Genomic DNA, 141,768 nt, shown 5'->3' on the forward strand with positions numbered 1-141,768 from the left:
AAAAAACTATTGCCGAACATAGTTAAGTAAAGAAATTTGAAAGGAAAAAATATCGTTGAACTTTTATTTATATCAAACAATATAGTTTTGAAGTAGCCAAGCCACTGTCAGTTCAAGTTCATTGTTAACGTTAAAATGAACCTTAATTGATTTGTACATTGCAGACTCTGGATTTAAATTTTAAATCAATAATTTCCAATTTGATTAGGGTTCATCTATAATGGGTTTGATTTCCATTCACTTTCAATTCGAACCGAACTGATGATCCTGCTTAATTTTCTTGTTCAACTAGTAACTACGCTACTAAACACTATAAATAATAAAGATGAAATTTAACCTAATCAAGAAAGTAAAAGCTATGTTAAAAATTGATGGCAAATATGTATTTTAACCCTTTTTCTCATTTTTTTTCCTTTTAACTCTATCAATATTTATAATATATACCAATTTTAAGAATGGCAACGGGATGATTTAGAGGCTAGTTATGTCCAATCCATTCCTCTTTTGCCATTCGTAAATTCTATTTTAATTTCGTCCGTAACTCAGACAGGCTAAAAAAAATCTCACCTTATCTCCACCCCGTTAATAAATTTCTATCCTCTCTTTGCTCCATTTACATGCTCTTTTAAACGCGTGTGGTATGTCTTATTGTCTCATAGTCCAAAAGAAACGTGTCCACTTATAAACAATTGCCATTATTTGTTTTTGAATTCTTTTTTATTTTTAGAAAAAGAAGTATATTGTCGAATTTGGGGTTGGGGTGCTATCCCTAAAAGGGAAAGGGCAGAGGCTCACTCGGTGAGGTGCTAGCAAGGTGTTCCCATAAACTTGGTGACGCCTGTAACCTACATCCTCTCTTTCTCTCTCTCTCTCTCTCTCTCTCTCTGTGTATATATATATATATACACCACCACCACTTCAAGGCCATTCCTCCCCCTGTTCTTGGTTACCCTTTACCCAACTATTTCTTGTTTCTTGATTCTTGATACTTGCTTTTCTTGAATTGATATTGGTATACATATATACATATAATCGTGCAGTTTCTCGTTTGTCATCACCAATATCACTAAGTACTACATCTTTATTAGCGTTTAATTTCATCTCTCTCATCAAGAGGGAGATTGGTTTCTTGATGACGATTTTGACGTTACCACTTGTTTTTGGCTCATTCTTGCTTCCTTTTCTTGTTCTTCTTCTTCCTCTTTTCCTTCAATGGCATCATTCCAAAGACAAACGCCTCCCTCCTGGCTCAATGGGATGGCCTTATATTGGAGAGACTCTCAAGCTCTACACTCAAAACCCGAATTCTTTCTTCTCCAATAGGCAAAAACGGTACACAAAGACATATAAAACAGTGTTAAATATATATATATATTCTTTTGAGTAATAAAAAAAATTCTTCAAAAAAATCTTGACTTTCTGCATTATCAGGAAGATATTAAATATTTAAAATCTTGACCTTCTACTTCATTTAATATTTTAACATTTGGGTTCAAATAACTCAATTCCTTGTATTTCTATAATAGGTAAATTAATTAATTTGTAGGTATGGTGATATATTTAAGACCCATATATTGGGATGTCCATGTGTGATGATATCAAGTCCAGAAGCAGCAAGAATTGTGTTAGTGACAAAAGCACATTTGTTCAAGCCAACATATCCAACAAGTAAAGAGAAAATGATAGGGCCAGAGGCTCTGTTTTTCCATCAAGGAGCTTATCATTCAAGACTCAAGAAGTTGGTGCAAGCTTCATTTCTACCTTCGGCAATAAGAGGTTCAGTCTCTGAAATTGAGCAGATTGTTTTGGCATTTCTTCCCACTTGGAAAAATGCAACCATTAATACTTTGCAGGAAATGAAGAGGGTACTAACCAAATTTATCTTTTATTGCATGATAATTTTGTCTCATTGTAGTTAATAATATTTTAATAATTTTTCTCTTTATTGGGTTTTTTTCTCTGTTATTAGTATGCTTTTGATGTGGCAATGATTTCTGCGTTTGGAGAGAAACAAGCCTTGGAAATACAAGGAATTAAACATCTATATCTCTGCCTGGAGAAAGGCTATAATTCTATGCCTTTGGATTTGCCAGGAACTCTCTTTAACAAGGCAATGAAGGTAAGGAGAAATTGAAATACTCTTTTCTTTTCCTTTCTCTCTTATTTATTTATTTTTATTTTATACCTCTTTGTCAAAATGATTTTTTTTTTTTTTTTAAATATCGATAAAGATATTCGAATCTGAAAAATATTATCTTGTATTTGTCGTATCAAATAACTCTTATAATTTTTATATTTCAAAATATGCATTTTACTACTAAATTACTATTGTATTAATCTCATGCATTATAAAGTAAATTCTCGTCCATTTGAATTGTTATATTTTTAGCTTTTTATACAACAATTTCTCACGTTGCTGCATATATTATTTTAATTTGAAAAATTAGTTTGTTGTGCAATTATTATTATTCTTCTTTACTCTATTACTTTCTATGTTCTTCATATTATTTCTTGGTGTGAATCTCCTCATTGCGTATGTACATTGTATTCATATTATTAGTGTTTATGTATGTTCTTTTTTTTAAAAAAATGAAAATGATAATATATATATTTTTTTTATGTTAATTGTGTATGGAAAAAGGCAAGGAAGCAACTGAATGAGATATTGAGGAGATTGATAGAGAAGAGAAGAGAAAGTGGGAAAGAAGGAGGAGGACTTCTTGGAGTTCTTTTAGGAGCTCAAGATGAAAAGCTTAATAATAAGCTTAACGATTCCCAAATCGCTGACAATATAATTGGAGTGATTTTCGCTGCTCATGATACGACTGCAAGTGTCCTAACATGGGTTCTCAAATACTTGCATGATAATCAAGATCTACTACAAGCTGTTGCGGTAATTTTATATCTTTTTGTCCTTTTGAATATGAGATTAATCTTATTTTGAAATTCAATCTGTTGAATTCAAGCGTGATCACTTGAATCACACCTTATGGACGAACATGAGTTCTTCTTAATAGCTCTTTAGTAGATTGATATTGACTTCTCAACAAAATCAAATATAACTCGATGAAAAAGAGAGTTTCCGATTGTTATCAATTGGCTTAATTCAATTGATAAAAAGAATATTTAGCCTTATTAACCGTAGATTAGACGATAAGGGTAATCTTCTTTCACGCCACTTAATTATTAAAAATTTTTGTAGTTGCGAATTTTGAAACATAAGATCTTTTATTACTCACGTAAATGAGAAAATCAATAAAATTAATTGCCTAAATTTGTTTTTTTGTTAACCAATCATTGCTTAAATAAAATAATTGGCACATGGTTTTGGGTTTTGGGAAAACAAATTTTAGTTCTATATACGCATGAATTAATCTGTGAAATCATTATTTTATATTTATTTATTTATTTTTTCCTATGCAGACTGAACAGGAACGAATTAGACAAGAAATAATTGAGGCAAATCGTAGGCTTACGTGGGATGATACAAGACGCATGCCGTTGACTATCAGGGTATATATATTATCTCTATACAAAATTTACTCTCCATTCAAATTAAATTTCATTTCTTATTTTTATTAATTTAATTTTCCACATTCAAATTCTGTCATATATTATATTTTTTAAGTAGTAATATATCATTCTAACTGCATATTAATACATAAATTAATAGTAACTGTACGAGTTTAAATTTCTCTTTTAATACTAAAAAAAAAAAAAAAAAATATCCTAATCCAAACTTATTAAGTTTGATTTAACAAATTACGTTACTTTTTACTAGAGCTGCACAAGTCGGGTTATTAAGACCCGATTTATATAGAATTTGGCAGAAAAAAGAGAAAATTTATGACAATTCAACCCGGCTCGTAGGAGCTGAATGCTCCTAATTTTTACAAAGTATATTCAATTTTTGTTTTAATTTATCAATTCGATTTGACAAAATTGATTAGTATGAATTTGGTCAAAAAGTTTTGTTAGGTTTTTGATGTCGAGAGTTGTAATAACATCTAAGAAAAAATTCCATTCAAGACAAAAAAAAACATCTACGACAAAATTGATATGACAAGGTTTCCACCATAGGATAAGTATAAAACCTAAATTAGAAGTAGTCAATATTAAAAGTCAAAATTTTGAATTTTTTTGGTGCATCATAAATCCTTAAAGCATAAATGGACCGCTGAATTTTATTTATTTTTTGTCATATACTGAAAATTCTTTAAAAAATAAATATGACCTTAAGACAGATATATATTGAATCACTAAATTATAAAAGAAATACTTTACTTCTAGCTCTCTAATAGAAAGCCTTCCACAACTAAGTGAAAATTGTAAATTTTGAATTTTTTTTAAACTAATCAGTAAATAAAAGCTATTTTTACACAGACAATTAGGTATTGTATTAAATATAATAAGAATTGTGGGTATCTACTAATACTATTTTCTTAATAAAATTAAAATATAATAAAAATAATTAAATAAATTATTTATTTTTTCAGGTGATACAAGAGACACTAAGAAGAGCAAGCATACTATCATTTACATTTAGAGAAGCAGTCGAAGATGTAGAATTTGAAGGTTACTTAATCCCAAGAGGTTGGAAAGTTCTGCCTCTCTTTAGAACCATTCATCATTCTGCAGATTTCTTCCCTCAACCCGATAAATTTGACCCTTCAAGATTCGAGGTGATTTTATATTTATATTTATATATTTATTTTAATTATTTATTTTCTAATATATATAGTAATTATTATCGTAGTCAGTAGTAGTGACTGAGCATATAAATTTTGATGAAGTGGGTCGGTTAGAGAGTTATGTCGTTTTCAGTTTTTGATCATGTTTATTTCATCTCTGCCCCTTCAAAATCTTCTTTGTTTCCCATCATGTGACTTCCTTTTGTAGGGTAGCAAATTAACATTTTTTCAGTCTAATTATGAGTTCTCATTTTTTTTATTCTTGTCTTTATGAATCATTAAATTTTTGTTTTAAGGGTTTTTGAGTTATTTTGAGGACTGCAAGACTGACGTTTTGTTTTCAGAACTGTGAGATTTGGAATTTAAATTTAATTAAAACAAATTAAATGCTTAATTATTGTTTTTGTTTGAAATTAATCATTAGTTATTAGTTATTTGATGATGTATGGAAAACTGTTGGTAAACAGGTTTTTGTACTAGGAAAACTTTCTATTAGATTATTTAATTGTGAGGCATTAATTTTTAATATTAATATATTTTTATGTGATTGTGCAGGTGCCACCAAGACCTTATACTTACATGCCCTTTGGCAATGGAGTCCATTCCTGCCCAGGCAGTGAGCTAGCTAAGCTTGAAATGCTCATTCTCCTGCACCATCTCACTATAACTTACAGGTTCTCTCTCTCTCTAAAATTTATTATATCGAAATCATCTTTAAAATTATAAAATTATAAATTCGTCAATAAAATCCAAATAAAAATAAAACAATATCAATGTAATAGTGAAAGATATAGAGGATGCCACCTTACTCATCTTTTGTCAAAATCAGTTAGTTGATATGAGGAGAATGGTGATGGTGGTGATGGTGCTGCCGGTGATGGCGGAGGGTGGAGGACGGGCCACTGGTTGGTAGTGGTCCTATTATCAGTGTTCCTTGGGCTGTGGAAGTGGTCCTTATATAGTTTCAAGAAAAGAGAAGAAAAGAAAATGAAAATAAATATTGGGAGTGATCAATCATACACGTGGCTTCCATGCATCATATCACACATTTGTCCATGAACAGTAGTACTACTTCTCCAACTCTTTGCGTGATATCTCATTCAAGTAGGTCCATGTGTTAGACTTAGTGGAATCCTACCTGTTTTTTTCTTTTCTTTTCTAGTAATACATGTTTTACTTCTTTATATTAGACACAATAACGGTTCGGTTTTAAATTGAAATCGAATTCATCAAATCAGTATTAAATCATAGTCAATGATTTTTAATTTTAAACAATAATTAAAATTGTGTATCAAAAATTTGATTTTTATTTTTTACTTTTTGAAATCGAAATTGACTGTTTTAGTTTGAAACTATGAATCATGTTCTTAAAAAAACTTATAATTTATTTGTTTTATTATAATTTTCAAAATAAATTTTGAAAATTTTTATATTATTGATCTAGATTTTTTCAATAGCAATATTTATTATTGTTATTATTATTTAGGCTACAAATTTAGAAAAGAATTTTAAAACATAAAAAATAAATAATTTAAATTAAAACAAAACCAAAATCAGCGATTTCAAAATCGTTTTATTAGAAACCGTTAAAAGCGGTTTAATTTCGATTTCACCATTTTTATAGTTGATATCAGCGGTGTTGGAACCATGATCATACCTATTTTAGATACTACTCATAGTTGGGGGTTGAGCATTTCGTTTTACAAACTGGATTATCCAATTGAATCAATTAGTATATAGAATTAGTTCAATTTGATTGATTTGGTTTAATTTTTAATTATTTTTGAGCAAATTGAAATTTAGTAAAAATTTTAAATAAATTTAATTTTTTAATGTAAAAATAAAAATCGAACCGATTTAATTCATTGAGTTTTTCAGAACTCCGTTGAATCTTAAAATCCTTTTCTTTTAAAATATTTTCACATACTTCCAAACACTTCTTCATTATGTAAACATCACAATGTCTCTTTGATTTGTTATCCAAAGTCATTTCATTTGTCTTCATATGTGAAGGTGTCATCAACTCATTTTGTCATTGAATATCTATTGATTTTACACACCATGGATGTGAATTCACTTTAACCTCAAAATCCATTGGAGGAAAGTAGAAGTTCTTTTTTTCTTCTTTCTCTTGATTTTGAAATGTGAAGTGACAAGGAATTTTCTGGCACACAAATGTTTGCTAAAGAAAGAATTGACACATGTTTTAAATCAATCAATTACAAACTACAATTGACACATCCTTATCCTCCTTAGGTTTTAAGTTTTGATTTGGCTAAGGTTCCTCTTTCTAAGATGTACATTGCCTTATCCTAATCAGGGACAAAATTAGAATTTAAATAAAAGAGGGGTAAAATTTTAAATGTGAACTTAAAGAGGTAAAGCGTAAGCGTCAGCAATTCTCGGTTTTTAACTGAAAATCAAAATTCATTTTTGTTAAATTTAGATAATTGTTTTTTAGAATTTTTATTACTGATTGGTTTAGATATATAAAACTGTTTGATTTTTAGTTTGGTTATTATATATAATTAACTGAATTTATTTTTAAGTTTAAAATAATTTATTTGGTTTGAAATAATTAAATTTAAACTGAATCAAACCATTTAATTCGGTTTGGATCGATTATTATACCATTTAATTTCAAATCTAGATAGCATAAAATATATTATATTCGGATAGATTGAACTGAGCTAATTCGGTTTGGTTAACCGAATGCTTACCCTTCATAAATTGGATTCAAAATTTTTATTTGTTTAAGGATGAAGTCCCATGAAAACAATTTTTTTTTTCTCAAATGCAAGGGGGACGATTGAGTCTCTTCAATTACATGTGGCTCCACGCCTGGTCCCATTCATCATCATGAAATATTTTTTTATTAATATATAAAAATTTTTAATTTCTAATTTTCAATATTAATTGTTAATATATTAAAAATCACACACACTATAGTTAAAAGACATAAATTGCCAGCTATATGCTATTGCAAATTATGTGACCATGTGACAACTAGGTTTGCCAGCTATAGAAAAATCAAGACCAAAAAATAGGATGACGTGTCAGTTGAGTTTACACCACAGCGTAGCTCTGCAGATTATGCGCCACATCATTTTTTTTTTCATTATTTATTTATTTATTTCTAAAGCAAAGATACCAATCTATGCATCTTCAAACAAATTTTGTTTATGTGATTTGTATCATTGTGAGTACATGTCTGAATATACTCAATGCCTTTTGTTTTTACAGAAAACAACAACAATTAAGGTTTAATTTTAAATTAATTAAACTTGAATATATAGTTTTTTTTTTAAAAAAATTTTAATTCGTTTTGTTCACAGTTAAATTCACATTTTTTGAAATAATTTCGCTTCATGCAATTTTATGTCTACTTCTTCTCCATCAACTTGGACCATCAATGTAGTTATAGCTAAATGATTTCAGATGCTTTTTTATACAACTTATTTATGAATCATAAATTTTATATGCTAAAGATTTTGTGCACATAATAATAACAATAACAATAATAATAACTTGGATGAATCTATAAATGAGTGTAGGGATGTAAATAAGTCGAGCCAACTTACCGGCTTGCGAGCTGTTCGAGCTTGACTCAAAAAAAAAAAAAAAAAAAAAAAAATTTAGCTCAAATCAAGCTCGAACTTGATAGTGTTCAGCTTAAAAACTCGTCGAGTCTTATTAAACTTTTATATATAAATATATATAATATTACTTTAGGTTTACTTGAGTTTCGAGCCTTGAGCTAAGTTGGAGCTCAAATTTATCATTTTATCTAATAAACTGCTGAGAGCTCATGTAGCTCATATTGGATTAATGATATTCTGGATTTTTTTCGAGTTGTATTCGAGCCTCAAGCAAGCTTGACCTTTCATCGAGTCATCTCGAGTTTCAAATTTTTCGAGTTGTACTTGAGCCTTAAGTGAAGCGCGAACTCTCATTAAGCCGAACTTGAGTTTAAAATTTTAAAGCTCATTGAGTTCTAAGCTAAGCTAAATTCTATCAAGCCGAATTTCGAGCATGACAGATTTGAGTGCTGCTTAGCTCGACTAATTTACACCTTGAATGAGTGTAGCTGATTGTAAATTGCTTAAAATTATATTCAGAAAAAGTTCAATCAGAACATATTTGATAAGTTAACCAATCTCAATTATTTGTATTAAGGGTTGCATTTGTCAATTAAAATTATTAGCACATGATATGAATGATAATACACAACTTTAAAACTCAAAAGTTTCCTAATTTATCTTGTTTTGGATTCAGGTGGCAAGTTATGGGAGATGATGATGGAATACAATATGGACCTTTCCCAGTACCAAAGAGGGGCTTGCCTATAAGGGTAATCCCCAGTCCTAGAAGCAAATTGGCAGAGATATGATTAGTAGTGATTTAGCATTAATATTGCTAATTATTGATTTTATATTAAACTAGAAATAATCATCTTTATAGAATTAAACATATGAGAATAATATTGCAAGAATCTATTATTCATTAGCTCATAATATTTTTTGTTTGTTATAAAATCTACAATTAGCAATAGTAATGTCCATGTCAAACTCAAAAATCAAAAAATTTCTTGTGCTCAATGGGTACAAAAGCCACAGCGGTGTAGCTTTCTTGATTTGGTGGCAGTCCTTTGATCAAGCTCTATTGGGTGTTTTCTTGGCTTGGGTTAGCAACAAGTCAATGTCTTAAGGCATTGTGTGAGGCCAAATCATGCATTTCTCGATGTAACATATAGGTTGGAATGGTTTTATGTAGGAAAGGAAATATCAAAAAGAAAAAGAAAAAGAAAAAAGAGAGAGAGAAAGAACGAGAAAAGTGCGTTTGAACTGCTGCTTTTGGATTAATGTGCTTTGAAGATCAAATTTGTGAGGTTTTGAATGTCAATCATGTAACTATCAATTCCTTAGATATTTTCTCTCACTCTCCTCTCTTTCTGATTGGCCTACAAAATGCCTGGAGAAAAACATTGGCCAAGATAAGAATCTAGGTGTTCACACCACAATTCCACGTCAGACTGTCAGAAATTATTAGGAAATTCTGGAAAATCAGTTTCGGGTAATTTGCAATATTACCATGAGTACGTTTTCCTCCAAAAAAGAGTGCTTTTAGTGTAACAAAAAAATTACTCTATTTGTAACCTGAAAATCACAGGTTCGAGTCAGGAAAATTTTGCACTAAAGCAGAGAGAAAGCTGCATACATAAATCCTCCTCGAGTAGGTGACTAGGTGAGTGAGACTGAAAGGTCGTAATTGAAATTTAATCCAATTTAGCACAATACAGAAACTGAAATCACACAAAAATTTTTCAATCGCATGAACATAGCTTCTCTACATCACCCATCTTTGATTATGTGGATTTTGCGCAGAAACTACGTTGCTCTATCTTTGTCGCATCAAGCTCTCCTTTCCTTGCCCTCATAATTTAAGCAGCCAGGGGCTAAAATGCATTTTCCCATTTGTGGAAAATAGACAAAATGTGGATAATATAACAGGTTATTCCAGTGGTGTTAACAAGATTAACAAGTTTGACTTTGGGAACCTTTGACATGTCTACGCAATATGAACAAAATGAAATGAAGAATGTCAATCGTGCACAACTAAAAAGGAAGATACATCAGAGAGTGGGAGATGCATGAATTATGGACTAGCTGTGTGCATTTTTTATTGTTGGAGAACAGCTAAATGCTTGTCTAAGCTCCAACGATTCAGCCATTGAGCTAGCCGGATGAATATCTGCCTCACAGTGTAGAAAATCTAGAATCCAAGGCTTGCTTAACATCTGCCTTTCCCTTTGAAAGGGTCTGTTATTAATGTTTACACTCTCATATATTTGCTTCAATCATTGAAATTACACGACAAAATCCAATAGAATATGGCTCGTAAACTGAAAAAATGGAGTGAAAAAAGAGTGCAATAGAATGCTCAATGCAGAATACTGTCTTCTGTTTTGAATTGTAATTGCACACCATGTAAAAAAAATATCGACAGACCCATATGCATTTCTTGCAAAAAGCAGCGTACACACAAAACCGTGTATCTATATTGGTCGTTTAACCCATAAAACACAATTGTTAACAGCAGTTTTCGTGCTACCGAACACTAAATATTTACCAGCTATGAGCTTCCATTATGGAGTCAAATAAAACTTATACCGGTTTGGATGCAGCAGATATGCGACTTGCAAATTTATGGGGCATAAGATTTAAACTAAATATTCCAGTACAATGAATAAAATCATCCTAGAACTCATCAGTTATTATGATCAAATAAATAAATATTCCAGCTGTATATTGCCTTGATGCGTTCTTTATAAAATTTAGGACTGTCAAAACCATCAAATAAGAAAATCAGTTTCATAGAACATTTAGATGGTTTTGTTGTATTGTGTCACACGAAATGATTAACATATCCAAATAGACATGGATTCCTATTATGGAAGAAGCGGAAAGAATAAAATTTTGAAATTGCCAAACTGATGTAAATGGATCTTCAAACAGCACAGAAATTCCTTCAGTAATAATTAAACGATCATTCACAATGGAAATGTGGAAAGAAATTCTGTCCATGTACATTTCAGAAGTGGAAAAGTCATAGCATAAGAATCCCCAAAATTTTTCGAAATAAAAAAAGTTTCGAAATGCTAATAAGAAATGGCCAATACAAATCGCCGCTTAACTCATCTATCACAAAACTAGACACTTTTCAAGATATCCATTACCAATTTCCTGAAATGGAAAAACAGAAGCACACAAATTCCTAAATTGAAAAGATCTTGAAACATGTAAAGTTGCAAGCATGTTTCTAGATTACAATTTGTCATGCTAGCCAGCATCAACATTACTTGCATAAGAATTAAAAAGATGTTAAAAATCAAAGGAGATAGAAGTCTAATATCCTCACATAGAGAATCTAAAGGATAGAAGCAGCCAAACGAGGACCAATTTCCCTTGTCCACAAGTGCATGGAAATAAGAAAAATGTGAAAGGACGTAGGGAAAGTGATCTGGCTTAATTGCCCACAGGACAAAGATCCAAATATTTTTGCAAGTGAGATTCATAGAAGACTTCTTGCATTTTACTGATGCAAGTTTATAAAATATGGTGCAAACAAGGATAAGGTAATATATTTCACATCCTGATGAGATGGCCATCATGTGAATATGAGGTGGCTTCCACCTTTCCTGGTAGTTTTCGTTTTTATGTTAGTGAGATTCATTATGTTGGTCTTTAGACCTATCAATAACTGAGGATCACTGGTACATGACCCTTATAGATAGGATTAAAAAGGAAGCTACTTCAGGCAACAATTCTATTGCTTATGCACGTCTGACCAAACTTGTAAGGTAAATTGAATAGGATAAGGCTTCTGCCAAACTTCGCAAACTTGACCAATCATGCTGCTAGGTAAAATTGAGGCCTTCAGAAACCAACAGCTTTTTCAAATCAATGCTCATGCTTCTATTAAAAGGATAATGAGATAACTCAAACAAGGGAGGGGGTTTCTCCATAGTGAAAAAATGAAAACCTAATCTATAAGATCAAAGAACAATATTCAATTGCCGAATAGGAAACTCGTCTATTGCCAACAATGATAACGAGACTGAATATTTATGTCATAAAATGGAGTTTGAGTCAGTCCTGGGATCAAATTTGAATTCAGAGACAATCAACTGCGTTTGCATGTTTATGCTTCCAAAGGGTACTGTAAAGGTATGTGGACAATTTTGTAACTTCAGAACAAGTTAAGACATTAGAAGTATCTAACTTATAGACATCTACAAAATTAAAAGACTTAAAGCTGAAGCAGTTATGAAAGACGAGATGTCGATGCATGAAGTAGATATATCTCCAAATTTGCATAAAAAAAAGGAATAAATAATCACAGTATCTCCATTAGGTAGTCCTAAAAAATTGAAGCGTGATATGGTAGGACTACATCAGAGATCGGCCTTCGGCCCATACTAGTTTTCCTAGTTATGGATGAGCTAATCGGTAGTATACAAGATGATGCCTGTGGTGTACGTTATCCACAGATGATACTCTTTTAATCAATGAAACCAGCAAAGGCGTATACCAAAAGTTGGAATTATGGAGTGGCACTCTTGAGACCAAGGGTTTCAGGTTTAGTAGTAGTAAGACAGAACATATGCCCTGTAAATTTGGCCCCAATATGAAGAACAGAGGTAAGGTGAAATTGGACAGTATTATGGTCCTTAACACAATAAATTTAGATATCTAGGCCTTGTATGTTAGAAGGGTGGCATGATAGATAAGATGTAATCATAGAATTAAAATAGGATGGATGAATGTTATAGATGTGCTAAGTGATAAGAAGATATCTAATAAAAATGAAAGGCAAGTTCTATAGAACAGCAATGAAACTTGTGATGTTATAAGAAGTGAATGTTGGGCATTAAATGTCCAACAAGTTCACAAGATGAACATCACAGGATATGGATATGTAGTCACATAAGATTGGACAAGATTAGCAGTGATCTCATTCTACAAGCGATGCAGGTGACACAAGTTGGAGATAAAATGAAATGCTGTCTGAGATTGTTTGGTCACATATGTTTTAGTGATGCAAGTCTGGGGGTTTCTCAATAGCAGCAAACCTTAGATCCTGCAAGTTTAAGGCTAGTAATTTGTTTTGTTTCTTTGTAACCAACTCTGACAAGTATTCTAGTACCTAATTCCTCACTAGGAATTATGGAAATGCCACAAACAATGATTTAATGTTTTGTGAGGAGAAGAAAAAAGATCAAACCACCTTGTCCTGCAAAGTCTTGCCCAATCTTCTACTCAATGCATTTGTTTCTACTTGTATCTTTTCCTGTCTATCTCAAAATCATCATATGCTTTACATAGACATTTATTTCTTGAATACCAAAAGTTGTTGTATCATCAAGCATGGTTAACCTTTCCATAAGTCGAAATAATTTACTTCACAATCTTCCTCGATCAAATTGGCTCAACAGTGTAACAAAAATAACTAACCCCTAGCAATCTGCATTCTGTGTGCACAATCCATATCATGGATCATTACTAGTTGGAATATTATTCCTCAGTAGGAATTATGGAAATGCTACAAATGATGATTAATGCTTTGCAAGAAGGAAAAAGATCAGTCCCCAAGAAAACTTTCTCAAAGATCCTCATCCATCTAGTCCTGCAAATTTTTACCGAGTCTTCTGCTCAATGCATTTGTTTCTACTTGTATCTTTTCCTGTCTATCTCAAAATCATCATATGCTTTACTAGACATTTATTTCTGAATACCAAAAGTTGTTGTATCATCGAGCATGGTTAACCTTTCCATAAGTCAAAATAATTTACTTCACAATCTTCCTCAATCAAGTTGGCTCAAACAGTGTAACAGAAATAACTAACCCCTAGCAATCTGCATTCTGGGTGCACAATCCATATCATGGATCATTACTCGTTGGAATATTAAACAAGAGTTTTGCAATGCAAATAACCCATAGTTTTTGAAAAGAGAGAGTTTTATTTCTCTATATTGTGTTGTTATTGTCTAATCTCTACTCTACTATACATATATATATATATATATATATATATATATATATACAAAAGATTCTTCCAATATAGGAAGTAATCTAAATAGGAATAAATCTAAACTAGGAAAGACAATATTTACACTAATTACAAAGATTTCAACACAACCACTAAAAGAGAATTAAATAACATCAGTAACACAAATCTCAAATAATGATCTTATTATTATTGTGCTGCAATTTTACCTTTAAGATTTTTTTATTTTTTAAACAGTGAAGTAGTTAAATTAGGATTTCTGTTTTTCTTTTTTTTTTTTTTTTTTTTTTTTTAATTGAATGTAATTCATTATATTACAAGATTAGAAAATCTTTGAAATTATTTTCATTTTAATCCAGTATATAAAACTTTTGCATGCATTTTCATCACATATGCAATCCACATTATCGTATTTTGCAGGTGCAAAGCAATAAAAGAAAAACAGAGAGAGATCCATGGAATACTTCTACTACACCACATTTCTAGACAATGACACTTTATGTTCCCATTTTCACTTCATTTGAAAGTAACCCACACTCTCGGTAACCTAGACTACAACATGCTTACCAAGGTATGCCAGGTGAAGGTAGCTCCTTGATTAAGGGATATCTCTTGCATGTCCCTTTGCAACTAAACATGCATAACAACTTAGTCACACAAATCTTATGATCCCATTATATAATAAATATGATTATTTGAGAATCTAGGACATTATCAACAAGGAGCTTTGTAAAAAATTTAGTATGAAGCAAAATGATGGCCAATTACAACAAATAAATTTATGTGAACCTTATGGAATTACCACCAAATGGCAGACTATATTGAGCATAACAATTAATATCGAACATAGGAACAAATCAACTATGTGAATTCAAATGTTTAAGGAAAGAGAAACAAAACCAGTCAAAAGACATAAATAAGGATAATGCATAAATTGTACAGTATTTAATTGAACATTTACTTTTCTAGTTTTAAATTCAACTCCTTGTAAAACAGGTTGCATAAACAATGGCATACCTGGAGGTTGCCTTAGTAAACTAAAGGAATGAACTTGTACTGGACTTTGCTCATATACTCCAAATAACTCTCCCGAAAATTCTCTATCATTAGAGCCTCCTCCATTTTTGCCTTTTGGGCATAATATATCAAACATACTGCTATCACAAATAACAAGCTCAAAGGTGCACGAAGCGCAATAAAATAAGTTGCAAACAGAAGCATTGTGGATGAATATATTGGGTGCCGGACCCACCTATATGGTCCAAATTGCACAACAGCAGTAGGCACCACCACCTTCTCTGAATACTTAGCCAGGTAAAGCGTTGAGTTATACTGCATAAGCAAAGTTAGCAGTATCAAAATCCAAATCCCTGCATTGCTCCACCCACCAGGAACAAGATGCAGCTCTGGCCCTTCAAATGCTGCAAGCCAGTGAGCAACCATAACCCCAACACAGAAAAAAAGGCGAGACCATTTGGGTGGGCTCACATCCCACTTGGAATCGTGTGGACGTGCATAATAATCTCCATATAAACGTTTCCTAACACTAACATTGAAGAAAAAGAAATAATGGTAGACGAAGAAAAACACAAAAGGCCATCCTTCAAGGTAGCCATTGAAATGGGCAGGAGGGACAAGAGTTAACCAAGTAAATATTGAAGTAACAAGGGCAAGTTGCTCAAAAATCCTCGCTTCACCTAATGAATACTTATAAAAACAATAAAACCCATAAACTGCTAATGATATAGCCACAAGCCAGGGCCAAAACAACCAAGTCCAGCTAAAATACATCCAAAAAAAGGGATTTAAGAACAAATTCACAGTCCACTTGGTAGCTGCAATAACAATTGAGAAGACAGCAGACCACTTGATGATATCAATAGGAGTTAGTTGCAAAAGGGTTGCTTTAGCTTTAATAGAGAGGTTTATCAGAGAATTCAGCCGTGAATGGTTTCCGGCAGTTTCTGTGCTGGTAGAGCTGGAAATCGAGCATTTGACAGAAGAAAGGAAATTGGTGTTCGTTAACCTTAGTGGTGTTGGTGATTGGTGAAGCAGAAATGTAGGTTCCAATGGGATTTTGACGGGCTTATGGATCCGATAGGAGAAAAAGTTGGGATTGCTTCTTTGTGATTGAAGGTGTTCGTTGAAATGTCTAAGAGAGACTTTCTTCTTGCTATAGGCGTTGCAGTTATTTGAGAGACCGAAACCAAATGGGATAGATTTTGAGTGAAGTAGTAAAGATGTAGTTTCCATTTTTGAAAAAAGCAAGAGGAGCAGTGACTTCCCTGTGTGGAAAATTAAGGAGGTTTCTACATTTGTGTCAGAGAGAATGTGGAGACTCGGACATGAGAAAACGGAAACATGCTTTTTATGTTCTGAATACTGGAGCGTGCGTTTTTACCGGTAGACTATTGGGTTAGGAGGCGGGTATAGGCCCATTCTTGTTATTGGGCCTATGTTATGCGAGGATTATATTCAACATTTTAATTTTTATTTTAATTCGTTAAATTCTTTAATTTATAAAATTATGTTAATTAAATATTTCAATTTATAAAATTAAATTAATTTTTATTATTGGATAGCTGAAAAATGTGAACCTATTTTTTCAAATGTTGTACTAATCACCTATCAATTCAATAACTTTGTGTACTTCCAGGACATTTGATCCTTGCATGGCTTTTGCATTCCATTCCATTAATATAAATATGGCCGAATACCATTTTTAAATGGTCGAATATAACTTTTGTATGGACTATCATTTACATGAGGTCGTTGCATGAAACATATCTTTGCATGGCCAAGAATCAACAAGCAAAATTCTCAGGCCTACTTGATCGCTCAACTATTAATAATATGCAGGAGTCGTCAGTGCACGATCAAAACTCAGACATCAACTCAATAGCAGACTTCCAAACTTCGTAACAATGTCTATCATTCGGATAAATTAATTCCATGAACAAAAGAAACCTCCAGCAAGAACATCATAAAGTGAAATTTGTATTTTAAGTTGAAAATTAGTCCTTGCACTCAACCTCATCTACTAACATATCTGAAGCTAACAAATATAGGCAAGAATATTCATATTTGAAAATATTACTTCCGAACAGAAATGGAAGGAAAACACAACAGCAAAAACAAATCGATAAATTGGAGCAGCAGCAACTTGCATCCCCAATCGAAGCATGCATGGCTTTTCACATCAGTGGCATACTTGCAATACTATCTTATACCAAAACTTGACCTGCAAACAAAATATGTGAGAACATATTAAAAGGAATGTTCTGTTAGTGTAATCAACCACAAAGAGGAATATGATTAAGAAGTAATACTCTCAGAGTTTTGACTTTCTGGGTATAACCGGAATGACAAAAAGGAACCTGGAAGTATGAAATTTCTAAGCAAATACGTTTGAATCAATTTGCTGAATATTAGGGAAAATCTGTCTCAAAATGATGCCATAATTTGGAGATCTTGTCTGCAACAAACAAAGAAGAATAACAAAATTAAAAGGAAAAACCCTCTCAAGTAAATAAAACAGCAGTAGTTTCCCTTTCAAGCAATCAGACAAGCTTTTAAAGTATCAAAGCAAATGACTATTATGATTCTTATCATGACTTGAAATGCAGAAGTACTGTTGCAGTATGAACAAGCATTTTTGGGTAGGCTAATGAAATTAATATTCTCATGAATGATAAATGGAAACAAACAAAGAGAAAAATATCATGCATTTCACATTATTTCCTTTCAATTGACATCAAACTAGGTTATCAGTTATACCAAATAACTAAAAACTTATAATTTCTAATGAGCTGCATTTACTGCAGAATAGGGACATGCTCCTATCAGAAAACAGTAGGAAATGAGATAAAATATAACTTCCCTCGCTTTTCAATAAAACTGCCAAAAGAAATATGATTAGAACATCTAACTGGTCTCACAATTTTCTTGGAGGCTGTACTACGTGTGAATTTTACCAGATACTATTCTTAAACATAACAGATGTTACTGCAATTCTCAAGTACTAACTTTTAAATATCAACACTTCGTGGCTAAGACTTAAACAGGACATTGATCATTCACAACTAATTTCACCACACTATATTTTAATACTTTTTCTTAAATGGCTTTGTAACTGGTTAAGTGACATGACAGAGAATGTCCAAAAAGTCAAAGCCACTAACACACATGAATATGCACAATCACAAAAAAACAAATAAACAAACAGCCTTGTGTCATATATGCACCCTATCTTGCAATAACAAAAGACTCATCGAAGAGAACCCCCATTCCAGAAAATAGAGCTTCAAATGTGGTTTAGGATATAAGATATCGTACATCATATTATCCGGATAACAAGCATAAAACTAGCTACCCTTAAGAAAAATTCAATGTGGAAGAGGGTTCCATCAAAAGAATCCATGATAGAATATTACTATCAAGCTCAGTATGTTTATGCGGATAGAGCTTTCTAATGAAAAAGATCACACCATATTGCCTTACCTAATGACATGATCACCAATAAAACAAGACAATAAGCAAGAAAAAAATCCGTAATATGTTAAATAATTAAAAAAGATGATAAATCTACTATAGTTTAGCCTGTGATCAGAATGCAACAATGAGGCTTTGAACCAGTTAGGTTTTTGAAAATGCAGATTTCATACACATGGATTGTTTTCAATGTAGATTGTGGTTAGTTTCTCTCTTGAACCAGCAATGGCCTCTTCAATTCCGTCAAGTGATTCTATCTGGTTGTCATTAAGCCATAGATCTTCTAAGCTGTAAGCAGAGATATAATCGAGAAGTGAGATTGACAACTGTATATATGAGTACATAATCCCAAGAACAGAAAGAAGGACGACACACACTGGGTCAGGTTCTGAATGTCATTCACTGAAGTTAACTTGTTAGATGATACATCCAGAACGGAGAGTTTGACCAAGGTTGAAAGGCCTTCCATTTTAGCAATACCATTATGACTTAAATATAGCTCTTCTAAAGCAACACATTCCTGGAATGCAGAATAGTGAAAAGGGAAAGAAAAAAGAAAAAGGAAAAACCACATTTAGACTGTTATTTCTATGATAATACCATGAGTGTTCTTCCCCGCTACCCAAGAACATGATTGAGAAAATACCTCTAATCCTTTCATAGAAGTTAAGCGATTGCTTTGCAAGCTAAGCTTCCTTATGTATTTCAGCCCACAAAGGTTAATTGTTTTGATACGATTCCGTCCCAGCCACAGCTCCTGTAAATTTGTTAAATTTTTCAAATTCTCCATCACCTGGAACACCAAAGTAATTGCTTTTAGATTGAGACCATCCTCAAAAAAAATTCTAATTTCTAAAGGAAAACATCCATCCGTGTTGGATTTAATCCCAAAATTTCCCTACCCAATTGCAAGAGGATATGGCTTGCATGTATGTCTTACTCCATCATTCACATGCAAACATATGAGCATTTGGACATGAAAAAGCCACATCCCTAATTCGTAATTTTGAATAAGACAGACACTTGGTATAAGTACTGACCCGTAATCGATTGGAACCAAGTTCAAGAATTTGTAATTGATAAAGGTGGTCAATCTCCTCCATCTTAGTAACTTCATTTTTAGATACATAGAGTTCCTTCAGAGTATTGGAGGCCTTGGAAAGTCCCTGCAAGGACCTGATTTCATTGAAAGAAACATCAAAAACTAAGAGGCTCTTGAATATGCTAACATCAGGTATTTTAATTAATTTATTATCCCTCAGCACCAGCTCCTGCAAAGAAAACAGTTCGTCAATTTCTATGGCATTTCTCACAAAAGAAAAGAAATCATGATTTAAAAATCAATCAAAAGTAAACACTTTTTTTTTTGGTGTAAACCAAGGACCCTATTACCAGGGACCGGCTCGGGGCATAATTACAGTTAAGGCTCTTTACCCCTCCCTGCAGGTGTGTTTAGTGGGAATTGAACCAGCGAACTCTTCCCACATGCCCAGCCTGCGTTGCCAACTGAGCCACACCCCGTAGGTAAAAGTAAACATGTTTTTAATATAGCATCTGGGCAGTCAAATATTTAGTTAAAGTCAACTCAAAATTTAAAGCAAAATAAATAGAAAAATTGAAAACTTCTATCAATATTAGCTAACTTGCAATCTTCTGTTTAATTTGACTGAAACACGTTAAAACAATTCCAGTTGAGTTGACATATATTAGAGGAAGATCACTTTTGTTGAACTGGGTGGTGGTGTTTAACATGAAATCCAAAATATTAAGTTCATTTCTTTTTCCTGCATTTCCCCAGAGCAACCAAACAGAACCATGACCAAACAAGAAGTTAAAATGAAGTTACCTCAAGGCCCACTAAGGGTTCGCAACTAGAAAGGGGCTCAATGGCAGCATCATCAATAAGGTTCTGCCGAAGAGAAAGCTTTTTCAGGTTAGAGAGATGCAAAATTCTAGAGTCCAAGCTCGATAAGCGATTTGAGGTCAAGTCCAACTCAGTAAGACTCGGAGATAACTCGACTGAGCCAAGATCATGAAGCTGAAAACTGGTGAGGTCAAGAACACTACTTGACGGATCGAATTCTACTGTCTGATCATCAGTCTCCAGATCCAATTCCCCCAGCGGTTGGTTTTGTCCATCCATTAACAGATGCTTCCTGTTAATTTGGTATCGAAGAGAAATAACAGAGGAACTGCCAAAAGAATACGCAATTACCACTTTAAGCACAAGCAACTCCAGGAATAAAAGATCATAACGTACTCCAACCCATATACAAGTAAACCAATACTGAGGCCAAAAATAAATATAAAGAACAAAATATGTAAGTAATACTAAAACTAAATAAGTTACATGTGGTTATTATTAATTCAAAACCAAATAAACTAATTAAAAAGTAATTTCATTCTGTACGTTTATTATTAATGAATTATAAGTTTCTGCTCCCAGAAATCTACAGAAATACTAGAAAAAGCCTGAAATGCAGTTGTTTGCCTTGATAGTTCACATCCCAGCTAAGATCAGTTCATCTTCATCCTAAGAACATACCAAGCAAAACAAGCCCAAATGTCAAGCTTCAGATAAAACAGCTCATGCTGTTCTACAATATCTCTTTCATGCCGTTCAAAGCATGAAACAATCACATATAAGTTTTCAGGCCAATTATGGCATTGCTAACAAATACAACTAAGAAATGTTATATGAATATGCAAAAAACTTGTCAATTGAAAAAAATGACACATTGGTCATTTTCAAGGCAGAAAATCACATATTTCACCTTGAACCGCTCTCTGACAAACATAATATATCATCAAACTAACAGGTCACAAAGATCAATCCAAAAGTTTCAAGATACTTATTTGCAAGCAGAAACAATCAAACAATTCATCTTGAACAGCCCTCTGACAAACGTAATATGTCATCAACTAACGGGTCGCAAAGGTCAATCTAAAAATTTAAATGATATGTATTCAAATGATCAAGCTTGACTTTTTAGAAAAGGAAAAACTGGTCATTAGTTCATTAAAATTAAAGCGTTTGCAACCTTATTAGAACTATAAACTGTTCAGACAAGGAAAAAAGAAAAGCTATAAGTGTAAATCATCATGTAAAAGTTCAAGAATCTTGTAAAGAAGTTGGGAAGTAGAATTAGGACCCTCCACACTAGTAAAAGATTCTACTAGTAGTTTTTAATTCTGCCACACGACTGGTTTAAAGGTAAAATCAATAAGCTACTGACTTCAAAAAGTCCTATGCCAATGAAATGGTGTAACTTGGTAGTTCTACGGAGCATTGTGGTGTTGCAACTTTACAACAACAACCAAGCCTTAGTCTCAAACTAGTTGAACTGGCTATATGAATCCTTCATTTCAAATATCCACCCTGACTAGGTTAAAGTCCATGCAAAGCAAAACATAAGTCAAAAAAAATTTTGAAATACCTTTTGTAAAAAAAAAAATTTTGAAGAGCAATTTTAGAAACACTTGATATATTAATAAATAGAACAATGCAAGACATAGGCAACAACTAACTAAGATTTGCTACATGAATCTTTAGGTTTCATTCTATTTTGTTTATAGCTATATCCTCATTAATACCCAAAAAACACAGATCCTTAGTGACAACTTCCCTCCAAGCGGTTCTAGGTCAACCTCTTCTCTTTTTAGCATCCTCCACTACGAAAGTATCATGTTTGCGAACCGAGACATGTGAGAATCTACACAATACATGACCATATCATCGCAGGCCTCCTCCTCTTATTCTATCTCCAACTTCCGCTACTTGGCCTTTTATCTAATGTGATCATTTCTAATCTTATCCAACGTTGTGTGGCCATGCATCCATCTAAGAATTCACATAACCGCAACATTCATCTTTTGAACATGTTGTGCATTAGGTGCCCAGCATTAAGAAACAAAACTTTGGTACTCAGTCTCAAGGATCGCGCATTTATGTATTTATTTTTTTTCTTTCCATTGGCTGTTCTCATTTTACATGTTCCACCTAATAGGACTATACACATGTTTCTTTTATACTTAGTTCAACTTCAGTTATATACCAACTCTACTCATGAAATAAGTAATCCATGTGACTCACCAAAGAATTTGAGCAGTTTACCACTAACTAAACTGCCAAAAACATCAGACTTATCATGTCAGTTTATTCTCAATGTCAAAATTACACCTGTTTCCATAGTATGCTGCACTTGATCAGCGTGACAAAAATATAAAACATCAAAAAAGTAAAACCAAAATAAGAAAAAATATGCACTTTTATGTAGACAGCAAAAAGGCTTTTATTGCATAATCATAAGATTGCATATGTGCTCAAGAGAATCAACGTACATAATTGTAAGATATCACTGACAAAAAGAAGAGAATACTACTAAACCACATAATAAACAAAACCACTATAAATCTCTATTTGCTTCAAAGAAAGCCTACACTAAAATGAGGAAACCAAACAAATGGTAGCCATAGATTCCCTTTAAAATCAATTTCATTTCATAACATCAACTAACACTTTTTTAAAAAAATGGAATAACGTCAATTAACATAAAATATAATACCAAAATTATACCAAAGTCAAACTCTTCCCTTCTTCACTGGTGTATAATTTGGTAAATACAGAGGAACTAAGATGGTGATGACAAGCTACTTGATAAGCACTTAACTAGCATCAAGTTTATCATTAAAAATTTCTTTGGAACAAAACTGAAAACAAAAATTTCATTAAATAATCAACAAGTCTAAATTTATCATTTTTACTATTTCATTTTTTTTATTCAAGTTTCCAAGTTTAAGTTAACCAGTCTATATATATTCTAAGAAATTGAACTCACTTACCAATTCAAACAAAAGAACATGTTCACACAAATGAAAACCCAAAAAAAGAAAAGCCATTTCTGTACAATACATTCACCTTTTTAGCATAATCCTTAAATTCAAACATTAATAGTAGCAACTGAATGTCCTTATATAAACTCAAACCATTAACTCAACAACCCTAAAAATTTGACTCCTTATATCAACTCAAACCACTAATTCAACAACCCTAAATATTTGACACAAACAGACCCATTAGATACATGTTTTCAAGACAAATTGGAGATTGTTCCAGCAATGAATAGGAACAGAATTTAAAACCTTGAACTAATCACCATGATAACCAAATCAAACACTATCAGAAAATTAAATCACTCAATCCAGATCAAGACTTAAAAGGAAGATAATTAGAAAGAACAATTAAAATCAAGATTAAATTAAATCCCATTTTTCCTTAACCCTAAAATTCAAAAGTTTCAAGAATAGCAACAGTTTTTGAAAGAAAATTGGTTTCCATACCGATAATGAGCCGCAGATAAAAAGGGAAGATCTTTCCAATTTCAAGCGAGCTATTAAAGAGAGAAAAAGATGAAGAAGCAGAGAGGATTTTCTAGCGAGCGATTGAAGAGAGAGATTTTTCTTTTTTCTTATTTGGTGTAAGCGGTTTTTTTTTAGTTGGCTGACAAGTCGTTTCACTTGAATTTAACAAAACGATAAGTCATTTAGCCCCTTTTTTCTTGAATTTTCTAACAACTTAACAATAAATGAAATTGATGTACAAAATGTACGCAACACCATCGGAATAATTAAAAAATTGTTAAATAATTAAACTTTTCAAATGGTTTAGTTATATATGTGTGTTTTAAACATTAACTTTTTAAAGATTATATCAAATTAAATTGTAAAAATTTTACTAATTATTATTATAATTAAAAACATTTTAGGATATTTTTGAAATTTCATTATTCCTCTGAACTCACGTCTAAGTATGTTATATAGATATAAATAATAACTCTCCTATAAAAAATATAAGAGTGCATTCCATGTCGGTTTAAAATGGTGCTAATAAAAAATTATATTAATAATTTTGTTATTTTAATCTTACGATATATTCAATTATTTTATCTTCACCTATCAAATAATTCGGCTTATAAACTTACATAAATTGAATACTTTAAAATTATATATTAAACACTTTAACTTATAAAATTAGACCAATTAAATATTTATTAATAATTTAAAAGCTAACCACATATATTAACTCGATATTTTATATATAAAAATTAAATATTTTAAAAATTATTATTAGCAATACGAATATGTTTGCAATACAATAAAAATTCCTAATTTTAGAGGTACAACAATTGTCTCTCCAATGTCGTACAGTTAAAGTAGTGACGTTTTAAAGCTGAATTTTATATATTTGTTAACGTTTTAAAATGTATTTGTAAAAAAAAAAAAAAAAGATCATTTGTCCTCTAAACTTAAATCAAAAATTTCAAATTGCCCAAACGGCCCAACTTTTCATCGTAGGACTATAAAATGCACCGAAACCATATTAAACAAATCATCTCTCACTTCCACCGGTAAGGTGGTTGAGACCTCCGCCCTCTTTCGATGTTTTCAAGAACACCCCTACTGAATCGAAACACAAAAGCTTACCTTAAAATTGCCATCTTTTTTCTCTTCTCTCCAACCCCTATTCTCTTTTCCTCTCTCGTTGCTTTATAGTTCAATTTTTTCCAATGGCTCAGCTTCTGAAAACCACTTTCCTTCCCTCCTCTCTTCCCCGGAACTCCAATTTCTCTCGGGTGACTCGCATTTCGAGTAATCGTTTTAGAACCACTCAAGTGCAAGCAAAGATCCGAGAGATCTTCATGCCTGCACTTAGTTCCACCATGACTGAAGGAAAGATTGTTTCTTGGGTTAAATCAGAGGGCGATAAGCTATCCAAAGGTGAAAGTGTTGTCGTTGTTGAGTCTGATAAGGCTGATATGGATGTTGAAACCTTTTATGATGGTTATTTAGCTGCTATAATGGTTGAAGAAGGTGGAGTTGCTTCTGTTGGTTCTGCTATTGCTTTGTTGGCTGAGACAGAGGAGGAAATTGCAGAGGCCAAGTCTAAAGCTGGGTCGTCTTCTTCCTCACCGCCGTCATCGCCTGAATCTAATAGCAATAGTGGTAGTGCTTTGGAGAATAGTCCACAGCAGGTGGTACCAGCAATTCCAAAAGCGGCGGCGGTTGTGGCTTCATCGGCCCACCCTGCGTCAGAGGGAGGAAAAAGAGTGGTGGCATCGCCGTATGCAAAGAAGCTTGCGAAGGAATTGAAGGTGGAGTTGGAGAGAATAGTTGGGAGTGGACCTATGGGTAGAATTGTGGCGAAGGATGTTGAAGCTGCTGCAGCCGCTGATGTGGTGCCTGCTGTGAGTTCCAAGGTGGAGACCACCGTAACTCCTACGCCGGGGATTGAGTTGGGGACGGTAGTGCCATTTACGACAATACAAGGAGCAGTTAGTAGGAACATGGTAGATAGTTTGGCAATTCCTACGTTTAGAGTTGGTTACACTATTGTAACTGATGCGCTTGATGATCTTTACAAGAAGGTAAAAAATGCTTCTTCGGTTCATGCTTTAGATTGACAGTTTATAGGCCATTGTTTGTTATTCTGAGTTTGATTTTACTCTCTGTAGAATGATTAGCCATGGGTTGTTTTATTTACATTGATTTCCCCATAGAATCTAACATCTTTTTAATAAGTTGAGTAATTGTCAGTTGCATAGTTTTCAAATAAGTTGTTGCTAGATGATTAATAATTTGCTTAGAAGCTAACACCATATGCTAAAAGAACAGCTATCGATATTCAATAATGTAGTTCACTAGATGTCTAATAGATGGTTTTTCGCTGCATAGATTCATTTATCTGGGATTTATACGTAATTAATATCACTTTTCATCTTTTGTGTGATCAGATCAAGTCTAAGGGAGTGACCATGACGGCCTTGCTTGCTAAGGCTACAGCTCTTGCATTGGTTAAACATCCTGTAATAAATTCTAGTAGTAGAGATGGTAAAAGCTTTACATATAATAGTAGCATAAATATTGCTGTTGCTGTGGCCATGGATGGTGGGTTGATTACACCAGTGCTTCAAGATGCTGATAAGGTTCTAATTGATTTGCTTTGCATTGTCCTGTAGCTTTGATGTGTTATATGTTGTTCATTGAATTGGGTTCTTTCACGTCTATATTTCAGGTGGACATTTATTCATTATCAAGAAAGTGGAAGGAGTTAGTTGATAGGGCACGGGCCAAGCAGCTGCAACCTCATGAATACAATATAGGTAATTTATTAAATGCATGTTTTCTTTATATATTCATTCTACTTCTTTGCAAACTGCAATTCTGAATATAGTATTGGTTGTTGTAAAATATCGGCTTTCTTTGTTCTTGAAAAGGCATTCATCATACCAACAGCATTAAGCCCAAATGAAGCCTAAGTATTGTAGGTCCTCCATCATTGGTTTCTAAGCCTATGCTGTTATTTTGTATTCCAAATGCCATATTATAAATGAGTAGTATATTAGCTGCTTCATTAAATATGCTAAGCCTTTGGTCCCATTGGACAAATTGGATATTTATCATGTGTTGGTTCTAGATTTAGCTTTGTCCCACTCCAATCCGCTAAATCACTTGGTCCATATAACTTAAAATTCAAAAGGGTGGAAGAACATTGAGGCCTGCATGGTCAACATACAGCATAGCTTTGAAGGCCATGTGGATTTAAAAGTTCAGAGAAGGATCATGATGTACACAAGAAACAAACTTTTAGGAGCTTCTTCATTGTTTTCAGACTTTAGTTCCATAATGCTTGTATCTGTGCTTTCATTTGGCGATTCTGTTTTGGCCTTTGACAAAGCCTGATTGAAATGAGCTGCTAGCTTTTGCAATTTAAGCTTTCTAAAACTAAAGTTATTATTTTAATTCGTGTGCCAGTTCCCTGCTATTAATATACTGCCCTGAACTTTAGGCATATTATATCCTGCCACTAGATTTATGACATCATTATTTTCCATTACAAGTGATGATGGACATGTGGCTGGAGGTTTTAAAGCTGTTGTGATCTAAATTCTTCCTGATTCTTGCTTATGATGACTGCTTTAGTCTGACACTGATAGAATGTGCTGAAATTTGTGATAATTTATGCATTTTTAATGATTCCACTTGAAGTCTTTTATGCTGCAAAGTGATTCTGTTCTTATTTGCTTCTTTCTCTTCTTTTTTTCTCTGGGCAGGTACTTTTACACTTTCTAACCTTGGAATGTTTGGCGTGGATCGGTTTGATGCCATTCTGCCACCTGGAACTGTAAGTGTTTACTTCAATCTATAAGCATCCTCACTTGCTGGATTCTCTGCCAGAACTGTAAATTTTATGCAAGCTGTTTTTTATCCAATATTTATTTGGATTGATCCAGGGGGCAATCATGGCTGTTGGAGCATCTCAGCCAACTGTTGTGGCTACCAAGGATGGCCGTATTGGCATGAAGAACCAGATTCAGGTAACAAACATGTTAATTATAATTTTTTTCCAAGCGTGTTCAAAGTGATTGGATTTGAAATATATTTTTTACACTGCAACTATGCAATCTGCAGGTAAATGTTACAGCAGATCATCGTGTAATCTATGGTGCTGATTTGTCTTCCTTCTTGCAAACTTTGGCAAAGATTATTGAGGATCCCAAAGATCTTACCTATTAGGCAACATCAAATCAGGCCTGATTTTGCATCTGTTACATTTCCTTAACCTTGTTGTATGTTGCCAGAGCTCATTTTTGTCGCCATCAATCCTTGATATCGTGGAAGAAACTTGTGCAGAAAAAATTTAGGAGCTCAACCACTCTGTTCAGAGTATACAATGAACGGGAGCAGAATAGTGAAGAGCAATGTTTTTTTGTGTTTCAAACATTACAATTTTTGAACTTTTTAATGATACCATAAAAACTGTCCATTAACTGGATTTTTGAAATGAAATTTTTTTGAGTGCACATATTGTCTCATAATTGAATAAGTTGAGCGTAAATTTGATCTTAAGGTTTAGCTACCGTAAATGAGCCAAGCTGCTGGTAAGCTGTTTGGAGATTGACTCAGAAAAGCTCATTGGGGTTATGCAGTAAACTCAACGAGTCACATCAGTTTAGAGAATGAAATCAAAAATTCATGCAGTGTTGTTTCTTTCGTCCTGTATGTTGTTTGTTGAGGCAATTGATAGTTTGTTTCTCGTTGCTACTGCTGCTGCTTCTTTGTCTCGGTTAATCTGTCGACTTTGTTTCTTTGCTTGCTCCTTTTGAGCTCATCCTGTTGGAACCTGCCCTGTTTAAGCCCTGAGGAGTAACTTCTTTTTTTTTTTTTTGTTCAAGTTACTAGCTTGGGATTTGTTTGTTTAATTCCTAATTTTTTAAGAAATAAAAGTTCTGGTTCAGTCCCTCCTTTGGAATTTGGTTTTGCTTGATTGTCAAGCTTTTAAGTTTGTGAATGAATCTCCGAGTGGAGATATGGGTTGCTGTCAATTTTTTTTATTCCTGCAATTTTTTTATTATTTTTTATACCAAACAATAAGAAAATAAAAAAAGGAGTTATTTGAAAAATGTTTTTTAAAGATAAGTTATTTTTTGGAAATAAATAAATAGCGTACTAAAAATTGGAAATTTCTGTTTAACATTTTTGTTACAAATTTTAACAAGCTTTTGTTAGGTTTAGATCCTACTCCAATTGTCAAACTTACCAAATATCCCCAGGCTCTATTTATTTGAAAAATAATAATTTAACATTTTCAAAAACAGATTTTATTGTTTGATAGTAACATTTTATTTGAAAAATAATAATTTAACATTTTCAAAAACAGATTTTATTGTTTGATAGTAACATTGAAAATTAGTTGAAAAATATTAAGATCTGCAATTTTCAAAATTATAAAAATACCCTGGCTTTTAAAATTTTATATTTTTTTTGTTGAATTTAGTGCTACATGTAAGAAAAATAAATAAAATGATAAAATTGTAATAATTATTTACTACAAGTGGTGATAGTTGGTGGTCACTAACATATTGGTGGTTGTTGGTATTGATGCAATGGTGATGTTTGATATTATTAATAGTGAATATTATGTTAACAGATTAATAGTATATATATATATATAATTTTTCCTTTATCAGAAGCTATCTTAACCCCGATCTATAATTTACATCTCAACAAAAAATGGACAATCTCAACCTCATTTAAAAGAAAATAATATCATTTGCTTATCATTTATTTCCATATCAATCACAATATCAACTTCAACAAATAAAGTGATATCGGCAGGATAATAACCATGTCTATCAGCTACCGTGGACTATAAATCATTTCATATATTAACATAATTGAAAATATATTGGGCAATAATTCATTCCCACAAATATATTAAAAATATTCATTCATGACCGATCCTCGTACTACTAATAACAATTGACCAACATACTCCTTTCTCGGATATACAACTTTCAATTAACTTTTAAAAATTATAAGGTATCAATTCATGCTTTTTTTTCCTTTCAAATCCATACTCCTTTCTCGGATATACAACTTTCAATTAACTTTTAAAAATTATAAGGTATCAATTCATGCTTTTTTTTCCTTTCAAATCCATAAAACTTTTTCAATATTTTCCTTTTTGATTATAAATCATTTTATGAATTTAAATGTGAAATCAAATACATTTTGATTTTAAAAGAAGTAAGAAAGAAGTATTATACTAACCTGAATCGGAAGATTTGGAAGTTTATGTGGCGAGCTTTGAAAGGGATAATTCCTACTAGGTGAAGCTCTTCTCGAGACGAATTCCTATAATTAAGACATGTTGCTAGTGTAGTGAGGAGGAAAATGCCGATCATAGCTTATTGAGGTGTAATAAGGTAAGGCTCATACGAGAGAAAGAGGACTAAAGGATTGCTAATAATTGTCACACTCTCAAAGATTTTTCGTGCAGGCTCTACACTCCAGCAATTCCAATAGAGCGGAGGATGTGGCTGTCATTGCTTGGAAAATCTGGACAGCAAGAATGAATTTATATGGAATAACAAACCGATGCTTCCTAATGATGTGTTGTTTGGTGCTTACGACTGTCTCAGGGAGTGGCGTAGTGCTCAGCCTGGATCAGTTTCACGACCTGTGCATGGACAGTATGGTGCCTCTAGGGACGTTCGGCTGGTGCGAATGGTTCACAGAATAGCAGATGGTAGTATGGGCAGTTGGGTGAATGGTAGAAAAAACTCCTCTGATGAATGGAACGGATTTGGTGATGCTACTCTCTTCTCCAACCTACAGATTTCAGGTTTTGGCTTTGTAATTGAGGACCAAGAAGGTGGTTTCTGTAAGGCTGTATCGGGTCTTTTTCATGGTCTGGGTTCGGCTTCTTTGACGGAAGCACTTGCATTGAGGGAAGCCCTTGTGTGGGATGAAGATAACATGCCTGCTGCAAGGAGTTTCTTTACAGATTCTCAAATAGTTTGTAGTGCTCTTGGTTCTTGTTTAGATGACTTATCTGAGTTTGATTGTGTTATCAAGGATTGTTGTTTGTAATGCTCTTATCCTTGCTAGGGCCTCTTATAGAGAGGGGGTCTTTCGAGTGTGGGATATCATCCCTGAATGCCTGTATCACTTCTATTCTAATGGTTAATGCATTCCTATTTTCCTTTCCAAAACAAAAAATCACAAATTTACATATTTTTCGATATAAATCATTATATAAATACAAAGGAGAAACATTGTATTTTTCTATATGCTAATATGACACTTTATTAAGAAAGTGAAACCTCTAATATTTGAGTATTGTGATTTATCTTTTTGTGAATTTTTTGAGCATTCATCTTTTCTTTTTTCATCCCCTTTTTCTCTCCAATCATTTACTTTTCAATAATTAATTGTCTTTTCATTTTTATGAGTTTTAAATTCATTTAATTAATGCAATATAAAAATTTAAATATTTCAATCATATTTTTTAGATTTTCATAATATATATATATATATATATATATATTATGAAAATCAAATATGCTATTTATTTTTTTGGTGCAATCAAATATGTGATAGAAAAACAATACAATATCTAAATCTTTAAACTTTCATAATTCACAAATATAAAAATTTTTATTTTTATGTACTCTAAACTTCAAATCAAATATAGTATGTTCAAAAATTTAATAATTTGAAAAATATTAAAAAACCATGTGTTTAAAAAATACACATTATTTTTTATTTATTTGGTAATGATTTTTAATTTTTGAGTAAATTATTAGGTACAAATTTTGTTTTTCTTCTCATGGTAAGTAATCTATCAACATTCGAGAATAGTCTCGTATAATTTAAAAATAATAAGACAAAATGATGAGTAGTATTCTTTTTTTTTTTTTCCTCTTTTGATTTTCAGTTTTTTAGTAAATTATAAAAATACAAATTTAGTTTTTCTTCTTATGATAAGATGAATATTTCTAAGTCGATAATATTTGAGATATTTAAATTCAATTTATTATTTGAATGACTATATCAAATTTATCATGAAAATGGCTATTGAATTTATCATGAAAAATGCTACCTACGTAGTTTTTCTTATTTTGATTTAAAATTCAAAGAATTGGGTTGATGTAAAATTAATGGTTTGAGCTTTCATTTTTTTTTTTTTTTTTGTTGATTGAGAATTCGAGTATTTATATATAATCATATATAAGTAAAAAATTCAAACAAAAAATTCAAGATTCTCTTTTTGTTCATTATTCTATTTTTTTTTAAAATTTTTTTACTTAACTTTTTAAGTTTATTACCGGTTGAAAGAGACATTAGGTTATTTCATTGCTTTGTTTGAGTCGTTTACTTGGTTTTATTTTTTCATTTTATATTTTGCTTAGCTTAGTTTTATTTTGTTTATTTTTGCAGGGACTTAAGTGTGTGCACTTTTAAAAGATTTAAATATATTTTATGCAATGATGAATTAACTATTATATTTTAATAGGTTTTTTTAATTATATACTTCCAATTATATAAATCTCTATAAAAATAAAAATTAAGTATTTATATTATTTTAAATACCTACAAGACTTTTCGAGTTCGAGTCCTCTCGACCACAGTTGTTTTCACCAATTTGGTAAATCAAGAGGAGGGTTACCCTCTGTTGTATCGCCCGCAGTATTCTTTCGCTCATAAAAGCCGCCAATGAATTAAAAAAATTATCTACAAGACTTTATATCTAATAATAATCTCAGTTATTTTTTCTCTAAAAAATGAATTTATATAATTTACTCAACATATATATCTTATAATTGAAATGAAAAATATAATTATTATACAACCATGAATCGAATATTTTATAATTTTTAATGCCAATTATTAAAAAACGAATTTCACATTTTTAATTATTTTATATTATTCTATATAAATTTGTGGCTGTAGACCAATATAATGAATTGTACTATCGATTGGAAATGGAATGACAGACAGGAGTATCGTAGCCTGTAGACACTTAAGTTAGTGAAAGCTATGGAGAGTTAAGGAATTAATTGGGGTTGATTCTATGAGGCTCCTTTCTATAGAACTCTGGAGTACTCCTTTAAATATATATATATATATATATCCAATCAAAACACACAAAAGAAAATTCAAAAAATTTTAAAAAAGAAAAAAAGAAAAAATACAATGCTGAAAAGAGAAAACGCCACACTAGCATTTTGATTTTTTTTTTTCTTTAGAATTCTATATATATATATATATATATATATTTCACCCAAACCATGGTTGAATAGTGAATTTGATTCTATATTCATTCCGAACTCATTTAATTAAAGTTCAAAGCCGCTTTAAATGAATTTTGTATATCGTGTGCTCCTAAAAACTCGTCACATGAATTTTGTATATTGTGTGCTCCCAAAAACTCGTCACATGAATTTTGTATACACTTTCATCCTACTTGGTATTGTGAGTCTGCAAGAAAGGAAGTAAAAATAAGAGGACAAAATGTAATTTTTGTAAGCATTTTTTCTTCTTAATTGTAGGATGGTTGCCCTAGTCCTCCAGCTGGATATGTCTTGAGCGTGTGAGAGATCATATATTTAAGTTGAAAATTATTTTTTTCAAGTGCCATCTTGTTGGGATTATAACTTATCCCGAGTGGGGCCTGCGGAAAAATGCTCCAATAATTACATATTGGATATTGACGATCGAATCCACCAGAAATAATAACCACGGTAAAAATTAAATAATTACCATAAATGCCATATGAAAAATAAGAACACCGAGATTTACGTGGTTCACCATTCAACTGTTATTGGCTACGTCTACGGGACAAAAACTCCGAATAATTTTTCTACTAAAAATAGTAGGTACAAAAGAGATTACAAAAAATAGTGGCCTCTAAGTGTTTCCCAAAAACACTCCAAAATTACAATCATCACTATTTTTTTTTTTTTTTTTGTACATTTAAGTTGAAGAAAACTTCTCCTGTTTATAGGAGAAGTGGATGCCTTAAACAAAAAACGCAATTAACACATCTATTTTCATTTTGTAGGTACGACTGTCTTTGAACTTTTAAACAAAAAACATGTCCTTTTTTTTTTTTCCTTTCTTTGTCACTGTCCTTTGAATAACAAAATAAACATGTTTTTTTTGTTGTTTCCTTCCCTTTTTTCTTTTTTTCAAACTTGTGTGGGTCCCATATGTTGGAGGGACCCTACAACACATCTTTTATTGTTGTATTTTGGAAAGGGACGAAGCTGGATTTTAGAATTTAGGCCTGAATAAAAATTTCAAAAGTTAAGAGATTAAAATGAAAAAAAATTTATTATACATTACAAAAAAAAAAAATCTGGAGTTTTGGGGGCTTGGGCTCCCTCCAATCCCCCTCCCTCCGTTCTTGATTTTGGAAACTTTGAACCATTGTTAGCCTACTAAATTATTTGTTTTAATTATTAAAAAAATGTGAAATTAAACATTGTAAAATGGTAAATTTATAAATATATGCATATAGTCTTAAGAGCTTATAAAAGTCACGAAAATTAAAAGTATTTATAAACTAAAAATAAAATATTTCTAATGTTTATGAAAGATATGAAAACAGGAAAGTTTGAGTTTTCTTTACAATCAAAATCATTACTAATTTGATTAACGTTATTCAAAGACAAGGATTATCTTTTACTTATAGTTCATAATATTGTTTAGATATATTGAAATTTTTATAAATTGAGATAAAATAAAATGTGATAAAAATAGGAAAATTGTAAACATCTAGCTCTTTTCGACAAGAGTTTTTAGACTTAAACCACGGTTATCAACTTTGCAAGTACTTTTTATCACTGATTTACTTAATTCGAATTTTGTCATTTTAAGTTAAACGGTTAATTAAATAACTACTTTTACTGAATTGAAAGCTCTAATATAACAACTCACAGTTACTACAACTAATAGCTAAAACAGACTTTTAATTATTAAAAATTTATAATAATTTTTTATTCAATGTGAATCTAAATTAATTGGATCAATAGACGTGGATACTAAATAATTAATAGAGAAAAAAGTTATTATAGTGATGGTGGCCGTCACCCATCAACAGTAATTTTCATATGACCTATTGAACTATTGATTGAAACTGATTTTTAATAGATCCTACGTCTAGTGATAACAAAAAAAAATCTAAAACAACTAAAAAATAATTTAAATCAATATTTAAAAAAGGATTAGTAGACTTTGACAAAGGATTATTTAGGATAGCAGCTCTCCATCTCCCAATTATTTTAAAAAATATCTAAAAAATATTTTAAAAGAGAGAGAGAAAGGATGTAACTTTCAAGAAACAAATTAACAATATATATCTATTTATATAATTTCTATAAAAGCTGAAGATTTCAAAGTTGAGTTAGAAGTTTTACATATGTGGTATTATTAAACTACGTCATTGAATTTATTCGTTGCGCATTTTTAGGATTTATTTTTTATTTTTATCCATTGTGCGATTAAATGGGTTAGAATAATAGTATAAATAACATAAATAATTCTCTTTAAGTTCGCTGAACTAATCAAAACTCTTATGATAAGATTAAATGGGTTAGAATAATAGTATAAATAACATAAATAATTCTCTTTAAGTTCGCTGAACTAATCAAAACTCTTATGATAAGAGAACTTGAATATAAGATTTCTTGTTTGTTATATTTTTATAGGAGTTATTGATACTTGATTGAATTTAAGAGTATATTTATTAATACATTTTTTTTGGTAAATAAAGCAAGCAATAAGAAATTATCTCAGAAAACTAATACTACAAGCATCAGCAGAAATAATTGAAGACAAAGAAGTAGGATAAAAATCCCAAATAAACAATGTAGATGGGATAGAATAACTCAATCTAGCTAAATGATCTACCGCAAAATTCGCTTCACGAAATGCATGATGGAGAGAACAATCCCAAGCACGAGCTGACAAACTCAGAATGTTCAAAATGATAATTGCCAAAGGATGAGAAGGCTCCAAATCCGAATGAACTAATCGCACAACTTCCATACAATCAGATTTCATAATAACCTTTCTAAAACCCTAGTTCTAGGCAAGAACCAAATGAGCTCTAATAGAAGTCAGTTCACCAACCAAAATCGTTGAGTGGCTAATATTAATGGAGAAACCACCCAACCATCTTCCCATAAAATCCCGAAATAAACCACTCCATTGGTAAGACCAAGATTATAAATACTACTACCATCATAATTCAACTTAACCTATCCCTCTGGAGGAGCAATCCAAGAAACACCAATCTGCCGACACACACAAATAGAAGGACAGGAAGATGAATTCAAAATATCCAAATTTACTTTAAACACACAATTATTCAAACAAAAGAAATCAAGGGACTCATTCTGAAAAACAAACAAGTTCCTAACTTTCTAAGACCATCAAACAACAGCTAAAAACCAATGACGCTAAGAAACACCAAAAAGTCTAGACAAACAACAAGTCAACTTAAACCGCAACCACACAACCACATCATCCAAATAAAAAAAAATTAGTCGGCAAACCCCGTTGTTGCCACCAGAGTTGCATCCCCGTACAATCCTGAAAAAGGTGCAACAGGGATTCTTCATACAAACCATATCGCCCAAAAAATTAGAAGAAGCCAAACCATGAAGAAAACAAAAGGAATTGGTAGGCAGCCGTTGATGAAAATTAAACCAAAGAAAATGTGTTAGCTTAGGCAAACCGTCAATTTTCCATAACTAAGAAATAGAAACTGCAACAGAGTCAACTACAAATCTGCAAATAATAAGGATGAATAAGCAGCTTTAACAGTAAAATCACCATTAGTGGAAAAACTTTAGATAGGAGAATTTGGAACCGTCGCCACTAATGAGAGAGGAGCTGCTCTAATTAATCACTTCACTGCATTAGGAAGCAAAGTGTTCAAAATTGAGAAATCCTAAGAACCATTCCGAATAAGAGCCCCAACTCTGAGATGCTCCTCAACCCTAGAAATAAAATCCAAGACATTAACCAAAGGCCCCATAGGTAACCAAGAATCATACCACAAATTAATCTATTGACTATCCCTAACCCACCAAGTTTGAAAAGACTGCAACCGTTAGAAATTCCTTACAATACCCTTCCAAGTGCTGGAATCAAAACTCTTCACAATCGATGGAAAAGAAAAATGACCCTAACAATACTAGTGCAACAACACTTGCACCCACAACCCTAAGAAAAACCTTCCAACCCAACTTACTAAACCTCCGAGAACTTAAACCTCCCATTTGCTTAGGTCTGATAAGCCAATTCTAACCAACCAAATGCATTTTTCATCGCTTAGTTGAAGAACCCAAATAAAAATTGCGGGATAAGCTATCCAACACTCCACAAATAGTAGAGGGCAACCACACAGTTGCATGGTGTAAACAAGCAACGAAGAAATAAAAGACTTAATAAGAACTTCTTTACCAGCTGGACTAAGCAAATGTGAGAATTTATGTTATGATGCATTGACAACTAGTTAAGTAATATATTTAAGAGGGAAAAAATGAGGACTTGAATAGAAGCTAAATGGAAAAGAATTATCTTACCAGTTGGACTAAGCAAACGTGAGAATTTATATTATGATGCATTTGACAACTAGTTAAGTAATATATTTAAGAGGGAAAAAATGAGGACTTGAATAGAAGCTGAATGGAAAAGAATTATCTTGCACATTGATACAAGAGTTTCGGTTACGAAAGGATTATCACCATTTCCATGACATCATTATAACATCTTTTTTTTAATCATTTGGTATCCGAAGCCTATTAACCGAATAATCCGGATTCACACCGGGCCTGGGCTTATAAAAGGAGACAAAGCGCTACCTTCTTAGTAGTTAAAGGGACTCCATACGTAAGGCTCAAGTGAGAAGAGATCCTTCTCATCCCATCACACCCCTCGGGATGTCATTATAACATCTTTTAATCTACATCTTTTCTTTCTATTTCTACATCATTTTAAACATGAAAAGAGTAGTGCAATTCTAAGAAAATTTAGATTTCGATTGTTAACTATTAGAGATAATAACAGATTGAGATATTCTTGGCTAGAGTTTATTAAGTTTGAATGAGTTTGTATATATGTAATCCCTGAGTTTTAGGGACTAACTATGTATATATATATGTTGTATCTCTTTACTGGAGATAGATACAAAAACACTTTTCTATCTCCTTCAATTTGGTATCAGAGCCATCTAACATCTCACGATGGCCGCTACCCAACAAACCACTGATTCTATCTCTTCCTCTCTTCAATCTCCACTATCAGCTATTTCTCTTCAAGCTCCAAATCTTTTTTCTGCACCACCTCACGCACAACTTTTTTTCTCCTTAAAGTTGAAAGAAACAAATTATTTAGCTTGGAAAACCCAGTGTTTACCTATCATCAAATGCTACAATCTAAAACGGCATATTGATGGAACACCACCTCCTGCTCCTTTTGTTACCAATTCAACAACGCAACAGTCGGATCCTAATCCAGATTATTTCAAATGGGAGCAAGAGGACCAACTCCTTCTTAGCTGGATCTGTTCTTCCTTGACTGAGGAAGTTATGCCCTATGTTACTGGAATTGACACTGCTTGTGCGGCTTGGGACTCTCTGTCTGATGCGTTTGGAACAACCAACAGTGCCAAACGAGTACAGCTTCACATTTCTCTACAGAATCTGACCTTAGGAGACAAACCTATCTCCCAATTTCTGTGTGAAGCTAAAGCAATTGCTGATGAGTTAGCTGTTGCTGGAACGCCTATTTCTACCGATGAGTTCAACGCCACTATTTTTCGATTGTTAACTCCGGAATATCATTCGGTTATTGCAACTCTCTCTGCAAGCAAAACGAAGGTATCCTTCTCTGAACTTTCTGGTCAGCTATTGGCTCATGAGATTCTTCTGCAGGGATCCAATCGCACATCACCGATTCATGCCAATGTCGCACGGCAAAGCAATTCTGGATCAAAATCTTATAATCAACGGCGAGGGAACAATTCCCGCAATTTCACTTCTGCTTCAAAGGGTTCGAAAAAGTGGTACCCTAATCCTTGCCAAATTTGTGGCCTTAATAATCATCAAGCCAAATGGTGTCGAAAGTGTTATGATAAAGATGAACAACAGATTTCCGCTAATACAGCTCATGTTTCAGACTCTTCAGATTCAAACACTTGGTTTGCTGACTCTGCAGCTTCTCATCACATGACGCCAGATTTATCCGCTCTTGAACTTTCAGATGAGTATAAAGGACCTGATAAAGTTACTATAGGTAATGGTTCTAGTTTACATAGAACTCATGTTGGTACACGGACCATTCCCACTTCTGTTGCACAAATTAAAATGAATAAAATTTTGCATGTTCCTGCTTTGGAAAATCAATTACTTTCTGTTCACAAGTTTGCTACAGACAATGATTGTACTTTTGAATTTGACTCTGTTGGGTTTATTGCGAAGCACAAGCCAAGTAAGAGGATTCTTTTTCGAGGGCCAGCTGAGGATGGGATTTACAAGTTTTCTTTGTCACCGGTTGCTACGACTAAAAGAGCATTGCATTCTATTTGTAAACAACCAACAGATTGGCATTCAAGGCTTGGTCATCCTCAACAAGCTACAGTTTCATTTATTACTTCTAAGTTTCATTTGTCTGGTTCGTCAATAAAACCAACATCAAGTCTTTGTGAAGCTTACTGTTTAGGAAAACATAGTCAAATTCATTTACCTCTTACTGGTTCTATTGCCTCCAAACCATTGGAACTAGTTCATGGTGATGTATGGGGCCCTGCTCCAGAATTGTCCTTTTATGGAGATTATTATTTTGTTCTTTTTGTCGATGACTTTTCTCGTTTTTGTTGGTTATATCCGATTAAGCAGAAAAGTGATGTGCAATCAGTTTTTTCTCAGTTTCATAAACTTGTTGAACGATAATTAAATTCCAAGTTGCTTCAGTTTCAATCGGACTGGGGTGGTGAATTTAGACCCGTTAATACTTATCTAAAGGAACATGGTATTCATCATCGTATAACCTGTCCACATACGCATCAACAAAATGGCACTGTAGAACGGAAAATTAGACATGTGGTTGATACTTGTTTATCTTTGCTATCTCATTCTTTGGTACCTAAACGGTTTTGGAATTTTGCAATGACAACAGCTGCGTACTTGATTAATCGGCTTCCTACCACTGTTTTGCAGAATTGTTCTCCATTTCAGAGGTTGTATGGTAAACCTCCAGATTATGAGTTCCTTCAGGTATTTGGGTGTACCATGTATCCTTTACTTCGGCCATATAATCGGCACAAGTTTTCTTATCGTACGACAGCTTGTGTTTTTCTGGGTTATTCTACTAATCATCTTGGTTACATATGTTTTAATCCTGCAGATAACAAGATTTATCTTAGTCGTCATGTTCGTGTGGATGAAACACAGTTTTTATATAAGGATGCCCATTCTACAGGAGGTTCAATCCTTGGTCAGCCACAACAACAATCTGATCTTACTCCTTGGTTGGTTTTGACAGCTGCTGCACCTTCAGTTCCTGCTTCTAGTCTTCCACAAATTTCTGTTCCTACTGTTGCCCCAGCCTGTACTGATGTGATACACCATTTTGGTTCAGCCACAACCTCCTTCGTTCAGCCCACGTCGGCTTCCACTCCTGCCCCTGACCAACAGATTCTACCCGTTTCGACAACAGCTTCTCAACAACAAATAGTGCCGGTTTCTTCAACTCAACAGCCGATAGAAACCACTGCTCCGCGTCGTACACATCCTATGCAACTTCGGACAAATCCAAAGAAGAAGAACTTTGCTTTTACATCTGTTGTACGTGCAGTTGAACCCACTTGTTACACGCAAGCCATGAAACAATCGGTTTGGCGTGAAGCAATGAGCAACAAAATTACTGCATTAATTCACCATGGAACGTGGGATCTTGTGCCAAAGCCACGTAATACCAACATTGTTGGTTGTAAATGGATCTTCAAAATTAAATATAATCCAGACGGCAGTATCGAGCAATGTAAAGCACGGTTGGTGGCAAAGGGGTATAATCAAGTTGAAGGTGTTGATTACGCAGCGACGTTCAGTCCTATTATCAAACCAACTACGATCCGAATTGTATTATCATTGGCAGTTACAAAGAAGTGGATCATTCGGCAGTTGGATATTTCTAATGCCTTTCTTAATGGGTATTTAGAGGAGACTGTCTACATGCAACAACCACCAGGTTTTGTAGATTTTAGATGCCCGGATTACGTATGCCGATTGCGAAAATCAATTTATGGGCTTAAGCAGGCTCCTCGTGCATGGTTTCAGCGGCTAAATTCATATTTATTTAAAATTGGTTTTGCAGGCTCTCATACAAATTCCTCTCTGTTCATTAAAGAAATGGCTGGTGATGTTATTTACATCTTGCTTTATGTTGATGATATTGTTATTACTGGAAGTAGTTTAGTAGCAATTCAAAAGTGTGTTCAGCAACTTTCAACTGAATTCAAGCTTCGTGATCTTGGGAAGTTGAGTTATTTTCTTGGTGTTGAGGTCTCTTATCACTCCAAAGGTATTTTACTTTCTCAACAAAAGTATTTGAGTGATTTACTTGCTGCCACTCATATGGATCAAGCTACAGAAGTTACCACACCTATGGCTACTATATGTCAATTGACCAATAATGATGGTGAACCGATGGCTGATCCTAATTTGTATCGTAGAACTGTTGGTGCTTTGCAATATGCTTGTTTAACTTGTCCAGATTTAGCATTTGCGGTGAACAGATTATGTCAGTTTATGTCCACTCCAACAACAGCTCATTGGACAGCCTGCAAACGTGTTCTACGCTATGTTAAACGCACGCTAGCACATGGTCTCTTTATTGGGTCTGCGTCAAGTTCTCAATTACAAGCATTTTGCGATGCTGATTGGGCGGGGAATGCTTTAGATCGTCGTTCAACAGGTGGTTTTGCAATTTATTTGGGTTCCAATCTGATCTCATGGTCGGCCAAGAAGTAACCAACTGTTGCTCGATCATCGACGGAGGCCGAATACCGTGCTGTGGCTAACACCACTGCAGAGATAATACGGATTAGATCATAGCTGAAAGAATTAAAGCACACAGTTCAGAATCCTACAATCATTTGGTGTGATAATATTGGAGCTTCCTATTTGGCGGTGAATCCGTGCTTCAAAGCAAGAACAAAACATATCGAAGTCGACTTCCATTTTGTACGAGAGCAGGTTAAAGCTGGCCACATTAGTGTACAACATATATCCACGATGGATCAAATTGCGGATATTTTTACCAAACCTCTGAGTTCTCACAGGTTTGCTCAGCACAAGAACAAGCTCCGAATTCTTACACGAAGTTCATAGCTTGAGCGGGGGTATTAGAGATAATAACAGATTGAGATATTCTTGGCTAGAGTTTATTAAGTTTGAATGAGTTTGTATCTATGTAATCCCTGAGTTTTAGGGACTAACTATGTATATATATATGTTGTATCTCTTTACTGGAGATAGATACAAAAACACTTTTCTATCTCCTTCAATTTTAACCATTTGTTTTATAATTCATTTAATTTTTTTACAATATTTTTTATTTATTCGTATAATAATCCTCCCTTAACTCACTAAATTCGGTAACTGTGGTCGAGAAAACTTGAACTCGAAAGTTTTCACTCTTTATATAGTTTAAAAACCAACTAGACGATCACCAGTTAGCTTTGAACATATTTCTATATTTAAAATTTCTTTAAAATTTCTAATCTTCTTTCTAATCTTCTTGACACAGCTTCCTTTTAATGAAATTTCTAATTTTGATTTTTTTCTTAATTTTCTATTATATATAACTTTATTATAGTTGACTTTCAATTCTTATGGTATTAACTTCGTCTTAAATAATTAACATGATTCTTCTTTTATTATATATATAAGATTCGTTTCTTTATAATATATATAGTTTTGATGTACACATAAGTCAATTAAAGTAGTAGTTATTAACTATTAAATTAATTAAAATAATGCATTTTTTATAAGTAATTCTATATGTAACATTAATAAATTCATTGAGGAGTATTTTCTTTGCTGAATTGCTTGTTTCCCCATTTTGTGATGTTTTTCTATAATCTTATTGACCTGTGGTTGAATATGTTCTTGCCTTATTAAATTACTCTTACTTAAGTCTTCTACTTCTTTCTTAATCATTTTAATTTCTTTCCTTTTATAAATCTGTTATAGAAAGGGTGTGGAATATTATTATTATTACTAATCTTTTTATGACGTATGTTACATGTTGACTATACTCGTTCAATTTTTTTATATCATTGCTCACCTTTGTTGTTTATACTCATTTTTATTTTGTAATATTAAATATTGGTTATAATTTTTTACTTGTGTTATTTAGATTTTTATAATATTAAAATAAATTTTATATGAGATTAATGTGAATATACTGGTTAATTGATAAAACAGTAGTGTGTATATACATATACTTCAATTCAATTTATATCGTCATTTATTTAAAATTCATTATAATTGTATATGTACAATTCTATGATATAAATAAATTTCAATATTTATAGATATATGTATATAACAATAAAATTTTATATATATTTTTAAATTAAAATTTTCAATTCTTCATGATCCCACAAACATATATTAACTTTACTTAAAGAAAAATTTTAAAAAGTAAAGGTTTAAAAATTTTTAAAAGGCTTAATTATGTATTTTTTATGTGAATATTTATTTTTAAAAATATATATCCAATCAAATTATACAAAGATAAAGAAAAACAGAATATTATACAAAAATATACTATTTTCTTTTTTTATCTCTCTCCTAAATAAAATATTTTAAATTATAATAAAAATGATCAAAATTTAAAAAATAGATTTAAAAAATAAAAATTTTTAAATATCTCATTATCATATATATTTATTAAAAAATAAATTTAAAAAAGATAAAACTTAAAATTTGAAATGCTTAATTAAATATATATATATATATATATATATTTATTTATTTATTTATTTATTTAAAAAAATAAATATTCTTGCTTTAAAAAATTATTATGGTGAAAGGTCAAGTTCAAGTCCAGTTATACTTGCCTTATCTCAATTAATCTAACTACAACATGCACCTCAACTGAGTTTTTAAACTAAACACGTCAGTATGTTTTGAATTAATGACATAGAAATAACCACGAAATTGTGAATTCAAACCTTATTATTTTATGTGACATTAACTAGCAAAAAAATATTCCCCGGAAAAAAAAAAAAAAAAAAAAAGTTTAAGAAATAGAGAGGAAACGAGTAAGAAATGTCCCTTTCTATATATAGCAGAATTTCTGTCATTCAGCCAACAACTTCTAAGAAGAAAAGAAAGAAAGATTGTCTTTAAAGAGGTATTATTTTGTCACCGCCATCAACAAGAGCTATCATAAAGCTGAGAGGTTTGTTTGTGATCTCCAAGAAGCAAAAGCAATGAAGGTACGTAATTTTCTTTTTGTTATTTAGAAATATTTATTTCTATCTATAAAAAAATTAATTTATGAAATTTATGAATATGGTGCAGCAAAAGATAGTGATTAAGGTCTCCATGAATGACGAGAAGTCTCGTTCCAAGGCCTTGAAGATTGTTGTTGGAGTTCCAGGTAGGAAATATATATATATATATATATATATATATATATATATATACACATCAATACAAGATTTTATATGGAAAAACTCCCCTTATACGAATTCGTGGGAATTCCCATCTTCAAGTAGGATTTTTAATTAAAATTTCAGCTTAACTTTACACGTAGGATTGTAAATGAGTCAAGTTGCTTGTGAACAACTCGAAACTAAACTTGAAAGAGAAACTCATCTGACTTCAAGTAATGAAGCTTACTAAAAGAGTTTGTTTGATAATTTTAACGAGTCGAACTCGAGTCTATTTATTGAGCTCATTTAATAAATAAGTGAATTTCGAGTTTAAGTTAAGTTCGAATATGTAAGCAATTCAAACATTTTTTTAAAACTATAAACTATAAATGTGCAGGGGTCCAATCAGCAGCTTTAGGAAAGAAGGATAAGAACCAAATAGAGGTGATTGGAGAGGCAGTTGATGCAGTGAAGCTAACAAGCTTGCTAAGAAACAAATTAGGAAACAAGTCTTGTTTAACTTGTTTTCTAGCAAATCAGAAGACGCATGCAGAAATATTAATTGTGAAACCGATAGGAGGCAAGGCAGATGAGGAAGATGAGGAGAAAGAGTCAAAGGTTCGACCTGTGAATTGGTCATACTCATATGGTTGTAGTGTGCCTCAATATTTTATATGCTACTAAGTGGAGCTATAGATTCGATCTAGGTAAGTATTTTCTTCAAATGTAATATAATTTTAAAACACAGTTGCTTCAAATTTACTTTTAACATGGTTGTGGTGTGGGTTTGAAGAATTTTAGAAAATCTTTATTTTGGTTATTGTTTAATTTTCTTTATTGTTGGTTTAGAAATTGTTCAATGGGTTCAAATATTAATTTATAAGATCAAATTCTTTTTGTTAGGTAAATTTATAAACACATTCTTATCAAAGTTAATTATTTTTAACTAAATATCAACAAATGACGAGTGATTACATTATTTTCGTAATAATAATTTTTTCCAAGATGTGTTGCATATTGTTTGTACTCAATGATTTTTACTCGTTACAAATAAATATAATTTAATTTATATATATAATTTAAAGTGTAAAAAATTGAGTAAAATTTTCGGTCTATAATATCTGTTGTCATGGAATTGTGTTGTATCTTATGATGAGATAAGTTTTAAGTTACTTTTAAAATTTAGAATATTGTATTAATTAAAATAAATAAAGAGAAAATAACTCTCTCATCGGAAAATCAATTATAAATTAGAATATTGTATTTGGTGAGAATGATAAAGGCCCCATTAACTAGCTAAAGCGCAGAGATGCTTATTAGAACTGGGCTTAGCCACTGCGTCTAGGCCCATTTGACCCAATAAATGAATTATTATTATTTGACCCTGAAAATATCGACGAACTGAGTAATACGAAAGGAGTAACGTTACTCAACCGCAACAATTCCTTGAAGCCATTACAGTTCTCGCACAGATTATATTTATAAGGAAAATTTATTATTTTTATCCTTACATTTTGTTAAAATATACAATTTTATCCTTATATTTTTAGATATACATAATTTTATTTTCATCTTTACTTTCGATATACCCTTCTATAAAATTTTTCTACTTTTTCTATTAAATATAACAACATATTAGTTAATCTTTACAAAATATAAAGATAAAATAATTAATAAATAAGAAGATTAGTTAATTTCGACAAAATATAGGGGTAAAATAGTTATGTTTCTAATATAATTAAAAAATATTTAGGATTAAATAATAATAATCTAATAATTAAGTCCATAACACTTTAATTAATTAAATTATATGAGTTAGTTTAACTAGGGGTAGCTACGGTTCTAGAACCTCTAGTTCTAATTCCAAAAATTGTAAAATTGAAATCGAACCGAGAATTGGGGGTTTTAGTTATGGTTTGGAATTGATAGGTTATGGTTCTGGTTTCAGTTCTTTAACGGTTCTAAAACCAATGGTTTCTAAAACCGATGGTTTCTAAAGGTTCTTGATCGGTTTTCCAAGCAGTTCACATAACTTTAAAATCAAAAAATTGGGAAATATTTTTTTTTCAAATTTAAAATTTAAATATTTATAAAATAATTCAAAAAAAACTTTAAGAGAAATTTAAAAAAAAAAAAGGACTTGAACTTAATTAGAGATTGGAGAAATTATTTGACAATAATTTGGATAATAATTATAAATTAGATAGCTTACAGAGATTGGAGAGTGAAGAAAAATAATTTGGTATGAAGAAAATGAAAATAATGAGGTATTTATAGTAAATCTAAAAATTCAACTTCCACAAATACTAAAATTAGCTATTATATAGTTGTTTAGAGTTGTTAAGATGGTTAATTAGGGGATTTGATAAAAAAATTTTTAAAAAATAAAAAAAAAATTGACCGGAACCGGTTGGAATAGAGGCTCTAACCAATTGTCAAAATCACTGATTTTTGAAACTGTCGATTTACAATTCTAAAAAAATTTAGAACTGAAATTGAACCACAATCCTCCAGTTCCGATTTCATTTCTAAGCAGTTTCAATTTCGCACAGTTCCCTTTCAAGTCCAACAGGCTCTAAATTGATAGTTTCAATTTCAAAAACCAGATTTTGGCTGGTCCTTGGTCTAATATAGATAATAATTAAAATATATAGCCAAATTATTTAAGGTTTAAAACTCAAAATCACAAAATGGGTTGAATATAATCTTATAATTAATCCTCTTGTACTTATCAGGTGTAAAATGTCTTGAAATTTCTCATAAAAAAAATATAATAAGTAAATATGACTTAGTTGACTTAACTATAAAGCAAGTAAATGGATTAAAAATATAAATAAAAAAATTCAGAAGGGGCCAAAAGGAAAAAACAAATTAAACTAGTAGCTTCACATAAAAATGACAAATTAATGGCCAGTTTGCCAAATTTTCAACTTTCAACTTTCAAGGTTTAGTAGTTTCCATTTATGTTCATGGTTTGTGCATAGGAAATTTCTTCCCATACTTGAGTTCATACCTCATTATATAATTAATAACTAAAATTTTTTAATTGTTAATTACACTATTATTAATAACATAAGTGATCAAGATGCTGTTATCCTTAAAATTTAACAATAATGAACAAATTAATTTAGTAAAATTATTTATAAAAGACACACACACACACACATATATATATATAGGTATTTTTATTTTAAATTCATAATATATAAATACTTTTAATTTGCCAATCAAATGGTAGTTTGGTTGGTCTTCTCACTTATGTAGATTGTTTTCTCCAATTCGGTGAGTCAATGGGAGAGTCAGCCTCTAATCAATTAAAAAAATATACTTCCTCCGTACCACCGTATGTTTCTAATGTTTCTAAATTTAAAAATGTAAATTATTTTTTTCATGATAATCTTTATGATTGTTCATTAAATGAATGATTTTTATTAATATCTTAATTAGTTTTTTAATATGCGTGTTTTGTCAAAACATGCAAACGAAATGGGACGAGGGAGTATATTTTTAGTTTCTTCAAAAATTAAATTTTAGTTTCTTCAAAAATTGAAAACTGAACTAACTGAATTATTAAAAAAATAATAAAATTTAGTTATCGAAATTGAATTGGTTGATTTTGATTTTCAGTCAATTGAACTGTTTATAAAACTTAAACATGTTTGGTTCATTCTAAAATAAGCATGAAATGTAATATTTCAAACAGAGTTCCAATACATTTTGTTGATCATGTTAAAAAAATGAATGAAGTTTCAGCTTGGGTTTTACTTTTAATTTAGCTTTTACTTTAACTGTAATTTTTAAAATAGCCACTATATATATATATATATATATATCATGACGTACAAATCAGACCTTCAACTGATGTCAACAGAGAACAAGTAAATGGTCTTTTTTTAAATTATTTTTGGATCATAAGGTCAAAAATTTTACAAATACCTCCAAGTCTAACCAACCCTCATTATTAATTAGCAAAAGAACGATCATGTTCATGAAATAGAGAGGAAAAAAGTAAGAAATGTCCTCTTTATATATATATATATATATATAGCAGAATTTCTTTCATTTAAGCCAACAAGTTCAAAGTAGAAAAGAAAGAAAGATTGTCTTTGGAGAGGTATTTTGTCACCTCCATCAACAAGAGCTGAGAATTCTTTGTTTGTGATCTCCAAGAAGCAACAACAATGAAGGTAATTTTTTTTTTGTTAATTAGAAATATTGATTTATACATATAACAAATGAATTTATGAAATTTATCAATATGATGCAGCAAAAGATAGTGATTAAGGTCTCCATGAATGGCCACAAGTCTCGTTCCAAGGCCTTGAAGATTGTTGTTGGAGTTTCAGGTCAGAAATTTATATTCCAATGCAAGATTTTATATATAGAAAAGCCCTCTTTGCATATTAATCAGAGTTTCAGCCCAATCGTTCGTGGGTTGCTCGAGGCAAAGTTAAAAAATATATGTTTAAATTCGCCTCACAGCACTTATTAAATAAGTTCATTCAATAAGTTTAATGAGCTAAATTTGAAAATATTTATCGTTCTCGTTTAACAAACGAGCCAAATTCAAATTTAAATTTGATCTTATGAATGAACAATAATTTTTTTTTTCATTTTTACTATAAGATATAAATGAGTCGAGCTTGAGCTCGAGTTTAAGTTTGAGCATAAATTTAAGGAGTTGCACTTATGTTAAATAAAGTTTAATTCAGGTTAGCTCGGTTTGTTTACAGCTCTGATTATAATCTCTAAATTCATATTAAATCATTTTTTTATTGATGATATGATTTATGAAATTTCATTATGTAAACAATAACAAATTCGTAAAATTAATTGTGCAGGTGTCGAATCAGCAGCTTTAGGAAAAGATGACAAGAACCAAATAGAGGTGATAGGAGAAGGAGTGGATGCAGTTAAGCTAACAAGCTTGCTAAGAAATAAATTAGGAAAAAAAGATTGTTTAACTTGTTTTTTATCAAATAATAAGACATATGCAGAATTAGTAAGTGTGAGCCCTGTGGGAGACAAAGCAGATGAGAAGAAAGAAGAGGCAAAGGTTCAACCTGTGAATTGGTCATGCTCATATGGCTATGGTGTGCCTCAATATATTATCTACTAACTAGTAATTAGAGTATTAGCTCTGTAATATAAAAAATTTTATAATTTAAAGTTTCAATAATTTCCTTGATATGTAAAAAAAAAAAAATTTATATAATTGAGTTTAATATATGTGTTTTTGGTTTGCCTCGACATATTATTTATTGAGAATTATTGGAATAATTGCTCGATAATTGAGTATTTTTCTGGTAATTGCAAATATTTTATGATCTGAACTTGATAATTTTTCCTATATGTAAAAGAAAAATATAGAGTATATATATATTATAATAATTTATTGTGTTAGTAAATATTTTAGTTTATTATTTGATAGTTTCAAAAGGAACGTATAATTTACCTTTTATCATTTAATCAAAATGTATAAGTATATTATTTAGATTAAAGCAAAAAAAAATATTAGTTGTAAAAATGTTCTGAAAAATTATCCATTTAATACAAAATTGTCGAAAGCATGTATTAATTATTGTACTCTACATAAAAAACTTTTGGCACCTTTAACTTTTATTTTGACTTATTCAATACTTTAATTTATAAAATTGCACCACTTCAACTTGTAAAATTTTTGTATTAGACACTTCAATTTTAAATTTAGATAAGTTAAATATTTATGGACAGTTAAAAATGTGAAACTTATTATTCTAAAATTGTAATAATCACACGTCAAATTAATATTTTACATATTAAAGCCAAAAATATCAAAAAACTATTGTTGCTAGTATACATAGATGTATAGTGCTACCAAAATTCATAAATTTTAGGAACATAATATGTTTCTCTTAAAATTTAAAATGTCATAAATTTTTTATATAAATTATAGAGATGAATTTGTATATTTGGCCTCAAATGCATGTGTCTATATATATATATATGTGTGTGTGTGTGTGGATCATCATATGTACAATGAAAAATGTTGCAAAAATATAAGGGGCAACTTAATAAATGTCAAAAATAAAGTTTTAAATTAAACAAAATGTCAAAAATATTTAAAAATTAATATAATACCAGTTTTGGTTAAAAAGTTAAAGTAATATCGAAAGTAACCTTAAAATAGAAAGGCTTTTGTGATTCAACCACAACGACTGATAATGGCGATAGTGATCAGTAATCGATTTCGGATGATTGACTTCCTATGACAGCGATGCCAATGACAATAAAGGCGACGATAGCAACAACGACGTTGACAAAGGTGATGAGAGCAACGTCAACAAAGGTGATGGTAGTAACGATGACGACAATAGAACCAACAACAGTAGCAACTGCGACAATGACAAAAGCAACGACAACAACAAAGACGACAATAAAAGGGTAAAATAGTAAATGAATAATAAAAAAGACATTATTTTAATATTTGAGATAAAGCTGATATTTTTTAAAATAAAGTTTCAAAATATGACACTCGTTACAATATTTTCAAATTTAAAGGTGAATTATTAGGAGGGAAAAAAAATTCGGCCTCTAAATTATATTGAATTACATATATACTTTTATTTTTAAGAAATAATTATGGAATCCTAAATTATAGTATTTCTATTATTAATATATAGGTCCTTTTAAGTGAGAGTCCTAATTTTAGACGGAAGCATAATTTAAAGGCTTTGAAATTTTTTTAAATTGGGTAATTTCTATCCTTTACACATTAATTGACCAAAAAAAAAAAAAAAAAAAAGCTAACTTTTTTGGATCTAAGTACCTGTATGTTAGTTTCCCTATAATTTAGAGACTTTAAATTTTTTTTCCTTATCATTTAACTCTTGACAGTTGATTTAAGTTATGTGTTATTTCATCAATATTAGTTGATTGTTGTACTCATAAATTCAACCCTTTTTTTTTTTTTTTAACTTAAACTGAATTTATGTATATATATATATATATATTCACCTCTATATTTTTCATAAAAAAAATATTGCGACACCCATAATTTTAAATTTGATTTGCTTCAAATTATAAAATTGGGCTGTTAAATATTTTATAGATCCATTGAATACATCTATTTATAAAATCATATCAATTAAATACTTATTAGATAGTTGAAAAATATAAATATTATTATTATTTCAAAAGTTATATTACCACGTATCAAATTAATTTTTTATAAATAAAAATTAAAAATCTTAAAAAATTGTTATTTCTAGAATAAAGAAATATAAAATTATTATAAAAGTTGAAGTTCAAACCATCACAAAGTTTTTTCATCAAAGTTCAAGAGTTAAATTATATATTCGGACGTATATTTTTACTAATAAGCTTTTGACTAATTGAAATAATAGAGTTAGGAGATAGGTCAAATAAGTTCAGGGTAACTATAGTATAAAATTAAAAAGATTGATTTAGGATAAAATTGTAATTATTTAAAAAGTTCACAGTGAAATTGATAGTTAAACCATATTTTATGTGTTATTTATATATGAACCAACCAATTATCTTATTATTTATTAGATCAAATTACATCTCTGCCCCTAGAAAACATGTTATACATACAATTATTATTTATTCAATTAAATTAACTTATCCGCTTACAGATTCTGAAAATTGGCAAGTGCTCCGTTTCTTGTTTCCCAAGTTCGACGTTTAATCAACAGCTCAACGCTAACGCGTTTCCTCAAATAACCATAAAATCCTAAGTTTTACACTTCAATTTAGTTTCCATCCAGAAATCAATTTAATTATATTATAATGATATTTTCTAAGCTATCTCGTCAAGTTTCGCGATCCTCTGCTTCTATTGTGAGCTTCTTTTTCTTTTTTGTATAATTTCCAGAATTGAAATGTAGATTTTATATATATCTTTTTGATTTTGTTCTTGTGTTAAATTATAGAATGTATTGCGTGGTAGTGGTGGAAGATCGGCTATTTCAAGATTAACAGGAGGAGGAGCAGGAGGAGTTGGCTTTTCAGAGAGAATTGATGGAGGATTAGGGTTTGTCAGAGGATATTTAGCTTCAATTGGAGCTAATTCTAAAAAATCTTACTTATCTGATTGGAATTACCTTCTTGCTAACCCTAGAATTGGACGTCTTTTCTCCAGCAAAGCTCCGAAGAAGAAAAGTAAGCACATCTATGCCCTTTTTCTTATATATATTAAAAGAATTCCCTTTTCGATTTTTAGATGAGCGTCAGGGTTTGTATACTAGTGTCCTTTTTTTAAAAAAAAAAAAAATATTTTGCAGATTATGAGAACTTCTCTCCCAAGGAGAAGAAGGAAGCACCAAAAGGGAATGGGCAGAAATCTGAATCCAAAGGTGACTTCACCCTTTAAGTCCGCAGTTGCTTTGTTTACTTTGTGCTCTTTTAACTACTGGCTTCCTATATTGTGCTCATAGTTATAGCAAGGTTGTTGAGAAAACGGGAATGTGTTATAACCTATTCTGGCTCCCTTCTTTTTCATTTATGAGTGTTATTATAATGTTCTTCTTTTGGGGGATACGAATAAGAATATGAAATGTGCTTTTGAATTGAGAAATTGGGTGTCTTATTCCTATTTCGTGATGAATAAACCAGAAGATCTTTTTTCTTTTTTTTTCTTTTCAATATTGAAGTACAAGCTGCTTAGCTTGCAAGTCTGACATAATCTTTTGGCGCGTTTGGGTTCTGGTTTTAGAACATGGAAAGGAGTAATGTTTTTTTTGTCAAACACAGATGACGAATGGAGCTTCGATAAGAAATTCATCAGGCAATCCAATTTGCTGACCGCTTTAGTAGTCATTGGGGCACTTCTACCCTTTGCTTTTGGATCTCATGAAGAGCAACAGGTAAACAATTTGTTTTTCTTCCCTTTCCCTTTTCTACAATGTCTTTGCCGTGTGCTTCAGTACATTTTTAATTTGACTAGTTGCAAGTGTTAGCATGGTGACATATTCTTGATTTTCTTGGATTAGTTTACAGAATTAAATCACAAGGGAAAACTTTCATGCTGTGTAATTTCTTCTTCCTCTTATATGTGTAACTTGCGATGTTATCTCATATTTGCTGTTTTAGCCTTTTGCTCACAAGTGGCTCTATAATTTTCTGAAACCATATTAAACTATACTAGTATGCTTCTATATGCTCCTATTTCGGACAGACTAATATTTGTAGTGAATCAGTGATATTCTTTATTTATGACTTAATGTAATAGTGTGATAGACAGTTAAAAATTTACAAAAACTAATTAACAGCACCCATTTTCAAAATATAATTAACTACTGAACTCAAAAGGGGATTGATTGTGGGTCGTAGGAATCAACTACATGATTTATTTTGGCTAATATTCTCTCTCTCTTTTTTTTTCTCAAGTTTTAGAAAAAATTACTTTTGTGATCAAACAAAAATTAGAAGTCAGCGCATTCAGCGAGACATTTCTTTGTGCAGGGACTTAAATTTCAATGAGACATTTCCTTTTTTGCTTATGCTATTTTGGTTCCATTATAAGGAGTGAAAGCTTATTTATTTTTACTCTTTTTCTACTCTCATTTGTTTTGAATTTTGTTATTTGCAGATTAGTTTCCAAGAATTCAAAAATAAGTTTCTTGAACCAGGTTTAGTCGATCATATAGTTGTTTCCAATAAATCAGTTGCAAAAGTGTATGTAAGGAGCTCAGCCCCGAAGCCACCAACTGATGAACTTGTGCAGGGTCCCATTAATGGTGCCCCTGCTAGAGGACATGGCGGCCAATACAAATGCTACTTCAATATCGGAAGTGTCGAATCTTTTGAGGATAAGTTGGAGGAAGCCCAAGAAGCATTAGGGATAGACCCTCATGACTATGTTCCCGTTACATATGTCTCTGAAATAGCTTGGTTCCAAGAATGGATGAAGTTTGCACCAATACTCTTACTTTTGGGAAGCCTGTACATGGGACGTAGGATGCAAGGTGGATTAGGCGTTGGCAGTGGTGGCGGAGGCGATGGAAAGAATATCCGTGGAATATTCAACATAGGGAAGGCTCATGTGACCAAAGTGGATAAAAATGCTAAGAATAAGGTAGCTTTCTGTTTTCTTTGTCAATATCGTGGCTTGCTTTGTTCCATCTATCTTTTTAAAGCGCCAATTTTTCAGTGTCCTTTTCTAATCATTCTAAAGGTGCCATTTAGCCCATATCTCATAGAAGGTTCTTCAAGTAACATTCTAGTATTTATTCATTTTCCACATTGGGCACTCTAGGTATATTTCAAAGATGTTGCTGGCTGTGATGAGGCGAAGCAGGAAATCATGGAGTTTGTACACTTCCTCAAGAACCCAAAGAAGTATGAGGAACTGGGAGCTAAAATTCCGAAAGGTGCTCTTTTGGTTGGTCCTCCAGGAACTGGAAAGACCCTTCTAGCAAAGGCAACTGCAGGGGAATCTGGAGTGCCTTTTCTGTCCATTTCTGGTTCAGATTTCATGGAGATGTTTGTTGGTGTTGGACCGTCCAGAGTGAGAAACTTGTTTCAACAAGCTAGGCAGTGTGCTCCTAGTATTGTATTTATTGATGAGATTGATGCGATTGGCAGAGCGAGGGGGCGTGGGGGCTTCTCAGGTGGCAATGATGAGCGAGAAAGTACTCTTAATCAGTTACTGGTCGAAATGGATGGCTTTGGAACTACTTCTGGAGTTGTTGTGCTTGCTGGCACTAATAGGCCAGACATTTTAGACAAAGCTTTGTTGAGACCAGGCCGATTTGATCGTCAAATATCCATTGATAAGCCAGATATTAAAGGCCGTGAACAGATATTTAATATCTACCTGAAAAAAATAAAACTTGATCATGAGCCATCATATTATTCGCAAAGGCTCGCAGCCCTCACTCCTGGATTTGCTGGGGCAGATATTGCAAATGTTTGTAATGAAGCTGCACTAGTAGCTGCTAGGTGTGAAGGTTCACAGGTGACAATGGACAATTTTGAGGCAGCAATAGATAGAATAATTGGTGGTTTGGAGAAGAAGAACAAGGTAAATCATTTTTAGTTAGTTATTGCATTTCAGTTTTTCAAGGTGATTCAATGGTGGATGAAATACCTTGTGCGATGCTTAGGGATTTTCTCCAAAATAGGCATTTTTTTTAAAATAATAATTATAACAAAGCCAACAAGTAAATGAAAAGTTTGTTCCAGCTAAATTCTTAATCCTTCTTTGTTGGGAAGAGTGACAATTTTTTTGTTTCCACTCATTTCAAGAACTGTTCTTGGGATTTTGCTAACATTCCTGTTTTATCAAGCAGGTAATAAGCAAGCAGGAGCGCCGAACTGTTGCTTATCATGAATCAGGTCATGCTGTTACTGGCTGGTTCTTGGAACACGCAGAACCTCTTCTAAAAGTGACAATTGTTCCGCGTGGTACTGCTGCCCTTGGATTTGCACAGTATGTTCCTAATGAAAACCTTCTCTTGACTAAGGAGCAGCTTTTTGATATGACATGCATGACCCTTGGAGGTAGAGCAGCTGAACAGGTAATAATGAAACCCTGAACCTTTACTAGTGGTGACACTTGTGCTGTGTAAATGCTAAACATATAGCTTGTTTTTATATAGTATCACTTTCTACGGGATTTTTTGGTTCTGGCATTGAGTTAAATAATTACTCAATGTAGTAGATCCTTCGATTCAATGTGGGAACAAAAAGAGTCCTTGTACTTTCATATAAGCAGGGAAGATGCTTTAGCAATTGTGTTATTTTTCCATTATACTCTCGCGCATCTAATCACGCACGAGTTTGTCACCAAGCCAAAACAAATGATAACAAGTTAACACTGAACCTAGAACATATGATAAGTTCGTATAACTAATGAATCAGTGAAATGCCTTCACTTTCTTAATGTAATTCTGACGAATGTTTATCTTTTGAATACCAAATGTAATTCTGACGAATGTTTATCTTTTGAATGCAGGTATTGTTGGGGAAAATCTCGACCGGAGCTCAAAATGACTTGGAGAAAGTGACAAAAATGACTTATGCCCAAGTAGCAGTTTATGGCTTTAGTGACAAGGTGGGGCTCCTTTCTTTCCCTCCAAGGGAAGATTCATACGAGATGTCCAAGCCCTACAGCAGTAAGACTGGGGCGCTGATTGACGGTGAAGTGCGAGAATGGGTGGGAAAGGCATACGAGCGAACAGTCCAACTTATCGAAGAACATAAAGAACAAGTGGCTCAGATTGCGGAGCTGTTACTTGAAAAAGAAGTTCTTCACCAAGATGATTTGGTTAGAGTTTTGGGTGAACGACCTTTTAAATCAAGTGAGGTTACAAACTACGACAGATTTAAAGAAGGGTTTAAAGAGGAAGAGAAGGTTACAGAAATCCCAGTCATTGGTAACGAGGATGATGGTACATCCATACCAGTTGCTGCAGCTTAACTTTTCAGATTCTGGAGGGTTATGTACATTTTTTTCATTGTACCTGAGTTTTTGTATAATTGCAATTTATGATCATAGTATCACTCTAAATTCAAAATTATAAAAGAGATTGTTTTCTCAGCTGCTCATCTCATATCCTTTTTTTTTTTGTCTCATACTCCTAGGTTCCTGTTTCTGACAAAGCAAAGAATGCGCACCTGCTGAGTTATTACCAACAAATCAAGTTGCCAAGTCTCCATCACCTGAATATAATTCAAAGTTAAACCGACCATTTCCTTTTTCTAGAATACAATTATTACTATCAACCCAAGCTATTTTAGGAGACAAAAGAAAGCCTAGTCTTGAATTGACTTTCAACTAATTTCGACATGGTTGGTTGGTATAATTTCCAAATTAGACAACCAATAAAACCTTGCATTTCAATAATAGTATTTTACAAGGAAAAACATCTCATGAATTAAGTAACTAATCTCTTTCATTTCTTTATGTTGTTTAAAGAACAATATTTTTGTATAGTTATGGTAAAAAATAGGAAAAAGGCTCAAATATTTTTCTTTTTAATTCGCATATAACCATTGTTTTGGTGTATCAACCCAATTAGGTGTAGGCCAATATTTTCCGCATGAGCCAAGAAGACGAGTTGAAACTTGATATTGTTCATAGACGTAGTTTTCATATCGATTATTTTTAATAAGTATATATAGATAATTATAAGTTTAAAATTTTTTCTTATTTAACTATTATTTTTAAGACAATTAAATTTAGATAATTTTAATTTTTCTTATTTATATTTATATATCTATACATGTTTCTTTATATATATATATATATATATTTCTTTTTTTCATAACAACTAATTAAAATAGGAAACTCTAACTTCCGAAGTCATTGTTAATGTCATTCCAAACATGCGAGGAATGTTATATATATATTTTTTATTTTAGCGTTTACTATTAAATAAACAATTGATGCACTTTGAATAAAATCAACATTGAATAATATTTGTTCACACTCAAGTATTAGAGAGGATTTGAAAAATTATCTATTTATTTTAATAGCTTGATATCAAAACACGATTATCAATCATACAAAATGAAGAGAGTGACTTACACCCTATTTGGTCAACCGCTTTTAATATAACTTTTAGTATTTTGATTAGGTCAAAATAATATATCTATTATTTATATTATTCGACGGCATAATAATATTATCTCTATTATTTATGTTGTTCGATAGTATCTATTATTTATATTATTCGGTAGTATTAGCGTTAACACTAATACATGGAATTTGAATGAACATGTTCTGAAATGTTACTTCCTTTAGATTGGATTAACGTTAGTATAGCTAATTTTGTTTAAATTTAAACTTTAAATTTTTGTAATTTTACCTTTTCTAATTTTAAAAATTTTTCTTTAATTCCCCCAACTTTGGATCTTGGCTTATGGCATTAATAGTTTCTTTTTAGATGGCTGAAAACTAACTATATGTCACTTTTATAAAATATATATATATATATATATATTGTAATTTTATCCATTAACATAGTGTTCCAACACTTGTATAAATTAACATTCCACAATACAATAAAATGAATGGAAATGGAAATTAATATATATGAGTATTCCAACTTATCACTACATCATGGCCCCCGGAAGAAAAAGTTAAATAGGAAAAGAATCATGTGAAATTATTATTATTATTTTTTTTGTCTATGCTCTGATGAATTATTTTCCAACATCCCACTTATTGATGTCTAAATTTTTGTGACATTGTCTTTTAATTATCATATCCAAAATATTGTAATCACACACACACACACAGTATGTAATGGAAATCAATCGTTCTATCCATTTTTGTCTCTCATTTATATTTTTTTATAAGAAGTAGCTAAATTGCTTAAATTATAATAAAATATTATTTAATTTGACTAAATTCCACTTTATCTCGTCTAAGTATTCTAATTTCAATTATTCTCTCCATGACTCTGCCATTAAGATTAAGAGAGAAAAAGTAGAAAGTAATAAAATGAGTTTTAGGAATGTTGTTATGATGTCTAATAGAAAATTAATATGATTTTATTTCTGCCCTTTTCCATTTAGCACCGTCCATAGTTAATGTATCATATTTACGATCATGACACATAAAAATTGACTAAAGAAAGATTTACATTCCACTTCCCTGTTCATGATTCTCCTTCAGAAGGTTCTTTCTCTTTCAATTGTTTTTTTTTTTTTTTTTTGGTTGCTGCTGCTGTCGTTCTGTAATAATAAAATTAATTGAAAAAGAAGTCAAAAAGAAGTAGCTAATTGTTAATTCATGGCTGATAATATATTGTTTTTTCTGTTGACCAATGGAAAAGGAGGAGCTTCTGTTTTCTTTCCTCTGCTTTTTCTCTTCTCTATATATTCCAATTTCTTCATAACTGAAAACCCACATCTCATCTCTCTGCATTCTTCTTCATCTTCAACAGCAACATCTCTGCCTCTAATTTTCTTCTTCCTTCTAAAGATTTTTGGATTAAAATGGCATTTGAAGATCACTCAATTGAGCAAAAATATGATACTCTGCTCTTTGGTAAGTTCAAAGCTTCCCCATTTGATTTTCTGCAAATTTTTCTTTTCAAATTAAAACTAATAAATGGATTTATTTTATTTTCTTTTTTCAGATGTGGATGATACCCTTTATCCCTTGAGTACTGGTTTCTCAAAGGAATGCACAAAAAATATTCAAGGTATTTATTTTATTAAAAAATTGTTTTTTTTTGTTATTTTATTTTCATCCATAATTTTTCTCTGCCTTTTCTTTTATAGAGTACATGGTTCAGAATCTTGGTATTGAAGAAAACAAAGCCTATCAATTGAATCAAGAATTGTACAGGAGCTATGGAACATCAATGGCAGGTCTCAAGGTAGTCTATATATATATATATATATAAATTATTTTTTAGTGTAAAAATAAACCATTTTTAGAACCATTATTTGTTCAATTAAATTAATTTAATTATGTTTAATTCTCAATTTTTCAGGCCATTGGTTATGACTTTGACAATGATGACTATCACAGGTATGATAAATATCTTCTTTGTCTAGTATATATGTTAAAAATAAAATAATTATCTTACAGGTTGAAATAAATTTTCAGCTATGTTCATGGGAGATTACCATATGATAATCTGAAGCCTGATCATGTTTTAAGGAGTCTTTTGTTCAGCTTGCCTCTTAGAAAAGTTGTAAGTTCTTTTGTAGACCGTAAATGAGCCAAATTGAATTCAATTCATATTCGAGCCTGAGCTCGATTTATTGAAAATGAGTTGAGCTCAGGCTCGATTTAAATAAGGACGGTTTACAATAATATACATAAACCATGATTCGATTTACAACAATTTGGCTCAAATTGAACTTCATTTGATGAATTTTCTTTTCTTTTGTTTCTTTTCTTTTGACAGATATTCTCAAATGCTGATAAAGTCCATGTAGCTAAGACTCTGAGAAAGCTTGGATTGGAGGATTGCTTTGAGAGGATTATATGCTTTGAGACTCTTAATCCCAATGACAACACCAACGACAATGCCAATAATTACGAAAATGACCTTAAAATTGGAGGTCATTCCTGTCATTTTGATTTTGGTTCAGTACTTCCTAAAACTCCAGTTTTATGCAAACCATCTGAAGAAGCATTTGAGCATGCCATTAAGTTGGCTAACATTAATCCTCAAAGAACAGTAAGTAATGTTTCTCTAATCATTAATTAATTTTGTCATTAATATGCTTAATAATGTCAACTATTTTCTCAGGTGTTCTTTGATGATAGTATCCGAAATATTCAGACAGGGAAGCAAATGGGACTGACAACTGTTCTGGTAAATTTAATAATATTCTACTGCCGGTTTATTATTTTTATTATTACTTAATTTTAATAAATGCGCCGAGCTCAATTCGATTTGAATTTTTTTAATCTCAACATTTCTATCAATAATAAATATTATAATTAAATTGACTTAATTGGTTAGTGCTATAAATGAGTTTCAAGCTTTGTTGAGCCGAAGATCAGCTGATTTGAGCTTTAAAAACTAAGTTTCAACTAAGCTCATTTACAATTTATTGTTAAAAAGAAATACCTTTTTTTAATTCAAATTTATTGGTTTATGAAACATGTTTCGTTAGGCTGAGTTGAGTTTGACATGTTAAGTTTATCGAACTGAATTTTAAATAATTTATAAGCGGTCTGACTCATTTATAGCTCTACTATTGGTCGATCGATTGAATTGCGACAAATAACAATCTGCTTTAATTATATCTTATGTATTCTGTAATTATTCAAAATACATAATTTGTAATTAAAATTGTACTTATATTAGCTAATTTGAGAAAAAAAATGGATATTTAGGTTGGCAAATCCAATAGAGTTTCAGGGGCTGATTATGTGCTTGAGAGCATCCACAATATGAAAGAAGCATTGCCAGAACTATGGGAAGCAACTGACAATTCAAAATCTACAGAGTATGGTACTGGAAAAGTTGCAATTGAGACATCTGTCACAGCTTAGCTTGATTACTGTTTTCTATTTGGGAGTTTGTAGTTACCTGTGCAGGGACATTTTGTATCCCATTTTTATGATTATCAATAAAGTCTTTTCTTTTTCTTTTTTGTTTTTTAATCGATGAATTCAACTCATGAAAGTATTAATTATAGACCAATCACCTATGATTCTTATATAACATAAGAAAGATGTTCAATAAGGTATATTAACCTGATTGAAATCGAAATTTGCCAAATTGAATTAAATATTTTTTAAAAATCAGATCAAATCAAACCGAATAAACCTGTCTGTTAACTATCCTTTGGGTCGATGACAATGTTAATTTTGATGGACTTCAACAAGACACGCCAACTCATTACATTTGATGGAGACGTGTCGAACTTTCATACGCGTAAGTCAACGGTTCTTACATTTCCGTATCTTCTAGATTTTCGTCCAATAAATTTTAACTTAATTAATTTTTATTTTCAATTTTCAATTATTATTGCTATTTTTCCTCAACCTCCAGCATTCATGGTTTCTCCCCATTTAAAGACATACCCCAACACGCTTTTTCTTTCCCTTTCTCTCGCATTTCCTCTCTTCTTTAAGGTTTAACCTATTGCCATTTCGCTTTCTCCTTATCATTTTGCGGTTCTGCGAATTTATCTGGTAATGTGCTATTCTTCTTATCATTTTTTTTTTTCAATTTCTATATCTTTTTTGCCCCATTTTGCTGGGTCTCATTTTCTCGGTTGCATTTGGTACTTCTTTTGTTGTAATATTACTCGAGTGTGGCATTTTTTAGCCATATTATAGGTTTGATCTGGGATTTTGTGCGGGTTTTTACTTACATTTTAATTTGATGTCAATTCTTTCGAACGTTTCGAATCAATTTATCACTTTGGTTAAATTTCCTGTTTTTGGGTAGTGCAGAGATTAAAGTAAAATGGAGTACGAGGGAGAAAAACGAATGGCTCTGGAGAAGTATGAGTGTCTCCTTTTTGGTAAGAACGTAATATGCTTTTAAAATCTGATTTTGTCTTATTGTTGTTTGGAAGCTATTCGGTTATATATGTTTTTAGAGTTCAATGTAACAGTGGATTAATGGGTATGTCTTAAAATTTAATTTTCAGATTTGGATGACACCCTTTATCCTTTGAGTTCTGGTTTGTCTCAGCATGTGACGAAGAATATTGAAGGTAATTGAACTTAGTAACTGCTTGAGATTCCATTTGGATATATGAGAATGAGAATTCGAAATGAAGGGTTATTTGAATTTGATATTTAATATGTTGGAAGTTTGTGATTTTTCACTCAATATACGAATTCAAATCCACCTTTATTTCAAAGTGCAGAACAATGTGTAATTTTGAATTTGTTGGATGGTGCAATTCATTTTGGAATTTCTTTGTTTTGATCTTTAGAGTATATGGTTCAAAAGCTTGGCATTGATGAAAGTAAAGTCTCAGAATTGTGCGTTTCCTTGTACAAGTATTACGGAACAACATTGGCTGGTCTGAGGGTATGGTTGAAGAAACTTATTTTTTGGCTTTTCTTCTGGGTATTTTACTTAATTTTGGTGTTTGATTAAAAAAAATAATAAATTTGTTCCGTCTATTTTCTTGTCTGCAGGCTATAGGGTATAGGTTCGATTATGATGACTTCCATAGGTAAATAAATCATTGTTTTTTATGCCTATTTGTTTCTTTTTGTGACTTTGTGAAATATATTTGGACTAATCTTCTGTCAATTTATACAGTTTTGTACATGGAAGATTACCTTATGACATCCTAAAGCCTGACCCTGTTCTTAGAAATCTTTTACACAGCATACCTGCCCGCAAAGTTGTAAGTTCCGATTTCTTTCTGGATATGTATTAACTCTTCTGTTTGTTTTCTAAGTCTGTTTATGGTATGTACTAATTCAATCTCTTTGTATAGATATTCACTAATGGGGACAAAACTCATGCTGGTAGAGTCCTTAGTAGACTTGGATTGGAAGATTGTTTTGAAGGAACCATATGCTTTGAGACTTTAAATAATGCAAATAAAGGCAATGATCCAGTTGTTGAGGAAGAGAATGGAGTTTTTGACATTAATGAATATAGTGCTGCTCCTAATGCTGGTATTGAGCTTCCAAGGTCGCCAGTTATCTGCAAACCATTTGATGAAGCATTTGAGCAGACCTTCAAGATCGCGTGCATCAACCCTCAAAGAACGGTGAGATAATTATATTTTGTTAATACAGGGAATGGTGTTAGGTTCAAGTTTGTGCTGCATCCGCGCAGAAATGCTAGACGACTTGAACCTATGAATGTTGCATGTCACTTTTTTTTGTGAAGGGTCTCCATTTTACCCGAACCATTCCAAGTATGACTCCTTAGGCATACGGTCTATTATATCTTTCATTGACATTGCCGTTCATCGCTTTCCAGTTATTCTTCGATGATAGCCTCCGAAACATACAGACTGGGAGCCGATTGGGTCTCACCACTGTTTGGGTGAGCTAATTGATATCAAATTCTGTTTTCCATCAGTTCTTTTTAATGTATTCTCAGAATTTTGCATTTACAAACTTTAACATGGTGTGGGTACAACAGGTAGGCGCTTCTCATCGAACTCTAGGCGTAGACTATGCACTAGAGAGCATCCACAATATGAAGGAAGCACTGCCAGAGCTCTGGGAAGCTAATGAGAAGTCTGAAGGTGCCAAATATTCAGGAGAGGTTGCAATTGAGACCCCAGTGGAAGCTTAGTTTATAACTGGGTGACAATTTTATCTATCCATCTATTTATCATTAACTTTAACTTCAAACGTAAAAGGTCATATTATGGAGTATCTTCTTTAATCATTCGCTCTTAAGAGAGTCTTTAACTTTGTAATAGCTTTCAGCTTTTTCTCTCTTTTTAATTCCTGTACTAGGCCTGTAGCAGGGTTGGCCTTCCTGCTTTGTTTTATTTTGGAAAATATTAATAAACTGAATCTTCGATTGACCACTGAGAGAATATATAATTTAGCAATGAAAAGGAGTTTGCGTCATCATCACTGTTAATTCTGCTTGTTAATTTGAAATGTCATGGGGAGAATTAAGAACAATCATATGGCAATAAAAAGCTTGGAGAACCTCCACCCCAAAACACCATGAATGGATAAACTCGAACTTCAACTTCAAAAATGGCGTAGAAGTTCAATCAATTTCAATCTTTCAAAGAATACTTTTTCCCTGTGAATGCTTGAAACTTTTGATCGTCCACCTTCTGAGCTGCTTCCTGGTTGCTCTTCGTCAAAGGCATCTAAGAATAAAAAAAAAAAAAAAAGAAAAGAAAAGAAACCAATTCTGATTAATTTATAGCACATATTTGGGAGAAAAGAAAAAAGAAACTCTATTTTTGGGGTGTCTGTATACTAAAACAAAGCAAGCTAGACGCACCTTTGGTGTTTCATTTTGGGGTTGATTTACATTTGAACTGAAGACAAGTTTTCCGGAGTGTGAACGAGATGCAGAGTTTGATGATGTCTTGGACCCACTAGTATCTTTCACAGCCTCTGATTTGTGTTGTTTCAGTACTGGATTGGTAGCTGGTCCAGCTGATTCTGTTGATAGCTTGCCATCCAAGCGTCTTGCTACACCAGTGAAGGGACTGAACTTTGGTATCTTTTTGGGTGGTTCTTCCTCAACTGAGAATTGAAGAGGGACAGCAATTTCTTTAAAGGGCTCACTTGTTACAAGATTTTCAATAATAGATAACATTCAGAAATTTGACAAACTTTTAATAGAAAACTAAAAATATAACCTTCAGGTGGTGTCTTATTCGACTTAGAAGATGCTGCGGGCTTTTCAGGTTCTTTATAGTCAAGAGGCGGAGCGAAATCCACCTCACAGTCTGTTTCAATAATACTGACTGCAGAGGATGGTTTTGTTTCGACTATGTCGATGTAATACTTCTTATTGTTATAAGCAACCATTATTGTATCACCAGTTGTTAAACAAGAGTAGTTCCTCAATGAAGTCTCTAAGCTGCAAACAAGAATCAAACAAGGATTAAATAAAAGTAAAAATAATTCTCAATTTCTTTACTTCTACTATCATAAAGAAAAAAGAACAAGAATGATAGACGAACATTGCTTTGGGGTTGGAGATATCCAAGAAATCCTTAGTGTGTGGCTGCAGCCTTACATAAGTTCCCTTTACCAAGCTGGCATTTTTAATTTGGACAATGTCTCCCTCATGGAGGAGCATGTTTTCCATCATCTGAAAGCATAGAGACGATAAGCAGATGAGTAGCAAGTAAAATAACGAGTAGCATAACAACAGAATTCAGGAGCATACCCAATAGGGCAAGAATATTAGGCCCTCATCAGCAATGAATTCTAGAACTCCACAATGTGTTGCTCGCTCAACAGAAGGATTTCGGAGTTCAAATAGCATTGGGTAGTCAATGTGCAAAGAAGCTGGAGAGCAAACACTTAAATTACAATTGGCTCGACGAAAAGAAAATCCATCTTAAAACACATGAAAATGAAGGGAAGAGAAAACATCTGAGAATTATTTTCTTACCAAGTTGATCAAGAGCTGAGGGAGGCATAATAACTGCAAGCAACAAGAATTAATTAATGACAAACCTTTGAACACGGATATCTCAAGAAAGAAAGGAGAAGAAAAAATAAAAGGTGGATAATATTAAAGAACTTAAATGAGAAGATCAACTTACTTTTATCTCCCTTCTCGAGGTGTGCCTGCAAATATTCAATGAGTTAGAATAGTTAGGAGCTAAATCTCTAATGAATACTCAATAAGCTAAACCATGAGGATTAAATGAAAAATATGTTGAACTACATAACAATTTAGCGGATCAAAAGATGTCTTCTTCAATTGGAGATATGCCACCAAAAACAATAGTTACCAAACAAGCAGGAATTGCAACAAATTCAGTACTAGAAATTTAAAACCACTAGTGCCAACACTTCTGCAGTTAATACCTTATCAATGAAAGAGACAGGGTAGCAGCGATAGCTATGCTCAAACATGGAACTACGGCGCATTAAGTGATCCTGCAATTGCCAAAACAGATCATCAAAATGAAAGCATGCAATTAGATAACAGCAATTTCACTGAAAACAGACAGTAAGACTTTAACAACAAAAGATCAAAAAATCTAAAACAATGTTTAAGCTTTTCTTTTCCTCATAATTCCAAAACTTGAATACAATGAAAAGAAGATCCATAGCTTAAAAGCCATAGCGCATTAACCATTTTAATTTGAATTCATAGTTTCTGTATAAATAAAACCCATGCCCATCAAAAATTATAAAAACCCCTCATCAGTAGATCATGTGCATTAAGTTGATAATCAATGGAGTACAAACTACAAAGCAAATACACATGGTAATAGATAAGTAATATACCATAGCTTATCCAGTTAAACAACTTCCACCCGCAATAAGTCTGCTGACAAACTGTCAAATGAAAACGAAAACAGAGAAATTAATGGAAAAAGAAAAACCCAATTCGCATAATAATCAATCAAACCCGAGGAAAAAAAAAAGATGAAGAATTCAAAGCAAAAGAGAACTACTTATCCAAACTCATCAACAAATTGAAGGAAAAAAAAAAAAAAAGATAAAAAAGAAAAGCCAAAAAATCAATGAAGAAACGAATGAATATTTAATCAAAACCTACGGGCTCTGATAGTGATCGGTGAAAAAGGAGAAGAGTGGAGGTTGATGTCGGTGAGTGATTCAAAGAGAGTGCGGTTTGTTTGATTTTATAGGTTAGGAGATACTCTATCATATCGTATATGTAAATGAGACGAAGTAATTATAATTTATATATCAACTATAACTTAAATCCTGGTGGAAACTGGATCAGGAATACTGTTTCGCGGTGGCCAGCCGATTGACTTATTTGATTTAGTATTTTTTTTTTTTACTTGCTAAAATCTCAAAGTTGTTAATTTTAAAATTTCAAATATTAAATTCTTAATCTCTTTTTCACGTATATTTTTATATTATAATATTATAAAATCCTTCCAATAATTTAAGTACTACTAGTTTTATAATACTTGTCACAATTAAAAAAATAATTTATTCTAAAATACTTGTTTCATTTGTGTTTTCAAGAAGTAATAAATATTTTTTTTCATATTTACTCTTTGTTTATGACCTATAATTATTATTTCAATTTAATAGTTTCTTAGAGAATTAGTATTAAATTAAAGGTGATACAGTTAATTGACTCAATAATGTATTATAATTTAGACAAATTTAATGATTTTTTTAAAAAAAATGAAATTTTAAATATCACAAGTATTATGGAATAGAGGTAGAAATTACAAATTTCAATAAAATTCACCTTTCACGTGTTGATTTCAATAATATATTAGTATTAAAATCTTAAATTTCATTAAAAATGTGTAATTCAATTATTGAGTGCACCAAATAATTTTATCTAATTTTATAAATCTAATGATAATTTTTAAAAAATGTGTCAAAGTTTTAAATTTAGTTTCACATACATCTTATGAATTTTAATATCCAAATTTTGGTACTCACTTCATATATTCTCCAACACAATAGTATTACGCATAACAAGTAATTAGATTACAGTTAATGTTTTCTCTTGTATGAAATTGGAAATTGATTCTTGCATTTTTCTATTTAATAAAAATTTATATTAAATAATTTACTTATTATATATACAAGAATAATAGAGATAAATCTATATTACAAAAATTATTTACTAATTAATACATTTTATATTTAGAAAAAATACAAAGTTTACAAAGTTTGGATTATAATTGGGAGTAAAAGTTTCAATTGGACAAATTTTAATAGATAAAGATGTTTTATGTCTAATTTTTTAAGCAATTAGAAATATGTTTTATGTTAAATAATTAAAAAAAATAAAGTGTATATGTGATTAAATTTTTAAAATTTTAGAGACCGAATTATAATCTAATAAAATATATCTAATTTGATAACAAAATTCTCAAAATTTTGAATAATTAACAAGTACTCAAAAATAATTAATTAACAAATTTTATGGATTAAAATGATTAATTTCTAAGTAACAATTAGCAAATCCTTAAGTATTTTTTTCATAATTAATAACCAACAAATAATTCTGTATCTTTTTTTCTTCTTACATTAATAAGAGGTTTTAATATTAGGAACCGAATCCCAGTTCGAAGAATAAACGGTAACAATGGGCTGGGTCGGACCCTTCTAAAGTATACACATTGCTTCAAATTAAACCCTAACAGAGTACAAACTCGCTGAAGGCGATTTTTGAAACCCTAAGTCACAAATTTTGTTTCTTCTTCGAATTGACCAAGCTGCTTCTTATTCCTCAGTTCTTTGGGTTGCTTGAAAATTCCTCTGCAAATATGGCAAAGCGCGAGATTTCTAGTACTTTGAAGAATTTGAAGGTAATAAAACTATCAAACATTGAAATTTCACTCTTTTAAACCTCCATTGCTGATCCTTGTTAGTTTCTACTGCTAGCCTTTGTGTTTCTTTGATGTGACAGCTTAGGTTTTGCTTTGATTTATCTGGGTTCGCATTACTTTGGTGAAATTTTACTTGTTTTTTCTGAAACATGCACAATTAATTTTGTGAATTATACAAATACTGATTTGGGAACCTGTTTATGTTTTAATTTCCTATACATAGTTTATGCAAAGGGCAGCTCAGAGAGAGGAAAAAACTAAAAAACAAGAAGAGGAGAAACCTGATGGAAATTTCTTTTCCCCTGGTGTCATTAGAAAGTGGTAAAGTTTTATGTATTAGTTTTGCTTCTTGAGGTTCTAACTTAATTTGAGTTTTATTTGATATAATTCTGCCTTGGTTTGCGCTTTGACTGAAGTATTGTCATCCTATGATTTGGGCAGTGCATGATTCTGTATTTCTGTTTCTTTGTGAATTAATACACCTCTTGTGCTCGTACATTTAATAAATAAATTACAAAGTAAAATTAAAGAAGCATGTAAACAAATTGCTGCATATTTTATCTGAAGCATTCTGTTCCCCCCTCCTTGTTTCACTCTTTGTGAAAGACACGTGGTCTTGGCATAAACCTAAGCTGTTAAAGTTTGCATAATTGATTGCCGCACAAACTCTCCCTTCTTCTTTTTCCTGGTTGGAATGGAAGCCCTTAGTATCGTGATCAAAATGCCTCCTTAACCAAAATACACTGTTGAGAGTTTAGACTATTTGGCTTGGTTTTGAGTGTTGGCTATTATGTAGCAAATCAACAAAATCACGAGACAGTGAATCATTGTGATCTTGATGCACTGATAACGAAGCAAACTATCTAATCAAAGTGACAATGCTACCAACCATGACTATTAAACTTGGGCCACGACACATTTGACATGCTTACACTCCATTGTGACCACAATTTGAAGCCTTGCTGATTTGGGGTAGGTCAATTGAACTTAGGTGTGGCGGTATCTCGGCTAAGGTTCTTGCTGTCATATGCTAGGGATTTATTTTCCATTAATTGAAGGGCCCTTATGTGTGATTGTGGTCCTTAGTAATGTCTTTGATAACTAAAACTTAATGTCATGGTATTATTTTTATGTTGTATGGATCACTTAGACTACTAGTGTTATGTGCATGTAGTGTGGTACTAATGGAAGGGGATCCCCATCCAGGAGCAGCTATAGGGCGTATGTCATTTCAAAGTTTTAATCCTTCTGTTGATGTGAGTATAAAGGTCCTGTGACCTGAACATTTTTCTCTCACGAGTAATCGTCTCTTCTGGCTTATGCTCTCCTCACATCAAATCAATTGTCTTGGTAGAAACTAAATGAAGAAGCAGCAAACCTTGCCACTAATGCTGGCAGTCAGAGTGGAAGAACCTCTTTTAGGTGGGTTGGTTTGACTTAAACCTCTGTCTCTCGTGTGGTTGTTTATATAAAGCAAAAACTCTTACTTCAAAGTGGATTTATTACATCTGTGATTTGAATATGGATTCTCAGGTATGTCTTTATAATATGTGTTTCTGCAATAAACAAAAAATTTGGCCATAGAGGGAATGGATAAACAAGACGTGCATTGTGCATTGTGCATATCTCATTACATTTGGTTAAGTTGGCATTTTCTAGTCAGTTAATTAAATGTTTACAGTCCACTGATCAGTGTTTGTTGTTTTCGTTAACTGCTTAATTAGTTAAATCTAATTATTGCTGTCCATGAGAATTTGGAACTGAATACTAAGAAGTAGATAGACAGATGAGTGAGTGAAAATATAGACAATCAATTAGACACATGTTCATAGATAATTAAATTGATTGCATGCTTGCACAAGTACACTCATTTTGGAAGTAACTTTCTTTTCTTCACGCGCCCCCCCCCCCCCCCCCCCCCCCCCCCCCCCCCCCCCCCCCCCGAAAATTTTGTTGTTGTTGAAGTTATTCGATCTTCACATCATTTTCTCGATGCTTGTGCAGAGAAAATGGTTCATCACTAAATGAAGCAGAGTGCTCACACCCTGGTAAAGCACAATCTGATGCAGACAATAAAAGAAAACAGCCTGAGGGAGCATCTGAGCCACAAAAGAAGAATAAATCACCAAAAACTGAAGAGGGCCAACATTCATCTCCAAATAGCAGCAAAGGCTCCTTCAAGCAACCAAAGCACGAAAAGCTGGACTGGAGTGTGCTGAGACCAAAAAGTCAAAACAATCAAAAGAAAAGAGGGTGAGAATATACTGTAATAATTGTAGAATTCTTTTTTTAATTTAATGTCAGGCCTAAATTATGATGTTGTAGTTGTTGCTCTTATGAGTTTATTAATCAAAGGAAAAGAAAATCCTGTGACTTTGTCATTACATTCGCATTACATTGATTTTGTTTCAAATATGATGGCATTGATCTTTCATTATGTTACCAATTTTTGTTTTTAGGACATTATAGCGGTAATAGTTAGATGATAACTTTAGCAATTTTGCAAATACTAGCATACTAATGGCTTCCTGTAGTTTAATCTTTTACTGCTTTCATATTGTTGACCCCAACTAGTTGGGATTAAGGCTCATTTGTTGTAATAGGTATTTTCATCATGTTGATAGCTTTCTTTTAATTTTTTTAATAATTATCTATTTTTTGTGCTGGTTCATGGGAATTATATTTGAGTTGACAAGTACAATATGTACCTTGAGTCATGAACTATGATCAAATGTGTGTTTCTATGTAGATGTATATAATATGGTAAAAAATGTATATCAAATAACTTCTGTTACATAAAAAAAAGCAGTAATATTGAAGAATAAAATTTGACTGTTCAAAATTTTTGAACTTTTCTCCATAAACGTTTCTATTTATCATCACAATCAAAAGATACAGGTGATGAGTGACAGTAGAAAGCCTGCAACTGGTACAATGATGGATATTGATTGTTGGACTCTCCATTTTTCTTTATCCAATCGACTAAATGCATCACTTTGATTTATCTACTTTTTTTAGTTTTTTTTTTTCAATTTTAATTTTAATTACCAAAAATTTTGAATTGCATCTCCAAATGCTAATTTATTGAACACTTTTAATGAGCCGGGCATTGTTCTTTACCCTCCCGGTAAAGTGTGCATGGTTTTTTATCCTCCCAGTAAAATGTGTTTTTTGGAGATTGAATTTATGTTTTCATCCTCACGGGAATCGATGCCGTTTATCATCCAATCAATATTTTCTTGGTTTTTGTTTGTGTTTTTATATTAAAATCTTGCACCAAAAATCAGAAGCAATAACAACATCAAGTGAATCCAATCTAATGCATTTGCATCTAGAAACCATATCTTCCAGATATATAATATTCTAATTAGAAAAGGAATCCTTAAAAGATGGCACCAGCCACCGGCTAATAATTTCTCAACAGAAACAAGGTAGAAAGCATCATTAGAGCAATAGATGCACCCTCCTTTTGTTGTTAACTTGTGAGTCCCACACCATTTTTTGTTTATGAAAAGCAACAATCCCATCTTAAAGTGATGATTTGGTTTGGGAACTGAAACCTTCTGCTACAGTTCCTCAAATAGAGGCAAAAGCAGTTTGATTGTTTTTATTTTTTTATTTTTTAAGAAAGTAGTTAATATTGGTAATGTTAGGTATGTTAGGAGCCAATGGAGAAATTCCATTTGTCACATCTTAATTTTGGAGATTTGAATTTGGTTGTTCAGGTGGTATTCTAGTCAATGGTAGTTCCGCCATTAAATTTTGTAAAATAAACAAATCACTAGTACTTAGGTTGTGATTGAATGAATGATAGTGCAAAATAGATAGCCAAAAATTGCGTTAGACGAGAAGATATTTTTTTGTGTAAATGGCGAGGGGTTCAATCCTGACAGTTATTTTCCTTTTAGAATTTTTTCATATATTACCAAAATGAAATTAAATTATAGAGCTTAACCAAATGTTAGAGGATTTGAATATGATTCAACCATGACTTTTTAAAGTAGCTTTTAGCAAATGCTAAATACTATTTTTTATAGTATTTAATAACGTAGTGTTTGAACTAGCTCTTAAAAGGTAAGGTAGGTCTGATAAAAAGTTAACTCCTATGACATACATTTTACTTTTTAGCGGTTTATAAAAAGCTATTCAAATAGCTACTAGCTACTAAAATAATTAAACGCTATTAAAGCAACTAACAGTTAACAACTAATTACCCTCGGAAAAAGAAAGTTGAAGTCCTAAAGAGAATCCACTCTTGAAGGAATACAAATCCAGAAAATTACAAGACTAGTGGATTTGCAATAAAGAAAATTCAATCATATGCAGGTTTCCAAACAGAAAGTGCATAAATTATTCTACCCTTCCATCCTTGCAGCATCCAGTGACTATCTTCATCAACAACAAAGTTGCTATTGTAATTTGATCTGACTGTACTTATAACTTTTTTCATAATCTCCTTATCTAGTGGGAGCGGCCTAAATCCAGCCCTTCCATTTCTAACTTGCCATTGTCTATATGTTTCTGGCCTTTCAACTCTCTCCCCACCTTCACAAGCAATCACATTCATTGCATACCTTCCAAATATCTCTTCCTCAAACATGCGTCTTTCAGGTTCTTCGCGAGGAATTGTAGCATCAAGCAAATCAAACATTGCTGAGAAATGAAACAATGCATCTCGAAAACGAGTAAGAAAGAAAGGTGCATTATAAGTACCATTAACAACTCCATGAATGAAAATATGAGGATTAATCTGTCTCATCAGGTTTAGAACTTTATCTCTAACACTTTTGACTACCATTGTATCATCAGGAAGATTCTTTAACCGATACAAACAGTTAACAACAATCAGTTCTTCTCTATCAATCTTGAAATCTTCATATTGAATACTTTCCCATTTTTGTGCTATGGCATGGTATTCAAATGGGACATGAAATCTCTCACAATATTTTCTTAATCGCCGGCCTGTTTCTTCGACTCTGTCTGCAGGCCTAAAACCAGGTTGAGGAAACTCAATTCCTGTAATACACAATTTCGGGGGTCCGCCAGTTCTTGTTGACAGATGCTCAATAAGGCAAGGCCACTGAAATCCATAAAGAATGCCAAAATCAATTATATGTAGCCTTGTTACTTTTTCTGCTAGTTTCATTATAGTTTGATTTGCATAAAGATGTGACATTGTTTGAAAAGGGCATGTTGAGATATAGATATGATAAGCTTTTAGCATATCAGCAGCTCCTGTTGTACTATTTACTGCTGGTGTATATCCAGGTGTTCCAATGCCGGCTAACCTTGCTTCTAACCCGTTGGCGAAAAAATGTGCTAATCTTTGATTTCCATCACCAAATGGAGAAGAATACTGCCTTATTTGCCTCAGTAGATCTTTTGCAGTTCTTTGATCATCACTGGCAACTGCTTGTGCACACTGAGGTAGGAGAGTCCATAAATCTACTATTTCTTTTTTACTGCTATTTTTCTTTGACCGACCTTTTCGACCATTAGACCCTTTTGTGTGCTTACCATTTTTCATCTTTGTATCACTTCCATTCTGTGTTGAATTACAAACAGATGGAGAATCATTGAGCAACACCTCATCGAATATTTCTGTTTCCTCTTGCTTTTCAAAAGAATATGCAGAGTGCTTGTTGCTTCTCCCTTCAGAATAGCCGTTTGCTTCGCGGTCATGATGTTTCCTCTCCCTCAAACCATTCAAGAAGAAACAATCTTTCTCTTCAGATTCTGATAGAATCAAAGAACTAGTACTAATTTGAAATGATTCACTATATAAATCTGGTACCTGGAGAATCTTTTCAAGACAGTGGCCAGGATGATTTAGAGTATGAGAGAATTCAAATTCAGTTTGATCGAACATCCAACTTGATTCAACCAAGTTGATGGAATCAGTTCGAGTGTTTTGATCCGACCAAGGAGGATATTTCTGACCAAGAACATCATACAAGGATTTTTCTGCAGCTTGCAGGGCTAAACAGTCCTGCAATATACAATTTTTACTGTCTAATTCTTCTTCCATGAGTATATCACTTATGTACTTAAGAACAGCATTAGAGAAATCATTGTTATCTGCAGAATCTTCGGAAGATGAAGCAGATTCACTACTTATAGTGTGTGCACCAAATCTGAATCCAGTCACGGCAACTGGAGTTGCTTCGATTAGAGGATCATCCATAAAGACTAAAACTTTTGACTTTCAAGAATCTGAAACCCTAATTCCTTTGCAAGATATAAACTAAAAAAAAAAAACACTGAAACTTGTGGCTTGCAAGTATTTAAAGAAACTCAAAAAAAGGGGAAAGAAAGATAAAATCTTACCTAATTATTCACCAAGAAGCTATCACTCTCTCTCTCCCTCTCTCTCTTCAGTAGCAGATTTTGGTGTTTTACTTCCAAGAAATTGAAAAGAAGAACCTTCTTGTCTAGACTGAGCAGGAAAAGCCAGAAGCCTACTCAATCTCATTAAGAACAAGGTGCTATCAAGCTTCAACCATACATTTAGGACATTAGTGCTGCTTCTGTTAATTGTAGCCAATAGGAGATGAGAAATTCTGTCAGTTGTAGCCAGTAGGAGTTGAGAAATGTTACAATAAAAAAAATGCAAAACCATATTATATTTATTGAGAAAATAAAAATTTGAAGAATCTGGATCCACTGGTCACTAACATGTGTAGATGTGGGTGCATATGAGGGTGTTTTGGGAACTAATGCTTTGTTTGATGCAAAATAAGAGAGTAAAATGATACTATTCATTTTACCTTCATATTTTATATTTTTTGTTTGGTTTGAAGGGAAAATAAAAGGTGGGAGTAAAATAAATATATTTTATTTATTTGCGTCTTTGTTGTATTTATTTTTCTCGTATTTTAGAGAGTAAATGGAAGGAAGGAAAATAAAGAGAGTTTACATCCACTCTTTATTTTACATCCAGCCAAACAACCCCCTAACTTCCTATCATAATGTCCTGGTCCATTCTTTAAATATAATGTATTCTATGGTCTAGCTACTTCTAATGTAAAAGTAGACAGACTCTTTCTTTTGTTTTTTTTTTTTTCCCATTCTTTTGTTTAAAGCTTAGGAGGCAAGAAATATAAAGTTACCCTTTTCTCCTCTGCTTTTCTCTCTCTCACATGCGGCTGGCGCACTGCACGTGCATCTCAGAACTGACTAATGGAAATTAAAACTATTAAATAAAAGATAAAGACTTATCAACTCCCAGCCTGTTGACTCATCTATATAATAAACCAATCAAAAAATTTTTCTATTGTATGTAAAAGGTTACTGTAGAAGTTTCATTCTGTGATGTTGAATTTGTGGATGCTATTGGTTTTATTTTATCACCCTCTACCACTTACATTGTAATTTAATTCCTAAAATCACTACAAATTGTCTCACAAGTTCAAGACAAAGAAGTTAATTTGTATCCTTCTTTTAACTTAAATTACTGTACGTTTGGTAATATTTTAGTACAGTGAAACCTTGGAAAGAGTGCATGTTCTAGCTGCACCTACAGGGACAATTTTCTCCGATGAGTTCTTTTTATTTTAGATGACCTCCTTTTGGAGTTCCAAGCAGACACAAATCAATTTATTAAATTCAAGAAAAGTTCTTAACTAGAAGCTGTGAAGCTATTCAAGAAACTCCTGGTTTTTGCTTCTACAACATGCTATCTTTCTTTCTGTAAACTTCTAAAAGTTTTCATTTTTATTTATTCATTAAGTACTCTATTTTCATTGAGCACTGCTGGGGATGATGATCTCAAAAGAACAAACATATTTTCATTAAATATCAATGTATTTACATGCAAGATCACAAAACTTATAGCAGGAAGTCATAAATCAAAAATCCTAAGTAACATAGTAGTTGTAATACAATCACAGTTTTAGTTTAGGTCTGGACTGGTTTCCAAATTGAAAGAGCATGGATGACTCTTCCTTTCCATCCCTGTAGCATCCACCGGCCATCCTCATCGACAACAAAATCTTTATGATACTCTGATCTCACAGTTGATCTCACCTTCTTCAAAATCTCCTGATCTAATGCAAGCTGCCTGAACCCAGCTCTCATATTTCGAACTTGCCATTGCTTGTATGTCTCTGGTCTTTCAACCCTTTCTGTTCCCTCACATGCTATCACATTCATAATATCTCTTCCAAATATTCCTCTCTCATACAACATTCTCTGCTCATCTTCGCGAGGAACAGTAACCTCAAACATGTCAAACAGTGAAGAATAGTGGAAAAGCGTCTCCCTGAATCGAGTGACAAAGAATGGAGCGTTGTAGGTACCATTAACAACCCCATGAATAAACATGTCTGGTCTGATTTGCCTTATCAGCTTTAGGACAGCATCTCTCGCACTGTTCGCTACAACTATATCATCAGGGAGATTCCTTAACCGATACAAACAGTTAACAATAGTCATTTCATCTCTGTCAATGTTAAGATCCTCATATTTGATGGTTTCCCATTTCTGTGCTATGCAATTATACTTAAATGGCACGTTAAACCTTTCACAATATCTTTGCAATCGTCTGCCTGTCTCCTCAACCCTCTCAGCAGGGCGAAAACCAGGTTGAGGAAGCTCAATTCCTGTAATCCGCAACATTGGAGGTCCACCAGGCCTTTCTGAGAGACGTTGGATAAGACAAGGCCATTGGAAACCATAAAGAACGCCAAAATCAATAATATGCAGGCTAGTTGCTTTCTCTGCCACTTTTGAAATTGTCTGATTAGCAAAGAAATTTGACATTCTCTTGAATGGACATGCCTTAACATATACCTGATAAGCTTTTAAGATATCAGAAACTGAAGTCTTATTACTTATAAGTGGTGAATATTTTGGTGTACTAGCCCCAGCCAAGCGTGTTTCGAGGGCTCTGGCAAAGTAATAAGCCAATCTTTGGTTTCCATCTCCAAAAGGTGAAGAATGTTGCCCAATTTGCCTAAGTAACTCATATGCAGTTTTTTGGTCACTAATTGCCACAGATTGTGCACATTGAGTTAATAAAGTAGACAAATCCACCACTTCTTCTTTGTTTCCATGTCTCCTTCCTCTTGCCGTTCTACCATTAGGTCCTTTCCCCTGCCCTTTCTTGCCTACTCCATTCTGTGACTTCTCATCAAGACAACATCTTTCAGACCCAGTATTTCCAACTGGACAAAGCAATACTTTATCAAACATTTCTGACTGTTCAGACTCTGCAAGAGAGAGTGCAGAATGTTTATTGCTCCTTTCGTCTTCTAAATGATCACTATCTTCTCGTTGGTGATTTTTCCTTCCTCGCGAACTATTAGGTGACCAATCCCTTTCCTCTTTGTCTGAGTTACTATTTGGAACCAATACCAAAGAATCACCATTTCCAATAATCCCTTTGTGTATCTCACTTTGGAAATCTGGTCCTATAAGGGTACTTGCAGGGGAATCAATAAAAGAACTTTGAATTCCATAAAAATCTGAATCAACTTGATAAAGAATCAAATTTGATTCTTCAACAGAGGTGTTAACAGAGTTACAAAATTTTTTAGGGTTTTCAAGATTTTGAGTTAAGGAATGAGGGTATTCTTGACCAAGGACATCATATAAGGATTTCTCTGCAGCTTGCAGGGCCAAACTGTCTTGTAACATACAAGTCTTACCCTCTAAGTCCTCTTCCATAAGCATGTCACTTATGTACTTGAGAACAGCATTATTATTTGGATCATTTCCTTCTAAGCTCAAGGAGGATGAGGATGATGGTGATGAAGAAGAAGAAGAAGAGGATGGTATCAAGTCATTAGGAGGTTCAGGACTACATGAATGAAAAGAGGACTTAGGGTTACTCAAATTATGATTCAGCTCATAACCATTAAGAAAATTCCTATTTGAAGAGAAAGAATCTGGGAAATGGTCAAATTTGAATCTGTTCATGGAATTAGGGAATTCTTGAAGAAGGGTATCCATGGACAACTACAATTTTCCTTCTGGTTCTAAAGAAATTTGTGGAAATAGAAATTTAGTACAACTTACAAGATAGGAAACTTATGGCTGAGGTTTACTCTATATTTAAAATATATAAATAAATAAATAAATAAAGAAACAAAGAAACAATTGGGTATAATTTCTCAGTTGAATAGATGTGCAAGGAAGGATAAAGAACACAATAAATCAATTGAAAAAGTGGGGATAATCCAGAATCTGGAAGAAAGATTATAAATATAAATATACAATAGAATTATAAAGAAAACACCATAAAAAAAATAAATCTTGACCTCGAGCAGAAACAGTTGGGTATTTCTTTAGGTCAATAAATCTTCAAGAAACAAAAAGAACACCCAGAAAAACCAATTAAGCAAGTGGGAAAAGAAAATCCCAGAATCAAGAAACAAAAATTAAACACCAAATATATAAAAAGAACTAACAATCACAAAAAAAACCAGAAAGAAAGATTGTAACAAGACAAGAAGAGAAAATTGCAGTGTAGCCCAGTAGTGAGCCAAAAGCTTTGAAGAGAGCACGAAGGCATGAGAGAGAAGCACACTCTTATTTAAAGGAAACGGAGAAGGGAAACAATATCAAGAGGAAGGAAGTTTCTAGGAAAGTATGGCAAAGATCGAAAAACTCAGCCGCCAGCCTATGTAATATATTGGCCTTTCGGACACTTATCAGTGTTGGTTAGCTTTTAAAAGGTCCCATGCCAAGGCTATTAGTGTTGACCTTGGACTTTAATTTTTAATTATATTTTTAAATAAAAAATGTTTTATTAATTTTTAATTGAAATACAAAATAATTAATTAATTTAAAACGTCCTAGATTAATAATATTTTATTATGATTATTTTGACATAAAGAGAATTTTTGTTTCCTTTTCTCTATATCTTAAATCTTGATCCCCAAGTCATTGACTAGAAGTTGAGGTATGAACACAAGAATTATGGGTTTGGTTCCATGTACACGTTCCTTAATCCTGTCCCAATTCATCAACTTATTTGTTTTTTACTTTTTATTTTATTACACCTACATGAGTAAATTGTTTGAAGGATAATTATCTAATTTTTTTTAGAGATAATTATCTAAATTATTATTAGTTGTTTTTGATTGTGTTTATAGTAATAAATGACTTACATATTATGAAATTTAATTTAATTTTCATTCGATTTGAAAAATATCTATTTTTATATTAGTTTAATTATCGAAAGAGGAAATATTTCATTTTTACCAACTAGACTAATTTTTGTTAATTCTTAAAATAATTTTTTAAAGTTAATTTGATATTATTATTACTGTAACAAATTTTAGAGTAAAATGATGAAAAAAATTGTAAACTTATAGGGTCTTAAACAACTAATAATTAACTAAATATGATTTAAAAGAAAATATTTTTCTAATTTTTGTTTTAAAATGTGCTAGTTACTGCTAATACAATACTAAGGGGGCATTTGGGACATTTTTGGTTCAATTGACAGCTTATAGCTCATTCCATCTTAGCTGTGGTAGGCCATAGCTTATAGAAATTTCAATCCGCAATGGATTAATAATAAATTTCATTACTTAAATGTTTTCGTATTAGTTATTAGCCAATTCATATTTATATTATATTTGGATTTTATTACTTTATAAAATAATTGATAGTAAAATTATTTTTTAAAAAATTAATATTTTTTTATAATCACTTAGTTATAGTTATTTTAACAAATAATAATCCTCTATTAAATACTATTTTAAAATTTGATTAAATATTTTGATTTATATAATATATTGATTTTAAAAGTTAAAAAAATATATATGTATATTATACATTATAATATATAAAAATAAGTATTCTCTTAACTGTCATTTTATATTTTAACAGTAATCACAATTAAAATTTTACCAAACAATGTCATCACTAGTAATTAGCAACCACCATCACCTGGTGTGTACCGAATGAACCTTAAATAATTATAATGGAGAAAATATTTTCTTAAATATTTAAATTTATGATATTAATTTAATATTTCGAACTACGTGTTTGAATTTCTTATACTATGATGAAAATAGGGGTCTCAGCATCAACTAATTGACCTAACGAGTATGAACATATATATTTCGATCCAAATGAAGAAAAATATGAATATAGCATTTTGTTTTAAAAACAAAATTATTGATACATGCTTTGCATGAGGAAAACTAAAGGAGCAATCATATGCATATGGAGATGCGTCTTCTTTTTTATTTTTTTTTCAAAATTTTTTAAAATATCATTCTTACTAAGTAGGGTAAATAAACCAAAGTGAAAAATAAAATTACTAGGTAAAAGTTTCCATATATATTATATATGGGTTTTTGATCGGTCTCAATTCGTGTAAAGTTAAAAATATAAATTCGATTTTTGGACAGTACACTTATTAGAATGATAAAATATTTTACACTTTATGATTTAAAAAGGGATTACACATCCTAATTTAAAAAAAAAAATCAAAATAATCAAAATCTGGAAAAGAAAATAAGGGAAGGAAGCAAAGGAACAATAATATTTTCTTTTTCTTAGTTATTGTTGGAATTAATGAACGGAAATGGTTATGGGTACGCAATGATTAGTGTTTTAACTTCGGTCCATTAATAATAATTAATGTGTTTAATTATTAAATATTTTCAACTGCATTTTTCGTAAATTTTCATCTGCTGCGCAATAACATGTAGATATCATCAAGATTTCAATAAGTTAAATCAGAATACGATTAATCCGACATGAAAAAGCCAGCAGTCCGATTTCAATAAGTTAAATCAGAATACGATTAATCCGACATGAAAAAGCCAGCAGTCCACTTTTTACATATCACGTAAATTGTGGATGTGATTCAAATTATATGGGATCCAAAGAAAAACATATAATATTTTCTACCGATAGAATTTTTTACCTCATTTTCAAACAAGAGAATTTAGCTTTCTCTCGTTATTTTCCGTCATAATTTTCTTTCCTTCCAAAAAAAAAAAATCCATCTTCCCAAACACATCATTAATCCTTGGAAGAAATTAATATTTGTCGAATATATGAATAATAATAATTGTAAGAAGACAAAATAATTGTATGGCATTGCCACTAAGTTCATGCACTTTATCTAGACCTTTGTTTCTTTTTCTTTTCTTTTTTTAAAAAAAGTATATATAAATGAAAGTGACGTGTCCTTGTTTCATTTGACAGGAGTCTCAATCCGGCTATCTTTTCAAAAGACAAAAGATCATTGCAGACTTTTCTGGTTGACCCGAAATTCCAACCTTTCCTTCTCATTAGTAAGCACAATCATGGCTGATGGCTCTATAACTTTCTGGTTTTGATTTTAGAATCCTACATTTTAATTATAAAGAAAGTTGGACCGAAACCATGTTATTTTAAAATTGCAGAGTTCACAGATGAATTTATATATTTGATTGAATGACTTTTATATGTTTGTAAATCATTTAGTATCAACAAGAGCAGAGTTAAAGCTAGAATTTAAATTTATAGGAGCAAAAATCAAACATGGAAATTAAAGGGGCGCAACGTGTTGAAGGCACTTCATATTTTCTTGATGACCAAAGTTCTAGCCTAACTAACACAAATAATTTTTAATTTTTTTTTCAAGTCAGGTCATGTCAGACAATTTGAGGAATGTAAATCTCTTATTCGGTTTGGGTGGATCGATTAAATACCTTGTTTAATCATAGCCAACACGAAAAAATAAAAATATCAATTTTTTTTATTTCTTCATGTGACTCACTGATGCGTGTCGAATGATGGAAAAACAATGAACTTATGGTGATCATGAAGAGATGGACCCAAAAGAAGATCCAAAGCTAAGTAACATGATCCAAACATTTGGGCTTTGAATCTTTTAATTAAATTTATAATTTAATTAGCGTAATTCGGCCTATTTAAATTAGACTTTATGTTTTATTTAATTTTTAGAATTTTTTAGCTTATAAATACATAGTTTTCGGTATTGCAAATAGAGATTATTGAAAGATTTCAGTTAATACGTTTTATTTCAAGAGAGACGAATTCTCTTAGATTCTTCATTGAACTTGTTTTCGAACTTATCAAATATAATTAATCTTTATGGTGTTCATTCTTTCACTTTGATATCTTTGGTTCATACTTCTAGTTGAGTATTGTGTCAAGATCTACAATTCCAAGAATAAAATCCCTAATTCGGGAATTATGATTCCTAATTTGGGATTTAGGGTTTTTATATCAAATCTGATTTGGAATGTTAAGACGCTATTCTTGGGGTTCTGCATCACTCATTCTTTTTTCTTTCTTCTTTTGCTTGTAAAATTAAAAATCCCAAATCAAAATCAATTTTTTCTTTAAGATGATATGTATTTTTTCTTAAGCAACTAAAATTATAATTAATTAGTTTAAGTTTTCATTTTTTTTATTTCAATTATCTATGTTAAATATTTAATTAGGACTTTTAATTTGCTATGGTTTGGTTATGATTTGAAGATGGAAAATTATGATTTGTGTGATTGTGATTATTATAGTTTGATTGTGTTATGATTTTTTCATTATGAATGTTTGACGTTGATTATGGTTTGATTGTTATTTTATGATTTTTTGATTATGGTTGTTTGAGCAACAATTATGTTTCTAGACAATTCTTTTAATTGTTATTATCCAAATAAAAATTTTGATTGTGCAAGACATATAAAAAAATATCCTACCCATTAAAAAAATATTTAATTGAAAATCGAGTTAAATGGATCCGAATAACCCAACTCAATTTTTATAAGGATCATTGGTGTAGGCCTGAACTTTTAAACGGCTCAGTTTAGACCAATCATTCTTTCTTATTTGAAATATGGGTCCGTCGAATTTTGACCCAACCACCCGTTTAAATATTGAGATTGGAAAGAAAAATATTATGGTTTTTAGATGGTAATTAAATATTGACTTAGTGTATATATAGTGTAGTTGATCTTCTCAATTATGTGACGGTGGAAGACCTCAAGTTTGAGTCCTCTTTATTCGATGTAATTTTATTAATTTAGTGAGTTTGAAGTGCTCCTATTGAGTATTTGTAATTTCTAATTTTTAAAAACAAAATTCTAATTTCTATTTCTGGTCCTTTCTGGTAAGCCTCGGCGTACAAAGTTAAACACGCGCACTTACGCCGTCACGTATATAGTCGCATGAGAGCACGCGTAAAGCACACGTGTTGTCGTTGTGTGATTAACATCAAGTATTTTATTTTCAATCGGAATTTACTGGAAGTTAAGCTAACAGTAGGTTAAAAAATATAAGGGATTATATATTTTTATTTAAATCCATATTTTTCTGACTGGATTATTAGTTAATAAATAAATTTGAATAAAAGCACTTAATGAATAGTCTTTAGATGATTTATATATTGTTTAAGTTTTCTTAAATGCTAAGTAAAAAGAAGTTTTCTTATATTTTTCTAATTAATATCAAAATTTTTTCCTAAGCTGGGCCTGAAATTTTATGCCAGATCAAGATCTCAACTGGGACTTGGCTTAGCAAAGTCATGTGTACATGTAAATATTAAACGGTGAGTTCAATAGAAACAGCTTTGGAGTTGTTCAGCAATTCAAAGGATAAAATCTTAAAAATATAAGTCTGCAGGTGTTGAAGAACATAATTAATTAATTAATTACTCAATATTTTTTCATAATTATAATTAGACTTTGATACATGTTATGATGCATAGAAACTTCTTGCCATAGGCATTTTCGCGTTTCGGGAACATTTCCATATGTCGGTTTTCCATATAAAATACATTTTCTTTGTGTAAAATTATATTTTAGACATCGTTTCCACATTCCAAGTTTATTCGTTTCCGTTTCCATTTCCGTGCAACATATACATGTGTTTTAAACTTGACTAGCTTTCCAAGCAGAAATAGCATGAATTATTCTTCCTCTCCATCCCATAAGGAACCAATCTCCATCTTCATCAACCACAAAATCTTTATGATAATTATTCTTAATATTCCTTACTCTTTTCATTAAATCTTGATGTAATTGTAACTGCTCAAATCCCATCCTCAAGTTCCTAATTTGCCATTGCTTGTAAGTCTCAGGCCTTTCAAATCTTTCTATACCTTCACAAGCAATCACATTCAGAACATCTTTTCCAATCATTTCTCTCTCAAACACTAACCTTTGTGGATCTTCGCGGGTCGCATTGGCCTCAAACATGTCGAAAAATGCAGAGAAATGAAAGAATGCTTCGCGAAACCTTGTCGTAAAAAAAGGTGCATTAAAAGACCCATTAAGAACTCCATGAACAAATATGTTGGGATTTATTTTCTTGATCAATTCAAGAACTGCATCTCTTGAACTTTTACTCACTGAAATTGTATCATCCGGTAAGTTCTTCAACCTATACATACAACAAACAGCTACAATTTCTTCTTTACCGATGTTAAGATCATGGTAATTGATACTTTCCCATTTTTGTGCTATTGCCTGATATTCGAAAGGAACATTCAGTCTATCAGCTAATCTCTTTAACCGTCTTCCCGTCTCTTCCACTCTTTCTGCAGGCCTAAAACCTGGCTGGGGAAAATCAATTCCTGTGATGCGGATTCTGGGAGGCCCTCCAGGCCTGGTCGATAGACGATAAATGAAGCAGGGCCATTGAAAACCATAAGAAATCCCAAAATCAATAATATGGACACTACTTGCCTTGTCTACTACTTTGGCAATTGTTCTGTTAGTATAAAAATTCGACATTTGCCTAAAAGGACATATTGAAACATAAAGCTGATAAGCTTTTAGAACTTCAGCAGCGTTTGTTGGGTGTCCAATTTCTTGTTTAATGCCTGTTAAACGTGCCTCAAGAGCATTAGCAAAATAATGAGCTGATCTTTGGTTTCCATGACCGAAAGGCGAATCATTTTGCCTTATCAGCTTTAATTGCTCATATGCAATCTTTTGATCACCATTTCCTGCTGCTTGTGCACAAAGAATTAAGTGAGTCGACAAATCCATAGTCTCTTTATTGGTCTGTCTCCTTATTCGCGAATTTGGTGCTTGTGAATGCTCATTTTGCTGCAATTTCTTGCTTTCTTCGTTTTTCGATGAATCATATAAAGGACATGGAAGAGACTCATTTCTTTCAACTTTATGCAGAAATGAATTGTCGAATATCTCCAGCTGCTCAGATTCTCCGGTAGAGATCGAATATTGCTTCTTTCTTCTTCCTTCTTCTTCGACACGGCAATATATTCTGCCATTTTCTGCTGCAGAATTCGACAGATTGGCGAAATCTGCAGAATAGCTGTTAGGAAAGGACTCCAGCTCCACTTGATCAGAAATAATATCAGTTGGAGCAGATTTCTCATCAAAATGCAGATTTTTTTGGCCAAGAACATCATACAAGGACTTTTCTGCTGCTTGAAGAGCTAAACTATCTTGCAGCATACATGGTTTGTCCTGTAAGTCTTCTTCCATTAGAATGTCATTTATGTATTTTAACACAGCTTGAGAGAAATCACCGGCTTCACTACTGTATAGAGACTTATCCACATCTGGTGATTGTGTCAAATCCAAAGATGGAAAATTGGAAATCGGAGTATTAAGAGAAGGATTCATGGATTCCAGATTAGGATTTGAAATAACAGGAAATGATTTGAAACCCAATTCCCCTCCAGTCATTGATAAGTGGCAAACTTAAACAAATTAGGACAAGAAAGAAAATGGAAAAATGAAGTGATAAGATTAAGAAAAGGTAAATTTCAAGAAACTGAAAGCAAAATATTACAACGAAGGGAAAAAAAATAATCAAGAAAATGCTCAGAGAAAACAGTAGCTGACGGTAGCTAATTGAGAAATATTACTGGAAGTTGAAAACCTAAGCTTCATGGAAACTTGTTGGCTGTGTTGGGTATTTTAAGTAACTTATAGATTTTAACTAAATAGCTACTTAATAATTTATTTAGTAATATAGCGTTTAAATTAATTTTTAAAATTTATAATAGCGTTTTATCAAAAGTTAATTTATATAATTTAGTATACGATAAAGATATTTCTTCTCTCTTTTTTTCTTTTGTATTTTTTCATTGTTCCTGTAATTTTTGATTTTTATAAATTTGTATTATTCTATCTAGTATTTCAACTTCAATACCTCAGGTAGAAATCTCTTAAGTTCTAATATGAGAATCGAATTTTAACTTGATGATTAGGTTGTTTTACTGGTCAAAATTATGCAAAAAGAAGTCTCATTCAAGGTCCCCCATTCACACGGGTGGTCAATATGAAATTTGTCTGAAATCGAAGCAGCCGGTATCAAGTTAACCCACAGACCACATAACTGACACTAAAAGCAAAATGAACCATCCGCTTACTAATATCACGAAAGGGACAACCAAAATGAACCGTTTTCATCCTTAAACATCAAACTTGGACTAACTTTTTGACTAATAAGTTTTCACCCACAAACCTCATTTAACAATTTTTTGAATCTCAATTAGATATAGTTGAAGATTTCAATTTGGAGATCTCTCTCAACTCTATTTTCTAGTTTATAATATTCTTTCAGTTTTTCGGTCTTTTAACGAATAAAAAAAAAATTCAATATTTTCACTTATTAAATGAAGATTTCGAATCTTTGATTTTTATCTATTAAATGAAGTGATGATTATAATTTTTTTTTTTTTATTTTGAGGGTGGAAAAGAAATTAACGTTTGTGAAATGGTTAAAATTGTTAATCGTAATGCTGATAGTACTGTAGTCATTGGATAAATTGGTGGAGTGATAAGCCATATTTTCCATGATCACTATTTTGCGATGAACAACACAGCTTTAAACTAAAATTAGGGTTCGAAAATTAGAGTTGAAAAGAAAGAAAGAAAAAGATATGCTATTTATGATTATTTATTTATAGATATTCAAAAATTAAAAGTTTTCTTAAATATTATTTTAAAAATTTATTTAATATTTTTATTTATATAATAAACTAATCACCGGATTACCTTTATAAAGTAATCCATTATTAAAGAGCCATAGACTCAGCAGCATCTAATAATCATTTTTTAATAGCCTCCTAATGAGAAAATCAGCCTGAATGATTGTGTTCATCAGACAATGTATCTGGATCCCTAACAGTCCATTTCAAGTATATATATAATTATAAATTATTATGCATTAGAATATTATTATATTTATTAGAATAAATAAAAAGTCCATTCAATATTCCCAATAGAATAATATTAAAGCAATATTATATTAGTTAAGTCACACTATAATTATCTAAACACTTGGGTAGATTCATTTCATTTAATAATGGAACTTTCCTCCTCTAACTAATGTCAATACATAATAACTTTAATAAAGAGATTATTTTAGCATATTTGATTCACTCTCATCCGTTTAATAAAAGTATAAATAATTAAAAATTATTATCGGCAATGAAAATGAACCGGGTAAAAATATAAATATTTAGATATCCATCATCTGCTACCCGCTATATTAATGAGTTTAATCATAGGTATCTTGCATTTAAAATTTGTGAATACCTTATGGATTTGGAACTAACGCGGCTAGTGATGATTTTTGAATCGAATCAAAGTTTGAACCAATTGTTGAATAAATCAGTTTCAATCATATATATATATAACAATTTTTGTTTTTTACTTAAGTTATTTTTATTTTCCTTTCCTTCTCCTCATTTTGGAAGATGCAACCTAATCTAGACTTTCATTAGCACTTGGACGGCTATAATTAATTAGGTCAATGACAAAATTTGGGTTAATGACAAATCAGTAAGTCTGTATTCATGGCTGCTTCTTAATTAGAAGAAAATTGATTAATTTGAAAGTTATGTGTTTGTAATTATATTTGTAATTAAATATCAGTCAAATATATTTAAATTTTTTTTTAATTTTCTCATTAGCATCCGAAACTTTTTCTTTAGATATGATAATATCTAATTTGGGATTTGTTTATTGAGACTTTTTTTAATTAGTTTAGTGATATTTTTTTTGATATAAAAAGAGAGAAAAGTCCCAAAAGAGAATTCATAAATATGAGAATTCAACCATCAAATGATAAGAAACTAACATTTCAGAATTCATAAATATGAGAATTCTCCACAGGTAGTTTCAGATTCAGAGCATCTAAAAAATTTACCAGTAAAGCATAAGTTATGAGCATAAAATTAATTGTTCATATAATAAAATGTTTCATTGCAAAAGAGACAAGAGGAAACAAAAAAGATTACTTGAAATGAATTTATATCTTTGTATTAATTTATAGTTATTTGTGCCTACTCAGTTCCGGAAGAAATGATTTTCCAAGCCAAACTCCAACTAAAATGCCACTCAGAAAACTCTTATGCAGGTACCCAACAGGAGGAGGCATTGATAATTCGACCCTTCCATCCCTGAAGCATCCAATTGCTGTCTTCATCGAGTACGAAATCCTTGTGGTACCATTTCTTCATTTTCTCCCTGCACGTTTCTATAACCTCCTGGTCTAATGGGAGTGGCTTTAACCCTGCCCTTAAACTCCGAGAGTGCCATTGCTTGTAACTTTCAGGCCTCTCAACCCTTTCATTGCCTTCACATGCTACAACATTCATGGCCTCTCGCCCAAAAAACTCCCTCTCAAACAAAATCCTCTCTTGGTTCTCACGAGGTATAGTACAATCAAACATATCAAACTGAGATGAGAAATGGAAAAGTGCCTCCCGGAATCTTGTAACAAAGAATGGAGTATTGTAAGTTCCATTAACAACAAAATGGACAAAAATTTTAGGATTTATCTTTCTAATTAACTCAAGAACAGCATCTCTCGGGCAGGTATCTTCAAATGACTCATCAGGTAGGTTCTTAAACCGTCCCAAACAATTCACAGCAAGAACCTCATTTCTATTAATCTTGAGGTCCTCAATTGGTATACGTTCCCAGTTTTGAGCAGCAATAGGTCTGTACTCAAATGGAACATTAAATCTCTCACAATACTTAGCTAAGCGACGACCTGTATCCTGAATTCTTTGCGCTAGTCGGAAACCATGTTGGGGCAGCTCTATCCCAGTAATCCGTAGCTTTGGTGGGCCACCTTCTCGCACAGAGAGGTGCTGGATAAGAATAGGCCACTGGAAACCATACAAGACGCCAAAATCTATAATATGAAGAGTTGTTGCCTTTTCAGCTGCACGTAAAATCATCTTGTTTGCGAAGATGATTGAGAGCATCTTATATGGGCAGGCATTGAGATGGGTTTTGTAAGCATTCAACAAATCAGCAGCGGTCGTCTTCCTTGAAGCAATAGAGGTATAAAAATTTTGCATTCCAATCCCACTGCCAGCCAACCGAGCCTCGAGACCATTGGCAAAATAATGAGCCAGTCTCTGAGACCCATCACCCCAAGGAGAAGAGTGCTCCCTAATCTGCTTCAGGAGCTCATTAGCAGTCCTTACATCATTTGCAGAGACAGCTTGTGCACAGATAATGTTTAGAGTCCTCAAATCCACTGTTTCCTTCTTCTTGCTTTGTTTTTTCGCACGAGTCTTACCACCATTCAATCTTTTTAATTGTTCATCTGGCTTTGGGTTCTGGCTTGCTACCTCTTGCTTGTCTTGAAGGACATAGCACTGTTTTTTGTCTTCCAAAGGAGGCCAAAGCAATACCTTATCAAACATTTCAGATAAGTCACTCTCCTCCACATATGTAGCTGACTGCTTGCTATTTCTCCCTTGATCTAAATCTGAATCCTCTCGTTCATGATTTTTCGTAGCCCTTGACCTATCAGATGAGCATGTGGTTTCTATTTTATCCTCCTTCACTATCACCACTTGACCCTCTTCCTTTTGCTCTGTGATAAACGTGTTGCTCTCTGGATCAGTACCTAATTGAATATCTTTAGGAAGGAATCTACTGGGTTCCTCTAAGCCTTTATTGAACTGCAACAAAGTTTCATTCACAGACGAATTACACATGAGCCCATTGCCAATTTCAGGCAGACCAGTTGAAGGATTGACAAAAAATTGTGAATTGGATTGGAAATGATAATCATTGGAAATAGAAGTCTGAGACGAAACAGGATTCGACCCTCCTACATCAGCAATCCACCGAGGATCTGCAATATAACTGGTGCTTCCCAAATGATCGCTATCTGGACTCTCATGGTTGATATGAGGCTGAGGTGAATTAGAAAAAGGATATTGTTCACCAAGAACATCATATAATGACTTCTCTGTGGCAGTTAGAGCTACAGAATCATAAGACGCGTGGGGCTTATCTTCCATGTTCTCTTCCATAAGCATTTGGCTTATGTACTTAAGAACTGGATTAATGTAATCTCTGTCACTAGAGGAAGAAGATGAAGCATCTCCCTCCGGACTCCACCCAGGTGAAGACTCAAAGGACTCTACCTCAGAACTAGAGGCAAAGTACACACCCAAATCATTTTGACCAGAATCAGGAGGATTAGAAGGAACACTTATGAAACTAAGATCAGAGAAAGGGCTAAAAAATCTAAATTCACTGTCAGTATTTAGGTATTGATTAGGGTTTTGAAAGGTTAATTGCTCATCAAGTATGGAATTACATGTATGATAAGAGAATCCTCGATATTTAGGATCCATGCTCATATATCTATCTATGTCTAAAATTCTTCTAACAAAAGGCAAGCCCACCAAAGTTTAGCTCTAAACAATGAAAAAGATTCAAACTTCCCTGCTGAATACACCATCATAGAATTGATTTTATTTGCAAATGAATTCCATACAAATAAGAAATACTAAAATCAAAAGCAAAGATGAAATATATATTTACTTAAAAAAAAAAAAGAAAAAAAACAAAAGCAATATCATCCAAAGTTAAGAAACATGAACATTCATTATCAGTTACTATCGAGAAAAGAGAAATCAAGAAGAAAGAAATGAATGCAAGTGAAAAAGAACCAAAGAGTTGGAGAAAGAACAAGAACTATAACCTTGTACCTAGGAAAAAGACCAAAAAAAAATTTCTTGAAGCATAATAGAGTTGGTGTTTTTGCGCTTTTATAAACAATTAAGGAAAGATAAGGCATTACATTCCAGGAATCATCACATGTAGAAATAAAATAAAAATATTTTTCACAGATTAAAGAGAGCCGAAAAATATGTGGTGCATACATCTATAGTATTTGGGCTAATGACCTTATAAGTTCTCTCTCCCACCATTTATTTTCGCACTCCGAAGGACCTTTCTCTAATTGGTCATTGACTTGTCAGTCCATTAAATATACAATCCACCGGCCAACCGCTCTCATTTTCGGGCCTGATCTTTTTTTTTTTTTTTCTTATTTAGTATTAAAGTGGATTTAACCTAAATTCATCGGCGGATCATATATATACAATATTTACTGTTAGATTATGTCTTGATATGCTCGACTGATTTTCTTTTTAAGTCTTAATAAACTTTAAATCTTTTGTATATGTTTATATCAAAATTTTTTAACTATCTACAAAATTATATTGAGGCGGGATTGGGTAATAGCTTTTGTTAATTTTAATATTTTGATAAAATCAAAACCTTATTTTTATAAATTGCAATGTTATAAAACGTAATTTTTAACGTTTATCGTTAAATATTATAACATTTAGCGTTTAAATTTAATTAAAATTTTTGACTATTGTATCTATTGTTTTTACCCTCTAAATTAATAGAACAGCTAATAGCTACTACCTACAACAGTTAATATTGTCGAATTGATCTGACCATCCGTTTGGAAATAAATAACTTTTGCAAAATTTTTTAAATGGATTAATAAATCTAAATTTTTGTGTTTTACATAAAAAAAATGAAAAATTTAATTCTATGGATTTAAATGTAACTAAACTAAATTTTATTATAAGGATGGTATTTTCAAATGCATTTCACAAGTTAAACTTTCTAAAACTATCTATTCTCATGACCTTCTAAAATTATTATCCTAAGGATACTCTAAGAAAATAAAAGCAAATGAAAAATTCAATTGCACAATAAAATATAATTTAATAGTAAGTACATATATGATTTGACAATAGATACATGTTTTGATATCCTCCTTTAATATTAAAAAAATTGAATTTATAAATATATTTCACATGCTAAATTCATTTTAAAGGGTAATGACCTGAATTTTGTTTTTTTTTTTTTTTTCACAGTAGTTACTATCGTGAAGTGATTATTTTGTTTGGTTATTGAAAAACTATAAATGGAATACTATTTTTGATTCTCTTTGAGAGAAAAAATAACAATTTTCGAAGAGTGCATGTCGGACAGTATTACAAAGCTACGGTTTGTTTTGAAAAGGACAGAAGAGAAAAACGAGTGACGAGTCAAACACCGAGTCTTGCACATGAAAATTGGATCGAAGAAACAAGGAAATCACGCAGCCGCAATAATTTTATAAAACAAACATTTTTAATATGTTCCAAAAATAAAATTGTCGGTGAAAACTGACAAGGAAGCAATTAAAAATTGAAACGCTGGCCGGTATATTCAATTAGCGGAAATTCAATTTAATATAAGAAATTTAATTAAATTTTATAAAATTATGTTTGCAATAAATTTTTAAATAAAAATTTATTTGTCTTTATTTTTTAAAATATTATTGTGACATCCTACTGAGTCGAGTCATTTCATGGAGCTGAGTCGAGTCTTAGCATAGAGTTGAGTAGTCGAGTTGAGTCGAGTTGAACCAAACCCGGTTGGGGTAGAATGGGTTATTAAGTGGAGTTACTTGATTGAGAGAAAAGATTAAAGCACATGGGTGAGGATTGATATGCATTAAAAGATTGAGCTTGGGTATTAAGTTGTAGCCTGTTTACAATTGAGGTACCATTTATGAAGTTTTTCATAAAATCCTTTGATTTTTGATGGCCTACCCGTAATACCCATTTCACTTTCCCATTTTCATCTTTATCTTCATCTTCTTCATTTTCTTCCGTTCCTCTTCCACCTTACTTTCAATTTTAATGGTAGTCAAGCCTTAACTTCAACTTCTCTTTTATCAAAGTAAGTAAACCTTCTTAAAGTTCATAATTGAATCATTTGGTGTTATTATTTTAGAATTCATAAGAAGTCTTATTTATAGGTGAAGGGAGTTCAAAGAGTGTAGAAAAAAGAAGTTAAAAGAAGAGGAGCTCAAGCTTTTGGAGCAAAGGTTTGATATCTCTTGTTATTTTCCATTTTCTTTGCATGAGAATTGTGTGGTGTGTTGCTATTGAGACAATATTGCTTCATGTTGAGTGGGAGGACTGGTAATGGTGAGAAAACAGGGGAAAACAGGGGAGGTATTGAATAAATGAAGTGAATATTGAGTTTATGTTGAAACAGGTTTTGCTGGAAATTTTACCAGTAACTTCATCTTGATTTTGACCTCATTTAATGATGGAATTAGGAAGTGTCATAGAAGAGTTATTTGTTCCTCTATGTGTTAGCTTTACATGGGTTTTTGAATCATCCAAATTGGAGTTGTATATTGAGAGATATGACCAAAAGCGTACAGACAGTGCAGGCTGGAAGCGCGCGTGCGAATTGCATGATGAGTTCGCGTTGCCTTCTCGCGCTCGCGAATTTGAACTACGCGCTCGCGAATTTCACCTGAAACTCTCTGACTCTCATTTGGCACATCTCGTGCTCGCGACTTTCAAGTGCGCGCTCGCGACTTGTGCTCGCAAACTCTCTGACTCTCATTTGGCACATCTCGCGCTCGCGACTTTGAAGTACGCACTCGCGTACTTGGCCCTTGGCCTGTAAGCGCTCGCGACCTTCATCGCGCGCTCGCGAATTTGGCCTGGGAACTTACTGTCTCTCATTTGGCACTTCTCGCGCTCGTGACTTTCAAGTACGCGCTCGCGACTTGTGCCCGATAACTCACTGTCTCTCATCTAGTGCATTACGCGCTCGCGACCTTGCAAGGCGCGCTCGCGACTTGTGTTTTCATGCATTTTTGGACTTCATTTTCAATGCAATTGTATTCCTTTGCTTCACTTATATGCCTCCAATCATTTTAACATCAAATACAACATTAGAACATGTATCAAAACAACATTCAAGCATGCAAATGATGTGAAATCAAATATACATTATGAATTATGAAGTTATGAACTATTAATATGATGTTTATTGACATACCAACATTATGCTCCATTGAGGTTAGGTAGAAACCATGTAGATAAGGCTATGTCGCGACATAGGATAGCAGATCTGCACCTCATACAGTTTGATACTCCGGCTACAGGCCGTTGAGTGGATATGATTATATGGGCCATAGCAGCCAAGCATACAGTATTCATCCAGTTTCATACAGTTTTTCTTATCACTTCGGTTTCACTATAACCTTATGGAGCCATACAGATATCTTGACATAACATTTCATGAATTATACAGTATTATAAACAGTACGAAGGATAATCAAGGTATCATGAAAGTATCATGATGTGTGTGCTTATATGTGTTTGCATGGTTCTTTCTATACATGTATGTGCTTAATTGTTTCTTTATCTGTTGAGATATCCACTGAGCTTTATTTACTCAGTGAGTTACCTGTTTAACTCGCAGGTTTTGAGATTGGACAATAGAGAGTCAGCTTACAACTGCTGCAGTTCATCTGTAGAAGACTCAGTCTTCAGGGTAGTTACTCATTTTAATATGTATCTTTTGTCTACCCTTTTTATGGCATGTACAGGGCACTCAGTTGGGCCCATTTCATTTTGTAAACTAGTATCATGTTTTGTAAATTAAATTACATTATTTTTTGTAAACAGTATCAGCATGTTATTATATTCAATATACATTATGACTTCAGCATGTCAGACCATACAGTCAACCAGTTTGTAGCATCTCGGTCCGGTTCATTCGGGTTTACGGGTGGACCGGGAAGGGGTGTTACAAATTTTGGTATCAGAGCCCTAGGTTTAGTTTCCCCGGGCTTGCATGCATAAGTCAGTATAGTGTACATGCCATGTCTACCCTGATGAACTAAGCAGTTGTTGTTCTTTTAGGAGGATGTCACAGGAAGGTGAGAGTGAGTCACACGCCTCCAGAGCAGTGGAGGGTGAGGCTCCAGTAGCACCAGGTCAAGAGGTGTTGTTAAAGCAACTTGCAGATACTTTTCGACAGATTGCAGGAGTGATACCTCAAGCACCAATAGTAGTAGAAAGAGAAAGAAAGCCCCCACTAGAGAAGCTTCGGAAATATGGGGCGAAAGAATTCAGTGCTAACAAGGATGATAGTCCAGAAAGAGCTGAGTATTGGTTAGATGGGACATTGAGAGTTCTGGAACAATTACAATGTACACCAGAGGACAAGTTAGTTTGTGCCACATCATTGCTCATAGATGAGGCATATACCTGGTGGATTACTGTTCAGCAGCGGGTATCAACAGATCAGCGTACATGGCAATTCTTCTTGGATGAATTCAAGAAAAAGTTTGTTACAAAGTCTTACCTAGATGCAAGAAGGAAAGAATTCTTATACTTGAGGCAGAACAGAATGTCAGTTGCCGAATATGAGCGAGAATTCACCAGGCTCAGCAGGTATGGTAAGGGGATAGTGACTACAGAGGCCGAAAGGTGTAAAAAGTTTCAAGAAGGCCTGAACGATGAGATTCAAATGGGAGTGGTAGCTTCCAGATTCAGAGAGTTCTCAGCTTTAGTAGAGGCAGCTCAGGAGATAGAGCGCATTCAGGCCAGTCAGCGTACCAGACGCCAGCGGTCTTAGCAGAGGAGAGACCAGACTCAGAGTGCACCCAGTGCATATCAGTCAGAAAGCAAGAGATTCAGAGGTGCTAGTAGTTCAGCTAGTGCTATACCTTCCTTTAGCCAAGGCACAGCTAGGGGTGCTAACGCGCCAGCGGTATCAGTTGTGGCTAGTTCTGCCGGTGGTAGTCGAGGATCAGGCAGAGGAATTGGTAGAGGCACCAGTAGAGGTGCAGAGTCAGCCGGTTATACTTTTCCACCTTGTGAGCATTGTGGCAGACGGCATGGTGGAGATTGTTGGTTGGTGACTGGTAAATGTTGGATATGCGGAGCATCAGACCATCAGAAGAAGGATTGTCCGAAGAGGGCAAAAGTTCCTATACAGTTCATAGCAGGCAGAGGGAGAGGTGAGAGCTCCGGAGGGCAGAGACAGCAGTCAGAGACTGTGGATAGACCCGATACTAGAGGTCCAGCCAGGGTCTATGCTATGCGAACCAGGGAAGATGAGGAAGCTCCAGATGTAATAGTTGGTGAGTTTTCCTTATGTGATCATACAGTTTATGCTTTAATTGATCCTGGCTCATCTCATTCATACATTAGTGTACCTAAACCTTGGGTTAAAGGGTTAGAAGTTGCACATATGAGTCAGGGTATGGTAGTTACTAATCCATTAGGAGATGTAGTAAAAACTCATACAGTGGTCAAAGGATGTCCAATTGTTATTCATGGAAAAGAGTTTCCAGGAGATCTGATGGAGTTGCCATTTAGAGAATTTGATGTTATTCTGGGTATGGATTGGCTATCCAGACATCAGGCTATAGTTGATTGAGCAAAGAAAAGGGTGACATTATATACAACAGCAGGGGAAGAGATTACAGTAGTCGGGAAGCGGCGAGATTTTCTGGGTAATGTGATATCAGCCATGGCCGCAAAGAGATTAATTCAGAAGGGTTGTGAAGCATACTTGGTATGTGCATTACAAGCAGAGAAAGAACAGTCAGAAGTGCAAGATATACCAATAGTGTGTGATTATCCAGATGTATTTCCAGAAGAGTTACCAGGGTTACCACCAAGGAGGGAAGTGGAGTTTACCATAGATGTCTATCCTGGAGCAGCACCAGTATCAATTGCACCTTACAGAATGGCACCAGCAGAGCTAAAAGAGTTAAAGATTCAGCTACAGGAGTTATTGGATAAAAGCTTTATCAGACCCAGAGTATCACCTTGGGGAGCACCGGTGTTATTTGTAAAGAAGAAAGATGGCTCATTCAGATTGTGCATTGACTACAGACAGCTGAACAAACTGACAATCAAGAATAAGTATCCATTGCCTCGAATCGATGATTTGTTTGATCAGCTAAAAGGTGCAGGTATGTTTTCTAAGATCGACCTTAGGTCGGGATACCATCAGTTGCGGATAAAGGAAGAAGATATCGCTAAGACTGCATTCAGGACCCGATATGGTCACTATGAATTTTTAGTCATGCCATTCGGTCTCACAAATGCACCAGCGGTTTTCATGGATCTCATGAACCGCGTGTTTCATTCATATCTGGATCAGTTTGTGGTGGTGTTTATAGATGACATTTTGGTCTACTCCAAAGATAAGGTCGAACATGATAAACATTTGCGGATTGTACTCCAGACACTGAGGGATAAACAGTTGTATGCCAAGCTCAGTAAGTGTGAGTTTTGGCTGGAAGAAGTTTCTTTCTTAGGACATGTGGTGTCATCGGAGGGTATCAGAGTGGATCCTCATAAGATTGAAGCTATTGTTGATTGGAGACCACCCAGAAATGTCACAGAAGTTCGAAGTTTTCTGGGTTTAGCCGGTTATTACAGAAAGTTTGTAAAGGGATTCTCCATCATTGCATCACCTTTAACAAGATTATTGAAGAAAGCAGTTGTATTCCAATGGGATGATAAATGTCAGCAGAGTTTTGACACTTTGAAGAAAAAGTTGACTGAAGCACCAGTGTTGACGCAGCCAGTGTCAGGTAAAGACTTTGAGATTTACAGTGATGCCTCTCATATTGGGTTAGGATGTGTACTTATGCAAGACAGGAAAGTGGTAGCTTATGTCTCCAGACAATTGAAGCCACATGAATTGAATTATCCAACCCATGATTTAAAATTGGCAGCCATTGTTCTAGCATTCAAAGTATGGCGACATTATCTGTACGGTGAAAAGTGTTACATTTATACAGATCATCAGAGTTTAAAGTACTTACCGACACAAAAGGACTTGAATTCAAGACAACGGAAGTGGATGCAGATTCTGGCTAATTATGATTATGTCATTAATTACCATCCGGGCAAAGCTAACGTGGTAGCTGATGCCCTTAGCCGGAAATCATTATTTGCTTTGAAAGCAATGAGAATTAGCATGGAGTTGCAACAGCAGGGAGTTATTCTAGCACAGATGCAAGTACAGCCATCTTGGGTTCAGGAAGTTGCAGAGGCACAGAAGAAAGATGCACAAACAGTACTATGGGTGAAACAAGTACAGGAAGATCATGGTGGGAAATTCAGATTGGATAACAGTGGAGTCTTATTCTATGAAGACAGAGTTGTTGTATCACAGACAGGGGAGCTTATACAAAAGATTCTGCATGAAGCTCATAACAGTCCATATACAATGCATCCAAGTAGTACCAAGATGTATCAAGATTTGAAGAAAGGCTATTGGTGGCCGGGCATGAAGAAAGATATCGGACATGTTGTAACAAGATGTTTAACATGTCAACAAGTAAAAGCAGAACATCAACTGCCAGCTAGGTTACTTCATCCAATAACAGTGCCAACATGGAAGTGGGATCAGATCACGATGGATTTTGTTACTGGATTACCTCAGACGCAGCGGAAGCATGATGCAGTATGGGTGATCGTGGACAGATTAACTAAGTCCGCACACTTTCTACCAGTCAGGATGGACTATTCTTTGGACAAGTTAGCAGACATTTATGTTAGAGAAATAGTTCGACTACATGGAGTTCCATCATCCATTATATCTGATCGTGATCCAAGGTTTACATCGAAATTTTTGGGTAAACTGCAGGAAGCATTAGGGACGAGATTGCATTTCAGTACTGCATTTCATCCTCAAACAGATGGCCAATCAGAGAGAGTCATTCAAATTCTAGAAGACATGATGAGATCATGTGTCATAGAATTTGAAGGCAGTTGGGACAGATATGTACCTCTTATGGAGTTTGCCTACAACAACAGCTACCAATCAAGCATTAAGATGGCACCATATGAAGCATTATATGGTAGACCATGTAGAACACCTGTGTGTTGGACAGAACTGAGTGAGAAGAAGATTTTGGGTCCAGATTTGGTTAGAGAAACAGAAGAGAAAGTGGAAATCATCAGAAAACGGCTGAAAGAAGCAAGTGATCGACAGAAGTCTTATGCTGATTTAAAGAGAAAGGATATTGAGTACTCGGTGGGTGATAAGGTATTTCTGAAAGTTTCACCATGGAAAAAGATCCTAAGGTTTAGACGAAAGGGTAAGCTTAGCCCTAGGTTCATTGGTCCATACGAGATTGTTGAACGTGTAGGACCATTAGCCTATCGCCTAGCGTTACCTTCAACCTTAGATCGAATTCATAATGTCTTTCACGTATCCATGTTAAGGAGATACAGATCAGACCCATCACACGTGTTATCAGTAGAAGAGATTGAAATTCAGCCGGATCTCACTTATGAAGAAGAACCAGTTCAGATCTTAGCCAGAGAAACTAAGGAATTGCGGAACAAGAAAATAGCATTAGTAAAAGTTCTTTGGAGGAATCATAAGACAGAAGAAGCAACTTGGGAATCTGAAGACACCATGCGACAACAGTATCCACAGTTGTTCACAACAGGTAAACTTCGGGACGAAGTTTTTATTTAGGAGGGGAGAATTGTGACATCCTACTGAGTCGAGTCATTTCATAGAGCTAGGTCGAGTCTTAGCATAGAGTTGAGTAGTCGAGTTGAGTCGAGTTGAACCAAACCCGGTTGGGGTAGAATGGGTTACTAAGTGGAGTTACTTGATTGAGAGAAAAGATTAAAGCACATGGGTGAGGATTGATATGCATTAAAAGATTGAGCTAGGGTATTAAGTTGTAGCCTGTTTACAATTGAGGTATCATTTAGGAAGTTTTCCATAAAATCCTTTGATTTTTGATGGCCTACCCGTAATACCCATTTCACTTTCCCATTTTCATCTTTATCTTCATCTTCTTCATTTTCTTCCTTTCCTCTTCCACCTTACTTTCAATTTTAATGGTAGTCAAGCCTTAACTTCAACTTCTCTTTTATCCAAGTAAGTAAACCTTCTTGAAGTTCATAATTGAATCATTTGGTGTTATTATTTTAGAATTCATAAGAAGTCTTATTTATAGGTGAAGGGAGTTCAAAGAGTGTAGAAAAAAGAAGTTAAAAGAAGAGGAGCTCAAGCTTTTGGAGCAAAGGTTTGATATCTCTTGTTATTTTCCATTTTCTTTGCATGAGAATTGTGTGGTGTGTTGCTATTGAGACAATATTGCTTCATGTTGAGTGGGAGGACTGGTAATGGTGAGAAAACAGGGGAAAACAGGGGAGGTATTGAATAAATGAAGTGAATATTGAGTTTATGTTGAAACAGGTTTTGCTGGAAATTTTACCAGTAACTTCATCTTGATTTTGACCCTATTTAATGATGGAATTAGGAAGTGTCATAGAAGAGTTATTTGTTCCTCTATGTGTTAGCTTTACATGGGTTTTTGAATCATCCAAATTGGAGTTGTATATTGAGAGATATGACCAAAAGAGTATAGACAGTGCAGGCTGGAAGCGCGCGCGCGAATTGCATGATGAGTTCGCGTTGCCTTCTCGCGCTTGTGAATTTGAACTACGCGCTCGCGACTTTCACCTGAAACTCTCTGACTCTCATTTGGCACATCTCGCGCTCGCGACTTTCAAGTGCGCGCTCGCGACTTGTGCTCGCAAACTCTCTGACTCTCATTTGGCACATCTCGCGCTCGCGACTTTGAAGTACGCGCTCGTGTACTTGGCCCTTGGCCTGTAAGCGCTCGCGAATTTGGCCTGGGAACTTACTGTCTCTCATTTGGCACTTCTCGCGCTCGCGACTTTCAAGTCCGCGCTCGCGACTTGTGCCCGATAACTCACTGTCTCTCATCTAGTGCATTACGCGCTCGCGACCTTGCAAGGCGCGCTCGCGAATTGTGTTTTCATGCATTTTTGGACTTCATTTTCAATGCAATTGTATTCCTTTGCTTCACTTATATGCCTCCAATCATTTTAACATCAAATACAACATTAGAACATGTATCAAAACAACATTCAAGCATGCAAATGATGTGAATTTAAATATACATTATGAATTATGAAGTTATGAACTATTAATATGATGTTTATTGACATACCAACATTATGCTCCATTGAGGTTAGGTAGAAACCATGTAGATAAGGCTATGTCGCGACATAGGATAGCAGATCTGCACCTCATACAGTTTGATACTCCGGCTACAGGCCGTTGAGTGGATATGATTATATGGGCCATAGCAGCCAAGCATACAGTATTCATCCAGTTTCATACAGTTTTTCTTATCACTTCGGTTTCACTATAACCTTATGGAGCCATACAGATATCTTGACATAACATTTCATGAATTATACAGTATTATAAACAGTACAAAGGATAATCAAGGTATCATGAAAGTATCATGATGTGTGTGCTTATATGTGTTTGCATGGTTCTTTCTATACATGTATGTGCTTAATTGTTTCTTTATCTGTTGAGATATCCACTGAGCTTTATTTGCTCAGCGAGTTACCTGTTTAACTCGCAGGTTTTGAGATTGGACAGTAGAGAGTCAGCTTACAACTGCTGCAGTTCATCTGTAGAAGACTCAGTCTTCAGGGTAGTTACTCATTTTAATATGTATCTTTTGTCTACCCTTTTTATGGCATGTACAGGGCACTCAGTTGGGCCCATTTCATTTTGTAAACTAGTATCATGTTTTGTAAATTAAATTACATTATTTTTTGTAAACAGTATCAGCATGTTATTATATTCAATATACATTATGACTTCAGCATGTCAGACCATACAGTCAACCAGTTTGTAGCATCTCGGTCCGGTTCATTCGGATTTACGGGTGGACCGGGAAGGGGTGTTACAATTATTATATAATAATTTAATATATATAAATAAAAATTAAGTATATTTATTATATAAAATATAACTTTTATTAAAATATAAATAATAAAATTGATATAAATAAATTTATTATTATTCTATTTATAGCATATATATTTGTAATATATATAGAATCATTTGTACCAAATTTATGTAGGGTTGCAACAAGAAGTCAACCAATCTCATTGTTTTCTTATATCATTCTACTTCTAATTAGTCTTAATTATATATTACCAAAAAAAAAAAAAAATTTACAACAAGGAGAAAAATATTTTACTAGAATAGAACACTTTGGTTAAGATGACCGTGAGTGGTTTAATTTTGTGAAATTTATTTAGAAATTTTATTAATTTTAATAGAATTTGTATTAGATATGTCTAATTCTATAGAATTTAATTCATAAAATTTAATTCCATTTTTTTTATTTCAAATACAAAATTTTTTGAATTTTCAAATGAATTCTACAAAATTTTTTAGAATTCATTTATTCAAAACGGACTTTTAGTCTCGAAAAAGTATTTCCAATGCTAACGTGACTTGCTTTTATTTAATTATCACATCAGAAAAATGAAAAGAAGTTTTAAAAAAATGTTTCTATAATACTAATGTGTATTTGATATGTCAAGCTGAGGTATTAAACAAATAAAATAGACATTGCCTACCACACATTTTATTTGTAGAGGGTCTCTTAGACAATGTGGCATTAATTACTCTACAATAATTTGTTGTATATTGAATTGTCAGCCCAAAAAAAGAAAAGAAAAAAGATGATGAAAGACGATTTAAAACTAGTGTATTGAAGATAAATCTTTAAAATTCAATGTCTACATCACCGTTTATAACTTTTATCCATATATCACATCAATTATATTTCACGTTAGCATTAGAGATGCTTTAGAAAGAGATTTTTAAAATTCAACGTCTATAAATAGACATTCAATCGTATCATTATTCATCAATTCTTACATACGACACATCAACCACAATCCACGTTAGAATTGGGATGCTTCAAGTGTTCGAATCTAATTGGATTCTGTCAATTTAGCTTAGTAAAATATGGCTCGTTTCTGAATTTTTATAAATTATGAATATTGTAGAATATCTAATTTCCTTGTATATCACTTCTGAAATGAAATGTAATACACACAAACTGAATGCAATATCTTTTACTTTCTATGCTTTGTTCTTTCTCCATCTTTATCTCTCTAACGGCCCACGATATGTTAATCTATGCTCTTCCAACTCATGCTTGGTAGTCTGATAGAAGCATGATCCAACGGCCCGGTTCACCCACGTTTAAAACAAAAATTAATTTACCCCTTTCTGCTAGTAAATCCACTGTTGTATTTATGGAAAATGGTTTGATTCAACTCCTAATGAAATAAGAAATAAAAGGAGGTAAATCAAGGAGAGACTATATATCATATACAATACGTATATATTTTATATTTGGTTTGATTAAGATCTTGTTTTTATATAGTTTTTAGCGTTTTAACTAAGTAAAAATACTATTTTTATTATTTATAATATTCGATAATGTATCGTTTATATTAATATTTAGAGTTTGATGGAACAAATTATGAAACGTTACTCCCTTTAATATTTAATAAAACGTTAATTAAACAGTTGACAATTATCAAACTTCTAAGGTTGTATTCGATAATAAATTTTTTAAATAACTTTTAGTCAAAACACTAAACACTATATTTTACGGTGTTCAGTAACATAATGTTTGAATTATTTTTTAAAGGTTAAGGTAACATTTTATGAAAAATTAATTAACGTGTTCAGATTTTAGTATTGTTGCTGCTAAAGCATCTGTCAACTGACAAAATAATTAATTTTACCGTTGCAAAAGATGCCTTTAAGGACGGTTAGACTCGTTAGAGAAAAAGATGCTTATAAAGTTATCCCAATAGTAAACTGAAAGATTGCACTATTCTACTAGAAATCTAGAAGACAATGAAGACCCATCAAAGAAAAAGTGGAATGACTAGATTTCATCTTTTGACCATTGCAGTGTGAAATTGTCGTTTTCATTCAATTGTTTAATAAAAAACAAATTTAGGAAAATTAGAATTCAAAATTCAAACTGTCTATTGAAAGAGAACTGTTCTGTTCTATAAAAGAAACGTGTATTACTATATAAATAGAGTATGAGACGCAAACCAAAAATGCTTTGACCGCATTAATCAGCAACCTCGATTTCCATAAAGGTGGATGCATGTGTTCGGTTCTTCAGGAGCAAATTTATTAAAAGGATAAAAAAAGTTTTATGATCTACGGTTAAGGTTGATTATTCCACATTAAATATAAAAATATACCTCTTAATTTTATTAAAATAAAAATTATGTTTCGTTTAATATAAATAAATACAAAATATGAAATTCATTTACCAATAAATTTTACATATTTAAAATAATTTTGAAATTGAAAATTTATTTCTTAAAATACCTATGGCATAATAATGTTAGAAAGGTAAGAGACAAATAGTTTCTTTTGAAATTTTTAGTTTGTTATAATTTATAGAATCCGTTTAGAAAATTTTGCCTTTTTGGTAGAATTATATTCAAATTCATAATAAAATTGAATTCGTAAAATTTAAATCTTTCATATCAAATATAAAAACTTGAATTTATAAATAAATTTCGTAAAATTCTGTGAAGTTGATTTATTCTAAATCAGAAATTAAAAGAAATTAACGGTGTAAAAATTTATGTAAACTTAAAAGAGATTATGACAAAGATAGTACTTTTGTTAAAATTTATTTACCAAAATAAGGCAAGATTGAAAATAATTTAAAAAACAATGTGATTGGAGGGAAAGAAATTATAAATTTCCATTACCAACTTTAATACACTAGATAATGATATAATATCCAAATCATGGAAATATTTACATACAAGAACCCAGCAGGTTCAAAACTTCTCATGATCACAACATCAAAAAATCATAATTAAAAAAAAAAAAAAAAAAAAACCATAATTTAATTACAAGATTTCCTAAAAAGAGCCAGTAAAGGATTAGTCAATCTTGCAATCTCTGAACATAGCAAGGGTTTCTAGTTCGATCAAAAAGCTCCCAAAGTGGCATACAGTTCTTAGAAATTGGCATATTGTGTTTCTTCCATGGCCAACAGTCTTCAGTCATCAAATGCATCAGAAACTAATATGATTCAGAATTCAGAAATATGAGAATTCTCCATCCTCCATAAGGCTCCTTCTGTAAGAAACCGGTAGTATCGCAGGATCTGAAAGCACAAAACCAAAATTAAGCACTTTATGCAGTTTGGCTTGGCTTCTAAAATTACCAAAACAAATTACCATTACTACATTCAAGTTATGTGCATATAACTATTTAAGCAGATGGGAAAAAAAGTATATGAAACTTGAAATGAATCTATACCTTTGCTCGAATTTCTAATTATCCAAGCATACTTCAAGAGAAACTTATAGTTGTACAATCAAACTTCAAATGAGATGCCCTCCAAAACTCTTACGCAGGAACCCAACAAGAAGAAGCATATAGAATTCGGCCTTTCCATCCCTGCAGCATCCAATTATTGTCTTCATCGATTACGAAATCTTTGTGATACCATGTCTTCATTTTCTCTCTACACTTTTCCATGACCTGCTGGTTCAATGGGAGCGGCTTAAATCCGGCCCTTGCAATGCGAATTTGCCATTGCTTGTAAGTTTCAGGCCTCTCAACCCTTTCAGTGCCCTCACATGCTACAGCATTCATAGCCTCTCGCCCATAAATCTCTCTCTCAAACTTCATCCTTTCTTGATCTTCCCGTGGTATAGTAGCATCAAACATATCAAACAGAGAAGAGAAATGAAAAAGTGCCTCCCGGAACCGTGTGAGGAAAAATGGAGAATTGTAGGATCCATTATTGATACAATTGACAAAAATGTTAGGATTAATCTTCCTAATTAAGTTAAGAACAGCATCCCTCGGGCAATTCACTTCAACTGACTCATCGAGCAGGCACTTAAACCTACCCAAACAATTCACAGCAACAACCTCATTTCTATTAATCTTGAGGGCCTCAACTGGGATACTTTCCCAGTTTTTAGCAGCAATAGGATTGTAATCAAATGGCACACCAAATCGCTCACAATACTTTGCTAAGCGGCGTCCTGTCTCCTCAATTCTTTCTTGTGGCCGAAAACCACGTTGGGGAAGCTCTATCCCAGTAATGCGCAACTTTGGAGGCCCACCATCTCGCATTGAGAGAAGCTGGATAAGAATTGGCCATTGGAAACCATACAAGACACCAAAATCTACAATATGTAAAGTCGAGGCCTTTTCTGCTGCATGCAAAATCATTTTGTTTGCAAAGACAATTGAGAGCTTCTTAAATGGGCAGGCATGAAGATGAGTTTTGTAAGCTTTCAACATATCAGCAGCAGTCATCCTCCTTGAAGTAATACTATTAAAAAAGTTTTGCATTGCAGTCCCATCGCTGCCAAGTAACCGAGCCTCAAGACCATTAGCAAAGTAATGAGCCAGTCTCTGAGACCCATCACCTGAAGGAGAAGAGTGCTCCCTAATCTGCTTCAAGAGCTCATTAGCAGTCCTAAAGTCATTTGCAGAGACAGCTTGTGCACAGAGAATCAGGAGACTCCTCAAATCCACTGTTTCCTTTTTCTTGACTTGTTTTTTTGCACGACCCTTTCCACCATTAGATCTGTTTAATTGTTCATCTGGCTTTGGAACCTGGCTTGCTACCTCCTGCTTGGCTTCAGGGACACAACAATCTTGTTTACCTTGCATAGGAGGCCAAAGCAATACCTTATCAAACATTTCAGATAAGTCATTCTCCTCGACATACACTGCTGACTGCTTGCTATTTCTCCCTTGATCTAAACCCGAATCCTCTCGTTCGTGATTTTTCCTACCTCTTGATCCATTAGGCGAGCTAGCCCTCTCAATTTTCTCCTCCTTTACTACCACCGATGGAGCCTCTTCCTTTTTCCCCATGGTAAATTTGTAGCTATCTAAATCAATAACTAATTGACTAGCTTTAGGAAGGAATTTACTAGCTTCCTCTAAGCCTCTGTTGAACTGCAACACAGATTCTGACCCACTAAACATATTTTGTACCATCTCATCCGCAGACGAACCCACGAGCCCATTGCCAATGTCAGGCAGACCATTCGAAGGATTGACAAAAAATTGTGGATGCGATTGCAGCTGATAATCATAAGGAATAGAGGTTTGCAACGAAACGGGATTCGAACCTCCAACATCACCAATCCATGGATGATCAACAAAATCACTGGTGATAGTAGTGGTAGCAGTTGTAGTAGCACCAGTGGTAGTACTAGTGGTATTGCTAGTATTACCACCATAATCACTACCGCTTCCCGAATTATTGCTATCCGGACTCTCATGATTGATGGAAGACTGAGGTGAAATGGACAAGGGGTATTGCTCACCAAGGACATCATACAGTGACTTCTCAGTTGCTGTTAGAGCTAGATGATCATAAAACATCCATGGCTTGTCCTCCATGTTCTCTTCCATAAGCATTTGGCTTATGTACTTGAGAACTGGATCAGAGGAATCACTATCGCCAGAGGGAGACGAAACATCTCCCTCTGGACTCCACTTAGGTGAAGGCTCAAAGGATTGTTCATCAGCGCTAAAAGTTGGGATTAATGACTCTCCCCCAAGACTAGAGGCAAAGAATACACCCAAATCGTCTGAACCAGAATCAGGAAGATCATAAGGAACATTCATGAAATTAAGACTAGAGGAAAAGCTATCAAATTGAATTCCACTTTCAGTATTTGGGTATTGATTAGAATTCGGAAAGAATATTTCGTCATCAAGTATGGAACTACCTGTATGATCAGGGAGTCTAGGGTATTTAGGATCCATGATCATCTATCTATCTATGACTAAAATTCTTTAAAACATAAAGTCAAACCCAAAAAAGTTCAGCTCTAATAAATTAATCCCAAGTTACACAATGGAAAAAAATCCTTTCAGACCAATAAAATTTTTCAAGATTACGAAAGAAACTCTAAAACCCATTTCTAAAACATTAGCTTTCCTAGAATCAAAGGCAAAGAGCAGCTGAAATTAGGAAACCATCATACGAGATTAACTACAAGTACAACGGGGAACAACATCAAATAAAGAGAACAAACCCAAGCAGAGACATTATTCCAAGTTTAAGAACCTTAATCAATTTCTAACATGAAACAAGAAACCGAATAAGCACAGAATGAATGATTGCAAGTGAAATAAAAGGTGAAAAAGAACCAGAGTGCAGGACAAGACCAGTTAAAAAGAACCTGGGGGAAAGACCAAAAGAAAGAAACAGAGTCTTGAAGTTGAAGCGTAAACCAGGAGGTGGTAGGCTTTTCTATTATATAATAAAGGGAAAAGATGGAATTTTGTCACTATAAACACTATCCTTCCAGGATGTAGAAGTGGGACACATTAATCAATCAGTACAATGTTTCTTGAATATTCAAAGGGCTGCTTTCGTTTTGACTTTTTTGTGTCTAATCATCAAACAAAGAAATACTATATGCAGAAATATAAAAAGTACTATTTTTCACAAAACATAACTTATTTTGAAGCTCAATTATAGTCAAATTGATTAGAAAAAGTATTTTATTTATAATAATAAATTTTCCAAAATTGAGAAGGCTAATTTTCGTTTAATCAATTTTAAAATTGATTATATTTAATTATTAGTATAATTTATCAAAATTATTATTATTTTGAATAAAAGATGTATTATTTTAAGGAAAATTAAAATTACTTTTTAAATTATAGTTAAAAAACTAACATTATAATACTTATTGAAAAAAGGGAGTCGAACGTGATCTATAATAGATCATATATACATTTATTACTAAACTATATTTTAGTGTATCCCTCATACTCTAAAGATTAATATAACTGTTATCCTATTAAATACTTAATAAAAAAAATTTTCTCTATTTTTATTTTGCGTGTATTTAGTATTCTTTTTTTAAAAAAATTCTTATATAATCAGAAATTCAATATAATCATAATTTAAATTAAATGTGGAAATACCGATGCAAATCAGGAAAAATAAAAATCAATTTTCAAAGGGTTCTGGAATTGTGTTTTCATGTGGGCTCCACATGATACAGCGGCAGCAGGTGATTATATGTTCGTACAACAAATCAAAGACCAATTACCAAAGTCACAAGCGCAAGCAAATAACAGGAGTGAGAATAATTTTTTAAAAATTTATAAATTAAAATGTGATTAAAAACTAAAATTAAATAAAAAATAATATTGGCTATACAATTAATTTAAGGAAAACTTACCATTTAGTCCCTGTAGTTTGGCAAAACTAATCGTTTCAATCCTTTATTTTCAAAAATAGTTGAATACCCCATAGTTTTAAGAAATTCCAAGTCACTTCCGATCCATTAAAACTATAAACCATAATTAGCTATTTAGTCCCTTAGATCTTAATATTTATATACTATTTAGACCATATTTAATAATATTAAATTTTTGATTATCCATTAATTATTATAGTAATATTTAATTGACGATAAAAAGAATATAATTTTAATTAATGAAAGGATTAATTAGTTGAATTTTTTAAATCTATAAGGACTTGGTCACTTATTTTTTTTTTAAAATAAAAGGATGAAATAGTCAATTTAACCAAATTATAATAAATCTTAAATTATTATTAGTTTAGTTTGCCAATATCATTATTATTGGATTTATAGTGTGTGTGAATACACCAAATGCATAGGTTACCGGAAAGCCACCGGTTCTAAAACTTGGCTTGGAGAGCAAGGCTGTGTTTTTTTTTTTTTTTTTTGGAAAAAAAAATTAATAAATAATTATATATATACACACATCTTTCTTTTCAAAGGTCAAAATTGAAGAGTAAAATAGTCTCTCTTTTCCTATCTAAACTACTTGGGAAACAAGTCTTTCCCAGCACTCACCAAAACAACTCACAACTTTTAATTAATAAATTCTCATCTGAATTTATTATTTTAATTAAAAAATATGTATTAGTAAACATATTTAATTTATTAATTTTTCTTTCTCAGTCAAACCTAATTATCAACAACAAAATCCTCTCTCACATGTGATCAAATCAAGCATAAAATTAATTAAATATAGCATTAATCTAAACATACGAAGCTGTCAGGTATATGGTTATGAAATCCTTGGAGAATCTAAACATACGTAGTTGCATACGGTTTTGAATTATTAAGTATAAGTTCAATGTTTTTGGCTTTTAATTTTATATATATTGCTGCTAACTGTTTAAGCAACAGGATTGAGTATATGGTTATGAAATCCTTTATAGTTTAAATCTTTTTATAGAGACTGGTATAAGGTACCTTCACTTTTTTATTATTTCATTTATTAATGTAAATTTTTTAGAATTTATTTATTTTAAATTTCACAAAGTGATTAAGGAAAATCTTGTCATTAAAAAAAATCTTGTTTATTAATTATTGGTATATATGTTTTCTTCTTAAAAGGCAAATTAAAAGAAAATCAAGAACATTCTTAAATATATATATATATATATATATATATATATATTATCCCGAAGCAAAAAATATTTTAAAAATGGTGATGTGTCACTCTCTTCTTTCACTTTCTATTTTTCTTTTTTTATAAATTTTTGGACTCTTTTCCTTTTTTACTATAATTTTTCTTTGTTTCTAAAATTTTAATTGGTCATTAAAATATTTTTAAATTTATAAATTAATTTTTTTATCATAATAATCAACATTTTTAAATCTTCTGCAAATTTGAATGGCCATTAAAATATTTTTAAATTTAAAAATTAATATTTTGTGACAATAATCAATATTTTTGAAATTTAATCTTATCTAGCTATATATTTTCCTTCCATAAGACTCTGTTTATTTCCATAAAATAACTTGCTAGAAAATATTTTTCAAATGATTTATTTTTCATTTTTTTTGTTTGTAATATTAAAAATTAGTTTAAAATATTAAACTATTTATCTCATAAGATCATAAAAAATATTAATAATAATAGAAATTTTATAATTTAAAAATTTTATTGTTAAATATGAAAAGAATGCAAAAAAAATTATAAATTATGAAAGTCACCGGTGGTAGGTAGTGGTGGTTGCCAGTAGCCGCCAATGGCCAGTGATAAATGGTGACTGGTAGTAGTGACTATAATCATTAATAAATTAAAAATATGGATTTAGAAAGTTTGTCAATATTCGAAAAATGTTTTAATCTGTCGAAAATGGAAAGTTATTTTCCTTTAAAAATGACTTAATTTTCCTTTGACTAGAAAAATAATTTCGGTTGACTTATTTTCTTGAACGTTTCAAACAATGAAAAATTATGAAAAATATTTTTCTGCAAGTTATTTTACGGAAAAAAAAACGGAACCTTAATTTTTATTTGTATCTCTACGCCTTCTACTCTCTCTTACTATTGTTCTCATCTGATAGTTTTTATTTGCTTTTTTTTTTTTTTTTTTGTACAGGCGGCAGAGAAGAAATGAATATAAAGAGCTCTCCACCAATCTGAATCTTAACTCATTCTCAGATTAAGTTTTCTTTTACTTTATTTCTTTTCTTACTTTGAATTCTAAACAAGAAAACTAAATTTTGTTTATAGGTTCTATTTAACCTTTGACCTTCTTTTCTCATGGTTTTTTTTAACTCTTCCTTTCTCATGATTTAATTTCTCATTTTTTTCTCTTCTGTTTTAATTTGGGTCCTTGCTTTTTTTTTTTTTTTTCTCAATTTCTGATTTGAAGGGAGTGTTTTTTTGGGTTATTAATATTATTATCATTTATTGGATATTAAAATTAATCAATATTTTATAGTTTATACAAAGGTAATATTATTATCATTTCTCACTTTTAAGGAATATTTTGCAATATATATATATATATATATGTTCAAATAAATTCTAAACTATAAACACAGTCTTATAAATGTAGTTACATACACGATGACAAAAATTTAATTTAATTTGCATTTCTATGTAGAAATTACTGTTCTCAAGAGGTATTATGAAATTACATGCAGTGGGATGAAAATCTAAATATTGTACTTCACGTCAATACAAGTAATTGATATATGATTATTAAGAATTAATTATATTTTAGCCATTAAATAATAAATAATTAAATTATAAAAATTATTTTGCAATATATTATCTATATTGAATTATTTAAATTGTAACGCTCTACAAAATTATTTATGATAAGAAATAATATTCAACCTATTTGTTATTATCTTAAACAAATTAACGTGAAACGACCCGAAAATTTAATTTCGAAGAATTTTCATTTAAAAACTAAATTTTTTTTATTTCAACCAATGAGATTATACCAGCTAGTATTTTATTATTGCTAAACTGGACCCGTAACCCAATTCGATTTTTTTAAAAACCAAGCGAAAAACTCGAAAACCAAGCAAATTGAGCCAAATCATAGAATTAGACCAAACCGGTTCGAATCGAACCGGAATGGTCTAGAAGCTTTATAATTTTCTTTTCTTTTCTTTTCTTTTCTTTTTTTTTTTTTCTTTTTCTTTTCTTCTTTTCTTTTCTTCTTCTTCCAGCAGCGTCGACCTCACCCCTCCCCTTTTCTCCTTTTCGTTTTTCCGACCACCGAAGACCAGCGCCTCCGCCACCACTCCCTGCCGCCGTCGCCTCCTCACCGTGCGTCTCCGGCCTCTCCTTTCCTCTCTTCTTTCGTTTCTGGTGAACGCAGTGTCGCAGGAGGAGCTGTGACTTTGCCTCGATCGGGAAGTCGCGTCGCAGCCTTCTCCTCGATTTTCCGGCGACACCAGCCCATAGCCGGCCAATCACCTCGTCTCCAGCACCCCTCAAACGCCGTTGCTCCACCTCTGGTGACTGGTAGCTCGCGATTCAGTGAGAAAGAGGAAGGACAGCGAGCTACACTTCATTTTGCCGATCGGTAGCCTTCTTCAACGCTTCTCCTTCCATTTTTTAGGGAGCCCAGCCAAGGACCGGCCGGACTACGTTCTCTCCGCGCCTCCAGCGTGCCTCCGGCCACCTTTCCAGCCATTTCCGGTCACGTCAGCGGCAGCAGCGACTGTGTTGGTGCCTTGTTGCTACTGCCGGTCATTTCAACCGGAAAATTTCAAGTTCCAGCCCGTTTTGCAACTAGGTAAACCATATTATGAACCTCTTCATTTTAATTCATGAGTTCTTTGATCTTAGTTGAAGGATTTGAGATATATAATTGAGCTATTGTAGAAATTTGGATATTCCGTTGCCATTTATACGAGTATGATTAGGAATTTCAATTTTTGCTCTTTAAAATAGCTATACAATCTGAATTCTTGTATAGAAAATAGGTAGATTATTTGCTTAAACTACAGATGTTTGCAAAGAAATCAAGGATCTCTTAACTATGGCAGCAACTAACTTAATTATTTATACGAGTTCTATTTTTTTAGAAGGAGCGGTATTAAACAAAATAATTATGTTGAGAAATGAATTGATTATTATGTAAAACATGAATTTTGGTGGAGAAACTTAAAGGCAGCAACTATATTGTTCATCCTGATGAGTTTGATAACGATGAGATTAGAAACGGTATATTAAAATGAATTCTTTGTTATTTAAATGAATTTGCTAGTAAATGAGTTTAAGTTGGAATTTAGAATTTTTATGTAATGGCGATTGTTGCGAGGTTAGCTCTTATGAGTTTCGGCTAATTGAAAGCAAGAATGGTTGTGTTTGATTTCCTCAAGATGATACGGATTTACTGGGTATATCTTTATTTAAAGTGAAGTTCAATCTAAGAATATTTAAATTAAACTTCAGAAATTTGATGTCTTTTGCAATAATTTGGAGAAAGGAAGATATGTACATAATTCCTACTTGACTCATGAAGCATATCTAAATAAATTTGTGTAAGGTAATCAATTAAAGAATATTAAGTAAGAATTAATTGTGGAATGTAATATTGCTATTTGAGGATGGGTATGTGATTGGTTGATTGCCCGATGGATGGGCTGTGTGATTGATAATTGCTAAGTATATTAAATGGTGATGTTTAAACAGGTAGATAGTCATATTTTTAGGGGAGGTGCTGCCGAAATTTCGATAGAACTTAGATTAATTTTAATTAACAACATAATTAATAAGTTTAGTTAGATTAGTTCTATAACTTGGTACATAATAAATATAGTGCTCTGATTATTTATTATCTTTACTACTCATTTAATGATTTACATATTTATTTATTTATTTATTTCCATTATTATTGTTAATACTATTTATTTATTTGGTTATTTGCATTGCATTATGATGTTTAATTGATTAATATGCTTGCATTTAATTGCAATACTTGATTAATTGTGTTGTGATATTGCTGTGCTTTGTTTGTGTGGAATTAGGATGAAGTGGGTCACCATGGGTTTGTGAGACTGTTTCTGTTATACGGATCCTGATTCTGATTTCTGTTATATTCTGATTCTGTTATATGGATCCCGATTCTGTTTCTGTTAGCCGGGTAAATGGGAGATCGGCGCCCCCGTGTGCACCTACTGTTACTGTTACTGTTAACCACAGGTTGGCTTCTTTATTGGGCGCACCTGATAATCTAGATTTGATCGCAGCCCGCAGGGTGGCCTCCTGTTGTGAGCGCCTGATGATCTAGATTTGATGGAGACGACCGGGTTGCCTCCTGTTGGTATGAAAAAGAAAAGAGATGATAGAAAAACAATGAGAGGGCTGGTCAAGTGAGGATTAGACCGGTCGGCCAGTATGGGGGATCGGCTCCCTGGTGCACATGTGAGAGGATGAGCCATGTGGGAGGACGGCTCATCGGGTGTTCGGTGACTCCACTGACTAATTTCCACGTGATGTGATTATATGAAGATGTTAATGATTGTGAGTGCTGGTGATTTGCCATTTGTGTGACTAGCTGCATGAGCATATAACTAGTCGGACGACTAGATTAATATGTTTACACATTTGTGTGACTGCGTGTGTGGTGCAAAAATTATTACTCCTTAGAAAACTCACATGTCTTGTTTGATTTTTTTTCAGGAAGTAAGTTTTTCTTTAATTCGATTTAGGCTATGTTTCTTCGGCGCAGAGCAATAGAGAAATTTTCCTAGTTCCGTAATTATTTTGTTATGTAACTATATGTATAAAAAGCTATGTATGTCAAATAGTTAGTGACTCTGCAGTTGTAGAATTTGTGAACAATTAGTCATGTATTAACATAGACGATATTATTATGTGAGCCATATTAAAAATGTGATGAAATGTTAATTGAGCCCGATTTATGGAATGTTGTAACTGATAAATATGGGCTAAATGTTTAAAATTATATTGAGATAGTAAATTTTTAGTGTTTCAGGCTTACTACGGGCCTCGGGGGCCTTAAGCTTACCTGGGCCCTAGTGCCGGTCCGGCCCATGGAATCGGGTCGTGACATAACGACATTATAATTTTTATATAACATGAAATTTTAACCAAAAAAAATAAATCTTATAATATATATTAAATATAATTTATGTATTATAAATATGAATTATTTATAAATTATAAATTATTAAGGTAATCCGCGCAAAAGCGCGGCCCTCATCTAGTCAATATATACGTCTTAAGGAAAGTTCTAGGAACGGGGAGAACGTGCACATGCATGATCCTAAATGGATTATCACCCCATATATTATCTTCTAATTTTTTTTTTTTAGATAAAAGCACCGATAAGAAATGGGATTTTGCTTGGTCCTTATTGGACCCCCTTTGCGACCTTTTTGTCAAATGATATGTTTGACTAGGATCTCCTTTAAGTAAACCCATATTAGACAAAAAAAAAAAAAAGCAAAAAGGAGCAAATATATTAATTGGATATTTATTATTTGAGAAGATATTTTTTAAAACAAATTATTAGTTATAATTAATATTAGATTTACTATATTATTGTAGTATTTTCATTAAAAAGTTAAAATTAGTTCAGTCATATATCTAAAAAATTAAAAATTTCTTTATTTATTAACAAATATCTTGAAAAAAAATCAAATAAGTACCATATACTTATTTGGACTGTTTGACTATATTAACTATTTTAGCAGTAGTTAAATGTTGTAGTAGTTGTTGGTTGTTTTCTTAGTGGTTAGCTGTTAGCTATTAGCTTTTTACTCATAATTGTTTATATAACGATTTAAATTAGCAATGTTCGGTTAAAATAATTGTTTAATTTAAAATGACAAAAAAAGATGATATTAGCAATTTAATTAACTGAATTCGAGAAAAAAAAAATATAAAGAGTATAATTGTCAAAAAAGTTTAATTAATTTATGTGAAGTGCTAAACATAAAAATCAGAGTGTTTAACATTTTATAAAAAGCATCCTGAACAACTAATCAATAAATACGATTAATAGGAGATAGACTTTTTATTTGAGAAAAATGCTAAAAACTAATTCAAAAACTCGTGTCGCATATGGTCGTACAGGTTCTAAAAACTTTCGAATTTGATTGATATATCATTGTATTATTTTTTTTTTTTTCTCTCAAATTTTTTATCATTAAAAGCTCAATGTATGAAAAGAAAGGTTATATAATAAGAGCAGTCATCTCTTTTAACTCATCAAAATTGTGAAAGTAATTGTGGTAAAGTATGCAATTAATTAATGTGAATACTCTAGTGAGTTTGAAAATCAACACAGTCATCTTTCCACCATTTTCTATTGCTTTTGAATCTTCAAAGAAGGCAGCAACGCTTTCTTAGTCATAAACTCATGTGTCGATGTTCCCTACTTTGTTAATACATTGAATTATGCCTATGTTTTATTTTTTCCTAGTAAAATGTTTCACTGTCAGTCCGCTCTACCTGGTACCAACTAATATTTTATGTGTTAGTCTTTTCTTTATATTCTATTAGTTGGTTGGCTGGTCTCCAGCACAAGAATTTACACCAGCTAAATAATTATTTATTAAATTCAATTAGCTTATTTATTCTTAAGAAAATATTGACAACAACAAAAATTTCTCTTTGGTCTCAAGAAATTAGGAGTAGTTGATGGCAAGATATTATCTACACTTGATGTATTCATTTAATTAATTACCATTTAAAAAAAGTTATTGTCAACTATCATAATTACATCCTTATTTTTACGGTGAAAAGACACTGATATCTTCATTCGTAATAAATATCTTTTGTTGAATTCAACTCGTTTTGTGTATATTTGAATAAAATATAATTAGATTTCTAAATTATGTCTAAAGTAAAACTTAAGTCCCTCTATATGAGAAATAACATGACATCACTTCCATCGAAAACATGAGTTAAATATATATAAAGTGATTGAACAATAAAATATAAGAAGTGAATATGTATTTGTAATATTAAAATCAGGTTCTGAAGAGTTACTTATAGAAAACTTATTGAGAGTATACTTGCATAAGATAACAAGATGTATTAGAATTTTAATCCCATTAATAAAATGCTAGTCAAATAGTGTCTTATAATAATTAAAAAATTAACTTTATTACATAACAAAACCCCTTAAAAGTTACCAATTAAGTTTAGGAATAGTTAAGTATCAGAAATGCATACAAATATGGGAAAACCAGTATAGGTTCAATAATCCCCTAATGATGTATAGTTCTCTGGATATAGCAGATTCTTCAAAGCTCACCTCAGACTCAAGAACAAACCAGCAACCTTTGCTGATAACCTGAGATTCTGCAGAACAACCAGTACTAGGTCTTTTGCTAACTAATGTGCCATTTTAAATGAAAAAAAAAAATTGTCAAAATAATAAAGAAAAAAAGAAAATGATTATATTGATATAGTATAATATACTACATCATAAAATAACAGAAAAGGTTCTGTAAGCACAATCAAATATAGCTACCAGATTCAATTCTAGTGACCTCTCTCTCTCTCTCTGTCTCCTCCTTATTAAGCAGCCTAAACTAATAAAAGACTGCTGCTAAGAAACAAGCAATCTTGTTCCTATGCAGGAATCCAAGCGGATGAGGCATAGAGAATCCGTCCCTTCCATCCTTGCAGCATCCATCGGCCATCTTGATCTACCACAAAATCTTCATGGTACCTTGAATTCACTTTACACTTCAGTTTCTTCATTACTTGAGGGTCCAAAGGAAGCTGCTTCAATCCAGCTCTCATGTTTCGAATCTGCCATTGCTTGTATGTTTCAGGTCTCTCTACCCTTTCCGAGCCTTCACACGCTACAACATTCAAAGCTTCTCGACCATAGAACTCTTTCTCAAACTTCAACCTCATCTGATCCTCACGGGACATGTTAATATCCAACATATCAAACAATGCGGAGAAGTGAAAAAGAGCCTCCCGGAACCGTGTGACAAAAAACGGAGCATTATATAACCCATTCACGATGGCATGGACAAATATATTTGGATTTATCTTTCTGATTAAGTTTAAAACTGCATTCCTGGGACTGTTCACAACAACTGTCTCGTCGAGTAGGTTTTTAAACCGAAACAAACAATTAACAGCAATCACCTCACCATGGTTAATCTTGAGGTCATCAATTTTGATAGTTTCCCATTTCTTTGCTATGGCATTATACTCAAATGGAACATTGTGACGCTCACAATACTTTGCCAAGCGGCGGCCAGTCTCCTGGACTCTCTCTGCTGGCCGGAAACCACTTTGTGGAAGCTCTATCCCTGTAATACGAAGTTTAGGAGGTCCACCAACTCTTTTTGAAAGGCGATAAATGAGGGCAGGCCACTGGAAACCATATAAGATACCAAAGTCTATTATATGAAGCGTCATTGCTTCCTCTGCTGCAGCCAAAATATTATGGTTGGCAAAGATTATTGCTATCTTCTTAAATGGACAGACAGAAATATAAGCATGATAAGCTTTCAACATATCTGCCGCAGAAACCTTTTCAGAAGACAGGGCAGTGTAGATCTGGGTTCCTGTGCCAGCTAAACGTGCTTCAAGACCATTAGCAAAGCAATGAGCCAATCTTTGAGATCCATCACCAAAGGGCGAAGAATGCTGCCTGATCTGCTTTAATAGTTCATTAGCAGTCCTTCGATCATTGGCGGAGACAGCTTGTGCACATAGAATCAAAAGGGTCCTCAAATCAACCACTTCATTCGAATTTCCTTGTCTCTTAGCTCGAGTCCTTCCACCATTAGAATTAGATCTATTGGTTTGTCCATTCTGAGACAGTGTTTTGCTTGTTTTACTCTCTGAAGAATCATTTAGCATACATTGAGGAGGTCCACATTTTTCTTCAGTACATACTAACACTTTATCAAACATCTCTGCTAGCTCACCTTCATCAACATAAACCGCTGACTGTTTGTTACTCCTTTCTTCCTGAAAATCTTCATCTTCCCGCTCATGATTCTTCTTTACTTTAATCAAGTTAAGCAAATTTTCACTCTCTTCCTTCTCCGACTTCACTACCACCTTTGTACTGTTTTCCTTCAACTCTGGCTTTGAAACATTGACCTCCAAATCAATAAGCAATTGATTACCCTTAGGAAGGAATCTATTAGCTTCCTCTACGCCTTTCTGAAACTGCAATGCCAATTCACCCTCACCGAACATATTTGGCACAATAATCTTACCCACAGAGGATCCCATCATATCACTACCATTACTTGCAAGCCCATCTTGCAATTTCAATGACTCTTCCGAGCTGGATTTGGCAGTAGATTGAAAGACGAAATCAGTAGGAAGATGCATTTGCATAAAAGGCGGTTTGAATTCCCCAAATTCACCATTCCATTGTTGTTCAGCTGAATTGCCACCATTAGACCAGGAACTACTATTGCTACTATAATCACTTAAACTACTCGAAAGCCCATCATCTGGACTATGAACCAAAAATTGGTCACCATAAGAGCATTGATTGGGTGAGGACAGAGATTGCTCGCCAAGAACATCATAGAGGGATTTCTCCGCAGCTTGAAGAGCCAATGGGTCCTGGAACATACATGGCTTCTGTTCCATGTCCTCTTCCATAAGCATCTGGCTTATGTAGTTGAGGACGGTCTCAGAGAAGTCATTGTCATCAGAAGGAGAGTCTCCATCCATTGTTGTAATAGATGATAAAGAGGCAGGATTACCAGGATCTGGGTCAGGCAGAACCAGCGAACGCTCTACAAAGTTGAAGTCAGTATGAAAACAGGTGTCTTTGAAATTAAACCCATTTGTAGAATTTGTAGAGTCTTCGTACTGATCTGAATCAGGGAAAACAATCTGATTCTCAAATTCGAAACCGGAGAATCCATCAAAACGAGAATCTGTTCCCATCTGTAAAACCCTAAACTTAACCGATCAAAATCGAAATATGATAAGCCCCACCTACTATTTAAGTGTAGAAAACTTCAAAACCTAAAGTTTGATACAACCTGTGCCTTTAATAACTTATAATATCAAAACCCCACTCAATACGAAAACTTAATAGACGCAAGCTGCACTTTTGTACACCAAAAATCCCACCTCATTCAATATAAAGAAACTTCAAAATTCATAATCAAAACCCAGATCTTCATTTTCTTTAACTCAATTACAGAGACCACAAAACTTGCAGCTAAAAAAGAGAAATATTAGAGCAGAAGCATTACCAAACAGAGTTTACGCGTATCACAAAGATTAGAGGATAAAAAAAAGGATCACAAAGATTAAACGAAGAGCTTTACAGTACCTGAGAATGAAACAGAGAAGAAGCACACTCAAAGGATAAGAAGGGACGCGTATCTTAGCTTTTCACAGATAAAGGAGAATAAAGATTGTGATTTTATGTGTCTATTTCTTTTACACAGAGTTGGAGCTTTTAGTACTGAAAATATGAAGAACCAAAAAGGCAAATTTACCGGCCATTACCGGTACTCTTTGCAGTCTGTTCATCGGATGCGAGCCCTCTCTTTAAGCCTTTCTCTGTCACAATTACACAAGTTAAGAATGTTTTGCAAACACTTGGCTGTGCGTGGACCTACCTCATGTAGCGAATTAATACAAATAAATAAATTTTTATAACGAAAATATTTTTATCATTTATTTAAAAAAATATATTTATAATAAGAATTGTCAAATTTCTTAAGATTGATTTGGTATATATAATAATTGCTTACAAACAACTCGTAAAATATAAAATTTTTATTGAAATGATAATATTTATGCAATGTGCGGATAAAATAAAATAAAATAATTTTATATTTTTCACTTGTTTATTCTACAAGTGCGGCATAAATACGGTACGCAAGTATTTCCTTCCTTAATTGATAAATACATTTTCTTTTTTCTTTCCATTGGTTTGGTTTTGTTTGTTTTCTGTCATTTTCAAATGCACTAATAACAATTTTGTTTAGAGAATGTTTTGTTTGGAATCATAGAAATGGTGCCATTTTTTTGTTGTTAATTACATTTACATGCCATTTTGTTCAAGTTTTTAACTTTGAGAATAACAAAATCTATGTATTTTACTAATAATAGGTCTTGGTTTATTTATTTTAGTTAGAAATATTTTTAGACTAATTTTTTATTTATTGGAGATTAAATAGATAGAAATAAAATTAAAAATAATACAATAAAAATAACCCCTCTCTTTTAGATTAAGAAATTTTTTCTTAATTAAATTTAGATATTAAAATTATCTAATTTTTTTAAATCGTGACACCCAATTCTCCTGTTTTTCTTTATAAATTAAATATAACAATTCCATTGGCATATAAATCTAATGCAACTTATAGGAATGGTAGCATTTAGAAATTATTTTCTAAATACTGACTCTAAGAATTTAATCTAATAAGATGTAATTTATTTTTATTAATCTAAACTATATATAAACGTGGAAATAGAGAGAATACAGAGATTTTCTATAATAGTTTTAGATTAATTTGAAATTTCTAATATATCCATTTAGTTAAATTTTTTATATATTTTAATTGAAAAAAACATTTATCCTTTTAAAGATCTTTTTTTAGTTGTATTTTTTTCTTGTCTTTTAATTGGAGAAAATAAATTTTATTTATCCTTTTGAATATCCTTTTAATTATATTTTTATGTATTTTAATTGGATAAAATTTGTATTTGTATTTTCTCTTATTTGATCTTGCATTATTATTGTCCAATAATTTTTATAATTAATAGATTTCATGTGATATTACTTTTTATAAGGTAAATCGAAAACCTTAATTCAGGTCTTGAAAATGAAATTTAAATTTTATAATTAATTATATTTTGAATTTTTTAAAATATAGGTAAACACTCTACGATTAGACTATATTAGTTAAATATAATGAAATTAAAATAAAATTTTTTAATATATTCTTTCTCTTTGATTCTTTTGGAGATGATGGTATACACTTAATTCGATTATTTACACATTATTGTATTTGACTAATATCATATAAAAATTTTCCTTTTTTAATCTAATGAAATCTAAAAAAAAAAACACTATAAAGTTTGAATTAATGAAAAAATGACTATTTTGGCATATTTCCTATCATTTTCATTTTTAATTTTTCTATATTAAAGATGAAATGATAAAAAAAATTAAAGAGCTCTCTTTTAAATTTTTTTTTTAATTTATGACATTTTATTTAATTTTTTATGATTTAATTGGATGTATTTTTTAAAAATAATTTTAAAATAGACATAAAGATAATTAGACCTTTGACATTTTAATTTTTTTTAAAATATTTTTTAAATAAATATATATAACTTTGAAATTTTTAAATATAATATCATATATATCCATCTAGAGAGAATCTTTCATTACGAATATTATTGTTTGTGCATTGATTTTTAAGTTACATATTAATATTTATTTATTTGAAGCTTTTTTTTTAGTAAAAAAAAAATGTTGAAACAATTGGAATAAAAATAATTGCATGTTAAATATAAAGTGCATGTGGTCAAAGAACTAGTTGATCTAAATATGGAAATTTCAAGATCATATTATTTATTTCTTTCAAATTTCCTATAAATTGAAAATATTTATAGTAATAATTATTTTATTAGATTAAATTGTTGAAGTTGAAATTATTTTTTATTATAGCATTTAGTATAAATTTTAAATTAAAAAATTTTGATTTATTATCTTAAAATACTATATAATTAAAATTTTAAATATTAAATGATGTTATCAAAAACTAGGGTTGCACATGACCCGTATAACTCGACCAACTCAATCGGGCAGGTTTGAAAATATAATGGGTTAGATTGAGTGGGTCATCTTTATAATTTACGGGTTGGATTGGATCACAGGGTCACAAGATAAACTTCAGATCCGATCCACCCATAAATAAATTATGAATTATTTGATTGATTTAATTTGATTTGCAATTTTGAATATTAATACTAAATTATTTACATATTTAATAGAGTTTTGGAGTATATTGTAGTTTAAATTAAACATATTATATAATTATGTTACTAAGCATTTTTAATTTTATCGGTCGTCTTTTTATTAGAAAATTTAATTTTCATCGTTGATTATGATTATGATGATAATAATGAACATGTTAAGAAATTTAATTTTAATATATTATCATTGAAATATTTTTGTAGTTTGTGAAAATTATTGTATAATTAAGATTTTAAATAAATTTAATTTTTTACCAATCCTCTTAAAAGTTGTATTTTATTTAAAATTAATTTTATTATTATCATTTATTTGACACTGATTTACGTTGAATTCATACCTAACCCAATGTATTTATTAAATTGAAATAAAAAAATCATTGATTCGTACATTCGAGTCAAATTTTTTAAATCAATCAACCCGAGTCTAGGTGCAGCCCTATCAAAAACATTTCTTTCCCAAGTACCAAAAACAAAAAGAAATCTATGTAAAATTAGCGGTCGGACATTTTTTCATATGGATCATAATGTAAACAATCTAGTTAATTGTATTTGATCAGTGACTGTAATTGTCAGCCAAATCTCCATCGTTTTACTTGGGGCCCGCATTTATAGTGTGTAATGGGACCCAAACCAACGTGCAGCAGCAGCAAGAAAGAAAGATTCAAGAGCTGGGGTCCAATTCCGCACACGTGGCAAGGTTATATAGCTATTAAAGCAGTGGCCGCAAAAGTCGACTGACCGACTAGTGTGAACTGAAACCTTCTTCTACAATCATCTGCCACACGTGGAAGTAGGTTATTGGTTTTTTGATGTAAGAATAAGAGCAGTTTTCTTGCACTTTTTGTTCCGTAGAGCATTAGCTTTCTTCATCGATAGATAAAATTTAGGCAACGAAATTATTGTAAACAGTGGTTTAAATGAGGGTGTAAATTAATAAAACCCAATTGTATCCTTTCCTTTTAAAAAACAAATTTTAAATTTGAATCTCTCAAATGGCAAAATTTTTCATAGATTTAACTAGTCAATGGTGCACTTAAAATATATAGTTTATAAAAATAATATATTGGTAAAATAAATATAAAATAACGATAAATTGTCGTAATTAAAAAATTAAATCCTTAGAAAATTGTTATAATTAAATTATGCTAAACCTCGCCCCTTTTTCCATTGCATGCAATATCTTCATAATAATTTTCATATCTTTCAATATAAGTCACTAAACAATCAAACAATATCTCATCTCTCATTTTAATACGAAGTCTACTTTTCAATGATTTGTAATTAAATAATTAAAATTCATACTTTTATAGCAAAATTAATTAATTTGTAACAATGATACTCCCTTCAACAAAAATAGTCTCACTTTTTTTTACACTGATTAAGGGTTTATTCGTTTAAATTAACTATTTAGTAGTTGTTAGTTGTTCTAGGCTCTATTAGGCAAGAGTATTTGGAGTAGTGTTTTGTGTTTTGATTAGCTTAAAACATTATTTTAATTAATTATTGTGTCCGGTAATGTATATTTATCCTAATATTTAGAGTTTGAGGTAGTGTTTCATGAAACATTATCCTTATTAACGTTTAGCATTTTATAAATTTTTTATGACGTCTGTATTCATCACTTGTTTTTGCCTTGTTCTCTATGATCTTACCCTTTTTTGTCTTTTTATATTAAACAGTTAATCAAACAATTATTTTTACCGAACAATTCTATTTTAAACCGCTATAAAAACAACTACCTACTAACTGCTAATATCTAATCGTTAACAGCTACTACAACAACTAATATATACTAGAACCGCTAAAATTGCCGAACAAGCCCTTAGTAGTGTTTAGCTGTTTGAGTGTAGCTTTTCATAAACTATTAAATGCTGAATGTTACATAAGTTAATTTTTTATAAAACGATACCTTAACCTGTAGAAGCTGGTTCAAACATTATGTTACTGAACTCTATAAAAAGTAGTTAATTAAAAGATTGTCGCCGAAAATAGCCTAAGAATATATAGTTAAATTAGTTCAACCATAACATTTATTCTTTTTTTTTTTTCATATATGCCCATGTATTAAAAATTTTTTGATTAAATTTTAGAATTGATTATATAGTTTTATCTTGGCACATGTTTCAATTACTTTATATTTATATTTGATTAAATATTTATTAATTCAATATATATTAATTATTGACATAAATTATATCTATCTATCTATAATATATATAAAAGTACAAATGAGAGGGAAACATTGGGTTTCTAAAATGTCTCTGCTAAGTTTATGAACTGACAAAAATATCATTACAAATCATATTCTAATTAGATATCAAACTATTATTTTTATTATATTAATATTATAAATTTAATCTCATTCTAATTAGGAATTTATCCTATCATACCACTATATATATGTTTAGTTTTAATTGCTTTTGATTATCAAAAATTTGTTACTTTTGACTATCAAGAATTGCTACACCAAGTTTTTGCTAATTTGAAATTATTGAGTTTGCAATCATGTCTTCTTCTTGCGGTAAGTATAACCTTAACTATCTCTCTATTTACAAATTAATAGAATAATTTTTATTTATAGTTTATATGTTTAGATTTATAGATTTATAGATTAACTGTAATTATTTAGTAATCATGATTACAAGCTTATGTTGTCATAAAATATCTTATAGACGGATCATCTAATTAGAAAAATTTTAGTTATTTACCAATTAAAATTATATAATAATTTTAATTAGATTGATTATAATAGTTTCCTTAATCATATTATTTTTATTAAATAACAAATCTTGTTTCATTATTTTTCCGTTGCTAAGAGTTGATAAAAGGTTCTACAAAAGTGTTAGTAACGGAATATTTTCCGTTTCTAAATTTATAACATATAGTATTTTTTCTTCCGCCGCTGGGAGTTGGTCCTTACATAAAAATTACCAACGAATTTTTATCCATTGCTAAAGTTATAACCAAAATTCAGAACCTATTTTCGATGCATATCTCTTCTACCTCTTCTCCGCTACATCTTTTGGTATGCTTGCAATTCTTTTTCTCTTTTCTTACTCTCTTTCATTTTATATTTTATTAATAAAAATTTAAATTTTATTTGGATTATAAAATTAATATTTGTTACTCTCTTTCATTTTATATTTTATTAATAAAAATTTAAATTTTATTTGGATTATAAAATTAATATTTGTTAGGATAATATCTTTTTTTTTTTCAGTTTCAAGTATTTTGATAAAAATAAGATATTTATGGGAATTGCAATATTCAAACTATAACATAATATTTTTTTTTTCAGGTATAGGAATTTCAAATTTTATATTTATGTGTGTGTGTGTATGGAGAATATTGAGTTCCTGAAATGCTCTTGCAGACTTTTTAATTTTATTGATTGATTAAGAATAATTCAGTCTTGTTCTAATTAGAAAACTCTTAATTTTATTAGTTCAATAATTAAAAACACATTAAAAATAAATTAGTCCTATTCTAATTAGAAAAAATTTTGGAATTCCTATACATATAAAAAAACTATAATTTAATATCTTATAATTTAAATACATTATAATATAAGATATTAAATTCATTAATCCCTTATTGGTAGCTCTTTTTTTTATTAATATTATAAATTTAATCTCGTTCTAATTAGGAATTTGACTTTAATCATATTCTAATTATGAAATCAATTTATTATTTTATTATATTAATATTATAAATTTAATCTCACTTCAATTAGAAATTTATCTTTTAATACTATTATAATTAGAATTTTGTTATATCATATCATTGTATATACACTTGTTTTTAATTGCTTTTGAGTTTTGACTATCAATAATTTGCTACTCTTGACTAAGGGTGGCCATATTACGGTTTCGGGAACCGGAACCGAAACCAGAGATTTTCGGTTCGGTTCCGATTCCAGATTTGTGGAACTGCAAACCGACGGTTCCACAAAACCGGTCTGAACCGGATTGGAACCGTCGGTTCGAACCGATTGTTCTAACCGTTAGAAACTGTCAGTTTTGTGTTTTTTTTTTAATTTTATTGTGAAATCTCTTAATTACCCCTCCCAACAGCCATAAACGGCTATATAACGGCTAGTTTCAAGGGTACGTAGGCAACTTAAATGTTTTTTTTTTAAAAAAATTAAGCTGAAGCCCTTTTTTTTTAAATTATGTTCAAACTTTTTTAAACAAAAAATAAATTCAGTTGAAGAATTTTTTTTAAAAAAATAATTTAGTTCAAGTCTTTAAAAAAATAAATTTAATTGAAGCATTTTTTTCAATTTTTTAGGTGTATTTTTTTTACAAATAACTTTCACAAATTTATTAAAATTTGAAAACCGGTCTTCAAAATTTGAAATTTAAAATTATGCGATTTGCCAGAAAATCAGTCGGAAAATCGATCAGAACCGTCGGTTTTGACACCGTACCGGAACCGAAAATTTTCAGTTCGGTTCCGGTTCTAGTTATTGTGGAACCGGAACCGCTGGTTTCGGAACTGTGGCCACCCGTACTCTTGAGTATCACGAATTTGTTGCTTTGACTATAAGAAATTATTACATCAAGTTTTACTAATTTAAAATTATTGAGTTTCCAATCATGTTTTCTTCTTGCAGTAAGTGTAATCTTAACTTTCTCTATTTACAAATTAATAAAATAATTCTATTTATATTTATTAAGTATGTTCTAACAACTATAGGAAGTTTAATCTAATTCTAAATAGGAAATTATTAAAGATTTTAATTTTCTATTTAAATATAGATTCTATTGAATATAATAATAATTATATTATATATTATATAAGATATATATGGTAAGAATATAAAATGTTAAGAATTTTAATTTTATTTGTTGAAAAACAAAACTAATTTAATTATTAATGAAATAAATTTTCTATATAAATATAAATTATATTGGATAAAATAACATATTATATTATATATTATAAAATATATATATAGTAAGAATATAAAAATTTAAGATTTTAATTTTATTGGTTGAAAAAATAAAGATAATTTACTTTTGAGTAAATAAATTCATTAGTTTTAACATAAAAATAGGGAATAATCATCATTGCTTTTGGTGAATATAGTTTGTATTAGTTAATAGAAATTTGTATTCTCTTGACAATTAATACGTGCAAAATGTTAGTTAATATTAAATAATATTTAAAATAATACAAAATGCAATAAACTAATCACATATATAAAAGTCCTAATAATAATAAATTAATTAAATAAACTATATATATTATTAATATTTAATCAAACGTATATTAGAAATTGTAACAAAAAAATTCTATCAAATTTTAATTAGGAATGAAAATTCTATTGTAGAAGTTTTGATTGAATCAAATAGTAAATCAATTATATTTATAATTTTACTGTAAAAGGACTTAAATATTTTATATTAAAAATTAAAAAAATTAAATTTATAAGTTATAAATTGAAATTCTTTTCTTTTTTCGTATTTTATTGTATTTGCTTTGTTAATATTATTAGTTACCTTTTGCCTTATCATTTTCTTAAAGATATTAGTTATTTTATCCTTAATCTGCTAAGTAAATTTCTCGATCAATTTTCAATTAGTATAAATTTATTAATTTTTCAAAAATTTTATGTAAATCATGATTGTAAATTTTGTTTAACATTTAACGCTTCTTTTTTTTTTAAGTTGTTACATAATTTTAGTTTAAAAACTTATTATACTTTGATTTTAATATTACATCTATTATTATGATAATAAATGAAAAATATTTAAATTATAATTCAATTAAAAATTTAATCTATCAAATAACTACATTTTCTTTGGCTACTATTAAGGATATTTTTTCTTTTATTATCAATAATTCATTGAATACTCTCTACTATCAAGAGTTTAGCTGCTATTGCTAAATCGAAAATTTCTCACTTTATTGTTATTAATGGTTGAGGTATTAATTTTAACTTTTGATTTTATTTTTTATTTTGATATACTATCAAAAAAAAAAAAAGAATTTGATTACCAATAATTTATATATGTATTTGATTTTTATATATGGCGAGATCTTGGATGAAATGGTTATTTATTTTCAACTTTGTAACGGTTCCATTTATCAAAAAATCTATTATAAAAAATTATCAAAAATTTTCATCAAATAATTACAAGCTCCAAATGCCAATAAAAATAACGAAAGTGAGGATGGAAATTAATAAATTTGGATTGTATTTAATAGGACTAAAAGTTAAGAAAATGACAAAGTTACAAAGGGTTTGTCTACTATGAAAAATGATTTTAGCATTTTCTGAGAAATGAAAAAGTTAAAATATTAATTTTTTTTTTTCAAATTTTAGAGGGGTCCGTTGCCCCCTTGGCCCCATTGTGTGTTTGTCCTTGGTCAATAAAGGCTCTTTTTATTACGTAGTTCACAATATTATAATAGTATAATAGTAGGGTTTGAATTTTGAAGTTAATACTCTATTATTGAATATGAAGAATAAATATATCTTTAAATTTGTCTAAAAAAAGCAACAATTTGATTGATGAATAAATACCTTGAAAATATTCTAATTAAATTAAAGGAAAATAAAAAAAACCTTCAAAAAAAGGGAAAATAAAAAATTAATGTAGAAATCAAAAACTAAAAATCACTCAAAACTTGTATATTTTTCACACGAATTTTGCTTATAAGACAAGGTTTCAAAATTTAAAGTCGTCAATATTAAGGCTCCGTTTATTTCTCTAAAATAAAAATCTGTTGAAAAATATTTTCATGGAAAAATATTTTCCAAATGACTTATTTTCTGTTATTTGGTTGTAGTATTGAAAATTAATTAAAAATATTAAAGTTTTTATTTCATAAGACCATAAAAAATATTAACAGTAATAGAAATTTTATAATTTGAAATTTTTATTTTTTAAGTATGAAAAGAATGCAATATATATATATATATATATTATGAAAGTCGTCGGTGGCCGATGGTGGTGGCGGGTGATAGTAGCCAGTGGTAGTAATCGGTGGTAAATGGTGACTGATTTTAGTGACTATAATGATTAATAAATAAATAAAAATTGATTTATAAGATTTGTCAATGTTTAAAAAATGTTTTACTCTCTCGAAAATGGAAAGTTATTTTCCTTAAAAAATGACTTAATTTTCCTTTGATTAGAAAAATATTTTCCGTTGACTTATTTTCCTGAATGTTCCAAACAACATAAAATTGTGAAATATACTTTCCTGCAAATTATTTTACGGAAACAAACATATCCTAATAGAATTTTACTTTATTGTTATGGGTTTGAGTGTTGGATCACTTGGACCATAAAAAAAGTATCTAGCACTAACAATTATAGTGTATTTTGTAATAATGTACATTTGTTTGTATGTAAAACAATATTATCATATAATAAAATCCATATTGACCATTTAGTTCGAAAAATACAAGTCATCTTTCTTTCAATTCAAGAACTTAATTAGTATAATAATTAGACAAATGAAAAAATTTATCATATAATGAGAAAGGAATATTCAATCCAAAATTTTATTAAGAAAAAGAAGTCCTATAGTATGACGTTTTTGTTTTAATTAAAGAAAACGACAGCAAAAATCTGAAATTGCTTGGCTCAAATTTCATTTCCATCAAAACTTGCATCTATCAATTTCTTGACTCAGAATCCATTTTCTCTACTAAACAACAAAGACAATCCTCCTAGATAAAAATTGAATGGTTGCAAGTGTTTCTGTGTTTTAGAAGACACGTGGCTCCTTCATCAAATTGACATTTTGTCTTTCATTGCTTTATTAGCAATATTCTTATGCTATGCATGGTTAAAAAAATTTAAAATAAAATTTTAAAAAATAATATAACGTATATGTAAAATTTTTTATATTATATTATTAAAAGATATAAATAAAGATAAATAAATAATAAAAAATACCGTCATGTTTTTTTTTTTGATAATAAGAACGAGAATTAGCAGATAAACAAAAATAAAAGGAGAATTAATTAGTTTGATGTATATTATAATTAATTAATATAAAAAAAATAACTCCCAATATTGTTCTCTTCAAAAAGAAAATCTCAGTATTGTTAAAATCTATAAATTAAGTAATTCATTTTAAATATGAGAAACTTCATTATATTTACTACAATTTAATTTCAAAAATATCAAATACTTATTCAATTTATTTATTTTGAAATTAATATAAAATAATAACTGTCCTATAATTGAAACTTAAACAATTATAAAAATTAGACAAATGCACGCACGTTGACTGGGCCACGGAGTCCTTGACTTAAAACCAGTCGAAGGTGGATGTTGCCTGATGCGGCCGAGAGTAGTAAACCTTGCTTGACCCTTTTGTCAGTGCCGTGGGACCATTAGCTAGGCATTTTATATTTGCCTCGGGTGTCATTGCCTTGGGACCATTAGGCATCTGGCCCCTGGGTGACACTACCTTGGTGGGCCATTAGCATTAGGCTCGTCCAGACCTGCTACTTGTTATGAGTTATATTTTATTGTAATTTAGATAAATTTAATAATTTTTTTAAAAATGTGAAATTTTAAATGTGAATTATTAAATTTATTAACTGTTAGAAAAGAGAATATGAAAATTTTCATTATTTAGAAAATATTAATAATATTATTAATTACTTACTTAAATATTGAAAAATATATAAATTTATGATATTAATATTAATATTAACTCAATTAATGTTTAAATTGAAAAAAAAATGAAATTTAAAAAACAATAAAAAAAATTTTTTTTCTTATCAGTTCAGTTATATTCATATTCACTTTACAAAATCTATAATAATACAAGAACAACGATTTTGAAATTTTTTAATGACAATGTTATTAAATAATATTATTAATTTATTAATATTAGAAAAAAATTTGAAAATTTAATTATTTGAAATAATATTAATGGTATATTAGGTATATACTTAATTATTGAAAAAAATTGAACAATATTTAATATTATTAAATTAAAATAAGTTAAAAAGTTTTATTATATGAAGTAATGATATTATTATTAATTATTTAGTTAACATTTAATACTATTAATGATATTAATACTAATGTTAATTCAATTAATGTCTATATTAAAAAAATAAAATTAAAATAAAAAAACTAATGTAAAAATTATTTTTCTTATCAAGCTCAATAGCGTGAGTTACTTGTCAAGCGGAGGCATCATACTCTTATCCGTCATGATTAGATAGTAATCATAACACCTTAAAAATTACTCTCTCTATATTATTTTATTTGTATTGTTTGACAAAACAAACATGTTAAGAATTTAACCAATGTTTTGCATTTTTTTTACCCTTTAACACATTAAAATATTAATAAAAATCATTCATTTGATAAATAATCATAAAGGTTATAATGAGAAAAATAATTATTTATATATAAATTTAGAAACTTTATAAATATTTTGAAATATTAAAAAAAAAAACAAGCAAATAAAATGAGACCGAAATAATATTTCTTTTACTACCCTCAATACTTCAATGTTTCGATGTTGTGATAGGTATAACAAATATGGTTCTATTTATATATATATATATATCGCAACTTCAAATGTAAACCATTGAAATGCAATTATTAAGATATGAACATTCAAGTTGTTGGCCGTTAATTACTTTCGAATGGACAACGTTCAGTTTTTTTTTTTTTTTTTTTTTTCTTTTTGAGCGAAGTGTTACTTTTTAGGTGTGTTTTAAGTAAAGTGTTTCTTCTATCAGTAAAATTAATTGTATTTTATTTATATAATAATAAAAAAATAACTTATCGAGCAAATTAACTCGTGGTAAACTCCTCGGTATACCCGGAACTAAACTTGAAAAAATTAAATGAAAAAACTTTATAGTTCTGTAACATAAGAGCAAAACACAAAAAAGAAAATTTTAAATCTCTTATCGAGTTAATAAAAGAATCTAATAGGAACAATGTCTGAGTTATCATAACCGCACAACAGAAAAGAGAAATTGCGAAAATTACTTGATAGTTAGAGGAATAATTGAAGTTTAAAAAAGAAAATATGAATTGAAAAGCAAGGAGAGAATGGAGAAGATAATAATAGAGAAACGATAGAAGAAGTGAGAGAAAAAAAATAAAATAAATATGAATGTATAGGAACTCAGCAAAACATTTACCAAATGCATAACTTTCCCTGAATTTTGTTGAAATAATCATTTATGCCCCTTAATTTTGTAAAATACCACTTGTCCTCCTCAATTTTAGTTTTGTATCTATTTCACCTTTTGCCAAGCTAAAACAATGGAGCATGAAATAAATCGTTGTACATAGGGTGAACAATGGTTTTTCTCTTTTTGTTAGTTCTTGTATATGTGGAATCCAACGTGGTTTATCAGTTAAGTACATTTTAACTACTTATAACACATCAATATGTTTGTAATTAACGCACAAACTTAAAAAATGACAAGTGAAATAGCTACAAAAAATTAAAGTTATAGTGCACAAGTGGTCTTTTACAAAGTTAAGGGGCACAAATGATTATTTGAAGAAAGTTCGGAGAAAATTATGCATCAATTATCTTATCCCGATAGCTATAATTAAAAAATAAACTTGAAAATATCAAGAATTATACACTTAATTTTATCCTTCTCAATTCTACCATTTAAAAACACCACAAAATTTTTCATCAATTTATACATAATTTTCTTTTCTTCTGATGTGAAAATCACAATACCCTTGTTACCTCTTCCTTAGATAATATAATTCTTTTTTTATTATACGGTACAAAAAATAAAAAAAAATAAAAAATAAAATGGGGAGCATTATGCTTGCACCTGGCAAGCCTTAGATACTAGCAATAAGCCCATCACATAGTCACAAATGCTAAATTCATTTGGACTGGGCTTCTGTTAGGCCCAACATGGATATTGCTTATTTTAAGGCATCTGTTTCAGTGCAAGTGTCACCAATAATTCAGGAAAAAAGAAAAGAAAAAAAAAAATCAACTCTCTCTCTTCTTAGTTTTATTTTTCTTTAATATTTATTTACCTATTTGAAATTTCAGAAATTCATAAATAATGACATCATAAAAAAACATGAAACTTGAAATTCTAGTATTTGTTTTTTGGGTAAGATGAATTAAATCACAAAATTTGTTAGCCATACATAAAATGATAGAGCTCATCTTTTTGTTGATAGGAAAGGCAATGGCAAAAAGAGCCATCCAATTTATAATTGTAGCCACAAGAAGTAGAATCCTTGTTCATCTATTTATCTACTAATGCTATTTTTTAAAATTTAAAAAGTGCAAGAGATGACCTTTCCATGAAAGAGACACAAAACAAAAGTGACATATACAACATTTATATGTTCCCACCAATTGTATTTGTACATTGACATTTGGAAAGGGAAATTAAAGGCTTTAACATCAATAAAATGTCATCTCTTCCTCTCTCTCTCATGCCCAAGTATCTTTTTGATTCTCTCTTTGAGATAAGGTTAGTTTGAATCCCAACTCCAATAACTACCAACCCTAATAATACCAAGAGAGATAGATTGCAATTTTTTTTTTTTTTAAAGTAGAATCATAGGTTTTAAATAAGGTAAATGATTCATGAATTGTTTGAAATTTGACTAAAAAAACCCATTTTAACTTGTTGAATAGCTTTGAAAAACTAAACTCAAATTTATTTATTGAATTCATTTAATAAACGAGTTGAGTTTGGATTTTAGAACGAGTCATCAATCAAGTTAGCTTATATACTAGTTTATAAGCTAACTAGATAATAATTCTGTTAATGTTTACAACTATATTAATAGAAAAAAATAAATTATTATTATTTTTTCTACAAATATTGAGCAGAAAAACTTGTATATTTCATTATTTGTTCTTTTTTTAATATTGGAAAAATGATTTAAACCTGAATCTATTGTCAGATTGTAGATAAAATTATCATTAAGCTATGCGTTGGTGAGGCCATGTGTTACTATTAATCATTAGATTAAGACAAAAAAAGGCTAAAAAAGTCATTTAGTAATTTTTTTATATTATCTCATGATTATAGTATTATGTAAATAAGCAGGATTGATGGATCTCAATTTAAAAAATAAAGTACTCTTTGAACAGGCAACTAGAATACAAATTTTAAGCCTATTTGCTGTGAAAGCTTCAAAGTACAAAAACCAAATTAAATGACTTCATTTTCTAACACATGCAATCACATGCTCTCTTGATGCTCTTTGCTGACACATAACTATCTTTTTGATTGCTAATACTATTTGTTTTGTCTTCTTCCATTTAATTTCCCAAATTCCTACAAAAAAGTAAGACCCTTAGACCGGTTCCAGTAGCCTTCTTTTTAAGTCTTTTTGCAGGAAAATAATTATGGCGTTCATATAAATATTCTTTACTTCAAATATTTTCATTTCCTTGGTTTCTTTTATCAGTAAAGGCTAAACTCTAAAGAAAGAAAAGGAGAAATTACAACTATCAAGTTCTACAAGGAGAAAACCTAAAACGATTTTTATTCCTTAACCCCATCAAGAACAAAAAATAAAAATAAAAAGAATCGATCTGAAGATTGAAACAAAAATGAAAAACATTTCTGTTGTCAATCAATCTCCGTTAGCGAAGGCTCTTATTCCATCATCACCATTTACAAATGCCATACATCTCTCCAAGCTGGAAAAGAATCACGGCGAGAGCAAGAAAATATTACATTCAAGAATTCTTTCAGGACTTTCTATTCCTCCCTTGTCATGAACATTTTTTTTACACAATAATAACAAAAATACACAGAAAATCTCTCTAAATCCCCACTAGTCTGTGTGTTTCTCCATAAACATGCGTTTCACGAGCTTTTGGTCTATATATGCGTATAGAGAGAGAGAGAGAGAGAGAGAGAGAGAGAGGGAGAGGAGCTCTCACACGACAACGCAAGTCTCCTGTTGCTGGTGTTTGAGTTGTTGCTTGGCTTGTTGTTGGGACCAGTATGCATGTGCAGTTAGGACCCTGTCCAATAATTCCTGAGGGACAGGTTCTCCCCTCCTTTGTTGAGGGGATATTCTTGCCGTATGCACAAGAGTTTTCCATTTATCCTGCATAACCCGAAAATAACTGTCAAAACTGAACCAAACCGACCACATTTACCATTTCGAGCATATTATGAACAGCTCATCTTTGCTCTTATAGGCTTTCAGGTAAATATTCAATTAGTCATATAGCACACTCTTAACTCGTGTATCGCAAAAGGGGGGAAGTGGGGATCAGGCAATTTGGTAAAGGGCAGGTTAGTAATGAGAAGAGGGGGAAAAAAAAGTATCTAAAAGGCATCGTGAAAGATTAGAATTGAAGAGATTCCTTGTGGGACAGTTGTTATTTTACAGATAAAGTCATACAGACCACAAAAGGTATTAAAGTGTATCCAATCATCATTTACCTGTTATCCAAGCAACTGTTTATTTATTCAACAAATTAAACTAACTTCATACTCTTGAGGAATGTGGGCCCAATATACAAAGTCTGACATTTTTGAATTTTGAAAAAAAGATCAGATTTAAGAATATAACTCCGGAAATAATTAAATACCTGCCTTCTAAAGGAACTATTTATACACATATAGAAAACCTATTGGATGAAATATATCATATCAGCTGGAAGAGTGAAATATGAGCAAACTCACCTTCAGATCCACATAAGTCCGGTGCTTTGCATTATCAAAAGCACGTAGTTTGACATCACGCCATCTGGTGATTCAAAAATCCATCAAAAATCCATTAAAATAAAAAAAGCAAGAGAAAAAAACTGCGTTAAAAATTTGATGTCTTAAATTTGCTGTAAGATAGCCACCCAGCAGGCCAATAGCCGGATTTAAATAAATTTTTCATCGAAGCAATCATCAAAATATAACTAATTAGTAATTATATATGTCAAACAGCTTTTCTAGTTCATTTAGCTTTACATCATCAAGACAATGAATATACCTTCCAGTTCCAAGTTTCTCAACTGCTTGCACCAATGCTTCAACTTCAGAGACAGAGAAAGGTCGACGAATTCGGCGCTGCACGATCTCAGATCGCTTAGATTTTCGATGTCCGGGAACCACCGTTAGCGCCTCTATGTTCATTTCTGGTACAGGAACCAGAGCTTTTGAATCTGTTGTGACTTTGTCAATGGACATATCTGTAGGCGAGGGTGCTGAATCATGGTCGCTTTCAATGAAATTCCCTAAATTAGCACCATGAGGCTCAGGAGAAGTAGCACAAGTTGCCTGATGTGCAGCATTTGGAGCAGGTAGATACCTGGTAAAAGAAATTACATATCAGAACTACAATTTGATTAATAAGATCCAGAGAGCAAAAGCTCAAGCATACCATTCACAACACTTATCTCATTGTTCACAAATTTCTGAATTCAAAAAACATTCAAAATGATCATTTAACTTCATTATTTCATTTTCTCAACATTAAATCATATTTCTCTAAAGTTCAACATGCTCTTTCTGTCTTTCATGCCATCCACATCAAAAGTAACAAGCTCTGCAGAGCATTTTCTTAATGCAAGAAAATGGGCAAATTTCCACACATAATAAAACTTTGCATCCTGGGAATGAAGAAACATGACTGAGTGATTCTTGGTAAGGTGTCAAGTCTTTAATTTGTTGTCATTTATCAACTAGGGGAAGTCAATCCATGGCAAAAATAATGAAGCAGATACCAAGACTACAAAAACTGATCCTTAAGAGCCTCGAAAATTAACATCAAAGAAGATCAATATTTCAACATGTAAGAATACAGAAGTACTTTCCAATTACCTCCGTATAGGCTGTGTTGTGTCACTGGGTAACAGAAATGGAGAATCTCGAGGGTGCAAAGAAGGGGGATTTCGAGAAGAATTAGGCTCTAGGCTAAAACCCAAGGCATCCAATTGATTATTGTGACAAATGCCAGTCTGCACTAGAGTTTTATTGTCATCCCGAACCTTCTTTCCTTGAAGAAGTACGCCAATGCATAATCCACCTCCAAGTATAGCATTCACAGCTTCCATAACAGTCCTCTGTGGAACAATTACTTATCATCAGAATGAATCCTGGAGATCAAGAATCCAAATTCCAATGAAAAAAGACCTACCGTGAAATGCCCCATCAGAGAGTAGGCTAGTGCAAAAGCTTCTGTAAGAGCATGCATACAAAACATAAACATGGATGCACCAATTTTTTTGTTACTCTTCATAACACACACTCGTATAAAGAGACATGAACAATGTAGTAGTCCTTAAACCTTGGATGAAAATGATACAAATCAACAATTATATATATACAATTTCTTCTTTAAAATCTAGCCATACAAACAATATTAAACAGCAAATAAATTCAATTTAACTATCATTGTTCAAAAATATTATACCTTCAATAAACCAACAGTTGCAGTTTCTGGGATCTCAATAAATAGCTCTGGTACCTTGAAAGACTTTATCCTAAGCTTCACTGAGTAAAAGGAAATACACCTTGGTGTAAGAACATCTTTGAATGTCAGACACCAATCAAGTCAAAAGAGTACATATGAATAACTCCATCAAAGGTTCTTATACCATGAGAATCCCTAGGTTGGTATGAATTTTGCTGACCTCCAACAGAAGATGAGGCCCCAGTAGCTGCATTATAAGGATTACTCAGCAAAAGATTATAGATAGCAAAAATAAATATTTGAGTTAGCAAAGAAGAAAAAAGACCTCCATGCATCTTTAGATAGGAACCAACAGCATCTCTAGCACTTCCCTTCTGAGGTGAATTGGAGACAAATTCACTACTAATTCCTTCTTCAGAATTTGATTGTGAACCATAACCGAAGTGTTTCCTCTTTTTGAAAGGGTATAATCTTTCAGATCGCTGATATTTGTAATAATTTTTCCTCTTGTGGTAAAGAGGCTTCGAGTCGCCACCATCTACATGCACCAATAAATCCCACTTTGAAAACAGAAAATCATTTATAATTACGTGGCAAATAATGCTGACAAGACACTTAGGACGAGCATATGTAGAAATCATAACACAACCACTTACCAGTGTTAGAAAGCATTCCATCCTTCAACCTTGGAGCTACTTTCCAGTATTTAGAAGCCAAAATTTTCCTTATCCGTCGATCTCCAATGCGTGGAGCCGTCCTAAAGAATTTTTTGGCTGTGTTAGGGTGAGTACACCCAGAGGAGTTTTCGTCATCATCTCTACTATCTACATTTACATCATCCCCATTCATGGGATAAAAACAATGGGAAATCTGATTCCCATATAAAGGAACCTTGGTGCTACTATCTGAACTTACAATTGCAGTAGATTTCCCATCGCAGACTACTGGATCCTCAAAACTGCACAAGTTAGCTGCAGGGCCATTTAGCACCTTCCCAGATTTATTAGGCTCATCTTTTACTAGTTTTTTAGTTTCACCCTCTCGTTTACAATCATCAAACCCCCTAAAACTAGAGGAGCCTACCTCTATCGTGCTTGGAAAAGTTCCCACTGCATTCTTACTTTTGCCATTCACCATCTTTTCAGCATTAAACCTTTCTTCACAGTCAGAAGTAGCTACTACAGAAGCTAATCCTAAATTGAGATCATTGTCAGCATGCAAAGATTCTTTGGAATACTGTTTTTGTTCATTACCACGTGAGACAAGCTCAGAAATAAAGAAGCTACTAGCAGGACTTCCTTGATTTCGAGCTTCAACTTTCATATTCTTTTCATTGTCTTCTTGTTCACTTTTTACAGTATTATTGACAACCATAAACTGATTTTTGTCAGCTGAGGTATTACTAGAACTGGGAGTACTTTCTTTCTCAAGCAATAAGTCTCCAGCAACAATGGCCAATAAGTCAAATGCACACATTTGCCTCTCTCCAGCTTTCTTCTTAAAGGAGCCCCTCCTCTATAGAGAGCAATAGAGAATAAGTACCAGTAAGAGATCTTGTCGACCAAAAGAAAAAAAAAGTACAAATCAAACTGGAAATATCTACATGAGAATAACATTAGAATACATTACCCTGGCTGATCTAGTAGCACGGGGTGTCGGAGGAACCTGATAGCCATTGAATCCATAATCTAACCTCTTCTGCAACACCATATCTCAGAGATCATACCAAGAAGGAATCATCACAGGCAGAAATCACTAAAGCTCACAAAAGCTAGCAAAACCTGAAAAGTGACCACAATGAAAGTAAGCAACAAATAGTGACTTATTTCATAACTATAAAACTGATATCAAAAACCAATAATAAAGTTTTCAGAAAATAGGAAATTCAGCCATAGAACACCGAACATTAGAACTTTAACCAGAAAGACTATCTTTGTTAGATAATACCAAATAAATAAATAAATATAAGATACCCACAATTTGAAATGCTACAGTGAAACCCATCAACCAGCACCAAACAAAAGATCGTTCCTTTTAACCTTCTAAAGCTT

General features: G+C 31.7%; 17 protein-coding genes, 1 long non-coding RNA gene and 1 other non-coding gene across 28 annotated transcripts in view; 9 read left to right on the forward strand and 10 right to left on the reverse strand.

Moving 5' to 3' along the window:
- Positions 1-764: 764 nt before the first annotated feature.
- On the forward strand, positions 765-9,242 carry CYP707A2 (cytochrome P450, family 707, subfamily A, polypeptide 2). 2 transcript variants are annotated; one of them, XM_012211603.4, is made up of 8 exons: positions 765-1,332; positions 1,547-1,865; positions 1,970-2,119; positions 2,642-2,893; positions 3,424-3,513; positions 4,497-4,682; positions 5,247-5,365; positions 5,521-5,925. In XM_012211603.4, the coding sequence occupies exons 1-8, from the start codon at positions 1,133-1,135 to the stop codon at positions 5,522-5,524; spliced, it is 1,320 nt and encodes a 439-aa protein (XP_012066993.1). In that variant the 5' UTR covers positions 765-1,132; the 3' UTR covers positions 5,525-5,925. The 2 variants fall into 2 exon arrangements, with proteins under 2 accessions (XP_012066993.1, XP_012066992.1); XM_012211602.4 differs by lacking the exon at positions 5,521-5,925 and adding an exon at positions 8,967-9,242 and having other exon boundaries at positions 766-1,332.
- Positions 9,243-15,106: 5,864 nt separating this feature from the next.
- LOC105629944 (protein C-terminal S-isoprenylcysteine carboxyl O-methyltransferase) lies at positions 15,107-16,632 on the reverse strand. The gene has a single exon (XM_012211604.4). The coding sequence runs from the start codon at positions 16,510-16,512 to the stop codon at positions 15,289-15,291; it is 1,224 nt and encodes a 407-aa protein (XP_012066994.1). The 5' UTR covers positions 16,513-16,632; the 3' UTR covers positions 15,107-15,288.
- A 542-nt stretch (positions 16,633-17,174) lies between these two features.
- Positions 17,175-24,250, reverse strand: LOC105629945 (Leucine-rich repeat (LRR) family protein). Of its 3 annotated transcripts, XR_002283913.3 has the most exons (9): positions 24,091-24,237; positions 21,242-21,283; positions 20,597-20,942; positions 19,791-20,021; positions 19,397-19,543; positions 19,128-19,270; positions 18,924-19,038; positions 17,589-17,734; positions 17,175-17,500 (listed from the first exon to the last, which is right to left on the reverse strand). XR_002283913.3 is itself a non-coding variant. In XM_037638425.2 (8 exons), the coding sequence occupies exons 2-7, from the start codon at positions 20,891-20,893 to the stop codon at positions 17,654-17,656; spliced, it is 1,014 nt and encodes a 337-aa protein (XP_037494353.1). In that variant the 5' UTR covers positions 20,894-20,942; positions 24,091-24,250; the 3' UTR covers positions 17,175-17,500; positions 17,637-17,653. The 3 variants fall into 3 exon arrangements, 1 of the variants encoding a protein (XP_037494353.1); XR_002283912.3 differs by lacking the exon at positions 21,242-21,283 and having other exon boundaries at positions 24,091-24,250; XM_037638425.2 differs by lacking the exon at positions 21,242-21,283 and having other exon boundaries at positions 17,637-17,734; positions 24,091-24,250.
- Positions 24,251-25,121: 871 nt separating this feature from the next.
- On the forward strand, positions 25,122-28,610 carry LOC105629946 (dihydrolipoyllysine-residue acetyltransferase component 5 of pyruvate dehydrogenase complex, chloroplastic). Its single transcript, XM_012211607.4, has 6 exons — positions 25,122-26,174; positions 26,541-26,732; positions 26,822-26,909; positions 27,861-27,931; positions 28,041-28,124; positions 28,219-28,610. Exons 1-6 carry the CDS (start codon positions 25,317-25,319, stop codon positions 28,321-28,323), a joined length of 1,398 nt encoding a protein of 465 aa, XP_012066997.2. The 5' UTR covers positions 25,122-25,316; the 3' UTR covers positions 28,324-28,610.
- Positions 28,611-44,503: 15,893 nt separating this feature from the next.
- LOC105629981 (heavy metal-associated isoprenylated plant protein 16-like) lies at positions 44,504-45,628 on the forward strand. The gene is made up of 3 exons (XM_012211648.4): positions 44,504-44,611; positions 44,697-44,775; positions 45,168-45,628. Exons 1-3 carry the CDS (start codon positions 44,606-44,608, stop codon positions 45,452-45,454), a joined length of 372 nt encoding a protein of 123 aa, XP_012067038.2. The 5' UTR covers positions 44,504-44,605; the 3' UTR covers positions 45,455-45,628.
- A 3,226-nt stretch (positions 45,629-48,854) lies between these two features.
- On the forward strand, positions 48,855-49,922 carry LOC105629982 (heavy metal-associated isoprenylated plant protein 16-like). Of its 2 annotated transcripts, XM_012211649.4 has the most exons (3): positions 48,855-48,957; positions 49,038-49,116; positions 49,612-49,922. In XM_012211649.4, exons 1-3 carry the CDS (start codon positions 48,952-48,954, stop codon positions 49,887-49,889), a joined length of 363 nt encoding a protein of 120 aa, XP_012067039.2. In that variant the 5' UTR covers positions 48,855-48,951; the 3' UTR covers positions 49,890-49,922. The 2 variants fall into 2 exon arrangements, with proteins under 2 accessions (XP_012067039.2, XP_089577932.1); XM_089721806.1 differs by lacking the exon at positions 48,855-48,957 and having other exon boundaries at positions 49,029-49,116.
- Positions 49,923-52,391: 2,469 nt separating this feature from the next.
- LOC105629947 (ATP-dependent zinc metalloprotease FTSH 10, mitochondrial) lies at positions 52,392-57,314 on the forward strand. The gene is made up of 8 exons (XM_012211608.4): positions 52,392-52,612; positions 52,705-52,933; positions 53,056-53,127; positions 53,525-53,637; positions 54,363-54,848; positions 55,029-55,796; positions 56,065-56,292; positions 56,730-57,314. The coding sequence occupies exons 1-8, from the start codon at positions 52,562-52,564 to the stop codon at positions 57,192-57,194; spliced, it is 2,412 nt and encodes an 803-aa protein (XP_012066998.1). The 5' UTR covers positions 52,392-52,561; the 3' UTR covers positions 57,195-57,314.
- A 2,224-nt stretch (positions 57,315-59,538) lies between these two features.
- LOC105629948 (uncharacterized protein C24B11.05) lies at positions 59,539-61,853 on the forward strand. The gene is made up of 8 exons (XM_012211610.4): positions 59,539-59,771; positions 59,863-59,928; positions 60,008-60,105; positions 60,223-60,260; positions 60,339-60,426; positions 60,643-60,918; positions 60,991-61,056; positions 61,584-61,853. The coding sequence occupies exons 1-8, from the start codon at positions 59,720-59,722 to the stop codon at positions 61,740-61,742; spliced, it is 843 nt and encodes a 280-aa protein (XP_012067000.1). The 5' UTR covers positions 59,539-59,719; the 3' UTR covers positions 61,743-61,853.
- A 373-nt stretch (positions 61,854-62,226) lies between these two features.
- Positions 62,227-64,714, forward strand: LOC105629950 (Haloacid dehalogenase-like hydrolase (HAD) superfamily protein). The gene is made up of 9 exons (XM_012211612.3): positions 62,227-62,387; positions 62,652-62,722; positions 62,852-62,917; positions 63,143-63,240; positions 63,351-63,388; positions 63,478-63,565; positions 63,659-63,937; positions 64,153-64,218; positions 64,318-64,714. The coding sequence occupies exons 2-9, from the start codon at positions 62,665-62,667 to the stop codon at positions 64,471-64,473; spliced, it is 849 nt and encodes a 282-aa protein (XP_012067002.1). The 5' UTR covers positions 62,227-62,387; positions 62,652-62,664; the 3' UTR covers positions 64,474-64,714.
- Positions 64,688-67,545, reverse strand: LOC105629949 (Ubiquitin fusion degradation UFD1 family protein). Its single transcript, XM_012211611.3, has 10 exons — positions 67,399-67,545; positions 67,125-67,175; positions 66,699-66,770; positions 66,431-66,455; positions 66,277-66,309; positions 66,049-66,170; positions 65,840-65,970; positions 65,513-65,736; positions 65,149-65,396; positions 64,688-65,011 (listed from the first exon to the last, which is right to left on the reverse strand). The coding sequence occupies exons 2-10, from the start codon at positions 67,125-67,127 to the stop codon at positions 64,916-64,918; spliced, it is 954 nt and encodes a 317-aa protein (XP_012067001.1). The 5' UTR covers positions 67,128-67,175; positions 67,399-67,545; the 3' UTR covers positions 64,688-64,915.
- Positions 67,546-68,915: 1,370 nt separating this feature from the next.
- LOC105629952 (scarecrow-like transcription factor 11 (SCL11)) lies at positions 68,916-71,550 on the forward strand. The gene is made up of 5 exons (XM_012211613.4): positions 68,916-69,145; positions 69,390-69,487; positions 70,341-70,422; positions 70,521-70,588; positions 71,171-71,550. Exons 1-5 carry the CDS (start codon positions 69,104-69,106, stop codon positions 71,421-71,423), a joined length of 543 nt encoding a protein of 180 aa, XP_012067003.1. The 5' UTR covers positions 68,916-69,103; the 3' UTR covers positions 71,424-71,550.
- A 1,789-nt stretch (positions 71,551-73,339) lies between these two features.
- LOC105629953 (scarecrow-like protein 14) lies at positions 73,340-75,829 on the reverse strand. Of its 2 annotated transcripts, XM_012211615.4 has the most exons (2): positions 75,494-75,818; positions 73,340-75,155 (listed from the first exon to the last, which is right to left on the reverse strand). In XM_012211615.4, exon 2 carries the CDS (start codon positions 75,033-75,035, stop codon positions 73,479-73,481), a length of 1,557 nt encoding a protein of 518 aa, XP_012067005.1. In that variant the 5' UTR covers positions 75,036-75,155; positions 75,494-75,818; the 3' UTR covers positions 73,340-73,478. The 2 variants fall into 2 exon arrangements, with proteins under 2 accessions (XP_012067005.1, XP_089578182.1); XM_089722056.1 differs by having other exon boundaries at positions 73,340-75,829.
- Positions 75,830-76,933: 1,104 nt separating this feature from the next.
- On the reverse strand, positions 76,934-79,804 carry LOC105629954 (scarecrow-like protein 30). Its single transcript, XM_012211616.4, has one exon. The coding sequence runs from the start codon at positions 79,115-79,117 to the stop codon at positions 77,063-77,065; it is 2,055 nt and encodes a 684-aa protein (XP_012067006.1). The 5' UTR covers positions 79,118-79,804; the 3' UTR covers positions 76,934-77,062.
- Positions 79,805-84,826: 5,022 nt separating this feature from the next.
- LOC105629983 (scarecrow-like protein 30) lies at positions 84,827-86,796 on the reverse strand. The gene has a single exon (XM_012211650.4). It carries the CDS (start codon positions 86,794-86,796, stop codon positions 85,009-85,011), a length of 1,788 nt encoding a protein of 595 aa, XP_012067040.1. The 3' UTR covers positions 84,827-85,008.
- A 2,487-nt stretch (positions 86,797-89,283) lies between these two features.
- On the reverse strand, positions 89,284-92,307 carry LOC105629955 (scarecrow-like protein 34). The gene has a single exon (XR_016321016.1). It is a non-coding gene; the product is annotated as a scarecrow-like protein 34 (transcript).
- A 13,506-nt stretch (positions 92,308-105,813) lies between these two features.
- LOC149495998 (scarecrow-like protein 34) lies at positions 105,814-109,379 on the reverse strand. Its single transcript, XM_089722030.1, has 2 exons — positions 106,408-109,379; positions 105,814-106,252 (listed from the first exon to the last, which is right to left on the reverse strand). The coding sequence occupies exon 1, from the start codon at positions 108,895-108,897 to the stop codon at positions 106,498-106,500; it is 2,400 nt and encodes a 799-aa protein (XP_089578156.1). The 5' UTR covers positions 108,898-109,379; the 3' UTR covers positions 105,814-106,252; positions 106,408-106,497.
- A 4,219-nt stretch (positions 109,380-113,598) lies between these two features.
- On the forward strand, positions 113,599-116,282 carry LOC149495999 (uncharacterized). The gene is made up of 2 exons (XR_016320821.1): positions 113,599-114,168; positions 116,061-116,282. It is a non-coding gene; the product is annotated as an uncharacterized LOC149495999 (long non-coding RNA).
- A 2,506-nt stretch (positions 116,283-118,788) lies between these two features.
- SCL14 (SCARECROW-like 14) lies at positions 118,789-121,935 on the reverse strand. Of its 3 annotated transcripts, none has more exons than XM_089721756.1 (2): positions 121,687-121,935; positions 118,789-121,292 (listed from the first exon to the last, which is right to left on the reverse strand). In XM_089721756.1, exon 2 carries the CDS (start codon positions 121,290-121,292, stop codon positions 118,986-118,988), a length of 2,307 nt encoding a protein of 768 aa, XP_089577882.1. In that variant the 5' UTR covers positions 121,687-121,935; the 3' UTR covers positions 118,789-118,985. The 3 variants fall into 3 exon arrangements, with proteins under 3 accessions (XP_089577882.1, XP_089577881.1, XP_089577880.1); XM_089721755.1 differs by having other exon boundaries at positions 118,789-121,302; XM_089721754.1 differs by having other exon boundaries at positions 118,789-121,572.
- Positions 121,936-136,866: 14,931 nt separating this feature from the next.
- The window catches only part of LOC105629958 (telomeric repeat binding protein 1), a 6,321-nt gene continuing 1,419 nt past the window's right edge, over positions 136,867-141,768 (reverse strand). For 2 of the 3 annotated variants that reach the window (XM_089721672.1, XM_012211625.4), the window contains exons 2-11: positions 141,695-141,768; positions 141,347-141,498; positions 140,374-141,232; positions 140,043-140,255; positions 139,902-139,964; positions 139,718-139,797; positions 139,126-139,367; positions 138,296-138,613; positions 137,995-138,058; positions 136,867-137,410 (exon numbers count right to left, since the gene is read on the reverse strand). The exon at positions 141,695-141,768 is cut by the window's right edge. In XM_089721672.1, the coding sequence (XP_089577798.1) occupies positions 137,237-137,410; positions 137,995-138,058; positions 138,296-138,613; positions 139,126-139,367; positions 139,718-139,797; positions 139,902-139,964; positions 140,043-140,255; positions 140,374-141,232; positions 141,347-141,427 (2,094 nt within the window). In that variant the 5' untranslated portion in view covers positions 141,428-141,498; positions 141,695-141,768 and the 3' untranslated portion in view covers positions 136,867-137,236. The remainder of the gene's footprint in view (positions 137,411-137,994; positions 138,059-138,295; positions 138,614-139,125; positions 139,368-139,717; positions 139,798-139,901; positions 139,965-140,042; positions 140,256-140,373; positions 141,233-141,346; positions 141,499-141,694) is intronic. The other variant, XM_089721673.1, reaches the window with a different exon arrangement.

This window comes from Jatropha curcas, chromosome 5, assembly GCF_041381405.1.
Source record: "Jatropha curcas cultivar XTBG-Jc1 chromosome 5, XTBG_Jcur_1.0, whole genome shotgun sequence".
Classification (NCBI taxonomy): Eukaryota; Viridiplantae; Streptophyta; class Magnoliopsida; order Malpighiales; family Euphorbiaceae; genus Jatropha; species Jatropha curcas.

Coding starts and splice junctions, on each gene's coding strand:
- CYP707A2 (XM_012211602.4), top strand. CDS start 1,133: ATGACGATTTTGACGTTACCACTTGTTTTTGGCTCATTCTTGCTTCCT. Junction 1,866..1,969: donor CTTTGCAGGAAATGAAGAGG/GTACTAACCAAA, acceptor CTCTGTTATTAG/TATGCTTTTGATGTGGCAAT. Junction 2,120..2,641: donor TCTTTAACAAGGCAATGAAG/GTAAGGAGAAAT, acceptor GTATGGAAAAAG/GCAAGGAAGCAACTGAATGA.
- LOC105629944 (XM_012211604.4), bottom strand. CDS start 16,512: ATGGAAACTACATCTTTACTACTTCACTCAAAATCTATCCCATTTGGT.
- LOC105629945 (XM_037638425.2), bottom strand. CDS start 20,893: ATGGATGGACAAAACCAACCGCTGGGGGAATTGGATCTGGAGACTGAT. Junction 20,022..20,596: donor AACCCTTAGTGGGCCTTGAG/GTAACTTCATTT, acceptor TTTTCTTTGCAG/GAGCTGGTGCTGAGGGATAA. Junction 17,735..18,923: donor ACATTGAAAACAATCCATGT/GTATGAAATCTG, acceptor TGTTTGTTGCAG/ACAAGATCTCCAAATTATGG.
- LOC105629946 (XM_012211607.4), top strand. CDS start 25,317: ATGGCTCAGCTTCTGAAAACCACTTTCCTTCCCTCCTCTCTTCCCCGG. Junction 27,932..28,040: donor CCATTCTGCCACCTGGAACT/GTAAGTGTTTAC, acceptor GGATTGATCCAG/GGGGCAATCATGGCTGTTGG. Junction 28,125..28,218: donor GCATGAAGAACCAGATTCAG/GTAACAAACATG, acceptor TGCAATCTGCAG/GTAAATGTTACAGCAGATCA.
- LOC105629981 (XM_012211648.4), top strand. Junction 44,776..45,167: donor GATTGTTGTTGGAGTTCCAG/GTAGGAAATATA, acceptor ATAAATGTGCAG/GGGTCCAATCAGCAGCTTTA.
- LOC105629982 (XM_089721806.1), top strand. CDS start 49,029: ATGATGCAGCAAAAGATAGTGATTAAGGTCTCCATGAATGGCCACAAG. Junction 49,117..49,611: donor GATTGTTGTTGGAGTTTCAG/GTCAGAAATTTA, acceptor TTAATTGTGCAG/GTGTCGAATCAGCAGCTTTA.
- LOC105629947 (XM_012211608.4), top strand. CDS start 52,562: ATGATATTTTCTAAGCTATCTCGTCAAGTTTCGCGATCCTCTGCTTCT. Junction 52,934..53,055: donor CAAAGCTCCGAAGAAGAAAA/GTAAGCACATCT, acceptor AATATTTTGCAG/ATTATGAGAACTTCTCTCCC. Junction 53,638..54,362: donor GATCTCATGAAGAGCAACAG/GTAAACAATTTG, acceptor TGTTATTTGCAG/ATTAGTTTCCAAGAATTCAA.
- LOC105629948 (XM_012211610.4), top strand. CDS start 59,720: ATGGCATTTGAAGATCACTCAATTGAGCAAAAATATGATACTCTGCTC. Junction 60,106..60,222: donor CATCAATGGCAGGTCTCAAG/GTAGTCTATATA, acceptor TCAATTTTTCAG/GCCATTGGTTATGACTTTGA. Junction 60,919..60,990: donor ACATTAATCCTCAAAGAACA/GTAAGTAATGTT, acceptor CTATTTTCTCAG/GTGTTCTTTGATGATAGTAT.
- LOC105629950 (XM_012211612.3), top strand. CDS start 62,665: ATGGAGTACGAGGGAGAAAAACGAATGGCTCTGGAGAAGTATGAGTGT. Junction 63,241..63,350: donor CAACATTGGCTGGTCTGAGG/GTATGGTTGAAG, acceptor TCTTGTCTGCAG/GCTATAGGGTATAGGTTCGA. Junction 63,938..64,152: donor GCATCAACCCTCAAAGAACG/GTGAGATAATTA, acceptor ATCGCTTTCCAG/TTATTCTTCGATGATAGCCT.
- LOC105629949 (XM_012211611.3), bottom strand. Junction 66,310..66,430: donor CCTCGAGAAGGGAGATAAAA/GTAAGTTGATCT, acceptor TGTTGCTTGCAG/TTATTATGCCTCCCTCAGCT. Junction 65,012..65,148: donor CCCAAAATGAAACACCAAAG/GTGCGTCTAGCT, acceptor TTTTATTCTTAG/ATGCCTTTGACGAAGAGCAA.
- LOC105629952 (XM_012211613.4), top strand. CDS start 69,104: ATGGCAAAGCGCGAGATTTCTAGTACTTTGAAGAATTTGAAG. Junction 69,488..70,340: donor CCTGGTGTCATTAGAAAGTG/GTAAAGTTTTAT, acceptor ATGTGCATGTAG/TGTGGTACTAATGGAAGGGG. Junction 70,423..70,520: donor GTTTTAATCCTTCTGTTGAT/GTGAGTATAAAG, acceptor TTGTCTTGGTAG/AAACTAAATGAAGAAGCAGC.
- LOC105629953 (XM_089722056.1), bottom strand. CDS start 75,350: ATGGATGATCCTCTAATCGAAGCAACTCCAGTTGCCGTGACTGGATTC.
- LOC105629954 (XM_012211616.4), bottom strand. CDS start 79,117: ATGGATACCCTTCTTCAAGAATTCCCTAATTCCATGAACAGATTCAAA.
- LOC105629983 (XM_012211650.4), bottom strand. CDS start 86,796: ATGACTGGAGGGGAATTGGGTTTCAAATCATTTCCTGTTATTTCAAAT.
- LOC149495998 (XM_089722030.1), bottom strand. CDS start 108,897: ATGATCATGGATCCTAAATACCCTAGACTCCCTGATCATACAGGTAGT.
- SCL14 (XM_089721756.1), bottom strand. CDS start 121,292: ATGGGAACAGATTCTCGTTTTGATGGATTCTCCGGTTTCGAATTTGAG.